This window comes from Ptychodera flava, chromosome 4, assembly GCF_041260155.1.
Source record: "Ptychodera flava strain L36383 chromosome 4, AS_Pfla_20210202, whole genome shotgun sequence".
In the NCBI taxonomy this organism is placed as follows: Eukaryota; Metazoa; Hemichordata; class Enteropneusta; family Ptychoderidae; genus Ptychodera; species Ptychodera flava.
In genome coordinates this window covers 30249602-30393780 of record NC_091931.1, presented here as the reverse complement: position 1 = coordinate 30393780, position 144179 = coordinate 30249602, and the positions used below count along the sequence as shown (strand labels likewise).

The 144179-nt window shown below is 39.3% G+C and overlaps 4 protein-coding genes across 7 annotated transcripts; all 4 read right to left on the bottom strand.

Annotated features, from left to right (window-relative positions):
* Positions 1 to 2445: 2445 nt before the first annotated feature.
* Positions 2446 to 6993, bottom strand: LOC139131448 (uncharacterized). Its single transcript, XM_070697493.1, has 2 exons — positions 6743 to 6993; positions 2446 to 5246 (listed from the first exon to the last, which is right to left on the bottom strand). Exon 2 carries the CDS (start codon positions 5134 to 5136, stop codon positions 3676 to 3678), a length of 1461 nt encoding a protein of 486 aa, XP_070553594.1. The 5' UTR covers positions 5137 to 5246; positions 6743 to 6993; the 3' UTR covers positions 2446 to 3675.
* Positions 6994 to 17711: 10718 nt separating this feature from the next.
* Positions 17712 to 22888, bottom strand: LOC139131447 (uncharacterized). The gene is made up of 2 exons (XM_070697492.1): positions 22676 to 22888; positions 17712 to 20583 (listed from the first exon to the last, which is right to left on the bottom strand). Exon 2 carries the CDS (start codon positions 20468 to 20470, stop codon positions 19010 to 19012), a length of 1461 nt encoding a protein of 486 aa, XP_070553593.1. The 5' UTR covers positions 20471 to 20583; positions 22676 to 22888; the 3' UTR covers positions 17712 to 19009.
* Positions 22889 to 28448: 5560 nt separating this feature from the next.
* Positions 28449 to 34391, bottom strand: LOC139131445 (4-hydroxybenzoate polyprenyltransferase, mitochondrial-like). The gene is made up of 7 exons (XM_070697488.1): positions 32778 to 34391; positions 31916 to 32082; positions 31199 to 31320; positions 30718 to 30803; positions 30137 to 30270; positions 29644 to 29832; positions 28449 to 29177 (listed from the first exon to the last, which is right to left on the bottom strand). Exons 1-7 carry the CDS (start codon positions 33160 to 33162, stop codon positions 29022 to 29024), a joined length of 1239 nt encoding a protein of 412 aa, XP_070553589.1. The 5' UTR covers positions 33163 to 34391; the 3' UTR covers positions 28449 to 29021.
* A 6080-nt stretch (positions 34392 to 40471) lies between these two features.
* Positions 40472 to 135664, bottom strand: LOC139131444 (gamma-aminobutyric acid type B receptor subunit 1-like). Of its 4 annotated transcripts, none has more exons than XM_070697485.1 (17): positions 135172 to 135664; positions 92542 to 93186; positions 60629 to 60766; positions 58976 to 59146; positions 58262 to 58366; positions 56678 to 56743; positions 55367 to 55555; positions 54711 to 54947; positions 50257 to 50317; positions 48091 to 48180; positions 46676 to 46826; positions 44908 to 45043; positions 44499 to 44615; positions 43322 to 43444; positions 42698 to 43036; positions 42232 to 42405; positions 40472 to 41637 (listed from the first exon to the last, which is right to left on the bottom strand). In XM_070697485.1, the coding sequence occupies exons 2-17, from the start codon at positions 92809 to 92811 to the stop codon at positions 41083 to 41085; spliced, it is 2922 nt and encodes a 973-aa protein (XP_070553586.1). In that variant the 5' UTR covers positions 92812 to 93186; positions 135172 to 135664; the 3' UTR covers positions 40472 to 41082. The 4 variants fall into 4 exon arrangements, with proteins under 4 accessions (XP_070553586.1, XP_070553585.1, XP_070553588.1 ...); XM_070697484.1 differs by lacking the exon at positions 135172 to 135664 and adding an exon at positions 129282 to 129527; XM_070697487.1 differs by lacking the exon at positions 44499 to 44615 and having other exon boundaries at positions 135172 to 135655.
* Positions 135665 to 144179: the final 8515 nt, after the last annotated feature.

The following is a 144179-nucleotide window of genomic DNA, read 5'->3' as shown; positions in this document are numbered from 1 at the left end:
GTTACCCCACCCAAGGTCAAGGGTCAAAGGGCAAACCAAGGGATGTTACCTGTCACCGTAGTAAGCTTTGACCCCTTCAGAGTGTGGGCAAACCTCAAATAAAAATGTAAAAGACAGAAGACATTGTGCTTTTCCAGTGATGAAAATTGATTTGCCTGAGGAAAGATGAAACCATCAAAAGATTTTTTTACCTTTTCACCAGACTTTTTATTTCAATACGAGGTGCTAAATCAACTCCTGGGATATCATATTTAGGTCATAGGTCAAACCTAGTGACAATGGCCATCTAGTCAACAAATATCTGCAGACCTGTGATTGCCAGTTCCTTCAGATGTACCATAATTACGTTGTCCTTCCTACAGCGGAATAGCCCTGGAACATTCCATCTTGTGGGAAATGGTAGTTAGTAATTGTGCACTGGTGGCAGTATTATATTTATTTGTTGACAAACGAGCAGAAGGTGTTACAGGAGCCATCAACATGCTGTACTTTTTCATCAATTTTTTGCCCCCCGGGTTTTTTTTTTGGCAAATCAGCATGTTGTTTTTTTGTCAAAAGTGATCATGATACTGTTATGAATTATATTTATACAGAAATTCACAGAAAGTCCAAATAAAGATACAATTCTAAAAAACAACAGTCATGGACATTGAATTTATTACCTGAGATGTACTGAAGAATGAGTGAAGACGAAAGTAATTTAAGGGAGACAAGTCACTTTTTTTGAGCTTTTTTCATGAATTTTGTTTGTCGTGAAAAGTCGTTTGTGTCAGTTGACAAGATCTTAAATGAAACATTCAGGTAGACCTAGGAGCAATATTTTTCCTCCCTGCTTCACTTGGAATTATTTATTTCAACTTTGCCTATTGTTGCACCTTTTTTGACCTTCCCTCATAGAAGCATCTCTTTGACAGACTGTGCCGACAGCCAATATTCCCAGCTTTTCTAATTGAGATGTTCACGTGATGTATTGAAAACGAATTGAGAAAGAAACGTCAGTAGAGCAACACAAAGTGGACATCGAGCTGCGTAAGGTATCTGCTTCAGGAAATTTACCTAGGAGTACTACAGCAAGATTGCTGAGAAGATTCCAGCAACTTTGCACTTGTCATAAATGATAATCTCTTTGAATCCCCACTGGAATTCCTTTATGATTGCAAGATCCTTAGCTCTTTAACGAATTAAAAAAGACACATTATATTTAAACTTTATTGCAACAGTTTTTGGGAACTGCACCTGGTCAGTTCCCAGTGTGTTACAAATGCCTGACATTCGGATAATCAGTCTAAGACTGTAATGTCTTCCATTTTTCAATATTCATTCTTTCTCTCCCTCAGTCTCAACATTTAATGCGATTCATCGTCCAAAAATTTAGCCTTGTTTTGCTAACTCTTACAAGCTGCTTTGACAGATGAAATATCTTTTTACCTTAGCCCAGCCCCTGATTTCTTATTTACTGCTTTTTGAGTGGATGTAAAGACTTGTCATTTATCTCTGTAAATAGACCTTTCATCTCATGACAGACATCACTCATCACAGACAGTTTACATTGTTGAACGACTTCAATGAGACATAACTATATAATGGCTCTCTGATGATACCAGAGTCAGCAAAATTCATAGAAACTCGCACAAGTCCATTTTTAGTATACCCACTGACACTTATTGCCCGCTGAAATCTATCTTTGAAATGTAAAGGCCGGTTTGATACTTTAGGAAAGTGTGCCCCCTTGTGTCACATCATGTAAATGAAAATGATCAATAAACAGCCCTGATTTTGTCATATTTAAATAAGATGCAGATATCCAGAACATTAGGTGTACTAACTATTTTGTAATCTACTTATTTGACTTTGTGCAAAATCAATGTAAAACTCATTGTCAGTTAGACAATTTGTGTCTTTTAGACATGCTAACAAAGATTCAAATGAGAATTACTCATATTATCCATGACAAGTCTCAAGGAATTGAATCAACGTTGGCAATATAATCAGTTTTGTCTGAAATTCTGCCATTCAGCTGATAAGATGACAATTTTACCCCATGACAGACCTGAGCCCCTGTGATAGACTACCGTTAACGCGTTCACCGGTGAAACCCTATGCAAATAAACTGAGATGTAAACTTAATCTTTCTACCTAAGTTTACTACCACCTTTGCTAACATTCTTGACAGAATTTTAGCCTTTGCTAAAATCTCAAAAAATTCTGAATCCCTTCCTTTCATATCCTTGTAACATGTGCCCTATCATTAATTTTTTTTAAAGAATTCGCGCCCGGTATGACTTGCCCTCTATGAACCGAGGTCTTGGGGCCTGCCCAATCATGTCAATTCACAAGTGATCACATAATCATCTGGGCTCTATTTTGCAACCACTTCAAACAAGTGAAATCATGCTAATCAGACAGACAAATATTAAAACAAAAATTATCAGCCTTGGAGACGAGTAGATCTAGAATATTATACTTTAATACAATTCAAAAAGTTGATTGTTTCTAGTTGGATTACAGTAGGGTAATTATGTCGTTTTCAAAACAGCAAAATTTCAAATCATTACAGCAATGATAATCTTGATGTAATTTCACAGCATATTGTACTTTGAAGAATAAATTGGAAAAAAGTCATGAAGTCAAAAGTCCCTTTTTCTATCAATGATTCGATCCACTGTTGTGCAGTATTGAATGAATCTCTGTGAGAAATACTCAAAATTCTTGCCAGTCAATACCAGGTTGAGTGGACCAACTTTGAAAGTTACTTACATGGTAAAGTTTTTGTCTTCTCGGTACAACATTTTTTCAAATTTTTTGTGTGAGGAATGAAGATCCTATGCAATGATATATTGGTACATTTGACAGAAATACTTTCCCTTATCATAAAACTTGCACTGCTTCACTATGAATGACAATAATTCAAATTCTTAGCAATACAATATTTCTAGTATTCAAATTTACATAGTCATATATATCGTAAGCTACACTGGCCAGGTGAAATGTTCTCTTTTAGGGCACATCCGTTTTGACTGTAGTCATATTCTTTTCAATTGAACGCACAAATTACCTGAAGACTAATGGCCTAAAATTAGTTGCAAAACTAGTTTAAAAAAATGATAGAAATGGAAAAAAACACATAGGTGTGTTCTCTACAGCTTTGAAAGACAGAGGAGTGGCTAATTTACATAACAATGTACAATTCGCATATTCTTTTGTAGTGAACATGTATATTTTTTGTACAGTTATTAACATATTAGTGGACTGCTTGAAAAAAACGAGGGGTTGCCAACCACTAAAAATTATTAAAATACCCTTGTGGAGAACCCTGCATAGATTTAAATGGAAAACTGGAATTACAGTAGAATGTACTTGGAGATTATAAAAGTAAAAATCAAATTAGTCATCAGTAGCTTCCTAATGGATTTGTTAACACCAGCTAGGTAGGTCAATCATCTTTGAAACTCTCTGGATGGGTGATGTAGTATGTAGCGGACAGATCTAGCATAGGGCAATGCAACCTAACAGTTTGTAAAAGTCAACGATTTTCTCAAATCAAATGTGTCCAATAGCTATATTTCTATTTTTATTAAACTGATTGTTCAAATCACAAGGATATTCAGTAAATGCATTTTAGTACTATTATTATTTAAAAAATGAAAGTTGCAATTTCGCGGATTGGCATAGCATTTAATCATTGATAGCCATCCTGAGGACCTCCGCGATGGCATCAGCGTACTCCTGTGCTTGGTCTTTGGTGCACACATTTGTATGATAAGCGAGACTCCAGAACATCTTGCCATGTATAGTGGCGATGTAATGGCTAAACACAGGCTCATATTTGAACCCACCACAGGCACACACTCTCTTCACCAATTCAAACTCCCGGGGTTTATCTTTCTTGAAGTATGAACAATCTCCTAAATTTGACATAAGGAAAAGTTCACGACTTCGTCCTGCATTCTTTTCATCAGCTAGCTCAGAAGCAAGAAAATCAAGCACTGACAATTTCAAGCCATTTTTCAGGAATGCGGCAAATTCAATGAACTCCCTTCCTTCTTTACAACCATTTCGACACTTCTCTCTTGTTTCCTTTGTACACTTTGCTGCCAGCTTCCAAAACTCAGCACGTGAATCACTGTTCTTTGGCACTTTAATGTCTTGCTGCATCATCGAACAGTATAGCCCCACAGACTTGTCCGGATCAGGCGGCGGGTTGCTGTACCTCCTCATATTCACTGGCAGACCTGTGTGAATCGTCTGACTGCAGCTCAGTTTTCCTCCCTGCATGATTTTGCAACCAGCTATGGAAGCTGCTGCCATTGTGGCACCATTCACAGTAGCTCCATGTTGACGACATATCTCTCGCAATTTCGTCACTTCTTCTACTGTGAAGTCTATGGAGAGGGCCCTGGTCTCCTTGACAACGGACGGATTTTTGGACATTTCTGTTGGAAAGCATTCAAGGTATGGATTGCTCTTTGATCGCAGGAAGTATAATTTCAAGAGAATTTTGTAGAGAATTTTTTTCCACCATGCAAATTCTTGGATATTGAACAGACCTTCAATTGGTGGAAGGTGTGGATAACATGTCATATCAACGTCCTCACCTTTAGATAAAGCAGAAAGGATGTCCATCAGTTCATTTAGGACCCTCATGATACAGTTTCCATCTACGATAGCATGGCTGAATGTAGTAGCTATGATGTTCTTGTAAACTCCATCTTCAGACGCTTCCTGGTCCTTACAACTGAGTAAACGCAAGCGCCATAATGGTCCTCTTGAAAAATCGAACAGCGTTTTGGTCTCCATGGCATGGACATCTTCCCAGCAGTCAGCTGTAACCACGTCAACGTCTACCACCAAGTCTTCCATCGGAACAAAGTAGTAGGACTGCCCGTGCGCATCTTCATCTTCAAGTATTCTCACTTGAAACTGGGGGTGTCTTCTCTGAAGGACCTTTGCTGCCTCCTCCAGGAGATTAAGCGTCAGTGGAGTACGTGACTCCACAAATGCCATGTAACAATTTATTTCTATCGTATTTTTATTGAGTTCATACATCCAACTCTCAAAGGGGCCAAGTTTCCTCCCATTGTTGAAGGACGTCCCGCTTCTAGCTGTAGCCTGTGGTGCAGGCGATGGGCTAGCCATGATGTTTTTGGCTCATGAGTGTTGAAGGAACAGCCAGCAAATATGCAACTTCACGTGAAAAGAAAATACTCTTCCTTGATTGATGTAACAATGGCAGCCTTAACTTTTTTCTGCAAAAAAATACAGCAAAACTACATTCAGTACATGTAAGCAGGCCATCTATTCTGTCTTTCTGACTTTTTCTAGAACAGAAAATCACAAAGGTTTATTTACTGTGCAATCTTTGCATCCTACTGAAAATTGGTACACCAGGACTGCAATCTCTCCAGCCTCACATTAAAACGGCAGACACACAATGGAGCCAATGGCACTAAATGTACAAGTTACATATTTGATAGAAGCCTGTCGATTAAAAGATGGGGAAGTGGCAGATGCCAGACATGTTGTTTTATCGGATCATATTGATAAGTTTTGCATTAATGTAAGTATTAAAGTAACTTTATTTAGCATAAAACAATGTCTTCAATATATTTTGGTGAATTTGTTTACGTGGATGTGAGAGAAATAGTGTTAGCCTGATCTCAGTACAAGTTGACTACTTTCACTTCTATGTCTCCAACTTTAATGATTACAGTAACCCTCGAAACAGAGTGTTGGGAATCGTCCATTTACCGACCCTTCTAATATTAGACTCTAACTTAGAAGTTCAACAATATTATCGATATTATCCAATATTATCCGATAAAACAGCATGTCGGGCATTGGCCACTTCCCCACCTGTCTAATATTAGACTGTAACTTATATTATACGATAAAACAGCATATGGGCATCAGCCATACATCACTTGTCTAATATTAGACACTAACATCTAAGTTAGAGTCTGATATTAGACGAGTGGGGAAGTGGCGGTTGCCTGACATGCAGTTTTATCGGATAATATCGGATAAAATTGATAATATCGTCTAACTTCTTAGTTAGAGTCTAATATTAGAAGCTGATGGGTGGAAAATTCTAAAAACGCTGTTTTATCGGATAATGTCGATAATATTATCCATGTTAGATCACTTAGGTCTCATGTTCCTGGAACTCTCTAACTTAGACATTTTAGACGATATTATCCGATAATAAAGCCTATGTCGCGCCTTCATGAAAAGCTGGCCGCACGATTTCCGTTTGCACAGTTGTTCATAAAATGCATGTTTCAACATTAAACATTCTGACAAGTGATTTTAAAATTCGTCGTGCGCCTATGCTTTGAACACGGACGGAGAGCAACTTGTTGAACATGCATCTTATAAACTGAGAAAAAAGTGTGTCGTACCAGGCTGTGACATAGAATAATCACGTAGCCAAGACATTTAAAGAGCGCAACGTCGAGAAGCACACCCTGGGCCAAGTACTCGATCTCTACGCGGCCACAACGGCGGATTGTATGTGATTAGGTCGTCCGGTGTCCAGCGATTACAAATTTTTACAAATCATCGCACTTGCCCAGCCTTTGCTGTCCAGGCTGGCGAGCTCACTGATTCAATACCTCTCGCATTGTGTTCATGACATTTTCCTTGCGAACAACAAAGCGCTTTTGTCAACAACATTTGGTTTTGAACGGATGGCAAATGGCCATGCAATTTTAAATGATTGGGTGCCAGTTAGCGAAATACCTACCGTTCTGGTCGTTCCTGGAGAAGGTGTGAATGAACCTTGTGGGATAGACCATCGACCACATAGAGGGACCGGGGTAAACCCTAGACCGGTTGGTCCCTGCCTAGCTCGAGCTCTCTAGTCTGACAAAGTGGCAACAGGAAGGACAATCACCATAAAGACTTGTCTTGTACGCAGTTCTTATATACAGTAAGATGCTTGCGCAGGCGGGGAAGCTGTTTGCCCGAAGTTCATCACGTGCGCATAACATGTATGTCACGTCAACCCCTGGCTATATTAATGTTTGATGAACACTACTTTGACTACGTGTGCTAATGTGCTAACATCACAGGGTATGGCAAGCAATATTCGTCTAGAATTTATGAATATGATCAATACTTTTTTCATATACAAGCTTTAGCTGTGTCTAGTGCGTGCCAAATACTTTACCCTATCTCTGTGTAGTATTTCAAAGAAAACAGTCCATATCTGATACCGTACTCGTCGAGTATAAGCCCCCGGTTCGGCAACACTAAACAGCGGTAAAACTAGGGGAGGGGCTTATACTCGAGCACACCATGTTATCTGGCATGGACGCTTAATTTATGCTAATTTTATGCACGATTTTTTTCAACACCACTCGATCTTTCTATCGCTTTCAAAATCAACTTACACATCCAAAGAAATTGATTGTACAATCTCTGAATACAGAAGTGAAATTTCAGCGTCGAAAAAAAACCCAAACTTGAAACAAAGACGTCATGTATGCTGCTGATCAACAGTAATGTGATTGTGAACAGCCTGGCATGCATTGCCCAAACGGAAAGGCAACTCAATATTCCAATATCGTGAAAACAACAACATAGCAGTGAAAACTGTAATAGTCACCAGGAAAAGTCTTCACAAATGAAAGGATAATTGCTTCAAACAAAAGAAGCTGCATGTTTCAAGCATGAAACATCGTGGCCGTGAATGAAAATAAACAATGGCGGACGTGAGTGAGACTATTCTATTTAGGCGACGGGGGGTGAGTAGGGTCAAGAATCAAGATAGTACTGGAAAAACGTGTCATTTTCCTTACGATATTGTCAAGGGAACTCCAGTTTCCCATCGTTTTTAACATCTTTTAATGGTTTCTTTATTATCTAAAATTAATTTTACCAAGTTAAATGACCAAATACTCTCCTAACCTTTCTGTATTTGAGTTACACTAGGGTAGGGGCTTATACACGGATGTAATGCATTTTCTAAAATCCTCTAAAATCAGTAGGGGGGCTTATACACGAGCAGGGGCTTATACTCGGACGAGTACGGTAATTGCCTCCTAAAGGAGTGTCCAGAATTTACTTCCAGGGGGGCACCAATTTTTTTCCCAAGAAAAATTAGGGGGGGGCAGACAAAATACCACAATATTTTCGAGGGGGCGCTACGGAAAAAACACACCAATTAAATATTTGCCCAGAAGTCCTGATCTAAAGAAGTATGCGTGGCTGTCAAAAATATCTGGTGAAAAATTTACAAATTTGATAGCTCCTACGTGGACAAAGGGTTGATTTTCCAATAATTCTGAATGTGCATCAAGAAGATCATGTGCATCAATACTATGGTGCCAGATTGTTGAAATATTGACCATCGCATGCTGTGTACACAAGAAATTTGCTGTAGTCAAGAAGTGGTCTCACTGTGTATGAATCAAGGAGAATTGTGGGTAGGCTCACACATTAGACTCCCTTCGTTCTGATTTGTATGATCAAGGATTTCTAAATGACGGCTGGCAGAAAAGGCCAAAAAACAAATTCAGGCCTAGGTAAGAAATATTAGCAAAGCGTACGGTCCATATCGTCAGGATGGAATTCTAGATAGCTAAGCTACGAAGTCCCACCTATGAGATGTAAAACACAGATAGTTGATGACAAAATCTAGGTTGTCAAGACGCAATTTTGAACGATTTTTCCCGTCATACATGCCGTTTCAACATGGCGGCCTAAGATAACGTCGATGCGAAGGCAGCAGTCGTGGTAAGTTTTTACCGTTATTTTTATGTTTTGAAGTGAGAAATCGTGAAAAATGTATCGCCTTCCGGGTCAAATATCATGGAAAATGCCCTCGTGAAGTATTTTTGTCGAACGTTTGGTATTTTTAGAGAAGATAGATGTTAATTGCGGACTGCTGTGGGTCTACCAGCAGATCTGTGCGATTTTGCAAATACTAATAGGAAATAGAGCAAACTTTGCATGAGTACCATTTAATAAGCTAGACCCTGCACATACGGTAATCTCAAAGATCAGATGGTAGAAGTCGCATGTTGTATACGACCAAGTCAACGAGTTGAGATCTTAAATTGCACTGCACTGCACCATACCGTGTACCATACTTGTACGGATACGCACGTGGTTTTCTATGGATATCGCACCACAGCAGTCCGCAATTAACATCTATCTTATCTAAAAATACCAAACGTTCGACAAAAATACTTCACGAGGGCATTTTCCATGATATTTGACCCGGAAGGCGATACATTTTTTCACGATTTCTCACTTCAAAACTAAAAATAACGGTAAAAACTTACCACGACTGCTGCCTTCGCATCGACGTTATCCTAGGCCGCCATGTTGAAACGGCATGTATGACGGGAAAAATCGTCAAAATTGCGTCTTGACAACCTAGATTTTGTCATCAACTATCTGTGTTTTACATCTCATAGGTGGGACTTCGTAGCTTAGCTATCTAGAATTCCATCCTGACGATATGGACCGTACGCTTTGCTAATATTTCTTACCTAGGCCTGAAACAAATTATGAACATGTTTGTTTCCATCACCTTAAAGACTATTTTAAAGTTTGTAAAAGAAAGTGAAGTATGCATGCTCTGTCAACTTTGATAAAAAAATGTACTGCTGACAAAATGTGAACTTTGACGTGTCCAGGGTTATCTGCATTTATGAACATTGAATTGTGAATGGAACTAGCAGAAATATAACATAGGCATTATGTGAATTCATGTTATGGATAAGGTGTTCTGTTCAACAAAGGTTCTGAAATATTCCTTAGGATTGTTGCTTTCAGTGGCAGCCACTTTGTTTTATAGCAACCAAATTTGAAAACAAAGAAAAGAAAACACTAGTTGGGTTTCCCCAATTTTCACCGTGAGTCTATAAGTTATTCAGCATCATCAGATGAAAATGTACGCTGGACTTGTGAATGCAACATCTCACTTTCAATAAATATCTAGAGACCTGCAAATTGTGTACCATTAAACTTCAAAGTTAGATACCACTTTACTAATTATGTACTCCGACAATAACTGAATTATGTGCTTGTCAGCGAGAAAACTTACGTTGTAGTTATGTTTATTTACACAAATTGCACCGCCAAAAGTACAGAGAGGATTTGCACGGTACCCCAGAATGAAAGTATAAAATGATCGGTTTTGCCTCGCAATAAGATAAATAATTGTAGATTTGATGCAAATAGCGATTTTTTTTTTGGCATAAGGTAGAAGACTATCCAGGGGCTATGCAAAATTAGTCATTGTGTTGCGCTCGTAGTTAGGGGAATGACGAGTTGAGAGGTACCAGCCTGGATCGTAATTCTTTCAGTAACTGAAGCTGACACACCAAGAAGTAGATTGTAACACAACCTTGCACTTTATTGCAAGATGGCGACCGTGTCGTTCACCGTCAACGGTCTGATCTCAAGTCTCAGTCTAAACTCTCTACAAAGTTAAATACATCTTCAAACTCACATAATTACAAAAGTTATCGCGTGGTAATTTTCCCGCCAGTCTTTTATTGTTTCTTAAGATTAAATAAGATCACACCATGGAATATCCCGTTCTCGATTGTTCTCATTGAAATCTTAACAAATAATTAATTAAACTATCACACTATCTCTTATCTGCTTCTCGTACGATCTGAGTCAATGAACTTCACACGCCTTGGCCACGTGAGGGACGCTTCAAGATAAACTCTCTACAGGGAGGGGCGTTACAATTGCATAGGATGATATGTGTAGAAATGTCAGAAAACATACTAGGAATATTGTCAATTTCATAAAACTTTTATAAATGATTCACTGAAATGTACTTTATTGAAAAAAATAAAACAAATACCATGTTACTGAGCTTGATTTTTAAAGAGAATCATAATTGTATGTTTTTCTTTGAAAAATCACTATTGTAAATACGCTGACTCAGCATTTTTTCACAATTTTTATTACATTAAATAAGGTAGCATCTTTGTTATTGGATGAGTAACTTCATACATGACGTTTATATCGGAAATACTACATGTAGACAATACTTAAGAATCAGGAGTGTAATGAAATAACATTTTCATCCACCATGGCTACTGTTTTCTTTGAACAGGTCAAATTTGCAATAAAGTCATGTGTAGAGCTCAAAATCTAATCACGGGCTGATGGATAATTGAATGTAAATTATCTCAAAAATTAGATTTGGAACAGCCATTTTACAAGCTACAACATAAGTGATTAGTATATAATTTCTTCCTCTGAGTACTTGCTACGAGTATGTAATGTTAAAAACAACTTGGCAACATTTACAACCAACGTGTTTGATATAGACCACTGATATAAAAACATCGGGGACAAAGTTATCGTCAAAATAATCAAGGAAAGATCTATATTCGGCTTGATGACATTGATGATGCCCAAGCCTTCGTCATGAGCACCATCCCTTGGGTGGGCAACAAATCATGATCTTGCCCTTGCTGGCGTGTGTTATTATTTAATATAACAAATTAATGAAGGGGATTAGGGAGGGCAATTAACAGATGGACTGTTTTCTTTGAAATACTACACAGAGACTGCCAGGGTAAAAGTAATAGGCACACATTAGACAGTTTAGGCCTGTATATAAAAAAATGTTTAATGTATGACATTTATTGATCATATTCATAAATTCTAGACGAATATTGCTTGCCATACCCTGTTCTGACAGATGTGTAGATGACACAGCATTTTTACACCCCCCCCCCGCGGCAAAGAGGGAATAATCTTTGCCTTCTATGACTGACATTTGTGTCTAGCTTTGGCGTTTGGGTAGAAGATTTGCCATTCTATTAGCACAAGGTCGGATATCATGAAGAAAAACATTTTTCAAAGGCTGCGTTCACAAACATCTCGGGGTGGCGGGTATGAGGAGCTAAAAATGAGGGTATGTTTTGGATATTTCTAAATACTGTGGGACTGAAAGAAGGGGGCAGCCTTGCAAAAGTGCCGCTGGTTGGAAATACCACAATGGACACATATTGAAAAAAAAATGTTATACTAAAATAACCTTTGACAAAAGTCATCCACATTTGTGCATTTACAGAAAAACAGGTACTTTTAACCCCAATAAAGGTAAGCACAAATCACACGAAATTATTCTAGCCACCTTCATAGCTTTGCCAAGATAGACATCAAACCGTGGTCCAACACAGTGATTTATATTAAAGTGACTATATGTCCAAGGCAGAACAAATTAATTAATAGGATTAGGGAGGGTAATTAACGGATATGCACTGTTTTCTTTGAAATACTATACAGAGATAATGAGGGTAAAGTAATATGTACACACTTGACACAGGTAAGGCTTGTATAATGAAAAAAAATTAATACATGATATTTGTTGATCTTATTCATAACTTCCAGACGAATAATGCCAGCAGTACCCTGTGGTAATAGTTACTGTATAACGCATCATCACGTGACACAGAGCATTGCTGACGCAGAGTAATTTGACTCATTAAGCATATATTTACTTACAGTGCTTTTATTGATACCCGACACGCCATCACGTGTTACTGTAGAGATTTACTGACTCTGAGTAATTTGTTGACTCTGCAAACATATGCTTACGGTGCGTTTGTTACCTTTCGAGCTTGGGTTGCTGCGAAGCATCACGCGCTATAAAGGGAGCGTTCAGTTATTATGGCCGGGGGTAGGCCGGCAAATTCTTCCTGCGCATCAGTCAAAATAAGTGAACCCCCCTACCCATTGCACCAAAAAATTGATGTGCCCCCTTATAAGATGACAAAAAATTTCATGACCCCTCCCGCCCATAGCTTGAGTAAAGCTGCACACACAAACACCTCTTGAGGGGATGGCGATAGAATAATAAAAAAAAAGATTCTCAGATTTTTCAAATTACCCCCATTACAAACTCACAAGATGTTAATGTTCAAATTTCCCCCCTGATTTGCTATAATTTTGAAATTACTCCTCAAAGGGATTGGACAGAAATTACAGATGGATTGCAACATTTTTGCGCAAGTGTGTGGGTACAAAATTTTGATGTTTGGATTTAATTGATAATCAGCTGTTGATAATGTTGATTCACTATACATGGTAGTCCATGAGAAAACTATGTAATACTTTTTCAATACAAAAACTATATCTATGCATTTATAGATCTGTGATAATTGACATAAATGTACTTAATTGGAATAGGGTTGTTACAACTGGTATGTGGACAAAAATGTTCATCCACTATACATGGGAGTCTATGATAAAATTGTGAATAATTTTTTCCAATGAAAAACTTGCTATACTTGTGTACATACAGACGTTGAATAATTAACATAATTGTACTTGATTAGAATATGATGGTTAAAGGTGCATATTATGTGAACAAGAAATCTGATGTGGAATTTCACTGAAAATGTTCATCCACTATACATGGGAGTCTATGAGGAAACTAAGCTTATGAATAATTTTTTTCCAATACAAACCAATCTAAATCTGTGTATTTATAGACATTTGATAATTCATTTTAAAGTACTTAGTGAGACTAGGATGGTTAAAAGCTGATATGTGTGCAAGAAATTGGATTTTGGAATTCCACCAAAATGTTGATTCAATATACGTTGGAGTATATGAGAAAACTAGTGAATAATTTTTTTACAATGCTAAACTAAATTAATTTGTGCTTTTATAGGTGCTTGACAATTGATACAAATATACTTGATTCAAATAGGGTATTTGAAAGTTCAGATGTTGACAACAATATTGATATCGGAATTTCACCTAAAAGTATAATTTCACTTTTCATGGTACTAGCAGTCTACAGGTAACTGTTAAATCATTTCCCTGACAAAACTTGCTGTATAATATCTAAGTAATAGGAACTGTTCATTGCCCTCAGTGAGCTCAATTTATAGTAAGACAAGCCTCAGATTTGCCAAGGCAAGATGTTCCTGTGACAGATAGTTATATTTTTGTTCAGATTTATAGTTAAATGAATTCAGTGAATAAAATCATGCAGCGAATCATTTTCTATCTTCCAGAATATTTCTGAACACTGAAACTGCTTTTTGACGGGACGGATACTTATGAAAATTAAGTGACCCCCCCCCCCGCCCTCTGAGCTCTTTGAAAATACATGACCCCACCTTTGCAGTTTTCAAATTTAAGGTGACCCCCTGGATTATTTTGTAGCGCATGTATTTAACATCACCTGTCATTGTTGAAATTGCGCTTTTACCTAATTTTTTGACCCAGTCTCTTAGAAATACATGTGACCTTTAACCTTGTCATATTTTGACCCCCTAGGAAGCTGGTTTTTATTCAATATGAGCGCAAAATTAACTCTTCTCTCCCATTTACATGGCGCATATTACCCATTCACCTGGAGATATTGTAAAAAGTAGCGTGGTGACACCCTTTCATTAAAAGTGTAAACTAAATGGTATTATGTCAGGATTTTATTCGCCAAGTTTGGTCAAAATGACACCATTCAAAGCGACAGGAAGAAAGTTCGAAAATTATGTAGTGATATAATTTCGATATCGTCATTTTGTAATCGATACTTATGTTAAAATTTCTTTACAAACATCATAAAAACTATACATTCGATAGATATGGATCTTAATTCTTGGTATTTATTAAAATTAACTCATTTGCTAAGCGTTTTATAATTGCTTTCTTTAGTTTAAGTGAATTATATCATTTTTATTTATTTCAAACGACGCCATTTTAACGTCCGTTTCCATGGAAACGAGCGTGGTGACCCCCATTTTATTTCATCTTTGCACTTGCACAACTTCCAAGAATATTTGTGCAAAGTTTCAAGAAAATGACACCACAACCTAATTTTGACGTAATTCGTAGTACAGTATTAGTGTCAAAATTTAAAAATCGACCAGTTTGTATTATTACCAACGAAACCGATGAAGTGAATTAACTACACTGAGCACAGTCACTCGTGAGCTATTCAGCTCTGGGACTATTCGCCCCATAGACGGGTGTACATAAGCGAGAAAATTCTCGCTTATGTACACACGTCTATGGGGCGAATAGTCCCAGAGCTGAATAGCTCACGAGTGACTGTGCACTGAGGTATTAAATAAAGCACTACATTTTTCACATTGCACTTCAGGTAGAATGTGCCTCGGGGACACATATTCAGGCTCTCCAGTTTTTACAATACGATTACTGGTCTACCACTTGCGGGGGTTTATTTTGATGCTCATGGAAGGAAAAAAGGTTTCACCAAAATAGTTTTGCGAAAGTCTACCCTTTAATTTTTAACCCGTAGAGTTAACACAAGCTTTGCGGTCATGTGAATATTCGGTGTCGGTGATGAATATTGGGGCATTTGTGTCTCCGCACTATAATGCCCTGATTTTTATGGAAAATAATTTGAAGTTTTCTTACCGAAAGGTTGAGTAAAAGTTTTTCTTTCAATTTCGCAGAGCTTACTACACGCAGATTATCATGAAAAGAAAACGCTAATTTGAAAATGATTTGCAAACGAGAACATTTCATATTCTTCATGTGTAGTTTTATGTGTGAAGAGGTGACCCAAAGAGTTAAAAAAAATCCGGTAGCTTTTATAACGATGTGAGTTCATAAAATGAATGAACGAGACCACTCTCTTTATATGGGAAAAACAAACAAACTAACGAACGACTCCAGAAATTACTACAAAAATGGAGTCCTACAGAAACAATGTCTGCGACATTTGAAATCAAGACAGTGAGTACAGTCAAAAGGAAGTCGTTTTTTTTCGCGATTGGGTAGAGCCTATGTAGGCGTCCGTGTTCACGTGACCCTGTTGGCTTCAAAGCCAACCTTGAGGACATGGCAGCAAACATTTCATACCAGTTTGACTCAAAATTTGTCCATCGAAAACGCATTCATCACATCGCACAGACGTCTTGGACAAATTCCAAGATGAAAGAACAATTAACCAACCGCTATGGGTCCCAGTCTTATGTAATATTGTGGAAATGTAAACCGAAACGAAAGAATCGACGTGAGAAGAACTTGAAAACACGTGACTCAAATGATTGCAAACATGTGTTGCTCTTTAATAATATATACACAATATACAATTTGTAGTGGAAGCCCTGTACGTTGGCGTATATTCAAAGATCTGAAGACGTCATCTACGTAACAAAACAAGGGATACGGTAAATACTTTTACTGTAACACTAATTTGCATAATAAGCATCTCTCGGTTCGTCTGAATGGCAGTGGCAAAATATTTGCTCAAGAGATCGCTAAACATTTGGAATATGCTTGACTTTTCATCAATTTATTTTTTCGAAATAAGCTTTCCGAACAAAAATAAGCAATTAAAATTTTGCACTTTCACTAGTATGACTTGCAAGTCGAGAAAAAAGATAAATGTAATTTACACCCGTTACAACTCAAGATCGTTAAAATCCGCTATGTAGAAGGGACGTGAAATACAATTTGTTTCCTTCATTTGCACATTCTTGTTATCTAACATTGTCATTCAGAATTTTCGAAATCCTGTACGTGGCATGGCACGTCATGTGAGAGCTCCAAACAGGTAAGACTCGAAGATACTTCCGACCACCATCGTGGATATAACGCCCTCTACCACTGACGAAGAGTTTTCAAATAATGTGCACAGGCAACTCAATCGTAGATGTTTTCCCCAGTCCGGCACTTGAATCTTCCTGAATTTTTTGCAGTACGTGCCTGCCATGATAGCAAGGAATATAATGATACCTAGATCCCTGTTCGAGTCGAACTTGTTCCAACAGTCCTTAGGGTTATCCAAATTTTCCATAGTGTAAATCTGACATTCATTGTTGAACGACTTCAATTAGCCATGACAATATAATAGTTCTCCGATGATACCAGAGTCAGCAAAATTCATAGAAAATCGCACAAGTCTATTTAGTATACCCACTGACACTTATTGCCCGCAGAAATCTGCCTTTGAAATGTAAAGGCCGGTTTGATACTTTAGGAAAGTGTGCCCCTTTGTGTCACATCATGTAAATGAAAATGATCAATAAAAAAGCAGTGATTTGTCATGTTTAAATGAGATGCAGATATCCAGAACATAAAGTAGTACTATTATGTAATCTACTTATTTGACTTTGTGCAAGATCGATGTAAAACTCATTGTCAAAAAGACAGTTTGTGTCTTTCAGAAATGCTAACAAAGATTCAAATGAGAATTACTCATATTATCTATAAAAAGTCTATGAGGAATTGAATCAACGTTGGCGATATAACATTGGCGATAAAATCAGTTTTGTCTGAAATTCTGCCATTCAGCTGATAAGATGACAATTTTAATGTGGTGTTCATTTTACCCCATGACAGACCTGGGCCCCTGTGATAGACTACCATTAACGCATTCACAATGCATAGGTTCACCGGTGAAACCCTATAAACTGAGATGTAAACTTAATCTATCCCAAGTTTACTACCACCTTTGCTAACATTCTCGACAGAATTTTAGCTTTTCCTAAAATCTTAAAAAATTCTGAATCCCTTTTCTTTAATTTCCTCTTAGCATGTGCCCCGTCATTCATTTTTTTAAAAGAACTCGCGCCCGGTATGACTAGCCCTCTATGAACTGAGGTCTTGGGGCCAGCCCAATCATGTCAATTCACAAGTGATCACATAATCATCTGGGCTTTATTTCGCAACCACTTCAAACTAGTGAAATCACGCTATTCAGACAGACAAATATCTGAAAATTTATCAGCCTTGGAGACGTGGAGTAGATCTAGAATGTTATACTTTAATGCAATTCCCAAAGTTGATTGTTTCTAGTTGGATTACAGTAGGGTATATGTCGTTTTCAATACAGCAAAATTTCAAATCATTACAGCAATGATAATCTTGATATAATTTCACAGCATAATGTACTTTGAAGAATAAATTGGTAAAAAAAGTCACGGAGTTAAAAGTCCCTTTTTCTATCAATGATTCGATCCCCAGTTATGCAGTATTGAATGAATCTCTGTAAGAAATACTCAAACTCTCACATTCTTGCTGGTCGATACAGTTTGAGTGGACAAACTTTGAAAGTTATTTAAATGGTGAAGTTTTTGTCTTCTCGGTACAACATTTTTTTCAAATTTGTTGTGTGAGGAATGAAGATCCTTTGCAATGATATGTTGGTACATTTGACAGAAATACATTCCCTTATCATAAAACTTGCACTGCTTCACTATGAATGACAATAATTCAAATTCTTAGCAATACAATATTTCTAGTATTCAAATTTACATCATAATATATATTTTAAGCTACATTGACCAGGTGAAATGCTCTGTCATATCCTTTTCAATTTAACACACAAATTACCTGATGGCCTGTTGGAAGAAACAAAGTATGCCTAATAAAAGATATGCAACGTTCACTCATTATATAATAATTTTATAAAATAAACTCGGTAATTCTGAGAGGAAGTAAAATATGTTGCAAAACTAGTTAACAAAATTCATACAATAAAACGGAAAAAACACATAGCTGTGTTCTCATCAGCTTTGAAAGACAGAGGGGTGGCTAATTTACACAACAATGTACAATTTACATATTCTTTTGTTGTGGACATGTATATTTTTTGTACAGTTATTAACATATTAGTGGACTGTGAAAAAAGAGGGGTTGCAAACCTCTAACAATACCATTGTTGAGAACCCTGCATAGATTTAATCAGAAAAACTAGAATTACAGTAGAATATACTTGCAGATTATAAAAAATCAAATTAGTCATCAGTAGCTTCCTAATGGATTTGTTAACACCAGCTAGGTCAATCATTTTGAAAATTAACACTCCAGATGAGTGATATGGTACATAGCTCTACTGATCTAACATAGGGCAATGCAACTTATGTACAAAACCTAAGTAGACAATTTTCTAAAATCAAATGTGTCGAATGGCTACATCTCTATATGTATTACACTGATTGTCACCTGGGCTTTTCAAATCACAAGGATATTCAGTAAATGCATCTTGATAATATTACTATTCAAAATATGAAAGTTGCGATTTCGTGGATTGGCACAGCATTTAATCATTGATAGCCATCCTGAGGACCTCCGCGATGGCATCAGCGTACTCCTGTGCTTGGTCTTTGGTGCACACATTTGTATGATAAGCGAGACTCCAGAACATCTTGCCATGTATAGTGGCGATGTAATGGCCAAACACAGGCTCCGATTTGAACCCGCCACAGGCACACACTCTCTTCACCAATTCAAACTCCCGGGGTTTATCTTTCTTGAAGTATGAAAGATCTCCTAAATTTGACATCAGGAAAAGTTCACGACTTCGTCCTGCGTTCTTCTTATCAGCTAGCTCAGAAGCAAGAACATCAAGAACTGACAATTTCAAGCCATTTTTCAGGAATGCGGCAAATTCAACGAACTCCCTTCCTGCTTTACAACCATTTCGACACATCTTTCTTGTTCCCTTTGTACAATTTGCTGCCAGCTTCCAAAACTCGGCACGTGAATCACTATTCTTAGGCACTTTAATGTCTTGCTCCATCACCGAACAGTATAGCCCCACAGACTTGTCCGGATCAGGTGGTGGGTTGCTGTACCTCCTCATATTCACCGGCAGACCTGTGTGAATCGTCTGACTGCGGCTCAGTTTTCCTCCCTGCATGATTTTGCAACCAGCTATGGAAGCCGCTGCCGTTGTGGCTCCATTCACGGTAGCTCCATGTTGACGACATATCTCTCGCAATTTCGTCACTTCTTCCGCCGTGAAGTCTATGGAGAGGGCCCTGGTCTCCTGGACAACAGACGGGTTTTTGGACATTTCTGTCGGAAAGCGTTCAAGGTACGGATTTCTCTTTGATCGCAGGAAGTATAATTTAAAGAGAATTTTGTAGATAATTTTTTCCCACCATGCAAATTCTCCGATATTGAACAGACCTTCAATTGGTGGAAGGCGTGGATAACAAGTCATATCAACGTCCTCACCTTTAGATAAAGCAGAAAGGATGTCCATGAGTTCATTTAGGACCCTCATGATACAGTTTCCATCTACGATAGCATGGCTGAATGTAGTAGCTATGATGTTCTTGTAAACCCCATCTTCGGACGCCTCCTGGTCCTTACAACTGAGTAAACGCAAGCGCCATAATGGTCCTCTTGAAAAATCGAACAGCGTTTTGGTCTCCATGGCATGGACATCTTCCCAGCAGTCAGCTGTAACCACGTCAACGTCTACCATCAAGTCTTCCATTGGAACAAAGTAGTAGGACTGCCCGTGTGCATCTTCATCTTCAAGTACTCTCACTTGAAACTGGGGGTGTCTTCTCTGAAGGACTTTTGCTGCCTCCTCCAGGAGATTAAGCGTCAGTGGAGTACATGACTCCACAAATGCCATGTAACAATTTATTTCCATCGTATTTTTATTGAGTTCATACATCCAACTCTCAAAGGGGCCAAGTTTCCTCCCATTGTTGAACGACGTCCCGCTTCTAGCTGTGGCCTGTGGTGCAGGCGATGAGCTAGCCATGATCTATTTTTGGCTCAGTGTTGAAGGAATAACCAGCAACTATGGAACTTCACGTGAAAAAAAAATACTGACTCTTCCTCGATTGATGTAACAGTGGCAGCCTTGACTTTTTTCTGCAAAAAAAATACAGCAAAACTACATTCAGTACATGTAAGCAGGCCATCTATTCCATCTTGCTGGCGTTTTTCTAGAACAGAAAATAACAAAGGTTTATTATATTCGCTTTGCAATCTTTGCATCCTGCTGAAAATTGGTACACCAGGACTGCAATCTCTCCAACCTTGTATTAAAACGGTAGACAAACAATGTTTGTTGTCTGTTAAAAGCACAGAATGGAAATTAAGGCGAGAAAAATATCCTCAAAAAATACTATTTCTTAAGGTCGTCATAATATAAAGAGAAATAAGGACATCACTAAGAACCTACAAATAGAATTTCAAATGAATAGGACAGCCTCAAGTATGCCTGGGATGCAGTCAACAAATGCACTATTCCAGCTTTAACCACAGAAATGTGCCATGATATAAAACCACCTATCCAAGTACTCATGTGTTACACAGGCAAGTTAGATACTATTTTTATGTCAAAATAAAAATTTTAGAGAAGTAGCAGGCCAAACTCTGACCCTAAAAACCATCAGAAAATATGGAAGAGCTGTTCCGTTGTTTAAAAAAATTTCCAGCTATCAAACTGACTGAAAAGATCCATCGCTTGAGGGCCTCTTCTACCTAAGGGGGCATGGAGAGCGCCCTCAAACGACGGATTTTTCAGGGTTGCCATAACACACACACACACACACACCATCACGTGTTTTGTTGCAGTCAAAAATATACAGAAATGTGGAGATATGTTTTGTTTTTTGAGAAACAGCTTAATATATTACTTTGGTTTAAACAAAATTGTATCTTAATGACTTTTGAAATATATGTTGAGCAAATATTAAAAATTGAAAAGGAAAATCAAAATACCTCATTAGTTCAGAATTGTTTACTTTTTACTTTGAGACAATTTAATTTTGTTCGTTTGCAGGTGCCACCGACTTAGCTTGAAAAAACTAAAATCTGCATCCAAACAGGAAGCTTTCCACAAAATTAGTCACAGAACAAGTGGTTTTGATCATGGACCCTTGGAGGGTCTATGGTTTGATCAATATTTACATTCAGTTTGTTCATTTGCATAATAGTCATGTCATCAACTTGTCTTGAACCTAAGGTCTGTCACCTGGTATGACTAATTTGGCTCAATTACAAAGATCTAGGTATGGAAGTTTTGGTGTTGAGAACTCGTTATCATTTCTACACTTATTGACCAAAACTATATTTAAACGACAAATTTCAAACTAATTATAACCGTTCAATGGAGCTGAATGGACAAACATGCAGACAGACAGCCAGACCATGGAGGTAGCAGAGAACGCACACCGGCCAGCTATTACCCAAAGGAGGCCTCATAGCTTCTTTTTGCCATAGTTGAGTAGAACCGTTGGCAAGACTGTAACCAAACATATCATTTCAATTGAGGAGTTGCCAAACTCGACAGCGACAGTTCCGTAGGACCGTTTGGGTGCACTGTAGCCTGTAGGGCTAAACCACAGGCGTTCTGCGGGTTGTTCAGCGAGGCTGCCCTTGCCATCTACAGGGTTTACGTGGAGGGACGGTGGCTGAATCGAACAACCCCTACATGGTGGTTCTACCACAATCCTCGGCCTTGTTGGACATGCATCTCATAAACTGAGAAAAAAGTGTGTCGTACTAGGCTGTGACCACAGGCGTGCTGTTTTCTGGGTAGTTTCTATAAGTGTAGTTTATTCTACGTTGCTACGGAAGAGAACGTCGAAACGTAGAATAAACTACACTTATAGAAACTACCCAGAAAACAGCACGCCTGTGCACGTAGCCAAGACATTACGTCGAGAAGCACACCTTGGGCCCAGGACTCGCTCTCTACGGCCAACGGCGAATTGTATGATTAGGTCGATCATAGTATACGTCCGGTGTCTAGTCATTACAAATTATTACAAATCATCGCACTTTAATACCAAACCTTTGCTGCCCAGGCTGCCAAGCTTACTGATTCAACGATAGTATACCTCTCGCATTGTGTTCATGACATTTTCATTGCGAACAACAAAGCGCTTTTTGTTGTCAACGACATTTGGTTTTGAACGGATTGTAATGATTAAGTGCCAGCTAGCGAAGTACCTACCGTTCCGGTTGTTCCTGGAGAAGGTGTGAATGAACCGTGGGACGACCCTTGCCTGGTTGGTCCCTGCCTAGCTCAAGCTCGCTAGTCTGACAGTAGAACAACAGAGAGGTGACAGCAGGAATTACCAATCACCCTATAGATACTCTGCCTGTACGGGGCTGATATACGCAGCACTTACATAACAGGCTTGCGCAGGCGGGGAAGCTGTTTGCCCAAAGTCAATCACGTGCGCATACCATACCATATATGTCACGTCAACCTCTAGCTTTGTTTGATGAACACGATTTTGACTATGATAAAGATCGTGCCATAAACGGTTACTCTCACCTGACAACGATGGATTTCATAAAAAATAGACCACATACTCCCTTATTGGTTTGTCCTCGTATCAATAAACAGGTATCGAGAAGACTTTTTGATTAGTCTTTTTGAGTTGCAATTGTGGAATGGTGGCATATACCTGCAAATACTACTGAGTTTTACTGGAAATTTCTGCTCAAAATTGTTTAGTTTTTGTTTTTTGGGATGGAATGCACCTCGGGAACAGATATTCGAACACTAAAATTTCTTCAATACTTAACCGGTGTACAACTTGTGTAACTCATTTTGAAGTTTGCAGAATGAATTAACTCTTCACTGTTTCTGCTTTTGTCAAAATAAAAACATAGAGATAGAAGCCATTTTGCATTTCAAACATCGGTAAGTTTTGGTAATATGTTTCTGTAATGCCAAGTTTTGCACGGTGAACCAATATTTTTAATTTTTACTTTGAAAAGGTTACGGTTTAAAGTTTTCATTAGAAAAGTTCTAAGTAGAAATGTTAAAATATTTACTTTCAAGGCGCGCGCGCTCACTACTTTAACAAGGGAAAGTATCCTGTAAATGCTACTGACATGACATTTCTTTGCAAATGGATGATATATTTGCTTTTTGTGAAGACTCGTGTCGATGACGCAGCATTTTTACCTTGAAGTGCGCCCCCAGCAGCAAAGAGGGAATAACCTTTGCCTTCTATGTCTGACATCTGTGTCCAGCTTTGGATAGAAGATTTGCCATTCTACTAGCCTGTGCTAGTAGAATATCATAAAGTAAAACAATTTTCAAAGGCTGCGTTAACAAACATATAGGGGTGGCGGGTGAGAGGGGCTTAAAATAATGAGGGTACGTTTTGGAGACATCTAAATACTGTGGGACTGAAAGAGGGGTATACTTGAAGAAATGCCGCTGGTTGGAAATACCGCAATGGACAAATTTGGGGGAAAAATTAAATTGTTACACTACAAAAACCTTTAACAAAAGTCTGGCACATTTGTGAATTTGCAGAAAAACAGGTACTTTTAACTCCAATAAAAGTTAGCACAAATAACACGAAATTGTTCAAGCCACTTTAATGGTTATGCCAAGATAGACGTTGTCAAACACACTAATTTATTGACAGTGACTTTTATGTCCAAGGAAAAGCGCTCTATAGAAGGCCTTATGAGCCGCTAACGAGTTATTTGGTCTGGGCGATAAGCCCCTGCGTGTTGTTGATCGGTAGAACAAATTAATGAAGGGGATTTGGGAGGGTAATTAAGATATATAGACTGTTTACTTTGAAATACTACACAGGGATAACGAGGGTAAAATAACAGGCACACACTCGACTCAGATAATGCTTGTATAATGAAAAAAATTAATACATGATATTTGTTGATCTTATTCATAACTTCTAGACGAATAATGCCAGCAGTACCCTTTGATAATAGTTACTGTATTGTAGTGACGCATCATCACGTGACACAGAGAATTGCTGACGCTGAGCAATTTGCATATATTTACTTACAGTGCTTTTATTGCTACCTGACACGCCATCACGTGTTACTGTAGAGATTTACTGACTCTGAGAAATTTGTTTGCTCTACAAGCACATACCGTGCGTTTATTACACCCCGAGCTGAGGATGTTGCGTTTATTGCCGCCTGACACACCACCACGTGATATTGTCGAGATTTAAGGGACTGGCCAGTTTCTTCGGCCTGGGGGGCGGTGGATTCATGGGGGGTCACCCTGTTTTTTACTTTGGTGATGGGGGGGGGTTCACCATGTTTTTGAAATGCCCAATAGGGGGGTCGGAGTGTTTTTGAATTTCGACTCAGGCTCATCATTGCCTAAAATGCATCGTGTCAGCCACAAATTTCATCATTCACTTGTATTTTTCGGCGCGCCCTTCGGGCGCGTAACTTTAATAATCAGACATATTTTTCAGCCCGTCCAACTTTAACATATCAGGCATACATATATCAGAGATATCTGTATGTTCAATATTATTCAGCATGCTCTTCGAGCGCATTACTTTAATATATCTGACATTTTTTAGCACGCCCTTCCTGAGCATGTTTTTAATATGCCAGAGATATCTTGATGTTTGCTAAGTGAAAGTGTACTGTTATGAAATCTGCATTTCATATGAAAAGCATGACAAATTCCTGATACTTTTCTGTTCTCTCTATGAGAATTCAGTATGAGAAAGCAACATGCACAAATATTTCACAATATGTATTTGGTACAGTGACTTATTTTAGAGATAGAAAAATGACAAGATATCTTTCGTTCATTGATGCAACTGTTTTCCTTTGTGTCTCAGGCTTTCTGGAGAATGATGCTTTTTATGACCAAAATAACAGTTAAAAAAGGCAGTTTTTATCATTATTAGCTGTGCTTTTATGGTTTCAATGTTACAAGAAAAGGTCATCTCAGACACTGCACACATCAGATTTGGCTAAGTGTGCTTCTCTATGGTTCCTCAGGAGATTTAATTGGATGGCTGGCAAATCTTAACACCCATCAAAAATTTTGATTTACTGCCTTTTCCTCTTTGATATTAATGATTGACATCCATTTCTGTACAACAGTTCAGGACATCTGGTTAAGCATAGAAAGTGTGAAATACATTCACAGCTCATTCAAAATGTACTGTATTCAAACTTTAAGATTGACACTTTGAAATTCCTATCTTACAACTGACATGTCAACAATTTCATTAAAACACAGAATGACTGTTAAAATATAAATGTATGTAAAATATAATATATTATATATATATATATATATATATATATATATATATAATATATATATATATATATATATATATATATATAAATTTACGTCCACCCTTTGTTTTACAGTTGTCGCGTGTGGGGGGGGGTCACCCTGTTTTCGAAATTTGGAATAGGGGGGTCAGCCACTTTTTGACGTCGGCAAAAAATCATCCACCGCCCCCCCCCCCCCAGGCCGAAGAAACTGACCAGTCCCTAATGGCTGTGAGTAATTTGTTGACTCTGCAAACATATACTGATATATGTGCTTATTTATTACCTTTCGAGCTGGGGATGCTGCGAAGAATCACGCGCTATCAATGGAGAAACAATCGTAAAGTACCAGACAGTAAAACAAACCCTACACCCCAGCCCCGTAAAAAAATTAGCGTGCTCGCTGGACGATAACCTAACGTCCACGGGCAATATCAAAATTTATACATATCATAACCTAATGATAAAAATAAGAAATTTACAACATTACAAAATGTGTCATATTTAATCTGCAAGGAAGCAATGTCACGTCGGGTATGTGACGCCGGAGCCCTGATCTTCCTGACACTTGATACGGGCGGACGCATTTGGTATCCGGGGGAACTTGGAAGATTTCAGGGGGAGGGGGGATTCCGAGAGGTTGCCTTTGAAAAAATGCAGCAAAGGATGGCAGAAAAAATAAAAAGATTGCCGGCAGATTTGAAGTAAAAAATAAGGCACGGACACTGAGTTACATTAAGTCTTTGCTTGAAATTTTCGGCTCGCCCTCTGGGCACCCCATTTTATAACATCTTTAATTTTCAGTGTGTCCTTCGGACACACCATTTGTATAATATAATTCAATGTCGGTGCGCCATTCGGACGCCTTATGTTCGTAACAGTACACAGAGAAAAATACAGGGCAATTTAAAAAAGGAAGAGCATCATACTTTATGCCAAAAAAAGCTTTAAAAGCGGTAGTGGTTTTCTTACTGATTTAGACCTCGATGACTTCTTATTTATCTCCATCAGTGATATTGCTGCAGGAATGCTTCTATTTTCTTTCCAACTTTCCAGCATACTGAAGAAGATGCTGTTTGCCTATAGTTCCATGTAATATTTATGCTGCTTTGTATTTCTTTCCTCATGAAGCTTTGTCATGTCATGTGAAGAAAAGCATCTGAACAAAAAGAATAGCAAATATTGGCATTTCAGCGCGCGTGTGCACGCGAAAATAAAAAGATTCTTCTGAGAGGGGAAGTGAAAAAAAAATGCCAGAACTCACACAGGTGAAGCACCCCCTATTCAAAATGGCCGCTACCATATGTTACGGCCCGGCGTCGCATGCCTCTTATACTTGCCTGTTTTCTTGCGAGGCACCTATGAATCGACCACCTGACCCTTTGAGTACCGCGTTAAAATATATTCCTTGAAATCAAAAAGTCGTACTTCTCTACAGTATCAGTGTCAAGGTTTTAAAATTAACCAGTTTGTATTACTACCAACGAAACCGATGAAGTGAATGAGGCTAACTATACTGAGGTATTAAAGCACCACACTTTCCAGATTGCGAATGTGCCTCGGGGACACATATTCAGGCTCTCCAGTTTTTCAAAATACGTTTATTGGTCTACCAATTGCGGTGGATTAGTGTGAAGCTAATGGAGGGAATAAAGATTTCACCAAAATAGTTTTGCGAAAGTCTACACTTTAATTTTTAACCCGTAAAGTTAACACAGGCTTTGTGGTCATGTGAATATTCAGTGCCGGTGAATATTGGGGCATTTGTGTCTCCGCACGATAATGCCCTGATTTTTATTGAAAATGATTTGAAGTTTTCTGACCGATAGGTTGAGCTAAAGTTTTTCTTTCAATTTCGGAGAGCGTACCACACGCACATTGTCATGAAAAAAAACCGCACTAATTTGGAAATGAATTGCGTACAAGAACAAACGAGAACGCTGGTCTATTCATATTCCTGAATTTTCATGTGTAATTTTATCCGTAAAGAGGTGGCCAAAAGAGTAAAAAAGTCTGGTAGCTTTTATATCAATATAAGTTCATAAAATTAAGGAACGAGACTCCTGTTTTTGTATGAGGCTAACAAACAAACAAACGACTTCAAAAAATACTGCAACAATAGAGTCCGGCAAAAACAATATCTGCAACATTTGAAACAGAGACAGTGAGCTTACAGTCACAAGAAAGTCGTTTCTTCGTCACGGTGACTGGGTAGAGCTAGGCGTCCGTGTTTACGTGATCCTGTTGGTCAGACGAGAACCACGATCAACTTTTTGAGAGACGCTTTGAAACCAACTAGGGGACATGGCAGCAAATATTGGAGACTAGTGGGACTTAAAATTTGTCCATCGAAAACGCATTCATCACATCACACAGACGTATTGGACAGATTCCAAGATGAGATCACAATTAATTAACAGGTATACGGTCACCTGTAATCTAAATATGCCCATATATGGTCAAGGGGGCGTTCCTTCGTATTCAAAATGCCCATGTGAGGGCGCTGTTTTAAAAAGCGACCACCCGCTTAAAATCTGTGATTGGTTAGATTTTCTCTTTCTATGGTAACTGTGCCAGAATTGGAACAGGTGACAGTATACCTTTAAAGAATCTTCACAAACTACGTTATGTAATATCGTGGAAATAGTAAACAGAAACGAAAGAAGTGAGAAGAACTTGAAAACACGTGACTCGAATGATTGCATACATGTGTTGCTCTTTATTAATATATACATATATACAATTTGTGGTGGAAGTCCTGTACGTTGGCGTATATTCCAAGAACTGAAGACGTTATCTACGTAACAAAACAGTAGACAATGTAAAAAAATTTACTGTAACATTAATTTGCATATTAAGCATCGATTTCTCAATTCGTCTAAATGGCAGTGGCAAAATATTTGCTCAAGAGATCGATAATCATTTTGAATATGCTTGACTTTTCATCAACTGTTTTTTCGAAGTAAGCTTTCCGACAAAATAAATGATTAAAATATGCACTTTCACTAGAATGACTTGCAAGTGGAGAAAAAGGATAAAAAATTTTCACTACCGCTATGCAGAAGGGACGTGAAATACAATTCGTTTAGTTCAGTTGAATTTGGCAGGGCCATATTCTTGTTATTTAACATTGTCATTGAGAATTTTCAATATCTGTACATGTCGTGTGAGCGCTCCAAACAGGTAAGACTCGAAGATACTTCCGAGCATCGTCGAGGATATAACGCCCTCTACCACCGATGAAGAATTTACAAACGTTGTGCACAGGCAACTCAATAGTAGACGTTTTCTCCAGTCACTTCTTCCTTCTTGAACTTTTTGCAGTACGTGCCGGCCATGATGGCAAGGAATATGATGATACCCAGATACTTGTTCGAGTCGAACTTGTTCCAACAGTCCTTAGGGTTATCCAAATCAACAGTGTATATCTGGAAGAAGGGAGACAAAATGCTACATTTATATTTGACAGGCTCAGTGGCGGTCTCTCTCCCTTTATTGCTGTGCTAGATTGATTTTTATTTTCTTATATATAGCTGTCTGTCTCTATCTCTCCTTCCCGCTATCTCTGTCTTTCAAATCCCCTCTTTGCCTGCTTTCTGTCTTAGGCAGTCTAGTTTGTCCCATCTGTGTCTCTATGATAATGATTACGTCAAAACTTCAAGCAACTACGACAAGACTGTGGATACGGAGTGGTCAGTCTCCGGCCATTGCAATTCTCCAATGTATAGAAAGGTTCCAATTAAAACGTTTATACCATAGTCGTTTTCTCTTACACGAATTGGGCGCCTTACAATTATTGCGAAGCTTTAAACTGTCCTTGCATCATCTGCATGCAATGACGTAACTAACAAACTTTAAAAACCAGCCCTCACACAACAAAGCACTCCGCCTCACCTGTCTTGCTAAGTGTGCTGCGGTTGCAGCTACGCCGATGTAGTAGGGCAACGCCTGTTCGTTGGCGATTCCGGCCACTGCCATTCCGGACACCATGACTCCAGCAAAGCCACTTAGAGCAAGCTTAGTGTTGTCGGCGAGCTTCAAGGCAGAAGACTTCACTCCTATTTTTATGTCGTCTTTCTTGTCCTGAAAATCATAATGCAAAATAACCTTGAAAAAAACTACGCACTGGCGTATTTCAGAGATTCATTCTGCTGCAATTATTCATCAAATGTATATACGCAATTGTCACATCACAACATGCAGTTATCTTGTCACAGGTTTCGACTTTCGTGATCTGCTGTATCAAAATACGTGGCAAAAAGGAGCTTTTGCCACGCCCAAACGCCATTAATTTGAAAGATGTTCAAACTTCGATTGAAAGTCACATTCTCAACAGGTGGAATTTAGCGCCCTCTACGGCACTTAGCTTCAAGTCTTTTGTTCTTACCTGATGCGCGTATATGGTGTCATACAGCAACGTCCAGCCTGTGCCTGATGCAAGAAGAGGAAGCACTACGCTCCAGTCGCATGAGCCGTGCAAAGCTGACCAGCCGAGGAGTACTCCTGCGTTCATAACAACGCCTGTCAAACGAAAAATATACGTAAATTATAAATACTTTACGAAAAGAGTGAAGGACGTGACAATAATCGTTTTCCACCTTTTATAATTATCTATCAGTTGATAAATATCAAGAACAAATTGCGTAAGTTTACATCATTGATATCCAAATCGTTAATCAACGTTCTATGTCGCCATTTTGTCTTGAAATAGCAAGACCAAATTTATGACACTACACACCTCAAAAACTTAAATACTATCAATTCTTTGCTGAAGGGAACTTTGACCTCTTTCATTATCAAGACCGGAAATCCAGGGTTGCCATGAAAGCTTGGATTATGAGATCATATTGTCTGAAATAATTGCGAAAGTGAGTGTTCGATTTAACGGAGGGCGGCGGCAAAGCTATTTAGTAGAAGGAAGGGGTCCCGCAATCGGATACTCGGACACAAAACCGATGCAGCTCTTACCTAGATATAACTGTGGCCAGTATGTGACTCTCTTCATCAGTGGATAAGTCGCGATGAAGAACATATGGATGACTCCCAATCCTAGTCTGTAGTGAGCGAAAAGTACAATGAACATGTCGAGATGTAAGTTTCGTGATGCGATGACACTTTTGATGGGGTAAAACATTTACTGATGGAGCGAGTCATATTTTATGTGTAAATTCAAAGTAAAAATAATCATTGCAAGATTTCATGATTGCTGCAAAGCCTATGTATATATACCGATATGTCTTGATCATACGTGTGTAATAACGACACTTAGCGTTAGCAATCTGTTCATGTTTCCTCCCTTATTCGAGGTAATTTTTATATACAATTACAACTTGAGTTCCAACTCTTCCATCTTTAATATTCTTTGGCAAATAATTATTGTGCTTGCCATGAAGAAAATGATGCAGTGTTGGATATATTTGCTAGTTTTAATTTGCAATCAAATACATACGTGTAATTGTTTAAACTGCCCAGTATTGCGAGTGCTGTCGCCGTCTGCAGGCCGAGGAAGGCCCCAGCTTGCGCCATCGTGACCTGGCCAGAAGCTAGAGGTCTATTACGGCAACGTTCGACCTGTTTAAAAGACAATATTTGAAAAATAAATAAAACATCACGTATGTCAGTATTTTTTAAAGCTCGGACAACAAAATGACATTTTTAGGTTGACGAGTGTCGCATTTATGTAAAAATTTCTATGAAACGTTACGAAAAATTCAACACCTTACTGATAGAAGATGGTTTCGTATATCGAATGACTTGAAAATCAAAACATGTCACTTCCTAGTACAATACTTGTTTAATATTCTTTGAAAAATCTTCAATTTTTTTGTATAATAGATTTACATACAGGAATATAATTACACGGTATTCGTATGCTTTCAAACAAAGTCTCTTTACAATGTAATTGATTGATATGCTGACCGAAAGTCCGAAAAAAGTCCACACATTTTGGATCAATTTCCCTGCAAATTCCGATCAAGAAGATTTCTCACATACACAAGCGATGAACAGCGCTCAAAAGAAGCGCAAAGTAAGCGCTATTGCATAAATGTAGTGCTGTTTAGAACCTTACGGCCGGAACAATCTACACTTTCCTGGAATACGAAGTATTCACTAAACCGTTAATTATTGAATATGTGCTACAGTATCCACGCAAAGCAAAACTTACATGCTTGTCGAAATCTCGATCCATCATGTCGTTTATGCAACAGCCAGCACCACGGATAACCACAGCGGCGACGCCGAACAGTCCAAGCAAGTACGGATCTGGTAATGACCCCGGTGCTGCAGCCATCCCCAGACTCCATGCGTATGGCCAATAATAGAGCCAGGAACCTGAATTGATAAATTCAGATGGCATTGTTACAACTAGGGAAACATTTTAGAATGTTATTCCCTATTGGTCGACGGCTATGGTTTCATAGTTCGATGACTATTAATAAAGGCTTTTTTCAATGAACCTTAATGTTCAGTCATTTAAGCCATGGTAGTTTCATTTGACTGTAAATCACTACATAGCCAGTTTAAAGTACAAGATAGTGCTATCAATGGCCAATCGGGAACCAGGTTCCTATTTAGTTTGTCAAAACTGCTGGTTACGACACTGGAGTAGATATGCTGCTGATAACGTGATCCTCGTTTGCCGTGACCTCACCGCTGCCAGATACCAGAATTCTCGGGACCAGTGTGACACATTAATGAAACAACATTTAGTTATTAAAACAGACCAAAGCGTCAAAGTTTTGGAGTAAAACTTCACGTCTCCAAGAAAGTAAACAAACGACCAATTTCCGCGACTTTCCGTTACTCATTTGCTTGGTCCACCGAATTCACAGGATTGCGTAAAGAAACATCATGGTAGACACACTATACCATATTCTTACCATATTCTTACCATACGACAATTTTTACCTGTAGTCTATATTTATCTGTACCTGCTTTTTCGTCCACCTTCCATACAGTAAATTCTTACAAATCAATCAATTCAAATCAAATTTATCTGATTCATCTTCGCTGATATTCCTACTTACCGATCGGTTTGTCAACTCGCATGAGTTTTAAGTAAGGCTGCGTCAATGACGGCGCTGAATTAACCATAGCGGCGGCGGTAAGTTTCCTTTTCCACTGCGTGAACTCCCAGCTAACCTTCAGCACCTCGCTGTCCTTACGTTGGGGAGAATGCTTCATGAGTGAACGTTGCTGGCAAACCAACGGATTCCTCGTCGCCTGTGGAGAAGTCGTAGCGCGGTCGGCTAGCAGCGGCAGATTCGTGGATCTCACGATCGTGTCAGGTCCCGATACCCTGTCATTGCGTCCTCTTCCGTTGTGGTAGGATTGCAGTTGCACGACGTAGCAAGTCGTTGGCGGTAGGCGGTTCAGTATGGACGATAAAGTGCGGCCCGTCACGGCAGTCATGGTTCTCCTCTTGTTCGGGTTAAGCACGATGTAACTGGTCAGTTGTCAGGTCACTTCTGAAAGCTGCCAAGCTTTATGCAAACTTTTATATAGATATATCTCGAGTTCACGTTACGTAATACAATCACCTCTCATACTTATCAATGAACCCTTCTCACGTGCCGTTCCTGATCGTTATGTATATAGTATTTCTATGCTCATGTGACGTTTAAAAAGTTTTAAAACATCATTGCCGTAATCTTCTCCTGTCACCGACCAAAACTTCCTATTTGTCGTTTCATGACAGATTTTTCAACCTCGATGCTGGAAAATTGCTCTCCTTTTGGGGATAAGAATTGTCAAAGCCCGAGCTAAAGGACATAGGATCGGTGTGTCGTAACGTACAACTCAGAGTGACTACCCCGGTCCCAGTACTTGGTATTTCATAGATGGTCACTGGAATGAGAAACCAAATGTGTGGAGCAATAGAGATCTCGCTAAAATCTGGACGATCCATTCCAGTAATAAGCTTAAATTCCAATCCACAAATTGACCCCGCTGATTGGGATTGGGTCATGGGCAGTATTTTTCCTCATTTTCTATTAAATTCTAACGAAAATTGTTGTACGCATCCCTTGTGCATTCGTTTGCCTATTGAGAGCATTTTGAATGTTCTGATAGTAGCTACAACCATAGCTGTGGGTCCATAGCTGTGGTGTTTTCAGACGGGATTCATGCCTTTTACGGGCTGGTTTTGATTTTACGATTTTAACCCCGCCACCACAGCTGTGGGATATTGAATAGACTAGCGTCCATGTTCCGCCGCAAGCACCCTTTGCGCAAGTTTGTTCGACGATATTTCGAAAAATTTTCCATCCAAAGAACAAATTGCCAACACTCATCGACAGCTTGGTTATTAGGGACTCACCAGACCAGAAATCCGCTCAAAATTCACTGAAATGTCGCCTTTTTTCTAGGTTTGCCCGACATGACTACACGGAGACCGCCATTTTGCTAGCGTAAAACTGTTGGTCGAGGCTCCCTACAGCACGTCACTACAGTGACGTAGGCGGTGACCTCTCAACTTCTAAACACAAACTGAGAGATTAGATTATGGCCAGCATCCGCGCGCCACTAATAATCACAGATCCTAGGACTGAACTTTTTTCCCCCGAAGTAAAAGTTTGTTTTCAGTTTTGTGAGACTGGGAATGTCCATAAGACGAACGATGGTCATCGATATCACACGATGAATCTCTTAATTTGTGTTTAGAAGTTGAGAGGTCACCGTCTACGTCACTGTAGTGACGTGCTGTAGGGATCCTCGACCAACAGTTTTACTCTAGCAAAATGGCGGTCTCCGTGTAGTCATGTCGGGCAAACCTAGGCGATATTTCAGTGAATTTTGAGCGGATTTCTGGTCTGGTGGGTCCCTAATAACCAAGCTGTCGATGAGTGTTGGCAATTTGTAATTTGGATGGAAAATTTTTCGAAATATCGTCGAACAAACTTGCGCAAAGGGTGCTTGCGGCGGAACATGGACGCTAGTCTATTCAATTTCAATATCCCACTGCTGTGGTGGCGGGGTTAACATCGTAAAAGTCAAAACCAGCCCGTAAAAAGCATGAATCCCGTCTGAAAACACCACAGCTATGGACCCACAGATACAACCATGTGGTGGCGCGGTAAAAATCGTAAAAGTCAAAACCAGCCCGTAAAAGGCATGAATCCCGTCTGAAAACACCACAGCTATGGACCCACAGATACTACAACCAGTGACTTCACTACCTTGTAGTATATCCATTTGGCACTCAATGCCTCATAATACTGCATCTTTAATTCTGACACAACACTTGTATGTGTAGTTCTAGGAAATGTAAAATAGCACCTGCTCAAGGGTGTTGACTTCTGATAACTCTAGCTACAGTAATCTTAGTTTGTTATGATGCGCTTCTTTACCTCTTTAAGCTTTAATTCTGCATGATTTCGATCGCCATACACTTTCCTTTGTGAAGGATATTTTTTATCTTCGGAACAGTGTCAAATATGACATTAATGAATGAGTACACTGTCAGAAAGGGGTTCGAAAACACATTAGTATATAGATCTCATATGAAGGCCAATTGATCGTTCGTTTGATTTTTGTCTGTACTTGTGGTCGCTTACATATAAAACGTGCGTATGATTTTCCACAGTGCATCACGTCGAAGACAGTTGGAACAATGCAACAACCAATACAATCCTCGAAATTATGTATTGATAAATATGTTCATTTCCAATGTGTATTTTCAATCATAGAAAAAGTTATACATCATGACAAGGCAACAGGTGTCTCCTTTGCTATGCATATGATTACAATTATTGTTACCTTGCCAACAGCAGCTGTCGTAAATCATCAGTATCTTTGATAGACAGACAGACAGCCAACCTACTGAAGGTCAATATAACTGTCAACAGTTACCACATAGTTGTCACTCATTAACACTGAAAAGCAGTTACGTCACACGCCAACTGTATCGAGTCACCCATCAACGTCTACCCATTTTATCGTTTACATCGATTTTATTCTGGCTCTAACCGTGCCGCAAGGCAAGGGACAGCTTCCTTAATAACTTCGGTTTAGGTCTACTCATGTAAAGTGGAATTAAAAGCATGAGTCTCTATCCTGAGTGTCTCTCTGTCTCTGTCTCTCTGTCTCTGTCTCTCTGTCTCTCTCTGTCTCTCTCTGTCTCTGTCTCTGTCTGTCTGTCTGTCTGTCTGTCTGTCTGTCTCTCTCTCTCTCTCTCTCTCTCTCTCTCTCTCTCTCCTCTCTCTCTCCTCTCTCTCTCTCTCTCTCTCTCTCTCTCTCTCTCTCTCTCTCTCTCTCTCATCAAGAAACACTACAGAAAGCTGTCAATAACTGCGTGACATCGCATCACATTCAAAGGTTAAACCAAACATCACAAGAAAGAGACGCGAATCATCTTGACTTTTGGAAAGAAGGATCAAAAGTCTGTTTTACAGTTGATGCTAATAATTGGATATAATTAATCTCGCTCTATCCGTCTATCATCTGTCTACCTCTCCATCCTCCCTTCCCTCCCTCCCTCCCCCGTCCCTTTATCCCCCCCCTCTCTCTCTCTCTCTCATACATGCGGTTGTCTGTATATTAAAGACTAAAGTAGCTTAGAAGGTATAATCTAAAATATATCAAAATTGACTTTGAACTATCCGCCTCAAAGCTTGAACCTCCATACTCTGGTGCGCCTTAACATATAATATACAAGTTAGACAGCAAAATCTTTCTGCGAAAACTACACATTGGGCATGTCATGGGTAAACTGTCAAAACGTACATATAACTTTATAGATAATTTATTATTTGTTCTGAAAGCTTGTTAATACTTTCTTCAATGGCAATAAGGAATCTGTCATGCTCTATAAGCACCTACTCTCACGACAGACATAAGAATATTATGACATTTATACAGTACATAAAAAATTTTGACGAGAAATTCCTTCCTTAGGAAAATATCTCGCTGTCTGATCATGAAGACAAATACATACATCATTTTGTCATTGGCCAATATTTTGGCGCCATAACTGTACTCACGTTAATTTTGTGACCCTTAATTTCCAGACAACGCGTGTGTCAAGATATGTTATATATTAGATATTTACATAACTGTACACATAAGGAGAGACGTATTGTCCTAAAATAGTTAAGGAAAGGAAATATTGTGCTGGAACAATGACTATGCCAGATGACTCCGATTTTCACCAAATCTGGGAGTGAGAGAATTTCCAGTTTGTGCATGAGAAGGGCACGTGACCTATTGTAATACCGGTAACTCGAGAAAGTAACTGCCATTTGTCGCTTTCTGTGAGAGTGATTGACTGGCGTTGAAACTGACATGACGTTTCATAACGTTGTCACTTTGAGATCCATTCGCTAGCGACAACTATCTACCCCTTTTGATCGATATTATCATAATTCACTTTGGATAAGGAAACATGAAACTGCAAGCAAATACGCCGCAAACTTTTGATTTCCAAATGGGACACGGCGACACTTTCCGAGCCTGGCTGTAGCTTGTTTGAAGGTCGCGTTTTAAAATCTGATAGCATCTAAGAACACCCACGCGAGTCAACTGACTTATCCATCGTCTTATTGGGTCTTATTGCGTCATCACTGCCAAAGATAGATTCACGTGAGACAAGATAACGAAGACAGATTTTGTGCACTTTATAGAAGGGCATTATTTTCGCCTTTGAAGTACTGATCTAGCAAGTAGGAAAGCTTGTGTGATAAACAGTATCATGAACGTCCTTTCTTGTTGACACACTGCTGTGTTACTTCTATTATTTATTTATTTATTTATTTATTTATTTATTTATTTATTTATTTATTTATTTTAGTACCAAGGGATGACACTGCAATTTACAAAATATGCAAATTTACTGAATATCAAATTGATGTCTGATTATGTCGAAGCTTCAGGCGCACTTGTTCTGAAAATTAAAAGCCTTGGTGAACAGCAATAGACTATAGTCACCAGCAGAGGCCACTGAGTAACATGAAAGCAGGACAAGTAAAAGACCCAAAAACCAAGATAGGTTATTACTGTTGCGTGAATATAGAATCACATGCATGACTGCCCGTCCCAGCTAAATCACAATCCTTCAGTCGACCCAACACACATGAACAAACCGCAATACTTACAACAAATGTATTTTCCGAATGACTGTTACCTCATAACCCAGGTCTTTTAATTCCAGTCGGTAAAATCGTTGCAAATAAAAAAAGGGCAAACTTACGTGCACGTGCAGACTCATAAGATTACTATCATTGCCGCTAGTTTACACCTGACTTTCTTAATCGACATCGGTTTTTTTTCAGGGATTAATACGAATTATACTGATATTGAGGTAACGGTAAAGCAGTCAAGTGCAACTCCACACGTATTAGCGTTAAAGTCTTCGTTTTAACCTTTGCAAGACGGTGACGATGGCGCTTATAAAATGGTTTCGCAGAATGAGTTTTCACGAGAAACTGTTGGGGCCGGGGAACAGATTTATTTAAATGTCACTTTGGGAAGTGCGCATGTAGCGTGGTACGGTGACGTCATCTATAAATTGTCACACGAATACTCAAGATATTCCAATGTGTAGAAGGAAAATGTGAGAACACGTTGGATAACTTTGTCGTTGCTCGCCTGACCGGAACTGCTGCAGACCATGTCCATAGCTGTGTCGATCCTGTGCTCGGGCGACCAGTACCTGAAAGATTCTAGATCTTGTTACATCATTAAATAAGGGAGTGTTCAGTTATTAAGACAGGGTGGGCCGGCAAATGTCCAGGGTGTTGTATTTTAAATTTGAAAACAAGAAAGGGATGGGGTCCATATCTTTCTTCACACCGCACAAATGATCACTTGATTTTCAAAGTTTTCTACCAATAAACCCCCGTTTTAGTGTCCAACAATACTCAAGGGAAGAGAGGTAGTTCTCCATACGTGTGCACAGTCTAACTTCATTTCACTGTAGTTTGATTGCATACAAGTAATGCAAAGGATGAAAATATGGACCAAGTAACCGGCATTTCCTCATCTGCTAAATGAGATGGAGTCGCTATTATCGTGTTATTGGGTAGGTAGTGACTAATTTTGTAGAGACGAAAGAAAGATTTGCCGACCAACCCCCGGCCATAAAAACTGAACGCTCTCTGGGTGATGAGCAGCCAGTATAGAGATAGGCAAAATTTGATCACGTGAGATTACAAGATATCGGATATCAGCAGATTACGAAAACCAGGTCACGATGCAGCCGACAAGGTATCGGCTTTGCGTCCACGTCCTTTCGGGTTATCGCGTGATGCCAACAGAATGGCATGCTGTTGTCCAAAATTATTGTGTTTGAGAAACAGGGGCAGATGAAAAGGTTTATAGGACAGTGAACAACAACCATGCACCTACATCATTACAAACTGGCAAGGGAGTAACGGCCATTACGTTCAAGAGAGTCGGGATTTAGAACCTTCTGTGATATAATGGTTGAGTAAATTATACATATCCCATGTGTTTTACCGTGACTCAATGCTCGTACAAATATTTTTCTCTCGACTTTGATTAGATGACAAACTTCCTCAGTTTGATTCAATCGGAACACTTAAAGACCATTTCCCGTTGTTCGGTTCACTAATTTCAACTTACTCCTGACGCATTAGGACACTTTGCGTCTCATATCTCTGTCGATATCTCGGACTTGACAGAATCTAATCAAGCGGCTATAATGCCCTCCCAGGCAACCATCGATTGTGCAATGACGTCAGTCAACATGGACGTTACATCAAACTATTAGCTTGTCACTCGGATTTGCGTGCCACTGTATGACGTATATTATATCCAATAAAGGTACGTGTTCTGATATAGGCGAGTCTGTCTTCTCCTTTCAACCAGGGGAAAATCTACGCACGTTAAGAAATCGTCATGCTTTCTATTTTTTACATCCATGAGTGCACCAACGGTCACCACAAGCTAATGTGTTAAGAAGACTTTTCAGCAAGATAAGATATATGATCATAATCGTTTCCAAAAGCACCCTTTCTCTATTATCTGATTATTTAATGTCTCTGAATTGCATAGTTATCAGCATGTTAATCGTGAGATATTTACCCTGCAACTTGAGATGCCTTTAAACTTTTTTTTCAGTCGAAACCCACTGAACGTTATGAAATTTACCATCTGCTAAAGCATGATGGCGCTCTAACAGACCCACTCTTTTGGAGTAGCAAAAAATTTCATTTTATGATTACACACAGATGAGAATTTGTTCCACCGCTTTAGATGCCTTGAAGCGTCGTCTCTACGCTTCTTATGTATATGTGCAGCTGGATGGTACAGATATAAACGCTTTCAATCTCGAACCTTTTGGTACCTACGAGCGACCACTTCTACATACCTAACCACACAAAGACACACATATACATACAATCGTCGAAATATACGCAAGGTTGCCATCAGTCGTGTCGATTTCTACCTGTGAAGATATTTGCATACATCGAGCATGGACTAACTAGCAACCATGTATTGTTTTCATTTATGTTGCAAGCAGGAAACTTTGGACTTTGACAATTTGTTCGAGTCAAGATTTTGAAGACACATGCCATGCTTTTGAAGGTTTGTGCGTTTTGAAATCTCCCTTGCTTTGCAATTGAAGAAGAGGGAAGCTTTTTGTCATTCAACTCGGAGAAATGGGTCATAGCAAATACAAGCTTTCATAACCAATACGGACTCGAGCCGCGAAAGACCCCCATGTAGTCTCGCCAACTTTAAACAGATTACGTTTGATAAGTAAATCAAAATCCAACAAAAATAACCTTTATTGCCATCTAAAAACAAATCAACAGAGTCAATGAATCCACAGACAGTTTAACCATCTTAACCAAGTTTGACATGTCTCTGCTCTCACCAAGGCAACCGTCAGATTAAGTTTTTACGAGTTTTGGTCTTTTCATAAATTCTCTATTAAAAGTTGTAGAAAACTGCTTCAATAGACACCTGCATTCGTCATGAGCAGCCGGTGAAGGCTGTTGACCTGATGGTGTATGTTCATTTGTCTGTTTTGTCTCGTGTCAGACTTTTAACTGTCTTGGTTTTTTTCTGCTCTGTTTTACTTCACAGACCCAAAATGAAAGTTTTTTTCCTCCCTGGCACAAAATGTGTATTTGTTTTTGTTTCGGCCCCAACACTAAATCGCCATCGTCTGTGATGTAGTACTGTTAAGTGCATTATGTCCTTTCGAATCTGTGCAAAGTTATCATTCTCGCCATCTCCCGGGGGAACGTGGTCGTAGGAAATGGTACAATGCACAGTCGCGTTGGTCTGTCTGTCTCGATCACAAGCCGCATTCGGGGTCGGTGACACTTCGAGACTAAGACGAAATTTCTGTGCTGAAATTCAGGTTCACACATAGTAGATCATTCTGTATGAGTCGAGTTCCGCCAACTGTCCTTGCAAAACGATTATCTCGTTGCGTAGCCTTTCCATTTCTCGCTCGTGGTCTTCGCGGGTGATCACTTGCGTTGATTTTTTCCCCGCGCTAGTCCTATGAATGTTACAGTCTGACCCCATACTTTGAGTCCTATTCGGAGATCTCCGGTGTGTGTTATCCAGAGTGACTTTGCGCACGCGCATTGGTATGAAGGCGGACGGGGAAATTTTGTAGATCTCCGGTTCGGCGATAGCGGCGTCGTCGCTCACTTCGAAGTTGAGAAACATGGGCGTGCTCTCGTCGCAGCAAATGCCATTTTCATGTTGGCGTTGACGTTCGATCTCGTAGTAATTGTTGATGGTTGTCTCAGGCAAATTTATCAGCAGTTCCGAAGACGAACTCTGGTGGAAGAGGCGCTCCTGTTCTTCGGCCGTCGATTCATCGTTTGATGTAGTAGGTGCTTCGTCAAGTTCGGACTCTAACAATTCTTCCATTTCGTCTTGCAACATCTTTATTCTGACATCAAGCTGCAATTACGAAGCAACGAGTGAAATTGTTAGTCTCCTAATTCCAAATCGACTAGTTTTAGTCAACAGACACATTGCACCTACCATTACATCTTGGCCTGCCTATTCACACTTCAACAGAGGTCCATGTTACAAATGTAAGGTTATGAATAGACGCTTAAATTTTGTTATTTGTGCGTTTTTGTTATTATTTTCTGGTAAACTTACTCAGCAGAGTCGTTCACTTTAGTTTAATTATGGCATTTTCACAAAAATGTAGTATTCCCTGTCTTGAAAAAAACATAGTCTCTCATCCTAGTAACTAACAGTATGTGTCTACCGTTCCTGTGCGGGCAGTGCCCTCCTAGATTTTCACCGCATTGACAAGAGGCTACAAAGTTTTCGCTAGGATTTTTCGCTTCGTTTACCATTAAGTCTTCTCTACAGTTCTATGGCAATGCAAGGGGGTGCAATACTATCAGAATGTATAAAAACATCTACCGGCTGGAGACAGTCTGTCTCCATCGTCGATGAACCCACTATCTTTGTCTGAAACAAATCTGACCACAAGAGGGCGTTAAGATACAAGAAATCAGACGCAAACCGTACACGTACCTGAGCAAGCTCTTTCTTGAAGGCTCTGTTGTGCACTTCAGCTCGGAATAGTTTTTCCCTAAAATCCTGTCGCTGACTAACTTGGAACCTACATGTCCGACCTTTCACCTCTAGACCAGGTCCGGAGGTCACCGGGTTGCCCGTGACTGCACTCCCCTTTCTTATTGCATATATCTGAAAGCGTGAATATAGCGGAATATTACACGAAAGATCAGAATATGAATGTGATTTAACGGTGACATTGAAACAATCTGCGCGGTGCATGGGTGTTCTGCATTTTGCTTTTACTTTTTTCAGTGTACCAGTATATTCCTGATCGCAAACTTAATTCAGTACACCTCCTCATGTAGCTATCCCCTCTTTTTGTTCTCTCGTTTGTCTGTGTAGCTTTAATCACTAAAATTACAGCTTCTTTGTTTGCCATAGAATGTGCGACAGCTAGTTCCACAGATCAAAGACGACTTACTTTGGGAAGGAAGAGAAGACACAATGTGTTTGTGGTAGAAATCAGTATAAAAGACGACACGATCAAGAACGTGGTGGTGACTTGTTGACCCGTACCGATGACGTTTGATATGATGACCGTTATGATACTCATCACCAGCACATTGTAGACACTCATGCCGATGTACTGAGAGTCGTTCAGGGCCTCGATTTTCACCTTCCTGGTTTCCCAGGCGAGAAAAGCGCCGAACAGAAGGAGCAGGCCCTTGTAGGCGTACAGAATACCCAGCCAGACCTCCATACGCTCGCAGGTGCACTGCTCGATGATAGGGATAAAGACGGTGTCATTCGCCTCGATCGACTGGAGACAAAAAACACGAAAGAGAATGTCGTTAGCGAAAGAGGACAAACGGTTGGGGAACAGATAGAGCAACATTAGGTATATTTACTTGTGCCGATACGTTCTGAGTAATTTCCCCGAAAACATTGAAATAGCAACATAAAGTCGGCATCGTCAATACCGAGCAAACGTCACAAGCACTTGCTGTACTAAGAGACTAAAGTGAGTTATTCTTGACGAAAGTGAAAGCACGCTTGCTCATCCAGCCGATGGCAATTTACGAGGGGAGACGAAGGTGTTTCTCACCCTTTTTGGTAAAATTTTCTCCTGCAAATGCAAGGGGTCGATGCATATCCATATCATGATAACAGAAGCATCGACGATAAACAAAGACAACACCATTAAAAAGAGGCGGGATTCCTTCAGCATCTGAAAAGAGAGAGAGAGAAACGCAATAAATAGTTTCCCGTCAGAATCCGACTCCGTTACCGTCAGTCATAAAGCTATCAGTCGCATCTTTTAACTTACGTTTCTGCCATTACCGGGCAAGTAAATCGGGGAACGTTTGTGAAACAAATTATTAGTCCAATATAATGCATTGCTTTCTTATACCGAAAAGAACTTTTAAGTGTACCGAAGTCTCTCCTGTTGTCCGACCAGTACGTTGATCTGTCGTCTGACGCAGATGTTTGTCGTCATGTTTTATTTTTCTGTCTGTCTGTCTGTCTGTCTGTCTGTCTGTCTGTCTGTCTGTCTGTCTTAGTTTCTAATTGTGTGCCAGTCTGTCTGCTTGCGTGCTGTCAACTAATGGAAGATGCTGAGACCTGTGGTTCGGCTATTGGGAATGTTGGACCTACATGTAAGGCCGTTAATAGGCGAAAGATTCGGTGTTCGGGACATCAAAGGCGGAAATCTTTTGCGATGAGTAAATACCTTGTTTTGAAAAATTCGAAGAGCTTTACAAAAGCTACACAATATCAGAAAATTGATAGTTTGATTATATGTAAGATTGTTCCCAAGGTTAATGACATCAGTTTTGTTACAATCTCTGGGAACCACGGAAGAGCAGTTTGAAATCAAGATGAGATCAAGATGCTAATGGGAGAGTATCTTTCAATCGTACACGCCTACAAGCACAGCACATGCCGCGATGCAGACTTTGACATGCACACATGCATGAAAGACGACGTGCTATTGGACTTTAGCTCCAGGTGAACGCTTAGATTGACTAGAATTTTGATTCTTTCATTTACGCAGTCAGGAGTGGACAGGCTGTGGAAAGATTAGGGTCAAGGGGTCAGAGTGGATGTAGTGTGTTGGAATTCGGATAACTCGGTCAAGTGACGGAGAGAGAGTTTATAGACAGATGAACGTTAACGATAGACCCAAAATTTTCGGTAGCCCTTGTAATCTAAACAGCGTTGACTTCACTTTCATAGCAAAGGTAAACTGACAATCAATAGAGAAACAAAGGAAATTTCACCTTGCTCCGAAGGACACCGCTATTTGAGTGCGTAAATATCTGATAGACGCGATATGTTTTGATAAATAGAGAGCCAAAGGCGAGTGAAAACCCAGTGGCCAATAGAAAGGCACGAACCTAAAAGAAAGCAAAGACATCAGAAAAGGGTGTAAATCTTCACTCAAGGGTTTCAAATATCACTGTATGTTATGTTATGAGTTTTAAAACGTCAGGTACAGTCGCTTTTTTATCTTGGTACTTCACTACGTATAAATTATTCAAAGATCAATTCCAACCGCTACACTCAAAATTGTGAACAGAGCTTAATATGGCGGCAACGAGATTCGCTTCCAGGTCTGGTTGCCACGGTGACACCAAAACCGATAAAAATTGCGATGTATTGGAATGAAAGAAGGGTCGGTTTACTCACTGTGCATATGATTGATAGCACGTAGTTGTCACTGACGATGGTGGAATTCATCCCGAGAAGGATTAGACAAATGTACACCAATATACTCCCAATGATGACTAAATTATTCAAGTTTGGACTTGACAGTTTTATGTACCTGTGAAAGCAATTAACACAATGAATATTAATGAACTTTCATCTTCTTATTATTCTCATGCACTGAACTTCAGCACGAGCTTCTTTCCTGACGGTTTCATAAAAAACGGTTTTTACAGCGATGAATTATTGAGGAGCCATGAAATTTTGATGATTGCTCTACACGTGCATGAAGGCTGTAAATTAGTCGAGTCGAGGGTGCTTTTGACGGCCAGTGTCGATCACTTAAAGCGCTATTACCGGGGTGATATATTCACCCCGGGGGGATTCTAGAATCGGATTATTACCATATAAGTGTCGGTATTGATATTGACACAGCAGAGTGTTGGGGATGGCAGGAAACACTTCGCGCAGATTAGATTGATATTTTATGACATCAGTCGTTATCCAGAGTGGTTTAGATTGGAACTCTGTCGCAGGGTACGCGCAGTCTGTTGCGTTTGAAATGCATACGGGGTATGTTTCCTGGTGTGTGACTTTGCGCCGTAAAGCCCCCAGGACGCGTCAGTCGACCATTGTTTGCCTCATTCACCACCATGGTCTGGCCCAACCAAACTCATCGTCTTATTGATTCTAAACAGGACCTGTTTACAGGGAATTGAGGGGGGGGGGTGTTAGCGTTACAAAACTAGAGGAATCACTAAAATTCTTTCCGAAATTCGCCTACCACGCACTGTTGAGCATGCCATAAATAAACGCACTTGCGTAGATCGAGTAAGTACTGGCAGAGGTCTACATTAATCACTTCGACATTTATCCTCCACTCCCCGATGAGCCAGCTCTTCAACGTTGATGTCATTGATGTGTTTTTGATGTTTCGAAAGTATCATGTCTGCGGTGCATGTAGTTTCAGAGCGGATAGACTCAAGAGGGAGCTTTATCTCGAGTCCTTTCAAACTCACATTTACGCGTATTCATACGCCCCTTAAATGGAAATATTTCAAATTTAAGCGTTTTGATAAGTCTCTAACGGGAAAACATTAGCAGACTATCAAAAATCCATTCAAACAAGATCATATTTTCCTTGAAAATGGCATGGAGTAATGGGGAAAATGACCTGAGGGGCTTGGAAAGTTTTCCCATAAAACTGTCATCATGAGACAAGTCAAAATACAAATTTTAGCGCAAAAAAGCGTCTTATTTTGGTAATATTACATGTACTGAACCTCTGAAAGATAGACCCCTGTAAGATCGACAATCGAGTCTTAACGACTCTGCAGAGTAGCGTTCACAGTTATACTTTTCCAATAATTCCGTAACGAATAGTGATATAGCATTTTTGCACGGTTTTCTTGTCTCTGTGTTCGGGTTACGTCACTGTGCACGAGTGACGTACAGGGAAGTGATATACATTGTATCCAGCGATCATTTGTTAGTTTCTATCACGTATATGACTTACATGTAAGTCCGGACGTGAATTCGTTTATAAACAACAGGGATTCAAACTCTGTAACACATTAGCGTCATTGGTTAGATTTTCTCTTTCCATGGTAACTGTGGCATAATTGGAACAGGCGATACCTTTAACAAACAGAGTTGACAAAACTTTTCTGTTGTCGTAAAATGCTTGGTAAATTTGAATGCGGCGAAGAGTACCGAAGGCTGAAAGATCTGCCTTGTCGTAATAACTCACTTGGTGTTTCTGTAGCGGCAATTGAACAGAAGGAACAGGAGAGCCAGGAAGATGCCGGAAACGGATAACAGTGTGATTGACAGGAAAGCTATCCTGTTGATGTGCACAATTTCGTCGATTATCATCAGCTGATCAGAGGGCACCTTTCCACCTGTGAAATCAAGAAAGAAAATCGACTTTGACGTCATTCAAGTACGGGGTGATAGCCGCTGAAAAACAACCAACATTGTAGGGGCAGAAAATGAATTTCATAAGTTAAAAAAGTGCTCGCAGACGATTTCTTGTATCAGAAGGCGGGAAAGGGCAGTTCAAAAATTTAAAAACTCTTTGCTCAGAGAGCAAATTTGACAAACGATATCAGCGATACGAGAGAGAGAGAGAGAGAGAGAGAGAGAGAGAGAGAGAGAGAGAGAGAGAGATTCGCTTGTTTGAGATGGTTTGCCGACAGGCAGGGCAAATTTATGTGCCCAGGAAGGCCAGCGGAGAATTTTGTCGTACTGAACAGAAGGGAAATTTCCTGCTAGTGTGTTGTAGGGGTATTTTATCATATAGTAATTGGCAGGAGTTGCAATCACAGGTGATTATCACCTTCAAATTTGTTAATATTGTTCAAAATACCACAGGGAATAGCATATTTACATACAAAAACACCAATGGTAACAATTTCTCGAAATCGCACAGTTTGGTGCTCCTTATACTGCGGGTGTTGATGTTAGCAAGGGTTCCCTGATAATATCATGATATTAGAATTATATATGATTATCTGGTGTTAAATTGCGGTACGTAGCTAGTTTCTGTTACAAACTGAAGATTGCCTCGGCAGCAGTGATGTAGTTAATTTGATTCGGTGCCATTACACCGCGTTCTTGTGAACGTGTCGGCCGAAAAAAGCGCGGTCTTTTGTGATCAAACGGCAAAAAGTGTCGTCTGCCATTACTGATTAGATTTCGAAGTCAGTGAATGCACGAGGCGTGTTTACTTGAGGCTGTTAATTCGGTTATGGGTGGTCAAGCCGGCTGAGCCCCGCAGAAATTGACGTGCTCTTAGAATGAGAACATCTCATTACTGGATACAGTACGTGCCTGACCGCCTAAAATCAAGAAAACATCGCCACACTCGTGATGACTTTTCGAACAACGATTTCACTTTCGATACCCAAGTCATTTTGCCTTTAATGTGTAAAGCCGACTCGACTTGAAATTTACGCACAGGTTCATGTACCCTAATAATAATACGATTCGACCTTTCAACAAGCTGTAAAGGTTTAATGCACATAGGATGTGGTGCAGTTGTTATCGTTTGGTCCGACACATTATGGCCCCTGGATAAGATTTTAATTTACTGTTGTGTGCAGGAAATACAAAATCGTGGGGCGAATTCTCCAAAACAGCTTGGATATCGTTGTTCAGCCTTACCTTGCCACTCTACCGGTACGCAATCTGTCGCGTTGAACGTTAGGTTGTTAGATTCAGGGTCATAAATTGCTATTCGATGTAGCACGCCACCTGGAAATCAAAACGGAAAAGGTTTACAAGAATACCGGTAATATAGAATAAATAAATAAATAAATAAATAAATAAATAAATAAATAAATAAATAAACCACCACAACAACAACCATCACCATTACAACTACCATCACCATCACATCATCATCATCATCATCATCATCATCATCATCATCATCATCATCATCATCATCATCATCATCATCATCATCATCATCATCATCATCATCATAGTATCATCATCATCACCATCATCATCATCATAGTATCATCATCATCATAGTATCATCATCACCATCATCATCATCATAGTATCATCATCATCATAGTATCATCATCATCACCATCATCATCATCATCATCATCATCATCATCATCATCATCATCATCATCATCATCACCATCATCACCATCATCATCATAATCACTATCATCATCATCATCATCAACAACAACAACAACAACAACAACAACAACAACAACAGCGGTGGCATCTGCATAAAAAGATGAGTCATTTTCGGCAACAGGGAAAAGTCAGTTTAATCGATATCTTTTGAATCACACCATACAGAATTAAGGCATGTCATTAAGCGCGTAACATTCTCCGAGCTTTTGAAATGATCTCAGAAGCTGGAATTGTACACAAGTGAACATGTGTTGCTGATGTGTTTAATATATATGCAGTGCCCATGTGTGCATAAAGGATGGGGAGTTGAGGAGGGTCACGGATGGTTAGCAGAGCACGGTTGCAAATCTCACCAATAAAACGATCCTATAACTGTCGACTCATGAAAAACTATAAAGTGTATCTAAACATTGACACATACATTTTACAGTTTGCAAGTGTCAGTTAATAATACATAAGTGGTAACTTGATACCACACGCTGCCAAGATGTATAATTCTGCCACAAGTTCATGCAAACACCATGCAGCCCAGCATTTGACCTTGACGGCTAAGCTAAAAGCAACACCAGTCCTTACTCATTTTCCCAAGGAATTCTAATCATATCATGTTTCTTCAAGCATTCATATTTTCGAATTTGAACATTTTGTTCATTTAATTTGTTTGCATAAACCAGCCGGCGACATATTGCGATGTGTGTTTTCAAAAATGATGGCTATTAAAGTGGAGCTGGACAAATTCTATAAATCATCGAAAATGATGCAATAATGACATGGTTTCCATTTTGACAACGCATGTTCAGCGTACCATGTTGAACCGATCAAACAAAACTGGTACACTTCTGGCGACGAGTGGTCTCAAATTCTTTAAAACAAGCAGATTATACCTACACAGCCGTTATGTCATGCCCCGGGGAGATTAGGCCCACACTTGACGGACTGAACGCGTGCACAATGTGCACATTATGTGTCAGACCCTGATTGTGTGTGTAATTTTGTGTGAAGCTTATCGCTCACTTCAGAGACTTTTTGCACTCGAACATTGTTTGCCTAATCGCAGAGACACCCGACACATGTACGCTTGAGAATTCAACCCACATGTATCGCATGCACAACATAACGACGAACTATTTATTGAATGGATGAATGTGTGAACAATAAGCAAGAAAATACATAAAATATGTATTTGCGTACATATGTACACAAACATATGTACTACTATATATATATATATATATATATATATATATATATATATATATATATATATATATATATATTATACATGGTGTTTGCATGAACTTGTGGCAGAATATATATATATATATATATATATATATATATATATATATATATATATATATATATATATTATATATAACACAAAGTACTTCAATATCTGTTACTTCGGTTTCACGCATCCTGCAATCCTCTACCATGTTGCGTGTATATACAGACACATAGTATAAGCATGAGAGAGAGAGAGAGAGAGAGAGAGAGAGAGAGAGAGAGAGAGAGAGAGAGAGGAGAGAGAGAGGAGAGAGAGAGAGAGGAGAGAGAGAGAGAGAGAGGAGAGAGAGAGAGGAGAGAGAGAGAGGAGAGAGAGAGAGAGAGAGAGAGAGAGAGAGAGAGAGAGAGAGAGAGAGAGAGAGCTTCTATGAGTTTACTTACCCTGATTCTGTTCGAACACTGTGATGCTTTTTCTATCAGGACCGTCAAAGGACACCGTTCCCTGTGCAGTGGACATAAGTAGTAAGAAGTATAATGGAACCGGGCAGATATAAAGAAAGGAGAGCGATTTGATGGGGAAATTCTCGATGTATAGTGTATGCCTTTAAAGTGATGAAACAGTTGTTTCTAGGATACGCGCATCTATAGTGACATTTATTGCATGTGTGGGTTGAATCTTTGATCGCTGTAAAAGTCGGTAAGGGTAAACATGGTGCTACAGAGTGCGGTGTAATCGACCGGGTAACTTCAGAGAGAGACGTCTTGGGCTCAATTTTACGAAATAAGTAATTACAGAACCGTCTCTCGGGCCCGACTACGGCAACAAATACCTTCAAATGTAATCGAAGAAAAGACAAGAAGGAATATTGTGCATTAAGTGTGGCTGAAAGCCCCCGCTGCGAATTTTACCTGCAGCTCTCACAATGCACTTTACCTTTGAACAGACCGGGGACTGCTTTTCTTTTCTGCTATGCGGTTGAAAATAAATTAGAAAAGACCAAGTAAAACGTTGCTGAAATTAGATTGTAGCAACAACGTTCAAATAGCCTTCAACTCATCATGCTAACTTTCAACTATCGAACGAACGTCCGGGGATTATTTTCTTCACCTGAACGCTGACCTCACCACACACCCCTAGGCTCGTTTCCAAGTAAATGCGCACTCAACATTAATTAAGAATATCAAACAGCCGCAGGTCGTCATTAATCTGGTTAGTTGAGGTGTATTCGGCTTGTTTGCAGGGGCGAAGGAAATAAATGTAGCAACATGCGGTTTTACCGTAATAACCTTGTCGATCATGAGATCTGGTCGGTTTTTTGTTTCTCTACTAATCAAACTCTGGTGATATGATTGATAAGGTCATTTCTGACAGCCAGGCGATCACACAGTGTACGATCTCAGTTTCATTAACCAACTTAAGTAGGTCACGACCGCATTTGCGACCGGTTTCCACAACATCGATCAATAGCTATTTACACCAAATAAACTGTCCTTGACGTCGTTGAAGTTCAAATTGAGGTGTAGCAAAATTAAAGATCACTTTAATGTACAGTTCGACTGTAGGCCTTGGGGAATTGTTGGCAATCGCAACAACGATAGACGTCAGCAAACTGGAGAAGTTATGAGCTTTTGAATATTGCCACACCTAAACTCGTTTTTTTTTGCCAACGATCTAAAATGGCTTGTTCTCCAGTTGTTTATTTGAAAACGACCGAGACAACCACTTATATAATTTCACCCCTCTAGAAGATACACGTAGCTTCAAACAACTCTAAAATATAGAGAAATAAATTCATCCTTTAGAAACATAGAGGACACGTTCTTTCAATGCCCAAAACATTGGTTTCCTCTCATAACAAAAGTCGTAAACATGAACTTCAATACCTCCATTTTGAATTTACTCACTAAACCCATTCTCCCTGTCTCAGAATGGCTAGACCTGTACTTAGCTCTTTGGAGGGGGATAAAAGATTTTGCAAAAAAGAACAGCGGAAACTGTCAAAATGTTTTTAAAACCCGCTGCTTAAAAATAGTTCCATGACTTCAAGGGGAAAACTGTGATTTGGAAAGTCTGCTTAGTAATCAAAACTGAGTAAAATCTTTGAAGGCAAAACGTTTACATAATTATCCTCATTCTGACAACATTTCCTAAGATACGCCGGTGCATCCCTACCTCCCAACCCCCCCCCCCTCTACAAATTGTATATAGTTGAGAAGGAAAAGTAAATAGAGCAGCTTCACTTACGATAACATGGGCGGCTACATTGATGATGTACAACACCGATCGATTCTGCCGATAAAAAGCACCGCCCGATGTACAATCTAATTTAGCGGCAATTTTACTGCGACGTATACATCACCGGACTGTTTTTGTCAGATACATCTTGACAAGCGGACAAAGAATCGATCTCCGAAGTATCAGGCATGCAGGTGGCATGCATTTAAGTCAGGTCATGCTACGTGGGATCCTTTATGACTGTGAAAGCCGTTAATAAAGGAAAACTTCCCCGGGAATCACATCCCGTCCATGTACAAGGTATATGGTATGAAGCAATGGATCAGTCGTTCGTTATATATGAGTGAAACCAAAACACGCCACTGGTTACTGCATGTGGGTTACACAGTGAATATATACACGTCAACGGTGCGCGCGATCCATCACCAACAAAAAATACTTTATCACAAATAATCATTCGGACTTGCGGAGATAAAACATCAAATAAATACCATGGATTTTTCAAATGTAGAAGAGTTGATAGCGCTATTCCGACCAACAATATAATTACATTTGTATCAGGAGCCGGTTTACCGCGAGAAAAATACTTTATAACGAAAATCATCCAGACTGGCGGAGATAAAATCAACAAATAAATACAATAAATTCTTCAACGTAGAAGAGCTGTTAGCGCTATCCAGTCGTTCACATTGATTACGTTTGTATCAGGAGCCGGGTTTGCCATGAGAAATTGACAAGAGGATGTTTAGAGACGCTTTATTCTGGTGAAATAAATCAACAGACGTAACCGACTGATTCAGATGCTAGTAGATATTTGGTCGTTGACAGGGCCCATGTTCACATCTCCGGGTAATTTATCACAGAAACCAACTCTGTGTGATAACAAATTGACAGCTTCTTTGGAGCGAGGAAAACTCGATACAACGCTGAAATCGACATGTGCTGAGCAGTCAGGATTTTCATAATGAAAAGAAATTGACAAGCTTTGGCACTGACGGCGATCCGTGAGTGGTTAATTTGACGTGTTCTGAATGGCAACGTTTGCCTGTCAAAGGTGGAATCGACAACGTACAGCATCAATCTCGGTCCCCACGGAATAATCAATTACATAATTACGATTTCACCAAATCCGAGCGAAGTATAAAACATCGCCTACCCTTTATAACGCGTATACATGCACGGTACAACAATAGGAGAAAACATTGTTTTCCCTCATGCCAAATTTACATTATTTGAAGACCACCTTCTATACAGTCCACGTCTTAACAGTGTTTGTTCTTTACAAGATCATTATTTTGCATTGATTTACGATCTTCTGGCTAATTGTTTCTGCTGTCAGACGAGCCAATTTTCTTTTTACCCTTTAGCAAATCAGATTTTCTGATTTATATCTTCATACAACCCCTCTGCACAACATTACCCACAGTGGTTGATATGTTGATTCGCTTAAAGGATTCATTAGACTAATTCAACAAAAAATGGTGCCCTCTAGTGGCCCAATTACGCATTGGTCAAGGCGAACACGCGATAATCTCGGTTTTAAGTCGGGCACTACGAGAAACCGAAGTAGCTCTGCATTTGATCTCGTTTCAATGTTTGTATTTTATTCATCAACAAATAACGTATGCAGTATTCTTAACACTTGAGCACCACAAAGCCGTCTGATATGCACACTTTCAACATATTCTGTTTATTTATCAGATGTATTTGCGCATGCATCGTTCGCAGTTTAATTAGGGTCCCACGTTGGATCCTTTTTTGCGAGTATATCGGTACACGTATCCGGCTATTAAACATTGTGATGTTATAAATGGCAGAGTCAGCTCAAACAAGGTTCGACCATCAGACCATGGTAGGGGTGTGAAAGGTTTCTTAGCAGAGATTTCTTGAGAAGATTGCCTGTTAAGTCAACTAAGGGAAAATCATGTAAACTCCATGACAGCGGAAATACTTTGAATTCTCGTGTCTTCATTCTGACCACCCCTTCACAAACATAATGGTGCATCCCTCACTAAAATAGGAAAAAGCTGTGAGAGAGTAAAAATCAAGGTCAACAGCTGGCATAACCGTTGAATTACACTTTGCTACTTGTACCTTTACCTACTTACAAAAAATGCTGAATAGTGACAGAAGTTAAAGGGAAACAGTCGTCGGAACTGCGCCTGTGCGAGTTTCTTGTTTACAAACAATGTATTTCGTGCACAATATCTAGATGCACCTCATCATCATAGCTGCGACATTAAAATCATACGATGTAGATTATGACATACATGTTTTACGTATACCTGCGCCCGTCGCTTGAAGTGGTTTGAGGAGACTAACTCAAGAAGTTTCGTGGTTGCGGTAAGGTATACGACGGTATGCAACCAGCAACTAACAAAGAAATCACCAAGGCGCTGATATAGTATGGAACAGGATAAATTGCTCCATAAAACCACGCATTTTACAGTGTTAGAGAACGATCGTCGCGGACAACTCTGAATTTAAAAAACACACAAAAATGTGATTTTTTTCAGAAGACAGACAAGTAATATTTTAGGACAACCACAGCGATATGATATCAGATGATATAATATCAGCGATATGATATCAGAATCGCAGAATATCCGCGTTTATCAGTTTTGGGATGTCACATGAAAAACTAGCAACAATAACTTACCGAAATTCCCTTGAACTGAATCTCCGAAAGAATTGTCTTTATCCTGTCCTGAAGCAGTTCGTTACGATATTGGAGGTCGGTTAGCGAGATGTTGCGTCCATTCTCCGTTCGATTGGCTTGATCTAGTAGTCTTTGGATGACCAAAGCAATCGTCCACACAGCGTCGTAAGTTTGGGGTGCGTATGTCGTCATTCCCTCGCCGTTAGATTCCAATAACTCCTCAAACTTACCCGGTGTCTGCGAAAGATAGAATACATATCCTAGATCCGTACATATTACCAGTAGAATCAAACATGGTGTATGGGATGGGGTTTCATATTCAGACTCAATGGCGGAGGACAATGCCATTTGACGACCGAAAAATCTCCTCCTCCCTCCGAAATTATCATAGTGTTGATAAGGACAATACTTATTGCAGACGGAATTGTGGGATTGAATCTATGCTGCTTCTCCAGCTAAAGACTGCCATTTTCATCCAGCATTAAAGATTAAAATTAAGATTAAGATTAAGTCAAAATTGATTAATTTAATCCAAGTATAATCCCGAGTATATTAACATAATGATATCACTGATGGCAAATCAACTGTGCTGGTGCACCTTCAGAAACATCACAACATTCTCAGATTGAACGTAATATTTTTATCGTTTCTCATACCATTCCCGAAATGCCAGGTTCGCCGTTCAAATCTTTATTCAGAGATTCAACTGCTATGTACCCCTCGGTGGCTTCGGAAAGTTCGTCGACGGAGCAGTCAGTGTCGTTCTCTGCGAGCAGCCAGTCTTGCCTGTACCAACCCACCAGTATCCAGACATATTTACTGCCGTAGAGACCATGTTTGTATGCCTGCAGATTGAGAAAATATGACCGTTCCACCATAAATCACACCATCGTTGCCGCCGTTGTGATAAGAATATAGTTCCCCAGACAGTAATAATGAAAGACGTGCTTAAAGATAACCGATATAAATCTTCTTCAAGTGTTGCGCTGCTAAATCTCAACAGTATTGCGTTTTACACTTAGTTTCTTAGTGTTTGTATATGGATTGTAGTCTGTCATCATGAGTTCTCGCGAGAAGTGTCGGTAACATGTAACCTTTATGTGTTCCAGTGTCGTTTGTGCGATTAAGGGACCGTGAATAATTTTACACACACGAATGGTAAACGAAATGGGTTGCCTTTGACCTTACGCTCACCTCCCCGAAGAAAAAAAATTGTAAGCGCGAAACTACATTGTGATTTGAACCACCCGAAACGACTCCTGAATTAAGATGTTGGTCGAGAGGATTTTTGTACCGTGATTGAGTCTTACGCATGATGTACACAGTTTTTTCAGTGATGTATTATCGTGGCATATAGATTTTGCACACGATAATCAAAATACAGCCAAACCCTTACCTCAGCTCCCCATATACAGGGGATGAGTTGTGTTTGCCATGCGGGCATTTCATAATTACCATCATCCCCTGAACGTAAGCCGTGCACACATACAATTATAGTATTGATTACTGATCGACTTTTTTTCTATGAATTTGCCATTTGTATACCGTTCTGAATTTCAAAAAGAGTTATTCCTGTGGATTTTTTTGAGGAGCATACCGAGTTTGTGATATGGACTTTTTCAAAGGTTTGACATGTGGAACATATGTCCCAGAATGCAACTTATCGACGTCTGACGTCATAGAGACATTTCGTACAGTAATTGAAGGCTATTGAGGAAATGATGGAACGACTTGTTATACTGGCAAATGAAAAAGTAACAAAGAAATAAAAAAACATGGCTCTGGCTATTTTTATCACAACAGAGCATGAGTCAGCTTATTAGGTACTATCAATTAGCATGAAAAAGTAATAGGAAATTTGCACAGATAACTAAAAATTTGGATTTGAACTGAGATTGAAATTATCTATCGGTTAATCTACGACGCTAATTCCAGGCTTACGAGTTTTTGAGTAAGTGATGGAATACCTGGCAGAACACACGCCGTGCTTGCTTTTCATGGAATGTTCCGATGATTATCCTGGCGTCCAACTCCTGTTGAACAAATAAGAGAACATTGTTGTCATGGTAAAGGTTAATGTTTCATCGGAGACATCTTCAAAGCTTAGACAAATATTAAATAAATGATGAATTCTGAAAGTAAATGAAATGATTACTGGTTCGAACAAAGAGAGTCTACGGTTGAATACACTGGGTATTTTCGACTGCTAATGTTCATAGGAAGATGGCCTGATTAGGTTTGTACTCTGCGAGGATAAAACGCCAGAAAGCGATTTGCCGTGACACGTATGGATGGAGGAATTAATCGACCGGGGAACTGAAAACGTCACCATGCGGAGCTCATTTTATTGACAACGTAATGCCAATGTTGGCAGTTTTCATAAGACCTGCGAGTGAAATTCCTTGTAAAAGAACACGCCAATCTCCAGTAAAAATGAAAGCTGCCCGCCACATTTGATCACACTTCGGGCCGGTCAGGCCCCGATCCATCAAAGCTTTCATTTCCTGAACTACGCGACTGTGTTTCTGCACCAGGAACGAGATTAATAATAATTAAATATTGAAGAGGTCCTTCATAGACGGATATTTCCCTCTCGCTGTTGTTTCAACGGAAGGCATTCGCTTTGATACCATACGCCAGGCGGTGCTTAATTGAAATACGACACTCATCAAATACAAAAATGATTTATGTATGGTATGCCCGCCATCGCTTTTTTATTATAATACGAAAGTCGATCCGTCTGAGCTGGTATAAGTATTGACATAATGTTGATATAATTAGTCGATGAATTACTTCAGCTTTGGTTGTCGGCCTTTTCTGTGTACCAACTTTAACAGCTAATGGTTTTCTAAAAATGCATTGCGAGTTTTTCCCCCTGATTAAATATGAACATACGTTTTAAAAGTAGCCGTAACTTTGCAATATTTTGTGATATGAGTAGATCTAAAATTTAATTCATCTACTCATTGTAAAACGTCTTGAATCGGCAACAATACGTGAGGGCAATGTTAAAGTACTTCGTATGCGAAATGTTTTCCTACAAATTGCATTAGACGGGGGTATGAATTTATTTACAAAACATATTGACACCCATCTGTGTATATCGACTGAACACTTTGCGAGCTAAGGCGCGTTACAAATGTTTTGCAAAAACAAATGTACGCTTCTCTTTCGAACTCTACGACGATGTCCTGAAATGTGACAAGGTTGCAGCGCTATAGTCTCTGGACACATCTGGCGAACCGTTTCTTCAAAAGTTACAACCGAGGCTCTTGATGAAAAACGTTGGAAGACTATGAAGGCACTACAATGAACATGTGTTGCAATAATGGTCCACAGTTTGAATCATAAAGTTTGCTTCTACCCTGCCAAAAGACACACGCACAGCGGTATCACGAAATCCCTGCAATCTCTGTTAAATATATGCACTAAATGTTAAAACTGTTCCACAAATACCCTAAACGTGCACATCACCGGTGGTACAGCATGCGAATAGCAGTGGGAGAAAGAGGAAAAGGTCGATGACCTCTGTAAGACATAGTACTAAATACCTTTAATTGCTGTAATTGTGAAGATGGGTCATCGATGAATCCTTCAACGGCAATGACACTGATGTTGGAATACTCTTCCAAATAGCTTTGCATTCTGTCAGTCATCTGTAAGACGGCAATGCAGAGCATAACATTGATTTTTTGGAAATAGTTACTGCCGAGGAGTCCCTAAATGATGTGTATTAATAATGTTAGCAAGATAGCTGTATCTGACCATAAAAAGGCAGTTACCCATGACATTGAATGTGCATACCACTCTAACGCGAGAAAATACATGACGATGTATTTGTGTATCACTGGCTGATAAATGCAGACAGTGTCTCAGTGTCTGTCAATATTATAGTTGAGTCAATGAATGACTTTGCATCCCTGTTCAACCCTTGTCGAGAAATGCTCAGTATCAAAACCGCGCTGCGAAGTAATCTACAATCAGAAATTGGTCGACGTGGTAAAACACATCCATAGACTTCAGTGTTTTTGAACGTAGTGACTTTAAACTAAAACACGTTGTGAAATGAGGATTGGAGAGAGTGCATTACTGTTTCTGCTTCGAAAATCACATTTCAACTCTTAAAAAATGGGTAACTCGAATAATACATTTACATATCGTCATTCTGATGATCTGTTTAAGACTTAAAGATCCATTCTTAAAAAAGTCTATTCCGGACAATTTATTTCTGCAAAGTTGATTTGGTCTAGTGAGGTGACACCTACCAGTGAGAAGAGTTCCTCGTCTTGCCTGAGAATGGCGACTTTCTTCCAACGGAAGTGATGCAGGAATGCCGCCCTCGCTGCATTGTGGGCCGAATCTGGTGCAACGGTCCGGTAGAATGTTGGATAAAGTTCCCTGTCAGTCAGTGCAACCGATGTTGAAGCGTATGACAGCTATGGACAAGACGATACGATATATCAGTTCGAACGATTGTACCAGTCACAGAGATGTGGGTGGCCAACTTCCGTACGGAAAATAAAATTATTGTTTCAAGTCGAGCCTTTCTGACTACCAAATTGTTTGATCTTCCTTGCCTTCCTCTCGTCTTTGTCAAACATTCGAAAATCTACCTACCAAACAAATCAATTTGCTCATACCCACCTTTTTATATTCAGAAGATGCCAATACAAGCACACAAAAAACTTCTATAAATCCATGCATGAATGCATACATACATACATGATCTCTATATCTCTACATATATACATCTGTATACATAAATATCTACATACACACATAGTGCGTACATTTTGTAGAACGCAGATTGCATCCATTTCTTTTCATCCATTCAGGCATCCATTTTAGCCCATACGAACAGTGTTGGCAATTTGAGCCGATCTTTGACTCAAGTTCAATTGCAGACTGAGGTAATATTTCATGCTCTGACTGTGTGTGACTTGATAAAAGTACGAGTACTTTGTTATTTACAACTAGCAAGAGAAAATATTGCTTTAATTTTCAAAATATTGATACGGCTAGGCAAGGCCAATTCACGCATGGCCTGTCGACGGGGTTCGTTGACAAAGGCCTCGCCGACACGTTGCGGCAGTAACCTCGCTTGCCCACTGCTTTCCCGGAATAATTTGATTCAGGTGGGAATATAACACCACGTGTTGGCACTCACAGTTCTGAGCAGTACACCCACCCATCAGTCCATCCACTCATACGATGAAGTGTGGGCACCCATCCAGTCATGCAGAAACTCGAATATCCCCTGACACAGCGATTTCAATAGGCGTCGCTTTATAGTGGCTCTGATTGAAATCTCCACGAAGATATGGATTGTCGGCAACTAAGCCATTTCGTCTCCACCGACTGTATTCTGATCAGTTTCCGATTCTACTCGAAGATAGATTTCTACGCGATATCTTTCTCTTTTACCAAGCCTTCCCCACTCTCCTGAATTCCTCAATGCCCTTCATCATCCCGAACAATAGTGTTGTTCCTTATTCTCATATGCCGTTCCGCGAGAGAGTAAATTCATTTCTCGTATTTGAAGATATTTTAATTCGCCCGTCAGTGTATAAGAAAAGTATTTTCTGCCGCGACTATAATAATACTTATAACATAAATTCATTTAAGTAATTATGTTTTCCGAGATTATTTCTTTACAAACTATAAATCTTTTTGCTTTCCTTGAAATTGTCACAATGGAATCGAAATGGGTTAGTGAACACGGGGTCTCTGGCAAAAGCCAAGTTTGCGATCTTTTGGCTGTTGGTATTCACAAGAGACAAGAGTTTCACGACTTTTATATCCACACAATCTCTTCGATCAACTTGTAAGGAGAAAATCTGATAAAAATACTATAAAACCATGTGAACGAGTATCCCAACGTGATATGTGTGCGTGATGACGGGTACAAGATTTCTCACCATGACAAGGTTCCAGAAAGGCACGATTTGGGCGATGTGTTTGGATACTTCGGAGCAGGCGGACCCCAGCAGCATTATCATCGGTGGCTTGCGATAAAGCTGATCGAAAAGAGCGTCAGCTCCTACCCCAGGATCACACTGGAAGAAACGAGAAAGAGTAATAGTTACTTACAAGAAACGGCAAAACAGCTTGGGGTGAGCGAGCCGTGAATGCATACCAAGTATACTTTAAATATTTTATAAGTTTGAGATGATCACGTTGCAACGATCGTACCGATGATATCTTCTGAGACGCTGACTTGGACTTGTAAAAAAAGTCTTTAATGCCTGTTATTCCACACGAGAATTGGCGAAACGCCACGGTAATCGACGGCCGAGTCGCTTCAACACTACGACCCCCGCAGTGATCATGACAACGACGACGACGATGAGGAGAAAGAGGATGATGACAAGGATGACGACGACGACAATAATGATGATGATGATGATGATGATGACTGTTGTCCTCGTACAAACATGAGGCTTGTGCACGATTACGATAATATAAAAAAAAAACCAGCTCAAAGAAATTCGTCAAACACGAAAGATCGTCAATTGATTTCGGATAAAAAAGAAGTATTTTTTATTAATTTGATGACACTTCCCCTTTCACACAAATAAAAGCTCTAAAGCCCGCTTCGAGTCATTAACCTCATATTGTATGATGGATTAGTCAGGTACGTAAATCATTGATGGGATTAAATTAAAAAAACACATTAAACATTAATGAATGGCATGTAGCCATACAGATCATTCGGACATACATCTTTTTCATCTGTTAAAAAAAACCAAAAAACAACTCGATAACTACAATTTCAATTGGCAAATGAAATTGTGAAAATTATCACACACAATCGCCAGTTTAGAAAACTGTTGAGCCATGATCGGCTCTCACGCTTTGAATATCCCTCTGGAAGAGTTCATTGAACTTATCCATATTAAACAACACTGGCAGACGCATTTTAATCTTCTAATGGCTTGCATTATTTCTATTTTAAAGTTCAAAAGGTTGCGTTTACTTAATGAATTAAAAATAATGGGAGAATCGTTGCGTCATGTGGCCGCCAGTAACATTGCAACTGCAGAAAACAGTAGACAATTCTCTGTGGCTAAGATATTGTTTTCATTTACCGGAATTTCTCTGGTCAGACAAAATTTATGTCACTGACTTTACAGGTACTGTGAACCGGTAAAAAAACGAGTTCGCCTTTTGTCTGTCAAATGATCGGCCATCCAAATCACTCATTCATACATGAAGTCAGCGAGCTAACGAGACCATCTGCTCTGAAACAGTAAAGGAAATACTGCACATCTTTCAGAATTCGCCATTTGCATTTAGAAATATGAGTCTGCTGAGGGCAGAAGTTGATTGAGTTCCATAGGGGAGTTGATTTTAATTCACTGCCAGCGCCGGAAAAGCCTCCGAGGAAAGAGCAATCGATTGCGACATTGACTTCGACAGGATATAGGGGGGTCAAATGGAATCCATTCATCCAAGGAACGTGTACAATCCCACCAAAATCAGCGGAACCTTAACAAAATTAAAATAAAACGCCCTACCGTTGTCTTTATTCGTCAACGAAGGCGCAATGACAATGCGTCGTTGACAAAATGTTCAGTACTTCCTGCAAATATCTATGTTGTATAAATCGAACTGTGTAAATGCATCACATTTCAATATACTCTCAGGCTGCTTTAGGAAAACGGTAAAGTTTGATAAATTTGACTTTTCAACCATGGTGACAAACTGGAGGAAGACGTTTGTTCAAGGACGAAATGATTTCCTTGGATTTTGAAGAGAGACTGTTTTATCTCTCAGTCATATGAGAAACGCATCCCTTGCCATCCTTTTCTGTTTTCTTTTAAAACTTTGCTCTTCGCCGTGTTTGTCTGGAGCTATTAAGATAAACAGGGCTTTCTATGGAGGGAAAAAATCGATAGTTTTCCTCGTGTAAACTCCTTAGAACACACATCATGTGGTTGCCTGTATCGATTTGGTCAAAAAGGAAAAGAAGAAAGAAGCACATAACAAGGCCGGAACATCTCTATCGGAGCTGACATTTGCAGACGTCATCTTATATACCATACTTGCCTTTAGCGGGCAGCTGAATTTAACAGTTCTTATAATGGGGATCAGATGTGGCTAATGTTGGCGGCGACGCAAATGGACGGCATGTGTTGTCGTCCATTCTTCGGCGGGGTCTTTCAACGCGCACAAACTGCCTTTAGTGACATAGCGACGCGTGTGCTTTGTTAATGGAAGGGCACTCGGTGAGAAAAGGTGCAGAATGAGTAATACACGGATCAAAAGATCACGGCACGATTCCCGCGGGTGGCAGTGTCGGACTAATGTAATTATACACGCCAGCGAGCAAAGCCAAGAAATCTGCAGCGGCTATCTGATCGGGGAGAGAACACGGTTTGGCAACTTGTGATTTCTGTCACCAACGACGGCCAGTGAATTACAGACCGTCGCCATCTACAAAGATTTGTTATCCTGTAACATTTTAGTCATGTTTGTTTTTCTCCACCGCCTTTATACGTTCCCTGGTTGTGCAGTGGGTTACAATTTCGTTTGACTAGCCGACAAGATGAACTGTAGATATCTGACAAGTGCTGAAGAAAGACTAGTAGTGTCGTGGAAAGGGGCCATCTGGAGTCAATTTGTGAGAACATGTATAATGAGCGAATAAAAGTATATTTCGATATCAAAAAACTCGATTGAAAAAGAATTTTTTCTAGCTTTTACGAACGATAAACTTTATATATCTCGGTAACAGTCCATGCATAGCGAAGGAATGTATTACGTCAGTGACTCATCAGTATGGCCACAAGCTCCGGGCTAACTGTCGACGACGGAATTAAGAGATATTGCGGGATTTCAGAGTGTCGTGACTCATGTTCGTTTGATATGAGAGCGTGTGTGAGTTAGACACTGGGATTGGTGTGGTACCTTGGAGACTGTAGCATTGCAAGCTGACAATATGACGAGTGCGTTTTCTCCAGTCTCGGATCTGTACGCTTTCTTCACCCACCCCCTTTCGAAGCATGGTTTTTTTTTGAGTCATAGCCATGATTAAAAGATTGGTTCTTTGGCAAAGAAATGCAACGACAAAAGAGCGAGTCTTCTGTGAAAGATGGTTGACGGGAAAAGGCAATTCACATTGCCCCCTTTGCTCCTGGAAGTATATGATGAATATGATCGACCTACAACTTCATAGAAAGCTGAACAAACGTGCACGCGTGCCCAATGAAATCTCCATTGTGTCCTGTCAGCGCGAAATGACATCATTGAGTAAAACCAAATCTAAAACTAAGGAGACAAGAAAACGCGTCACATCATTGACCATCACTCCTTTTAACTTGAAACTTCCTGAAAACTTTTGGAAAAAAAAAGACAATTTCAATTGAGTTGAGCCCCAGTGTGCTCCGCTAAACAACACTGACTTGTTAAAATTACTTTCTGTGATCATTGTAACAGTTTCATTTATCTAATTCATCATAGCTCTACTGGATATGCTGACACTCGTCTTCCAGCTTTGAACTTTGATAGTAGATGAAAAGCTTATACTAAGAAATGACGTCATGACACTACAAAAGACCGGATAAATCGGTCATCAAGATACTTAATTCATTACCGTATTATACAAATACGAAGATTGCTTAGGGTACTTTATTCCATACGGAAAATTGATCACTAACAAACGTTTTTTTTTGTCGTTTCTCTAGATTTCAGTATTTCTTTAGATTTCTTTCTTTCTGTCAATACAGATTGTATATGAAGAATGTAAAATTATATTTTGACACATGAATATTTGACTAAACTCGAATTCAAACGACAACCTGTTGTTTGTTGTGCAATGCTGATATGTTGTATTTTAACCTACTTTATATAGAAAGGAAAAGTAAAAAAAATCTTGCTATTGTAAATATTATTAAATGTTACTGCTATTTCTCCTTTCTCACTGAACTATCATTTCAACAAATCATCAATGCAACTGGCACTGAAGAATAGCCACATAGCCTTTACATAGACACATAGACGGGCAGTCAATTTGATAACTGATTGGCGGAGAGTCATAGGGTTTGGTTATTGATGGAATAATCGATTGGCCAATTGAGCAGCTGTGCAGGGTAGCTTTAGCATATTAAATGTAAAATGATGGACAACACCACCCCAGCGTTTTTAAGAACTCAATGCGGTATCTTGCGTCACAGTTTAGCGAAATGCGATACACTTTAAATTGCTGGTGCGTCACAATTTTCAATGGTCGTCACGTGACAGCCACAGCACGTATTACAATCCCACAAGTCTCGTCTATACCGACTCGTTAGCGGCCCTGAGATATCATAGGCAGTCAGGCGAAGTTTCGAGTAAGCGTGAAACAACTTAAACGAAAATGGCGCTGTTTTCAGAAGTTTCCGATCTCAGAACTACCTGTAGCCTGCAAATCTTCATAATTATAAAAATGTGCGGTTTGTGAAAACTTTGACAGTAATCATACGTGGACAGTTCCTTGCATGATATCATGTACCGGTGGTGGTGCCGTCATAAGTCATTGTAACTTTCTCGTCTCCTGGATAACTCTGCTAAAGAACCTTCTATTAAACTTCCTTTCAAAATCAAGACTTCTCGAGATGCAACTGTCGATTACAGAACAAATAATACCAAACTCATCCTGCGTAATTTGTCGCAATTGAAGATGTTCTCCAGGTCATACTTTTCGATCCCGAGGGCTATGCTTGTTATGAAGATTGAAAGGACGCTGATGCCGTTTGTTTTCCATGAAACCTAAGTTTGGTGTATAATTTGGTTGAATAAAACTGGTAAATGTAATTATGCCTTTGTGAACAAGAGCAAAGAAAAGCATTGTGTTTGCTTTTCGAACAGAGTTGAAACAAACCTTGCTTTGACAATCTAAAATAAGATTTGGAGAAGACATTTCAGGAATGTGCATCGTCATCGGAAACTTTTCTGCGATAACAATGCAATGTTATCATTCCTTTATTTGTTAATATACAAATTTGCCAAATAGCAATATTGACTGATTTCTCGATACACACTCTGTCTCACTCTACTCCAGTACCAGCAAAGCTTTGAGCCGTCAAGCTGACCGAGACACAGAAGGCCCTTCGTTCGACATCGCCTCAATAACTCACTTGAACATTTACGCCACTAAAATGACGTAACAATCGTTACACGAAGAGAATACTGACGTACGAGAAGGAATGAATCTCCAGAGAACTTCCGAGCTCACGACACAGGCAAACAAATTGGCGCTGATTTATCAGCTTAACAGACTAAATTTGAAATTGGATTTACATTTGCCCAATTTTAAACCAACTCGCAACCTCGTGGCATCTGTTCTATTTGAAAAAGAGGAAAAAAGTAAACGGATGCAGTCGAACGATGAAAGGTAAAATTCAATTACTCCAGAAAAAGACGACTTTTTTTACGAGTTGTAATAGAAGAGAGCCGCTCGAAGAAATTGTGATAAATGACTCAGGTTGCCAAACCCTTATGAAACTCAGCTTGAATAGAACGATACGTCATCTGCAGAGGGACAAAGCAAACAAAATTACCCTCTCTCTGCGCCCAATTTCGGAAGCAATATTTCATTGCGACGGGAAATGAAACGTTATGTCTCGCAACAAACGCGCAGGCGCGGGCAGAGAGCAGAAATGTAATAACGGACCTGGAATCGTCATTTTTAACTGATAATACATTAATGTATTTCAGAGGGCCAAGCAATGTAGCAGCGTCTTTAGAACCGATGATATTTATGGTCTAGTTATAAAATGTAAATTGAAAACTAGACGAGGTATAAATGTTAGTTTATTGGAACAGTAAAGTTTCGGGCAATTTCTTTGATTACTTTCAACGTAAAAAAAACACGCGGTAAGTTCAACATATGTGAAATAAATCAGCATTAAAATAAAACAGAAAATGAAACTGTCTAGACAAGGAGATTATGAAGGGAACAAATTCCGAGTAAGGGTGGCATACAAAAGTACAACACTGATACCCCCCTCCCCCGTCGATAAGGAAAACTGGAAACTTTTGATTTTCGGCAGTAAGTCGTAAGACTTCCGAAATGATATTAATTTGATTAAAACCACATGAAGTAGCCATATTGTAACGTAATATGCGCTGTCGGCAATATGGTGGACAAGGATAATCTTCAAGTACCATTATTCGTCAGGGGTTCTGGAAAAATATCAGATCTAGGGTCACCATATTTATTACGTTTCTCATGTTACAACCGGTCCTTTCTTCAAGTCCGTGACAAGGAAAGGATGAAATATTATCTGAGGCCCGTGTCAGAACAAGTGGACACGAACATTTGGATACGAGCTAATAAAGGTTTCCTAAGGGGCCTTCAACTCGCACTCTATCCCAAAGCAGAACCCTAACGACTCCCTAGTTCACTGGCGATTAATATGAAACGATTTCCGTGTCCACTATTCCTTACTCTTGCATTTTCTGATTTTCTTTTCTCCTCTCCCGAACGGTTGGTCTGCGACAGATGAGTCGCTATCGTCTGTATAAAATCAACACATCTTCGTTGCTGCACCGGGTCTGGTCAATGTACAACCTTTTCACAAGGCAAGCCCGATACATTTGCTGATCTGCTGGTGCACCTTTTCCCGTAATTTTGACATGACTTTGATTACATATGATGAAAGACAGCAGCATTTACATATAAATATTCATCACATTTGTCTTGTAATCGATACATTTATTCGGGCAACGATCTCTGTTTACCATACGCATAATGCCACATATTGGCAATTAATTGCGCTATTTGAATCAAAGTTACACTGTACAATCGACTCTAATTAAGACATCACGATCTAAGTCAACGATGTAATTTAATCGAGGTTATCAAATGTTGGAAAATCGTCCCCGGTCATTTAACACACCAAAATGCTTCTAGAAAATTTCAACAATCGGCCACACAGATAATAGCTACTTTTGTACATTACCATAGAAACATGAATTGGCAAAACACTGCTTATTTTGATGTAGCGATCACATCTTCATCAATTTTTTATAGTTTCGAACAAATCCGAACAACAGATGACGCAACTGTGACAGACTCGCGATATTAGAGCATCAAAACAATAACAGCGTTACGAGCTTCGTTGTCGTATCGTGTCTACAGAAGAATCGACTGAGCGTGGACAATTAATCGATTTTGCACACCCGGTCCGTAGATAGCCCTTGGGGTGAAATTTACACAGCATTACAATTTAAGACTTAATACGAGAAACAAGAGTTAGGCTGTGGGGATTATCATATTAAGTGGTTTTTATCACTCTATTTATTCAAGAGAAATGTTTATCATGTCTGACATACCACTGGCTGGCGCCGTAGAAGTGAGAAGAAATACTTGTGTTAAGGTAGAATGCACCTCGACGACAGATATTCTCTCAAAGTTTTGCAAAATGAAAATGGCTTTCGTCTTGTTTTTGAAGATCTTGGAATAAACAAAGTTTTTACCGGCTTATTCTTGTTAAATTTAAATGTTTATTTCTCTCTATGGAGTGAACACAGGGGTGATTTCCACTTCGGATTTCAAGTGTTGGTAAATATTGGGTAATTTGTTTCTCTAGTACCAAATTTTGCATAGTGACGGTGACCCCCTCCCCCACTTCGATTTCGAAAGAGAATGGTTTAAAGTTTTCTTACGGAAAGTTCGAGTAAAAATTTAAGTTTTTAATTTTCGAGGCGTGAACTCCCATAATAACAGACTTTCACAACTGCCATGTACAGATGTTATTGTTATTAGAAGTCTTAAATAAACGATCCGTGTTCCGTCTGCTTGGCAAAGATAGCACACAACGCTGTCTGCAAACGTCAACGGCGTGGAAGAATTAAGTTCGCACTTCTCGAGTTAGTGGACACCGAACTGTTGATAAACATTGCAGTGACCTGTTTGAACTTTCCACTGTGATTGCAAACTACCGAAGGTAATCGCTGGCGTGGAGTTAACAGTTTCTACGTGCATGCATGCAACGGTATGCCTGTGTGTAGGTTCATGACACGTAAGATTGGCGGGAGTTCTACTGTAGGCGTATTATTATTATCCGTCAAAATCATGAACAATAAGTCATCCTTGAAAGTATCAAGTGATTAAAGAATCGTTTCTTACGGCTTGTGTCAAACACCGAGATTTTTCACGTCAAATTAAACTTGCAAATACGTATATTCCATTGACATAAGCCACGCTATGAATAAAAATGAGTTTGCGTACCAGGTAGTACTCTAACACCTGTGTTTAGTATAAAGAAACAGGACAGTTCCGTCATGCTGTCTGAGTCTTAAAGACGCTCAGTTTATCGAGTTCTCAAAATGTCATTAATATGCCGTTCACGCCTACCTCGAACACCACATTTCAATAGCTTACTGAATCATCATCTTCATTGTGCGTGTCAAGTCACAAAACATACACTGAGATCATTGTACAAATACCTTACTCGGCAATTTTGCCAATCATCCTCATTAAACAAATCATTTTTAAGCTAAAGCCGCCTGATTATAGACCGTTTTCACGTCTAATTATGATGATCGTGTCTCGTTTTATAAATTACGTGGACTTATACAGAGATTTCCATGTATTTTTTATGACTTTCAAAACTGGGGGTTGCTTGAGACTAAAATATTCAAAGCACACCTACATGATTTTGCCAATGTTATAGAATGCGACCGACATATGCAAATAATTACAGGATATCTGACTGTAAAATTTCACGAAATATTACAAAAAGAAAAAATACCTAAACATGCATAACTTAATATGGCTTATAAAGCCGCGTTATGCCTCAAGTTTTATTTGAATCGTACCACTTTTTTCAGTGTGATGTTAACGAAAGATAGATAGACAGACAGACAGACAGACACACTGTCATACATTTGTACTGAACCGAACTCCTGTGTGTACAAGAATAGCGGAGCTAAAGTGACGCGGTCGTTGCAGAAAGGATGAGACAACGCCTACAGATTGAAACAGTTATCTTCATCCATGTCTACTTCTGAACTTCTTTGCACTTCACGAAATCCTTTCTCAGACAGTGTTGGACGGCACACGTAAGCAGCACCGCCATTGACTATTCCGCGCACACACGATAAATTCGCCATTATGCGGAGATCTGCAACGTATCTATGAATCGCAATGAGGGACTTGGCGTTATCTGCAATCTGGTTTCACCAGCATGTCAATTGCAATCCAAATTGGATAACGACTTGCAGACATGTGCGGATGGATGGGTAGACGTATTTGATGACGACAGATACATTTTCACGATAAAAGTTTAGAAGCTCGTTTCCAGACACTCACCGGTTCACTTAACCTTTCGTATAATGTCTGCTGCAACTGTTCCAGTGCAACAAATCTCATCATCTGTGGAGGCAGCGGTCGTTTGGCAAAGCAGGCCGACATGCTGCAAATTGTTTGCTCGATTATGTGACGATACTGAATATGAGGGAGAGGGCTAAGAGTGCATTTGTGTTCGTTGGTACAAAAATAGAATCGTGTACTCCCCCCAATATTGACGACTACTGTGATACTGTAGTCACAGCGTTTTTCGAAAGCACGTGCGAGTGATGTCATTTTCAATACAGCTAATCTTCCTACACTGTCAACTGTCTCCTTCCGAGGAAACATCTTGACTGTAAATCGCAGCGTGATTTACGACGATAGCGTTAAATGCCGCGCATTACGGTCATAGGGTAACATTTTTCACGTTACGAGAAGAGTTCTTGAAGAGTTAGAGTCGTGCAGACCAACGTATAAATCTGACAACTCGAAAGTACTCCGTTGAAAATTTAGATGTGGCGATTGCATGCATCCGCCAACCGACGTGTTTCCTTGCTAATCCTCGCTTCACGCTGTAGCCAATTCTCAAGTAGTGTGTTTAGGAAATATGAGAGTAAAAAACGGGAATGTGAAAAGCGGTTTCTTTCAAGGACGTGTTTAGCGAGGTAACTCGATGTCAACTACATTATAGTACTTAAATGTGAAGTACAAAATGTGAAGAAAATTACATGAAGTGTTCAAGTCAATGCCATTTATTATCTTCAAGTTTCGATCATCGGCTTTACCTACTTTGGAACTTAAGTTCTGCGAATCAAGATTACAAAGACGTCATTATCGATGCATACAAATAAAAGTCTCCTTTTCAAATGATGGATTCATTCATTGAAATCGATGATCTGATCGGATTATAAGCCTAAGCGACTTAATACTGTTTTGGCAAGTTTTCTCCTATTTAATATGAGATCGGATCAACGTGATTAAATGTGTAAAATATTTTTCCAGTTTTTATCAGTTTTCAGTCTGACATTATCTATGTGATGTTTTTTGAACACTGAGAACCCTGCACTTCATTAATGAAGCACTGTCAACAAACTTTTGGCATTCGTCAAGGGAGCTGTCTTCATAAAGTTTGAGAAACTGTCTTTCCCCAAAATGCGACTTCACTTATGGAGAGCGGAAAAGCCGTAATGCATCAGTCTTTGTTGGTATTGCGTCTTGTTGGCGCCATGCACAAAAAGAAAAAAAAAATGAGGAAAGAATGGACGTGCAAGATCATCATTTTTTCAGATTAATGGAGATTATGATTAGTGGATAATAGGCATTCTGTTGTCTTCAGACCTCATAACCTTTATCTACATGTCGGGAGAGATTTATCACAGTTGTTTCATTAATACTTCTCTATACACGCACACATGTTGTCATGTCTTCATCACTTGTGCCAGTTATTTCTTCCGACGAGTCGCGCAAGCACGTGACTGTCCATGAAAGCACAAATACAACGGGGAGATTAGCGTAGCTACACATTTTCTGTGCAGGGATGATGACAGCCATGTTTTCGAGAACGCTTTTGACATGGCTCAAGGAAGTGCGATCAGTACAGCGTGATCGTAGCAATATTAAAATATAGCTATCACCGTCCAAGTTTATGTAATATAAAACGGCAAATCTTGCGGATATTTGGTAATATGCCGAGTCAACATTTTTTCCACTAATGATTTTCTCATGGCCACAAACGTTTGATGAAGTTTCTGACTAAAAATACCCGGCACGCTGAAAATAACGTCTTCATGAACAGTTCAAATCGTTCTTTACTGAGTTGTGAGGGAAACTGCATAGAAGTGACTCTTGGTGCAATGGTAAAAGTCATATTTTGCGATCTTCTAATGATGTAAGAATGGCGACCAATAAAAAATGGCGCCAACCCATTCCCCTCTCCCCTTCGTGTCGCCAGTCTCTTTCTCTTTCCGTCCCTGTCTGTCCCTGTCTGTCTGTCTGTCTGTCTGTCTGTCTGTCTGTCTGTCTGTCTGTCTCTCTCACGCACACACAGAGACAAGCAGTATTCTTTATTGCAGTTGTAATGAGCACAGATTATATGCGTCTAATATATTTGATCATTTGTTTCACTTCGGGGCACGAGTCTTTGACGTCAGTGGGAGATCTCTCTTTCCAAAACTGTCGACGGTTTTCGTTTGAAGCATAAAAAGATGTGATAAAATGCCAAAAGGTCTGATATGCCAATATAATGAATACAAAGAAGATTTACGACCGGAGTGATGATTTCTCATTAGCAATTATGAACTTTTACATAGATGCGTAAAAACTTCATTTTAGCTTGAAGGGCCCGTAGCTGTTTGATGGTTCCTTTTCACTATTTTTGTTTTGTTTGTCAATAGCAAAGTTCTTTATCTATTATTCCAAAAGCATGTCAAAACACATACTTGCAAACACAGCATCTATCGTGTAGAATGCACAGTTATTGAATTACAATCCGGACCATGATTCACTTGTCAACAATAACAATGCAGTCTACACGCGTACAGGCTGAGTTGACACGCCGAATACTGTGTATCTCACCACACTTAAGGGAACAGAAAAAGAATTTAAAATAGTTGATTTTACATAAATAGCGGAAACTATTTATGAAAAATCATCAACAGTTAAAGCCACAGGCGCTTTAAAGCTTGATTGCACACTTTCATCCTGTCTAATTAACTTCTACCGTGCAGTTATGAGTCCCTGCATGATTCGTGCGGACTACAAATATCAGACTCTTTACGTCAAGCCGGCTATGACCCTTTACATATGAAAAAAATCATCTTATCCGCGAGTTTTATTAAGAAGGACAGTGTCAGTCTGCTGATCAAGTAGAGATCATTTAAAGCGCCATCCTCGTTCCTGGATATAAGTGCTGTTGACATCAATTATAAGGAACTCGTGACGGATAATGGCGGCAGCAAAAAGAGATAAAATAGTTGCCGCGGTCAAAACCCAGCGTACAACTCGACTTCAATTTTAAAATTTCGTGCATGTCGTTCACGGGAGCACCTGTGAACTTCCTGACGCAAAAGAAGAAGCAATAAAAATGGAGTGTAAAGGTGCTTTTTAATGTCAAGGTCCTCTGAAAGATATGGTGATGGAATGGAATCTGACTATCGATTCCTGGTCAAAATTTCACAGATTTTGCTGGAAAACACACGGTGAAACTAAACATTTTACAGCTCACATTTTCACCGAACACGTTCCTCTCTACTAAAATGGAAAACCCGCATCATTTCGTTTGATTTATCGATCGCATGATATAGACTCAGTCAAGCGAATGTCTTGACCCATTTCAAAGTGAGTTGTCACAAATGAAATTTAATTCATATCTGACCAACCCCACATCCGGCTGTCATCATGACAGAACGAGTTCAACGAATGCGGGCGGAAAGGTTTGAATATCAAGTGTGCATATCGAGAAGAGAAAAGTAGTCTCCGAGTAAAATCACTTGAAGTCATCGCACAGGTTGCATCATGGTATTGTACACGGCTTCTCGTGTGTTCGATGCGAGATGGATCATGAAATGCAAGGATTTATCAGGAAGCCTTAAGAAACGTAGATCCTCTAAGTCTCGGAGTTAAAGCCCGCACAGTGTCTGTACACAGCTAGGCTTACGGACAGATCACGAGACGTAAGACCAAGTTGACTGTTCGTTTACTTCCCGACGCATGTAGCACTAAGCCCTTAGTCTCCCGACTGCCATCGCTATTTTTAATGGAAATAATCAACATCGCATCATTTCGCAAATGAGTAGACGGGCTCCTGATTTGCTTCCGCAGCGAGAATTACTTCTAAACCGATGAGCTGGGCAGATTGAGTCCGCATCAATGCTAATTATCGTCTTCTTCCAGGCATGCACTGAATCGTCGTGTGTTTGTGGGATTGGCTGTGATCTTTAGAAATCACAGGCATGGCTTGATCTTGATGGGGCGAACAATGATATCGACTGAAAGTAGAAAATCTCCAACAATTGACGCTCTCAGATAATTTTGCATTAGCCAGAGCTTTGCTCTGCCTCTTATCAAACCTTAGCCTCTTACACGGAATGACAATTCATCTTCGGAGGCATGTGCAATGATTTCAAACTGTGTATAAACTCAGACAGACCACCTCGCATCGTCTCCATGCGAAGGCATGGCTACCGAAAGTTACAGCATTTGTAAATACACACGAGGGGAGATTGTTCAGTGTACCGGGGGAGCGATTCGGAGTTAAATCCCCCCTGGCACAAACTCTTCCGCAGATCTTTTAAGATATTAATCTGACTTTACTTGGACCCCTAAATCAAACTGTACACTAAATATGTAAACTGAGACTCGCAGTGGACACATCTGATAATTATGTCTTCCAGCATAAGATGATGATTCCTGGAAATTCTTAGAATCGTCAGAAATGCAGGGCGTCGTGTGATCGAATACAGCATAGTAATTTAAGTAAACGATATACTTTTTTCAGGAATTCAATCCTACATAAATCGTTTATTTCTCTAGAAGATATGGAGGATGCATTTCTTTTTTTGGCCGGTGAAAAACTTTACTTTTTCAGTGTTATCCTCATAATCTGTATTCTGTACGTGGACTGTGACATGTGACCTTTGCAGGAAATAACGTACATTCAATCACTTCTATACTTAGAGAGAGAGAGAGAGAGAGAGAGAGAGAGAGAGAGAGAGAGAGAGAGAGAGAGAGAGAGAGGGAGAGAGAGAGAGAGAGAGAGAGAGAGAGAGAGAGAGAGAGAGAGAGAGAGAGAGAGAGAGAGGAGAGAGAGAGAGAGAGAAGAGAGAGAGAGAGAGAGGAGAGAGAGAGAGAGAGAGAGAGAGAGAGAGAGAGGAAGGGAGGAGGGAGGGAGGGATGGAAAAAGAGGGAGACAGAGAGAGAGGGAGAGAGACACAGAGACACATTACCCCTAGTCCTTGCCAGCATTGTGCTGAGTCTCTGGCGAAACTACACATTCTATTATGGTACTATAAGTAGGAACCATGATTCCGATCGCCTTAATCTTATAAATTCACCCGCTCTCTCATCCTTTTCTTGGCTCATCGCCGTCTTACGTGGCTTTCCTTTCTTTAAGAACCAGATAAAGTCTGTGATTGATTAGGCAATTAGCCGGCAAGGTTGGCAAATGATGATGCAACCGATTAACATCAATACTTTCGAACCGCAAAGCGCTGAGTGATCGATGCTGTCTCATGCCAGTACGCTCACTCAGTGGGCAGGCGGTACACGCAGAAGGCTTGCCAAAATGCGCTTTTCTTTTCACGAGTGCATCGCTTTTATTTTTTACGAGCTGCGTTTTCATTTTAAACGACACGTTAGGCGCCTTCAGACATGAATTACAGCGAACGTGTCGAGTGATGATATGTACTAAAGAGACAGTCAGATGATGAGTTTACAACAGAAGCGCTGAGCAAAGGCGCTCACATCAACACGCAGGTTCCAAAAACAACCTCCAGTCTCGAATATTGAGATAATTGCAACCTCCGGCCTTGGGCATCTGGACTTTAAAACGGGAATTTTAATATGCCATGTGATATATTGTCTGCCTTTGGCAAACACGAGGTCTACCCTTTTCACCATTATATGCCTGTAAAGACGCTAATAAATATGATAGCAGAATGTAGAATAGACACTGAGCAGTGACGGAATGTTAACGTTTGCATCCGTGCACTGAGTCAATAGTCGAAAACAGCTATGACTGAAGCTATCTTAGGATATCGCGTCCCTCACTGTAGCCATAAACCCTATGCTGCAGCCCATCAAATTATAATTCCGCACATTGATTTTTCACTCCAATTAAGTAATCATCGATCAATAATACTTCGGTGTTAAAAACGATTATTTTTTCGTGAACCGAGTGTTGTATGTGTACCTGGCTGGAACACAAACAAACGAACAAACACGATCAATAAATCGATCAATCAAACAAACGAAAGGAAAGCATGTCCGAGTGGAATGAGGCAAAAGTATTGCTTTCTCTATACTGACCATGTGCCCTCGTGATTATGAATACCGTTGAGACCATCATGACATGGAAAGTATCGTTATCAACGGCAGAACATCGATGAGTGGCTAAGCGAACAATTGCATGAGCAATGATGAAGAAGATAAGAATCCGCACGACATTGAAAACTTGAGCCAAGATGGAAGAGAGTGATGACGAAGGGGGATAGTTCATTTAAGTGGTTTGAGATGTACAGTCTTAACCATGTCATGTCCTACTTTCATACCATACAACAGTCTGTCAAATTTTGTCGAGAGTACTTGCATTGAATCTAAAGACGAAACTAATTTGATTGAAATCAAAACGTGAGAACAACACCGATTGAATTTACACGGTGACAGCATATTTGCACATGTCTACGGTAATAGAGGGGTGTCAGCAATGCTTACAAACGGATCATCGGTAGCAACAGTTTTAGCGGCGCTCTTTTTAAATGGCCTCAGTAAAAGTCACTGCTTGGCTACAATAAATGCCAGTGATTGATTACCTTGAAGCTCTTTTATGCGTGCCTTGAAATGCAACCTGCCTATCGCAAGCCAATGTTGAAAACGTTTATTGTGCACATTTTGGGCATGGAGTAAAATATCCGAACCTATATATATATGTCTGCGTAATGTGCATACTGTGGTCAAAATGTAAAGTTTGAAAAAAAATCAGCCGTTTGTTCATCAAGATGCATTTCCGAGAGACACCGATCCGTTCAATTTGTAAACAAACTAATCTTTTAACATGGTTAAAATGTTGAAAAAATTGTAAAGGGCTTGTATGAAAATCACACCAAAAAGGTTAATTTTCCCGTTTAATGTAAAGTTGACTTCGGTAAAAAATATAGAGTAGAACAATTAAACACACATGCCTGATTTGTCTGGTTCCAAGCAAATAAAGCTTGTTCATAACTTCATAAGTTAAACATGTATTGCCAATGGGATCATCAGATCAGTTCGATCGGAACCTTTATCTTCCCATTTAAACTTTTGCGAAAATGATAACATCCGACCAACTGTGTACGACTAAAAGCAACATTATGGTCAGAGGAAGGGTTTACACGAGACCTGATAGGTATCGCTTGCTGGTTGTTTTGTTGCTGCGATACGTCGCATTCAAAATGTATAAAATCACAGTTTTCAGTTTCGGAAAAGCTTCAATATGTTTAGGTGTTGTTCTTCATGCAATCTGAGGGTATGGCGTTGCAGCAAAAAGGGTTATATTGCACCCATAAAGTGTGCTGTCACATGCATACATGTATACGTAGTTGCGCATGTCACCAGGAAAGCAAATATTTCCATACTTTAATCTCCAGGCAGCATAAATATTTCAGCAGCTTTTGTGGTTGTTGACGTGATTACGTCGGGCATGTTCTGTTGGACCACACAGCGGGTTATTACTTGACACCGATAGTTACTTCCCGAGGGAGTCGCAGAAATGCCAAGGAACACGTCAGCCGGTCGGTGAGAACGACATGGATACATTTCATCCTTGCGACCTCCGAGTTAGAAACGCTTACTGGGGCACATACGATATAGCGGAGATGAATTTGACGCACTCTTGGTGTAAAATGATGAAAGGTTCAAGTTTGCCACGCGTGTGAAAGATGTACATGATACATCACGTACACTTCTCATCAATTTCACCCTAAACGACTGTGACACATACCACTGTGAGCAAATGACCGTTTGTTAGATATCCTATTTCATGCAATATATATATATAGATTTATATGATACTAGTAATTTTTGTTCACCATATAATATAGTCAAATTTATTTATTTTCGACCTTGCCGACTATGATAGCCAAGGTGCATTTCAAACACAGACGGACAAACACTTTAAAAGCAGCGTGTCTGTCTGTCTGTCTGTGTTTAAATTGGATCTATCGGTACACTTTGGTCGGCGATGACAGTCTGTGCCACAATGTATATTACCAGAAATGATTTCAGCGTTGATAAAGAAAATGTAAGTGGGTAAAGTTCTACCCTGGCTAATGCACGCTATATACATCCTAAGCAGGTATACAACCTTCGTGTTTAACATTCAAACCATATTCTAAACACCGTTGCACACTGTTGTGATTCTTATATCGGATTGCATGGTTTAAGTATCTCCCAAGATGGTTTTTTCACAATTACGACAGGCTACGCCTTCAACGATACTGGAAAAAGGGTATTGACCAAGAACACAAACATTTGCAAGGAAACTACCGCTGAATACGATGTCAAAATCGATGTCACGTCGATACAAGTTACAGCTGAGGAAGAGATGAGGTTCCAAGCGCGCATGTACACGCCGTCTCGCTGACTATAATATTACAGTCGAGAGATTCGATCCTAATGAACTTGGCACTCGATGAACTCGTGCACACTCGTGTACACACCCAAAATCCTACGGCTGCACTGAATTCTATCAGGCAAACCTCAACACTAAAGTTTAGCATGATTCAAGCAAACGATTGGCGTCCACTACAAACGCGATTTCAGGTCAAATTGTTGAGAGCAATCAAAGATGAAACTCACTGTTCGTAATAGAAGTTACATTGGCGTGTACAATTACGCATTCAGTCACAGTGAACACAGCTGCTCTACAGTTTGAAGTCTGATATTTTATTACACCACCATCATAAATGACGCCTCTCTTGCTGCTCGAGTTTTAATCGTCTCACCTGATTGTGGACTATATTAATTCAAAAATGGTCAAATCTATTGATCCTGTGGCTTTTGCTTAAGAGAACTATTTACTATTTTCCGTTTACTACTACTTGCTATTTTCCGTTTCACCACAGCACAGATGTATATTTATTTCTGAACTCTAAATATTTGTTACACTAATTGGGTCATAAAAATGATAATGATGATGAGAAATGTCTTGAAAGCGCATCTACCAACACCTTACATTAAATTTTAAAAAGTTGTTTGCTAATTTTGTTAGTTTGTCTGTTTTTGCGAGACATTTTTTGCTCGAAAGAAATTAATTGACTATGTATGTATGTATGTATGTATGTATGTATGTATGTATGTATGTATGTATGTATGTATGTATGTATGTATGTGTGTATGTGTGTGTGTGTGTGTTGTGTGTGTGTGTATGTATGTATGTATGTATGTATGTATGTATGTATGTATGTATGTATGTATGTATGTATGTATGTATGTATGTATGTATGTATGTATGTATGTGTGTCCGATGCCTGTCTCACTGCCTGTCTGCCTGTCTGTCTGCCTGTCTGTCTATTGTTGATGTGATGATCGCTGCTCGGATAATCTGAAAGGGTTGATCTGCGAATGAGATTATTTCTATTATCTGACATCAACATTAAATTTTGTGTTTATGAGTTAAAATTGCTTCCTCCGAAGTTTTAGCATGGAAAAGGAGAAAGCACAATGAAATATTTAGCGATCGTAGTTGTTGGTACTGGAAAAATGGTATTATACCATATACCATGTATATATACCATATATTACACGTCGTCATTTTTCGTCCAATCAGAACGACGCATTGGCGTGACTGACACCGATATTGTATGATTAGATATTTATTCAGGTGCATATAAAGCGTGTTTGTACGTCGGTATTATTTATAGATTGATAGGTGAGTAAACAACATGGACGTGAGTTATTCTGGTATTCCTTATCTGTATGCTGTATCTTTTAACGTTATTTTACCATCCTATTTCAATTAACGTTGCTAATCCCGGTTTCCATTAAATCAAACTGAGTATTTCACCTGTCAAATTTATCAACTGATTTCAGGTTTTCTATTTTTTCTATTGATTGGGTGCCGTGCGTTGTAGGTTCGAGCCCGGTTGAAACCATCGTATTCTGTTTCGCCGGTTTTATCCTTGACATCTTGAAAAGAAACGTTAGCAGCTTCAGTCTTTTGCTATTTGCTTGCGTCTTTGGTCGTATGATGATTGGTAGACTGGACTTAAAGTTAACTTAGGTTCTCGCTCTGATTCGCTGGCCCAGGAGACGAGCGAGACAATAACTTGCAATATATAGGTCAAATAAAGTACAAATGTTACCCCCACTTTCACGCCAGGACTGTCCGTGGTTTATAAAAGCGTGATTTACGTGCTTGCTGTGGTAGATCGATGATGTTGAATTATCGAACTCAGAGTTCACAACTGTTCCGTTTACTCAGCTGTACATGGCACGTCTTTTGCCAAAGTGTTCTGATGGATTCAGTATTAAACCGTCATGGTTTTCCTCCATCATTGAGGACACCCACCTAAGTAGCAAAGAATGAATGCTGCCTGAGGGTCCTGTTACCTTTGAAAATGACAATACCTATTGTTTTACACTCTGCTACCGTTTATTAGTATTTATTTCAAGGTACAGGCCGTTACTCTGAGATTGTCAATCGGCAGAGTTCGTTGTCAGTTTGCCTCTTTGTCAGCCTAACTCGTTTCTCCATCTGTCTTCAAGTTTGATTGCATGTATGCCCCCCTCTCTGGCTCTCATCCACCCTCTCCTCCCCTCAGAAGCTTTGTCCACCTTCCCATAGTATATGTACAGGGACAACTACGAGGGTGCCGCGCTTCCTAAATCATACAAAACAGAAAGAAAATGGCACACCAAACGCGAATGGTTTGATATGGAGAACGTAACAGAGTTCCCCGGCCTTTCGAACAACGTACCAAAACAACAACAGTAAACACACGAAAGACAGTATTAAACCTATACCCTCGACTGACAGAAAGTCAGATCAAAACCCTTGCTGGAATAAATGTTGCCTCTGCAATGAATCATCCACGGATTCCAATCCCGCGGTTGATTTATAATGACGAAAACGTTACAATAATGACGGGTATTCAAACCTTCACGAAAGCCGGTTTATTGGCAGACTCCCCTTTTCACACACACCTAATTACATCGTGTTTAACACTTCGAAATAAATCAAATACAATGGTGAAGATCCTTTTGGTACTGGACTGTAATTTACGTTTTCCAAAGGCCATTTGTATAGGTTCTAAAGCCTCAAAATACACAATTTGTCGTTTTGCTTGTCAAAGCCTCAATGGACCAGCATTCAAAAAGGGGGACAAAACTGATTTGTATTGGACGGCACTCGTGATAAAAATGGGTGGATTATTGAATAATAGTGAGCAACATATTTCCAGTATTTCGCGTTTATGGTTGTAGAGCGATAAAGCGGCAAGTATAATAAGCGAACATAACATAAGTTGCCATGGAAACCCGCTTGCATCTTTACAATGGCGTGAGCTGTCTCCTGAGCATTTTGGACTTGGGTTTCAGATGTGTAAGTACAAAACCGCAATGAAATTGGCGACAAATTATATTTTCGGACACACACAGAAAAGACCGATGATTCACGGTATCAAATCACACATGCAGGTGATGACGACGACGTATATCACACGTGCACTTTAAATATAAAACTACGAGTTCTTTTATGTCAGTGTGTTGTAGAAATGATCTGTGATAAAATGTTATTAGGGGAATAACGAACAGATCATTTTAAGTATTATGACATTTAAAAGCAGAAAATATCGTTTCAACTGAAATTACACCAATTTATAGGCACCCATATTCTACTCAGTACCGTCTAATTGAACATTTCAAAGAAAACACGCCTTCATTTACTCTGCTCGTTTCCTTATATTAACCTGAGTATAGATGTTTCAGGCATGAATTTCGTCCAATTTTTCTTGCATCGCTTCAGTTTATCAGAGTCGAGAAAGGCATGTTTCTATGCTGCTACATTCGGCAAAAATCTTGCAAAAAAGTTTCCAGGCAAATAATGCGAAAGCGCCTACAACTTGTATATGTATACACACATTCTGCGTGCGATTTGTTTTCGTTACTACAAGCGTGGCGTGACCAGTATTTTTTCTGCGCCCTTTCTGACTATGGGCTTTCACAACCTTCAACATATAGTGCGAGATGAAAGAATGATTAGAATCAATCTGATAAATGCCAATATATCCCCCTTCTGTGTATCTAGGACAATTAATGCACGTTCTTCTGTCACAATCAATGCTGTTCAAGAATAAAATATTAATTCATCATTTACCCACATAACGAAAAAGAGATGAATAGTTACAAACACATTTTCCAAGAAGATCGCATTAGTTCTTCACGCACACAACTTCTGGTGGTAATTGTTGTCATGGTGCATAAAACAGTTTAATATTTACTTTCGGATATCTGTCACGTATACGTAGCCCTAATGTTTACATCGGGTTATAAATGATCCCGGATGAATTTACAAAAATATACAGTCAAACCTGTCTTCGTGGTCCTTACAGAGCGGTCGCTTCTCTATAGTGGTCACTTTGCGGAAGTCCCGTGACCTTTTACATGTTAAGACCCTCTATAGAAAAGCCACCTTTCTTATGTGGTCAGTGGTCACATGCAATTGCTCCAATTTAGTACAAAACCTGTGTTTTGTACAATGGTCAGCATATCTGACTTTCTACCACCGATGTCAAAAAAAAAAAAAAAATGCTCAGCCGAAAGCAAGAAATGGTTATATCTTGACTAATTTTATCTGCATTACAAACTTTCGAAACTAAATGGATGTATTATGATTTTCAACAGATTTATGTTATAGAATTGTATTATTACTGTTATCTTTTCCTAAATTCACCACTCAGCACACTACGTACACCGACAGTAATGCCACACCCACCCTCTATAGAAATGTCACCTCCATGTAATGGTCACTTTTCCTTGGTCCCTTGTGTGACCACTACACACAGACTGTATCGCAGGCATTTTGAAAAGCATATACACTCGTTGCCTCTTTTACTTTTGATTAAGCCCACTTGATGAAGTCAGATTTTATGTTTATGCAAAGGCAAAACTAGCTCTATCTGGGGTTGTAGATGAGAGTTAACGATTGGCACTCTGTGTTCAAGATTGAGCTACAGAATGTAACATTACCATGCACTGGTCCGTGTACAAGTCTTGTACTTCCTATACAGGGTTGCCATTGATGCATTTGAAAGCTTGAATTTATATCACCATAAAATTTCACGTCACGCATGCAATATTATTGGATTAGGACAACATTAACTCCGGGTATCATTATCTGAATGTTATTTGAATCTTCCTAAGCTGGAACATTGAGAAGACTGATCTACTGCAAATAATCAATCAACATCAGAATATTCCTCAGGAGTTAGAGGAAGTTGTGAAAGATTGCAAATGCATTTACCCGACTAAGGTAAAAAAACCGACACAATTCTCAAAAACCAGCCGTTCATTATTTCAAAGCTCCTGGTTACACACGTTATTAGGGTGGTCCCTTAATAACGTGTGTTGGCGATAAGTTTGAAACTTTCCATTTTCCAGGACTTGCTCACGTTACTTCAGGCACACGGGCAACCTCGGCTTCTTTCAAAAGAAACATGGCATTGTCCATGCTAACGTAATACTCCATAGATATTTACGATTTCATCTTCTGCAGCGAGGTCGTAAAGGATTCGATGCATTCCGAACGAACCGAGCCACGGAATTTCGTTCACTTAATAGGACAAAATCCATCCTTTTGTGCACTTATGCATTGTACGACGAGATAAAGAGAAAGCAAATTAATCAGGTGTGGACAGTACAATATAAACACACGCTTGAGATTCATCGAGAATGTTAATACTGGAGATTGCCGTCGGCGCTGTGAATCCTAGCTGCTAATGCTGTGATCAAAATCCTAGCCTGGTCTCCTAGGGAATTCAAATCTAGGGACAACAACAGATACAAGACTTTGCTTCAGTAGTGACACTGCCGGCTGGAATTCGTAAGCCCCTTAAATCCATAACATTATCTACAGCTTGAAGCTTCATTATTTACACCTGCAAGTCTCATTCTTAATTCTAAACGTGAAAGTGACAAACATGCTAAATGTACCATCGGTGCTATTTTTACGATAGATGTCGACGTTGCAAAACCGAACGGACACTACTGGCACTGCTAAACCTTTGCAACCATCAATTTTTCATGGGGAAAAACAAAATAACTAGAAGGTCATAATTTACAGTTATCTTGAATCAGTATCGAAGAACAGACTGATTGAATTTTTGAAGATTATTAAAGCGGTCTCAACTTATTTTGAAATAGAAAATAAATCTTATGTTTTGTTGAAACTTGAACCTCCTTTAGCTGTGGGATATTTCCTATACTAATACACTGTTCCTTGTTCTACCCCTATATATATATATATATATATATATATATATATATATATATTTTTTTTTTTTTCTATATATTTATATATATATATATATATTATATATATATATATATATATATATATATATATATATATATATATCACTATGGGTTTGACTTGGCAAACGTTATATTTGACAAATAAATTTATGTCCAAACTAAATGCAAATGTAAATATTAACACTGCACATCGTATACAATGCATTCATTTAGAAGAGCAAGTATTTCAACATATTTTAGGAAGAATAACAAGAAAAATGTGTTTGGTTTCAGAACAAATGTAAAGAAAGGGTAAAAAATGTTATAGCTATTACCCTTTTAGACAGGATAGGCAATGTGAACGTCTCACTTTCCCGATGGACAGGACTCTAACTTACAACACAAAACAGGTTTAGAAAGCTTAATTTTCCAAGACTGTAAGTGCCTGTTATGTTCATATATCCCCAGTTGGTCCGTAACTAATGTTTTAGAGAGGATTTAGTGTAAATTTGGAAATAGGTCAGCAAATGTGAAATACAGCCGTAAGTTACTATACTTTTGAAGCCTTTATCTACAAAGGCAGTCGCCACTTCTATTCGAACTGGTCCAATGGGTATTTCAATCGTATGAAATAAACTAACCACACTCTTCTGGCTTCAACGGTACGAACTCTCCCTGGTGTGTGTTTTAGACAGTCTGTAAAGAGCACATGGATTTGCTGCCAATAGGATTAGCATTGAGCAATTTAGTTGTCTAGCATATGTTGCAATAATGCTTTACGTTCCATTATGTGTATGTCTCCATGGTGCAAAGCTGTTTGGTTGAATTATGACGGTTGCTAAAGGCCCATTTTCACTCTGCTTGGTAAATATATGACCTAATGGTTCGACGTATTCGGGCCATGCGTTAAAAGCTTGCGCTTAACTGGGAAAGTGGCCTCTCAACGGCGACAACTCTTGCAAGAACGCAGTCGTTTTCCAGTCGCCACCGAGGTCTTATTACGTGCCATGCTTTCCTCGCCACCCGTTTCCCCCAAGACATAACAGGGAATCAATATTATAACTTATCCATACAGTCATAGGTAACCTGTTCTGCTTCATCACTCCATTGAGATCAACGTACATCTTCGCGATCAAAGAATGAAGACGACAGTCCGCATTTGCAAGACAGGGTGAAATCTCCCTAACACCCGTTACAAGGACCAGCTACTTCAATACATGTCACTCACTGAAGCCAGATTCGTTTTGGGAATTGCCTCTCCAAGTCTACATTTCTTTTAAGTCTCAGCGTTTCCTCTTTTTTTACAGAGGCTCGAAAAATTAACAGCTCGTCTGCCCAGTACGGCAGACATATACGTCACTTGTAGAGAACTCCAGAGTAAATGGGACAGGCTCTAGGATTGAACATGACGTATTATCCCGTTCTAATGTACCTTCAGTGTGCATTATTTATCACCTTAACCGCTGGGATTGTGTGCAGATTGTCCAATAAATTAACGCTTATTAGATTATCGTGAGGAGAATAATGAAGCTCTGCCATGTCATAAGCACACTGACTTCCCCGGCGACATCTCTCCATTGAAAACGGCACTTGGAAATTAGTTGTAAACGAATTAGATAAAGCGTTCTGCACGTAAAGACCCCGTTTGCTGCTAGATTGTTGGGCGCCAAATGACGATGAGAAGTCTACGAGCTCAAATCTATGAGCAAGAACACATGTCTTGGTCCTATATTACAGTACTAGGCATAGCCATTTTCCATATTTTTGGAGTTGTCAGGACAACGGGGAGATTTAGGGATGGCGTATGATGTGAGCTGGGAGAGGTTTATGAAGTATAACCCGATAAGCAAAAACGCAAGGCACCTTGGGAGAACTATTTGCACTTTTTAGTTCATACATAAAGGTCAGAGGACCAGGGTAAATATTTTGGTTAACGATGGCAAGCCTAAAATTGACCAGGGAAAAATAAGAACGAAGAAAGAGTGCCATTTTACGTTCAATGATAGAACATCAAATTACTAGGCCTGCAAAATGGTTAAGTTTTCCAAGTTAAGTGTATTATTTCTAAAATCACAGGCTATTTTTAAAAGGATAAGGCATAAAATTTATCCTCAATGGGCAAGGAGTTAAATGGACGCAAATGTGCTTTTTGAGTCTTCAGTGGTTACTGTGAAAAGAGCAGACATCGATTAAAGGTATACTGTCACCTGTTCCAATTTTGGCACAGTTACCATGGAAAGAGAAAATCTAACCAATCACAGATTTTAAGCGGGTGGCCGCTTTTTAAAAACAGCGCCCTCATTAAAAACAGCTTTTTAAAAACAGCGCCCGCATTTTGAATACCAAGGAACGTCCCTTTGACCATATATGGGAATATTTAGATTACAGGTGACTGTATACCTTTAAAATACATCTGCACATACCGGCAAATACTCAAAGTGAGAGTGGTTGTGTTGACAACGTGAACTGGGGTTTACCACAAAACTGCTTGCCTTCTTTATCGTTCGGAGTTGTTGTATGTGTCTGATTTCTTTGCCATACAAACAGAGTCAAATGTACCTTTCCGTCTCCCATCATTCTCGCCGACACCTTGCCGTTAAATTTGGTCGTTCCCTCACAGTTTTCTTTGCAAATGGCTGGGCGGACCGAGCGTCTGCAGACAAGCAGGCAATGGGAAGTCTCGTCTTCTATAGGAAGGCTCTCGTCTTCTTGGTAAGAGTCTCGTAGTACGGCGTCTCCTGTATCCCCTATAGACCAGCCCTCACTTTGCCTTCCGGGTAATTTGAGCAGTCAACACCTTTTCCCGATTGCGATAACAAATCAGGCAGAAAGGTCTACTATGTACTGATAATTTTGTTGCCCTTTCCAATGCAATTTCACGTCAACTCTTATCGATGGACGCAATAAAGGGAGAGAAGGTGCGTTGAGTGTAACGCTTAATCGTCAATGCACAGTGTCTAAACTTCAATGCGGGTTTTGCATTTTCGAGACTCTAGATTATCATTTATATAACATGAGGCACTCTGAACCACACAAGTGAAGAAAAGTTCCCCATGCTGACGATATTAGTGATTTCATTTGGTATTTACAGCGCTGGGTCGAAGCTTGCTCGAGAGTCAACGTTCGTCACAAACAGATTTCTTGACTTAGCACACAACTTTCGATTCCGTGTGAAAGGGTATGTTGAGTTTTGACCGCCACTGAAGTCTGAGGTTTTGACATTGACCGTATAGGAAAAGAGCAAATGGTGATGGTAAGAGGATATTTTGCCTGTTTACACCTGATAATTGACGGTGGTCAAAAACAAGTTTGTGACGCATTAACTCAATAACATGTACATATTTAGGTTATGAAGACCTCAACGATATTATGCCAGTACCAATGCCATAAGTTGTGCCATGATACCTCACAACATTTTGGCTTCCATATAATATTTAATACTACTCTATGAACCGAAAAGGGATACCGAAAACTAGAAGTTAAAATGACTTTGGACTCGAAGGGTTTTTGCAACTTTTCTATTAAGAAAAATTAAGGCTACAGACATTCTGAGTTGCTCATCTGAGGGTGTATGTGGCTAAATGTTTGACATATTATCCGTGCGCGTAAGTGGCACAGGACGACTTGCAAGGTAACATTCATGAGTACGATAGGTTTTGGGCGATGGGCAAAAAAGACACGAGATGCGACTGTTTCTGAACAATCTCACATATGCGATGGCTCGCATTGCTTTGCCTTGTTGTCTTTATCATATCTGAGTTTCTGAACTTATCTTTGTTGAGTTCAGTGCCTAAAGTAAGATGAGACCCGTGGTATATTATCCAAAATGAATATCAATTTCGCTCGGCCTGGTCGATTTCCTTCCATGGCGCGATCGCCAACAAGATATATTAACCATAACGCGATCGAACGCGACTGAATGATAATTTTATTAATATAACAGAGGCGATCTTCTTTAACCACGATTGCGGTACTGTATCCGCTGAGATTGAGGCAACTTTACTAAATCATTAAACGACATCCGTTGCTTTGAAGAGGGGTAATTTTTCCACTATTGTTCCCATTTATTGAACAATATTAAGTTTCGGTCGGCCTTTGTATGCCTATCGCGAACAAATGCAAATTTATAGGGCGTTTATACTGCCATCTTTTGTCGTCAAAGCAATACACAGTTTAGATGCTACAGGGACAGAACACCTATTGAATTCAAATCAGTTTGAGATACTACGATAAAACTGAACCAGTGCTACCGCTCATCATAAAAGCAGACCTTACACAAAATATTTTTTAAAATCATGAAATTCATCAAGTATGGTAGATCTATTCACGAAATAAATTTTTGAACACTGCAGCCCGATTTCTCGATTAGCATCTTAAACGTGATATAGGTGTAACGTGATATAGAAATAAACAATTTAACGAGTTTACATTACATACATTACATACATACATACATACATACATACATACATACATACATACATACATACATACATACATACATACATACATACATACATACATACTATGTGTCTCAACACGTTTTGAACAAGGCACTGTATGCATTACAAAGAAAGATATTACAAAAATCACCAAAAGTTACAGCTTTGGGCACGGAACACCTGATTTTTTCACTCGATATCTTTTTAAATGGCAGTTTTGGTTTATTCTCACAAAAAAAATCGACGCCCGAATCGTGCAGGAACAAAAAATGGTCACACCAGCTACAACATGGTAAAAACCCAATAACAATTACGATTTACCGTTCAAATCGCTCACAAGTACTTTTTTAGCTGCTTCAAATTTCCTGACGTTTGTGAAGACGACATAACATACACTAAATGACCATGACCCAAACGAATTGTAAAACGTCACTCGTAGAAATAGACTCGGAAATGCATTGTCAAAAATGAATTGTTTTATGATCTGCCATTGAAGTGTAACAAAATCTAATGATTTAATATTGCGTGACAAATATAATCGGCCTGAAACACATTCCCTCACTTTTGTTAAAATCTTCTTAACGAATAGACTAATCCAATAAATCAGCTTTCTGTTGACACGTTTTAGGTGTCTCAATGGAGACACAGCGGGCCATGTGACCTATGACCCAAGGCGTTTCGTCATTTTCGCTGTGAATGGAACTTAGAGATCAATTACATCCCTGAAAGTTAACAACATGCCATAGCATGAACCAGCTAGTGGACTACAAATCCGATGCTGACATCGTTTGACAAATAAGTCGACTTTTTGCATCGCGTTGCCAAGGCAACGCTGTATGAGACGCGCGAGGGTAAATAGCAACACATATGTCACGCAAACGAGTTACGTCATCACTATGGCAACAAGTATATCAATTTTCTTGGTCGGGTGGTAAGCAGATTTAGAAAAAATATTTGCTTTGCGAATTAAGTGTTCCGACAAAGTTGTATCGACATCTGCAAACGTTTTTTGTTTGATCAACAAATGCGAAAATATGCTTCCGAGTTGAAATTGAACTGCAATATACACATCGAAACACTTTCATTTCATATTCAGCAGCCATGAGTGGCGAACAAAAGCTCTCTCCGGAATTCTCGAAATGTCAAGAACTGAGTTAGCTTTATCTTCGCCAGCCTGATTTTGTTTCAACATTTGTAGAGGACTGTCTGAAGGCTTAGCTCAAAATTAAATGAGACAGATAAAAGAGGGGAATACTCAAGTGTTGGAATCCTGGAAAGCCACCACTGACCGATTATCTGGTCACATCAAGCCACCAATGTAAGCGAAAGTCGTTGAAAGAAAAAAAAGAGTACTAGTACAAGTTATGGAGACTAGAGTGTGACTATTAATAATTTTATGAGCGAATTTCAAAAAAGTGGCCACCTCTACGAACATTTGTGGCTAGGCAATGGCGTATGCACATGTTATGTGATTGATGCCAACCAACTGTGGTTGATCTAGCGGCAATAGGCGACGACGCAGGCATGTCTTTGGGAATGGCGACGTTGCCAAACCGCGATCTGAGTGTTATAGTAAATTCCGCTTACATGAACCGGCAAGCGCACTTAGAATCCGCTAGACAACTGATCCTGACCCAAGCCGGCATGAAGTGTGTCACCAACCAGGCTAATCCCAGTATGACGTGAAGATGCAACGGTCAAGTCGTTTAGTTAACTTCTGCATGCATGCGTTGTAATTTTCAGAACTTGAACGATCACACGGTGTTAAATGAAGTGCAAAAGTGAGGCACGGTTGACATGATCGACGTTCGTGATGGAAAGCGGTGTTATGATTGCTTGCAAATGCGGGAAATAAGTGAACCGATCGCCAAGTGAATTTTCAAATTTCTGCCAAAGGCAGCGCAGGACACGAACTGCAAATATTTGGTGTACCGATTTTTAATATGAAAAAGCAAACACCACTCGAGGGAAAAGCTAGCGCTCTTCCGAATAAAATTTACAAAATTAGATTTTAACCTAGGCTTTGTTGTGTCACCTCGACCATAGACTGCCAAGCAAAGTGGGCGCCGACGAGGAGACGCAATAAAATTGTAAAACGAGGAATGCATGCCAGTTTGCAAAATTTGCAGATTTATATTGGCACTGTTATATTGCACAAGCAGCTAAATTCTTGAGCTCATTGCGAAGTTCGAAGGTCAAATCACAAGCCCCAATGCATTTTACATTTTTCGAAAAGGATCTGGTTTTTGTGATTTACAATTGCTAATGTACATTTAACGTCAGTCAGTGATATGCAGTGTTGCAGTCATCAGACCTGTACCCATCGCGGCAGTTCGTAGAATTATCAACTAGGGGTGCTGATCACGTGTTTCAGGCCTAACGCCCGTAAATGCATTTCCTGTATACGAGGATCAAAAGAACCGAAACGCTTTTTCTATTTAATTTTGGGTGTTATTGGGATTAGTCTCGCAAAGTGGAATCCATGGTGTATAAAGTGATGTATTTCTCAGCCTATACATAGTTCCCGTGAGATTTTGCAATTTGAAAATGCCACGAGTCAATTGTATATTAATCTGGATCCCATGGTATAATGTTTTGACAAATAAGGTAAATGCATTACATCTCAACATATTATTCGTACAAACGTACGTGCACATATTAATACAGGGAAACCATATGTTTACATGTACGCTTAAACACACACGCACGCATGCATACATAAATGCATAACCATATACATATATATATATATATATATATATATATATATATATATATATATATATATATATATATATATATATATATATATATATATATATATCCGGCAGTAAGGAAGACGTGCGAACGTATAGGCACGAACGTACATACGTACATACATACATACATACATACATACATACATACATACATACATACATACATACATACATACATACATACATACATACATACATACATACATACATACATACATATACACGTACATCTAGTCGTTAGGGTATAACTGCACAAACGCATCGTTTGGACACAGTACAAAGTATTCAACGCAATGTTTAAAATGTTACTCATTTTGTCTTTTTTGTTTTGTCTTTCTGGCGGAATTGAATATGATAACAGCGTCAGTTGTCTCCAGGGGTAAACAGGGACAGTTAACCTGAGACAATGAACATCTGTCGACGTTTGTTGCAGGAAGAACACGGTACCAGGAAAAAAGTAGCTTGCAACCCACAAAGATACATCGCCACGGCGACGGATATGAAATTTTTATAATTCATGAAAGATAACCCTCCCAACGGCTAAATCGGCGATACGGCGTCTAAACTGCTCTGCAAAATTGCCGGTGACAGCAATAAAAGCTTGAGATCTGGACGCATCCATTTCATGCGATAGAATTCGGCGGTGAGTGAAAAAGGTAACAAACAGCTAGGTCATACTTAATAGACGTATATTCACAATGAAATGTAAAAAAAAACACCTGTATAACATAATACCGGGTGAATTAGCCACGAGAATAGGAACAGTACTTCATTTGAACCAATATCGGAGTGAGTTACAGGATCACGGTTGTGTTTGACTCGCTCGGCTAAAAGATGGTGCTGATCCATGAAGATAAAAAAGTTTTTGAAAATATATTATTCACTCGACTAAGCGGCTTCACTGTACGCCTTTAATAAATGCTTCGCTGGCATTATGAATACATTCAAGTCGTATTTGCTGAAATTTTGGAATTTAATAGTTTAATTTACGTATTGTTGAGAGTAATATGTGCATTTTAAACTTCATTAGGCGAGCTTTTACGGTTATTACTGCAGCCCACAAAGGAGGGCGGTTTCTTTGCACTCGTGTTAGTAAAGTCTGCGATAACACGCTTGGTGTTGACGCATCTACTTGAAATTCGTCCACTTACTTGGGTATCATTAAAATACATCGTTAATTGGTATCCTGGCAACACGTTCCCGTCGTTTATGTCATCGATCGCCAACTTTGCTGCCAGTAATTCCGAATGCCCATCCTTGGAATACGACGTTCCGTTGAGCGAGAAAAGTCCGCCGATGTAGATGGTCCGGTTCTCCGCAAGAGCTGTCGTCGGTCGTCGCCGGCAGGAAAGATACACACATAGCCACAGAGTTCGATAAACGAGCGAGCAGAACGACGGACGTGCCTTGCTCGCTGTCATTCTTCTCTACTCACGCACCGTCGAGTGAGAGCTGCGAGTCCCGCGCGCCGTGGCTGGCATGAATTGTGCACCCGATGACTGGCGAGGAAAAGTATTCCCACTGCGCATGTCACATCTTCATTCTATCGCGCATGCAGATTATTCCTGGAGATTTGCGGATGCCCGTGTGTATAAATGAGAGAGCTTGGCCCGCTGTGCACAGCTCGTCAGGCGTTCACTTATCGGCATGGATATCCTCTCTCGAGATTTAAAATAATGCTTTTAGAGTGTTATATCAGCTTAGTCGCACGGTCACGTCCTGGCGGCCCTGTCACTTTATGTAGGCTCCGTGCGTGTCACCGTTCCACGAAAGCATCTGAAGCGAACACATAGCACCTGCAAAAGACAAATTGTAGCACGACACTGTGAGGTCAACAAGGAAAGTTAGTTTTTCTTTTTAATCGGGAAATATTTCACATCGAATGCCACAAGTGTTCGTATACTTAGAGGGCAGATATGAAATGCAACATTTGGAGACAGTGCATTTGGTAGAAATAACACTGAAAGAAGGACATGCAATTTACCGTGAAAGCGAATGGAAATATTTATACTCAAACGAAACATATTTACATAATATCTGTGTTTGTTTTCCAGAAACCGCCTTCTATCACACAAATGTTTCGATGCTACATAAATAGAAAACACGCTGAGTCACAAAATACAACGCCCAGAGAAACACATTGCAGCTTGCCATGGCTGGGGAATAGAACCCGTGCTTCCCGCCGTGAAATGCACTCAACGTATACACGTATTTGGAAACAAATAGGATCGTTTTTAAATAGCCCTTGCGCCGTCTCACAACTGAGAATGCCGTTATTTATTGACCGCGATTACTATAAGGAAGGCAGTGTGTCTCTGTTTGAATAGAAATCACACTTTATTAGATCATTGAGAAAGATAGATGTCTATATGTTTCTCTGTGATTAGATGGACGTCATTGTGAACGGAGCTGAGTAATGTTATTCTGTCACAATACTTTGTGCACTGTGACACCGTGCACCAGTGACAGCTCATTTCAAACATCCTTCTTTTCCTCGAAGTACACCTAAGTCAGGACACATGTTTGAATACAGCTCGCACGGAAAAAAAAAGAACGCTATACTATACTCTATTTCAACACAGTCAGTTTACATTAAGCTTACAAAGAGGCGGTATATATTGAGAGATTAAGGCCGTACAGCATGATGTATGCCTATGTTAGCGCCGGGGCAGAATAATTGTTAATACCCATATATCTGGGTGGACGTAAGATTTACTTGCCTTGCGCAACTGGGAATCTAGTTTCAAAATATGTGTACGTGAGGGTGTAGAACCTTTGCGGTTTTAAAGTGAAATTTTACAGTAACTGTGCGACTGTAAAGTAAACTGTCCTTTTGTTAGGACTGTGATGCCATTGCTTGTTAATACTGAGAAATGTCTGATCATAATAGTGATAAGCCTCTTACATTCGCTTTTCTCTTGTGGCGGGACTCGTCTGTTTTCCTGCAAGTTTGCAAATCATTATGGAGACCTAAAGTCCATTGCATATTTCATGATTGATAATCTCGCGTTTAGCTGCCTCGGGTTCAATACACTGATATCGGTTGACAGCCAGTCGGCTGCAAGCAGTCGTTTCTCGTGAAATATTAGCTCCCTTTGTGTCTGATGTTAAGGGGGTGGCAGTATATCTTATGGTTTCCTTTATCACGAGGATTAAGGTCGGATGTGATTGTGAGAAGGGGGTCTTTTTTGTTAAAGGCGTGCAAAGTACTACGAATCGGAGTCAAGTTTCCGATCTCACAGGTAGGTTGCATTCGACAAAGTATATGGGCTGGAAAAAATTGAGCGAGTAGGGTGATTCGTATACGTGTGGCGAAACTAAAACGTGTCGAAATGTAGCGTATACATCGTTTGCCGACCTTGACAAGTTCTCCTTGCAGTGCAGTAACATAGTGAACAAGCAGAGGCTTTTATTCCGGCTAATTGTGTATCTTTCCAACAATTTCAATGAGGTCGCTCTGTGTCGCGCTCACCGGGAATGCTGCCGTGTTGTTTTGCCAAGAAACGGCGGGACTCATAGAAAATTGAACCACTTTCGGACGACGCCTAAATAAGTTTCAGATTGATTCTCGGGAGCTAATCAACTCTGTCCATATTTTCTTGTTTTACGTTTTCCCTAGCCAAGCAAAATTTCAATGTCACTGTTTTTCAGACCTTTTCTGCTCGGAGGCTATTGACAAACTTTGTACAACTCTATTTCTCTTCCTCCATACTATGTTGAATTTGTGAAAAAACATTAATATCTTCGTCAAGCGAATAATTTAATAAACCGGCAGACTAATTCAGCATTAATCCAATAAATGCGTAAAATTGCTTCGAGATGTAACTCCATTAAATTATTAATTTTGTCATAACTTGTCAAAATCCAACGCTGTGCGATCTCCTAAAAAACGTTATTCGTCTGAACTTTTGCGCAGTTTCAGACATTTTTTATCGGTCCATTAAAAACTGAGGCGGATGGAGGTTTTGTGAGAAGTTGACCTAAAAATGGCTATTTTGTAAAAGTGCGGTGAACCGGCAAGTAAAATGAACGTCCGCTACCCGGACACCCGAAATAGTTGATAATATCGTGTGTTAAAGCCAATCAGGACAAGTTGAACAAACGTGACGCACCTGAACGCAAACTGTCAAATGACCTTTAGATCAATGACGGTTTTTTTCCAAGTCTCTTTTTCTATCTAAGCGTAAAGTATAAAGGTGATTTTGCTCTGAAATAATACGTTGAATTGCAAAGCCGTGGTGTAAGAAACGATGTCTAAAAACTGCCAAATACCAATGCGTTAAGGGGGTCAGCTGACACCGTCAACACAGCTGTTACTACAATAATCTGAAATAACGAGGTTATCGCGACCTCTTTAGTCCTGATTCACTTTTGATTCCCTTCCAATTATTTGGATTTCATCAACTACAAAAACAATAGTCAAGAGAGACGTAATCAAAAGATAGTTCTCTATACATTCATATTTTAGGAATATACTGAAATAAATTGCCGTTGAAACGATGTGCATGGCACGCGTACTTGTACGATGAGCGGAGACATTCTCTAATATTCATTAAAGAGAGTTGACCCCTGACCTCATTCCTCAACCTCCCAGACAAGTGACACTTTCAGAGATGTTGAGATTGTGTCACACACATACACGGAGTATTCTTCATTTTGTGATAAGTTTGGTTGAGTGCACTTTAAGCAGTTACATTATTTCATATTTATAGAAAAGTTTTGATGTATGTATGTATGTATGTATGTATGTATGTATGTATGTATGTATGTATGTACATGCAAATAATGGTTTGATGGATAGATGGAGTAAGCGAGTTGATGGATAGATGAGTCGGTAAATGAACGGATGACTGGTTGTCTAGCTGTCTGGCTGCACGGTTGTGTAATTGGTGTGAGATCAGATGGCATACAGAGGTCTATAGATGTGTTACCTAGACAACAATCTAACCATCTAAAACAGCGATAAATGTACATATTGTGGTTATAAAACCAGAAAAAATGACTCGCAGAGACCATCCTCAACACGATGATGTTGATGCCCGTGTCGTCAATATTCTCATTGAAACACGGTCCTGGAGGGACCGTGATTGAAATTAACCATATTCCAGTTTGTCCTTGCCTTTATAGTCGGATATGGTATACGTTCACATAGAATTCGACGGCTGGAGTTAGGCATTGACACCGAAAAAAATCGTCCTTTGTTACGCAAATGTTTCCATCTAATTTATGGCAACCGTCTGCCATGCCTTGCAGTACTCGTGACAATTTCAATGGAGTAGATTGCATCGAAAAATAGTCGGCAAGCCATTCTTCATACTTGGGTTTATCGTTGAGGATTAGGAATTCGTGCTTGTCATGAATTATAGGTAACGGAGAATTTATTTTTGAATTACAGATGAAAAGTTCAAGTACATACGCACACAAAGGGGCCTCTATCTCCGTCATGCAGTATTACAAATAAGCGCTACAAAACCATCCATATCACTTGTGAGCACGGTCTGTCCGGTATTTGGTCATTTGTTATGGTATAGATATCGTATGGTGGATGATTGTTCGCGGTTTTGTCATTTGTTGATCACGGGAAAATTGATCAAATACTCGTCTCGCCATCCAAGATCTTCATAGAATAAGCTTACAACATAGAGACAAATGTTTGGACTCTAAGACCCCTCAGGTACTGTACTTTTCTGGTCTACCACTTGTTGGGGCTCATGACGTAAATAAAGTTTTCAACTGCTTAATTTTTTGTGAAAATTAAAAATTTTATTTTTGCTCCTACTTGTAACTCGCATGGCGATAAATCATATGTAATTTGTTTCTCTGGTACTAAATTTTGAACGGTGACCCCTAATTTTTGTTTTTTTGTTTCGAAAGGGAACGCTCTAAAGTTTCCCTTGAGAAGGGTTTGAATGAAAGTTTCAGAATTTTAGCTTTGGGGCGCATTCTACCTTAAAGATATACAGTCACCTGTAATCTAAATATGCCCATATATGGTCAAAGGGGCGTTCCTTGGTATTCAAAATGCCCATGTGAGGGCGCTGTTTTTAAAAAGCGGCCACCCGCTTAAAATCTGTGATTGGTTAGATTTTCTCTTTCCATGGTAACTGTGGCAAAATTGGAACAGGTGACAGTATACCTTTAAGGTAGTATGCGCCTCGAAAGTAAAAGGCTTAAACTTTTGCGCGCACTTTCCTCAACCATTCGCTTTCAAAATAAAGAAGAAAATTTGGGGTCACCATGCAAGTTTTGGAACTAGAGAAACAAATTACCAAAGATAAAGCGATATTTGAGATTCAAAATGGCCGCTATCCGTGTGTTAACTTTATTGAGAAAAATAAAATTTTCGATTTTCGAAAATGTAAGACCCATGAAAAGATTTCTTACACCAAGAGCTTTAAAATAAACCCCCACAAGTGGTAGATCAGTAAAGAATTGCAAAAGTTTGAGAGTCCGAATATCTGTCCCCGAGCGAGGCGTATTCTACCTTAAAAACCGTGCATCTCTGTGCATCCAAAGTGGCAGAGCCGTACTCGTAGTAGTCTTCGTTTAATTGATATCGGTTGTCAAATACATGATACCTGGGATGTCATTTATAAAAATGTGACGACAAGCTTTGATATATTTGGAAAGAGCAGATGGTCCTTTGGGGCTAAAATCTGCCCTGCAGATAAAATCTGCACGGGGACGGTACTCATATCTCTTCAGTGAATATTGAGCAAACGCGTTGGCGGATGCGAAACGACCTTAACAGGCAGGTAAATAGTCCGTAACAAAAGGTTTATTTCATTCACGAAAAGAGGCAAGCATGCTTATTTCACGCTTCAATATTCTGCTGTTGAATAGTGAAACCGAAATATAAGTATTTCTCTCATCGCCTGTATTTCTTCTCAACAACTTTAATGACCCGATTAATGGAGTCAGGGACCGCTTTTGATTGCGAAATGAAATCGCCAGACGTTAATCCTACCCACTCTTCCCCTTTCAAGAGGAACGTTACGATCTGGCCACTGAGTCGGTATCGGAATACAAAAGATTTCACTCTCAATGATTCCGTGAATTTCCATACTTTGAAGTGGCGATGGCGACACCACGACGTTGCAGCGGCCATATTTTTTTCATTTCTCTCTAGTCACGTCCGTTTGGTAAATTTATCGTGATAAAAGCTTATACTTATTAGTGGAATTTTTGTGACTTTATCGTTTACGCGAATATCCCAATTAATAACGGTTGGCATTCCGTCTGATGTGTTTCGGTGCAGTGATGAGGTCGTTCGGCGTCAGTTTAGCAACACACCGTGACATCGACTCACGCTCGTGCCCGTCTGTACATTTTGAGAACCCTACCGAGCGAAAAAGAAACAGACACAAATTCCAACAAGGCGATCGCAGCACGTCTACAGTGATACCGCCTACGAAATCTGACGGAAAACGCCATCACCGGCTCTGACTCAAGTAACCTTTACTGACGTGTTTGCCTCCCTCCTCGGTCAGTGATTGCTGAAAAATGCTGATCATCACGGCGGCTTTTAGTTACTCGCATGTTCATTATCGAATCCCTCAGATGGTTCTATAATGCAGAATACATGCGCAATCTACTTACCGAACGATGTTATCATCGTACCATCTGCGTGTAATCTTTTTCACCGATAAAAGGGTAGCTAATTTCCAAACTGATTTAATCAATCAACTCCATTCCTATCGCGACCACATCTCATCTTCTACATCAAGGTAACGCTGTTCCACGGCACACATTCACATCACAGTACACCATCCGTACTCGACACACATTCCATGTGAATGCTTGAATGAAAAATATATTTTCGGCCGTAAATCCTGCTTAGTACGATATCGAGCTGGCATCGGGATGCGTATTTAAAGTTATACGTTTATTCAATTTCAAATGAAATGACTTTACAATTGCATAAATATTCGTCAACTAAGCTATTATTTGAGTTACTGCAAACGTTGGTCATAAATTTTGGCGTTGGTCGTCTATCAATGAAATTACACCAGCAGTCGACCTACGCCTCCGCAATACATATGAAACTATTGTACAACCCGCGTTGAACTGTAATGGCCCTTGACGTAAGGTTTATGACGCACATCCCGACGTGGTTACAACTTTACTACCGACGAGACAACGTTTTCATCCGTTCATAAATAGGGACACATTTATGAAGGACGTAAATCATATGACTTTTTATGGGCGAACCGTCTTTCTAACAACCTGGCAAATTCTCACGTTTTCAAATGCTTTCAGCTACTTTTTCAAATTTTATTTCTCGTCATCGTGAGACAGCTGTTACAAAATGTTCTTGAAATCTTTGTCAGCGTTTGTGTTAGCAGAATTGAAGAGGATTACGAACGCGTCGTGGAACAAAGCGTGAAAAACGCGGACCTTACATGTATATTAGTGAGCTCTTCTTATTGAGTAGTTTTACCTTTACACATCAACCCACGGCAATTTGGCTCATCTTAATAACACTGCGTAACATCGTCTATATGTCAGAAGTCAGCTTGTCCAAAGGGGGTGCTTTTAAGGTGAATCGATACAAGGAAACCCTCTAAGATGGTGTTTAAAGGTATACTGTCACCTGTTCCAATTTTGCCACAGTTACCATGGAAAGAGAAAATCTAACCAATCACAGATTTTAAGCGGGTGGCCACTTTTAAAAAACAGCGCCCTCACATGGGCATTTTGAATACAAGGAACGCCCATCTGACAATATATGGGCATGTTCAGATTACAGGTGACTGTATACCTTTAATTGCAAAACAGGTTAACATGGGACCAGAGTCCTTCAGTCCTGCTGACACAATCGATAGGCAAGGTAATGACGCTGATACATGGAAGGAAGGTTTAACGATCAGAGTGATAACTGCCACACTCTGAGACGTGAACGTACGTTTCTTAAGAAAACCCTGTACAAGGTACACTGGCCTGATGTGTACATTGAGTTACTGATATCTCATCCTGCTCACCGACTGACACGTTTATGTACGTACATGATTTACAACAGATGGAGCTGATGTGAATGCTTTCGGCTTACCTGATGAGGAATGGGTGAAAGAAGCAATTTTTTTCCTTCCTTTAACGCGATACCGAAGGATTCAAATTGCTAAGCAACGGTTGCTGAGGGTAACTTCCAAAATCAATCAAATGCAAAGTTTCCATGGTTTTCTTTGCAAAAGAAAGATTTACAGAAACATACAATTCTAAAAGACGCAGGCTTGTCGCGCGATGGGTTAGTGACGTCACACATATACAAATTTTCACAGCTCTATTTTAAAACGTTTCAGCTCCTATAAATTTGCACCAAATTTTCCAAAATTTCAGAATGTAACACATGAGATACCTGCCTAGAGCCCCTAGCATGGATTAGATTATCTGTTCAAGTACAAACGATTTTTGAACAGGAAAATATCTACTGTGTCATTTTGTGAAATTTTGAAGGGTTTTACGGCGATATCTCATAAACGGTCCGGAATTTTTTAGAAACGCATGCTTATCTATATTCTTATCTATGACTTCAGTAATCCTATAAAAAGTCAGCTAAATTGGTTCACAATTTAGAAAGTTCAAAAATTTTGAGCATTTTCAAAATACCAGGAGTCGAAAATCCATAGAAACAACGGAACGGTAAGATTTTACACGTGCAAAAGTACACCTTTGGAATGTTGCCAACAATGGCAACCAACGCGCACTTTGAATCCTTAGGTATCGCCTTACACCCTTACCACAGATTTTTCTCCTTTTTCAAAATATCATGACGATGCCCATGGGTTAGTGCAGTCTACTGTCAACTGCCTTGAAGCATTGTAACCTCGGCCCGGATGCCTCCTATGAAAATGTATGTTTACGTTTATCGGAGGTTTTATTGAAGCTCTGTTACTCTTTTCTGTTTGCATCATGAGCTAAAGGGAATTCATGAATGAAATTGTTCAACGAACCGAAGTTTTATCGCTACTCAGTTCACGTTTTCTCTTGACCTGTAAACGCCATCATTTGTACCGGACCAGAAGTTATTTCATAGCCACAGCTTTCACCTGACATACAATTTCGCTGCCCTCTCGTTTGATCGAATAGAATGTGGCATATTGTGGGAATGTCGAAAGTCTTGCCGTGAAAACAAACACGTAGCTGTGTAATAATATGTCAAAGTTTACCTCTGGCTGCGAAAGGTCGCCCACCTAGAAAGTACATACATGGGGTTATCAAAATCGCAGTCCCTGGGACCGTGTCAGAATCCTACAGTTCATGAAAAGTTGAAACACCATGAATAAGCCAGCAGACGTGTATGTATATATTTTATGAGTAAGGCAAGGGATTGTTGTGGAGAGACAAAGCTCCACTGATGAAACAAAATCCGCAAACTCAAGCGAGGTGTATCCGTCTTTTTGTGACATTGCTGGTCATTGTGTTATGTCTTCAGTACATGTACTGTGAAATCCTTGCTGTCCATTAGAGTTGTCTCAAGGCATATGTAGAATGCGCCTCAGGGACAGATATTCAGACTCTCAAACTTTTACATTGCGTTTTCGGTCTACTAGATGGGGTCTCATTTTGAAGCTCACGGAGTAACTGTCTTTTTCACCACCTTAGACTTTTGAAAGTGGAAAATTTTGTTTTTCCCCATAGAGTTAACACAGGGATTCATGCAGCCATATTGAATTTTTAGTGTCGGTAAATATCGGGTAATTTTTTTAGTTCCCTAATTTTCAGGTGACCCCTGAATATTATTTTAAATGGGGAAGGGTTAAATTTTCCTGAAGGAAAGTTTGGGCAAAAGTTTGAGTCTTTCAGTTTCGAGGTTCGTACTACCTGAAATGCTACATCCACTGAGATAATCCTTTCTTATAAGTGCGGCTTGTCCTGTTGTCTTTTAATAATTTATCCTGAATAATATACGAGTTCCCAACAGTGAACCATGTTCCTATAAAGTCCAAACAAGTCTTGTCACTTCCTGGTCGTCAGACGGCATCCCCACCACAAATACCGTTTTGCCATTCGGCAAACTTAGACAGTCGACTTTGTATTTTGCCGATTCTACTATCGGCACGACTTTTGGTCGGCTCAGCTCGTAAACTACACCAGATATGAACTGAAAATGCTCACGTGTTTCATTATATATTGCAGTTGAGTGTAAATTTAAACTTTTGCCACATGTTTGCCACTTCATTGAAAGTATTATGAACAACATCATGAACGATATACACCACAGATTAATTCTAAAGGTCATTAAGTATACAAATAAGTAATTAGCTGAAATAAAAATTTCTTTGACTGCTGTCATTTTATCATCACTTTATATAGAAAGTGTGATTAATTGCCTTTGGTTAAGTCCTTCAAGCTGTATATGCCAAAATGTGAAAGCTCATTAGATATGCAAATTATAAATTAGCAGACATGAAAATGCGAAATGACTTTCAATAGTGTTTTAACCTGGTATCATCAATGTACATAGCATGTTTCGCCAATTTTGATCAAGTAAATCCCGGTATATATCCCTAATTAGGAATGTTCGTTAAATATGCAAATCAAGAATTGACTGTACTGAAAATCCTTCGTGACTTTGAATAATGTTGTATCGCAATATCTTCCATGTCCAAGTTTCGTCAACTTTGGTCGTCAATCAAGATATATATCCTTAATTAGGAAAGTTCATTAAATATGCAAATTAGGAATTGGCTGAAGTGAAAATGCTTACTGACTTTCAATAATGTTGTATCATAGTATCTTCATTGCACATTGCAAGTTTCGTCAATTTTTTTTTTTTTTTTATGTACATTTTATTTCATCGTATAAGGTTTTCCATTTCTCTTTAGCTCTTTTACGATCTAGAAAAGATTCACAGAATATGGTAGTCTCCAAATCGTGTTGAAACACAGCTTTACATGACTTTTGTAAACACCACGCCTTAAATATCGAATACATTGCAATAGTGATCAAATGTGTCACCGCCTTGTTTGGCATGCCGACAATCAATGATCGCATATTGATTATGGGATCAATGTCAAAATGTCTGCTGATAAGAAGTCTAACCTCATTCCAAAAGGACTGAACTTTAATACAGTGAAAGAAAAGTTTCGTCAATTTTGATCATGTCAATTCTGACATATATCCCTGATTAGGAAAGTTCATTAAATATGCAAATTAGGAATTGAAACGTGAAAATTTTAAATAATGTTATATCATAGTATCCTCAATATACATAGCAAGTTTTATCAACTTTGGTCGAGTCAATTCAGATATATATCCCTAATTAGGAAAGTTCATTAAATATGCAAATTAGGCATTGGTAGAAGTGGAAACGCTTAATGACTTTCAATAATGTTATAAAATAGTATCTTTAACATACATAGCAAGTTCGTCAATTTTGATCAAGTCGATTCAGATATATATCCCTAATTAGGAAAGTTCATTAAATATGCAAATTAGCTATTATCTTTCATGTCACCCCTAATATCGTGGTGTGATCAAGATTTGTAGCAAATCTCATCAAATTGTATGCAGTCGTTCTCAATGTAAATCCGTTTTTTCTAAAATCATTAATTATGCAAATGAGCAAAAAGTATGAAAGCCACACTCACCAAAACTAATCAGTTCTTGCCATTTGCAAACTGAATCTATGTACAAGAGTTGATTCTGATCTGATGAGCCATTTTCGAGATATCGGGCCGACAGACTGACAGACAGACAGACATTGCTGCGACATTAGCCCACGTGAGCTAAAAATGTGCTCTGAAAAAGGAACGTAGTTTTAAAATTCTGACTCTAAAAAAGTGAGCAAAATTCCTGCGTTGTTGATTTTGACGTCGCTACCAGTCAGCTATGGTGAGGAACAGAGCGAAGCAATAGTAACGAAACTGAACTACAGCGAGGACGAAATGGAGGCACTAATATTGTCTTCCACTTCATCATATCTCGGGTCAGCGAAGAGTCTGTTTAGGAGGATCCTCGAAATTAAACACGAGAAGACAGCAAAGAGGAAATAAATTAAAACTGCAGACATCGAGGGATTCTATAAATGTCAGCTTGTTATAGTTAGGACGCCTCGCAGGGAAGCTGCATGTTTACCGCTCTATCTTATACTGAGTGTTCGGTGTAGACGAATGTGTTAAAATAAACTGTGCGACCTTATAATAACGACCTGTTTCACCGAATTTAGGAGAGTTCCACTTTATCTACAAAACAATCATATTCTACTTTATGCGTTCCTGCCAGGGTTTAGGTTGATTCCATTGTACTCGTACAGGAGGAGCGAGCTAGACTTGTCACTGTTCTAGTACACTCAGTTGAAATATTCTGTCGCTTTTATCAGTATAGCTATTTACTTGATTCTATTTGGGGCCAAGAAGTGAACCTCCAGAACCATGGAGGTAGAACCATTGCCTCCATTCCACAGCTTAGTAGGGTTAATACTGACGTTCCACAAGTAAAGATTCCCGACAGACCTCTTTCACCATTTATCGTAAATGCAAATTAATGGTGACCGAGTAAACTTAACAGACTTTTCGATTAGTTGACATACACGGGGTAGATTTATTTAAATTGGCAATTGATGTAATCCGTGTGCAGACTTATGGCGATTTCTAAAAAACACAGACTGGAGCCTGTGTTCTCACATTGATAATAATCTAAGCTGTTCCACTGATATCGGGGTAGAGGCGGTGGACGTTCAACTTTGCATGTTGGTTTGTTCGCTTGTAACGTGCACGAAAAATATCAAAGTACAGGTGAATCACTGTGCACTAGCTTTGTGTATAAAAAAGCAAGGCATGCTAGTACTGATTTTTTCCTGCAATCTCAGCGCTAGACACTGCGTCTGAACACCTGCTTCATTACCGAAATCGGCTTAAAGGAACACTTTCTGGTCCTTAAAGCTTCATTCTGTCAACAGATCAGACCCTAGGCGTTTTGAAAAAGAAACGCACCGAACAATAACTGACTGAAATTCACGCCTTTCTTATATAAAAGAATAAATATTTTCGATGCGTTGAAGTAATGGTTGATGGGTATGAGTGACAATATAAACCGCAATTTTACAAATGAATGAAACATTCATACGACACAGATTGAAATACTTTCAACGGCCGTAAACATCAAGACTGATTCAGCAACTAGGTATTTAATACTTACATATTTGTATTCTCGCGTTCGACTTTTTCAATCTATGTTTGCTTTTTAAACGTTCGTTTGAAATAATGTAACAGTTGTCGGAGAATAAAAATCAATTGATAGCAGCTGGTCGGTTTCTCCTTCAGCGCTATCACAATTCATTGTGCGGCGGTTCCCTGGCGTTCAGGCGAGGCATAATCGGTAATCCGCATGCAGTAGAAATGTGTCATCAAATATTGAGGCCGGAGTTTTACACCGCGAAATGCAAAGGAAGACCCGAACTGGCTATGGATGGAGGTAAATGGAACACGCGAACTAGTTCTGGCACCAAACGGGGAAAATGAAAACAGGCCCAGCGATTCAACGCGCTGAGGTGTAGCTCCAACGTCAACTAGGAATTCGCGAAGTCAAGAATGGAATGAACTTGAATCGGATAAGATGTTGAAAATTACAACATGTCATTTCTGATCTGAAAGCCATCAATCAGTGGGAGTACAGCATTGTCCACTGACAGACGAGGATGCTTTGGGTCCACATTAGAGCACAGCTTCACTGAGAGTTTCAGTTGATCTGTCAGAGCGTACAGTCAACACAGCTGTCACTAAACTATAGCGATTACAAACCATGCTTTACTATCACTTGTTGTCCTCTGGATTTTAAGATTACATACACGGCATAACAGCTTTTCATGGGTGTCTCAGTAAAGAAGATGTGATGTACAAATCTGTGCAAAACGGCTTATCGGCGAAAGTAGTCTGCTATTATGAGATATCTGTGTTTTCTGTTCTAACCATGCAGTACCCCTTAGGAAGCGTTCAGTTATTATGGCTGGGGGTGGGCCGGCAAAATCCGGGGGGGGGGGGTCACCTCAAATTTGAAAACTGCAAAGGGGGGGGGGTCATGTATTTTTCAAGCAGCTCAGAGGGGGGTCACTTAATTTTCATAAGTATCCGTCCCGACGAAAAGCAGTTTCAGTGTTCAGAAATATTCTGGGAGATAAAAATGATTCGTTGCATGATTTCATTCTCTGAAGTTATTCACCTGTATATCTGAACTAAAGTATAATTATCTGTCACATGAACATCTTGACTTGACAACTCTTAGGCTTGTCTTATTGTAAATCAAGCTCACTGCACCGAGGGCAATGAACAATTCCTATTACTTACATATTAGAGATATAGTAAGTTTTGTCAGGGAAATTATTCAGCAGTTACCTGTACTGAGACTAGTAGTACCATGAAAAGTTAAATACGGCTATAATACTTTTAGGTGAAATTCCAATATCATAATTGTTGTCCACATCTGAACTTTTAAATACCCTATTTGAATCAAGTACATTTGTATCAATTATCAAACACCTATAAAAGCACAAATTAATTTAGTTTAGCATTGTAAAAAAATTATTCTTAGTTTTCTCATAGACTCCAATGTATAGTGAATCAACATTTCGGTGAAATTCCAAAATCCAATTTCTTGCACACATATCAACCTTTAACCATCCTAGGCTAACTAAGTACTTTAAAATGAATTATCAAATGTCTATAAATACACAGATTTTGATAGTTTTGTATTGGAAAAAAATTATCCATTTTCCTCATAGACTCCCATGTACAGTGAATCTACATTTTGGTATAATTCCAAAATCCAATTTCTGGCGAACACATCCATTTGTTACCACCCTAATCCAATCAAGTACATTGATATCAATAATCGAGAATACATAAATACATTGGTTTACCTATTTTTGTATTGGGAAACAATTATTCATACTTTTCTCATAGACTCCCATGTATAGTGGATGAACATTTTCAGTGAAGTTCCATAATCAGATTTCTTGTACACATAATATGCACCTTTAACCATCATATTCTAATCAAGTAAAATTATGTTAATTATTGAACATCTGTATATGCACAAGTATACCAAGTTTTTCATTGGAAAAAAAATTATTCACAATTTTATCATTGACTCCCATGTATAGTGGATGAACATTTTTGGTGAAATTCTAAGGTCAAACTTTTTGTCCACATGCCAGTTGTAACAACCCTATTTCATTTAAGTACATTTATGTAAATTATCAAATATCTATAAATGCACAGATATAGTTTTGCATTGAAAAAGTATTACATAGATTTCTCATACATGTATGAGAAAATATATGTATACCATGTATGGTGAATCAACATTATCAACAGCTGATTTTTAATTAAATCCAAATATCAAAATTTTGTACACACACGCTTGCGCAAAAATATTGCGATCCACCAGTAATTTCTGTCCAACCCCTTTGAGGGGTAATTTCAAAATTATAGCAAGTCAGAAGGGAAAAATCTGAGCATTAACACCTTTTGAGTTTGTAAGGAAGGTCATTTGAAAAAATCTAAGCTCTTTTTTGGGGGATTCTATTGCTCCATACCCCCAAGGTGTTTGTGTGTGCAGCTTTACTCAAGCAATGTGGGGGGGGGGGGGGGGGGGGGGGTCATGAAATTTTTGTCATCTTGAAAGGTGGGGGGGGGTCATAAATTTTTGGTACAATGGGTAGGGGGGGGTTCACTTATTTTGACTGATGCGCAGGAAGAATTTGCCGGCCCACCCCCGGCCATAATAACTGAACGCTCCCTTACTAACACAGGGAATGCGACGTCAGTGTATTTTGCTGCACATGCACGACCCGGATTAAACTTGGTTCAAGTCTGTGATTTGTGAATATTTGAGTGGGGTGAACGCGATGATTTGTGTTCTGTTTGCATGTGAAACGCGTGAGTGGTGTGAACGCAATGAGTGGGATGAACGCTATACAGGGGAGTTTCTCCCGGAATCACAGTGAATCCGGCAGAAACTAACTCACTACTGCGCAGACTCAAAGGTAACGCGTTCAATTAATCGCAAGGAAACCTGGTCTTGGCTGCCAGATTCCAAATTATTATTATTATTATTATTATTATTATTAAAAATTCTTGAAAAACGCACTACACATACGTCACAGTGCGCTGTACAGAACACACAAAATTCCATGCAAACCAAATAGGTTTGCATGGAATAGGAGAGACACAAGAGAAACTATTACAAGAGTTTTTTTATGAAATTCACCGACTTGAACCAAGTCTAGACCCGGATGTGGAGTCCCTCGTTCGATTGAATACATCCTTCGGTATATCATGCTGGTTTTGAAAATTAACGACGAAGGCCAAAGTGATGGTACAAATTTACTGCTATTCACAGCTAGGTGATAGGGCGCCCAATGCGTTCCATTGACGAAGGATGTAAAACGTGAAGCTTAATTTTGAAGTTGGCAAGTTCAAGTGAACTTCGCCATCTTCTTATTAAGCTGTGCTTTGCTAACGATCCTCGTGTACATTTTGATTGTCCAGTAATGATTGCTACGGCAATTTCTTCAAGGCAATAAGCTCCTCTGAATTATTGTTGCAATCATCCTGAACACGGTTCATTGCCGAACAATTCTTTCCTCATAAATACTCTCTACCACCTTTTACTACGGCACTATCTCATGCTTTCTGTCTTCTGTATACATATACATGTCAATGCCCTTCATCAATAGCCTCACAGTTCGTTTCAAAAATGATGCGGTGGCGAAAAGTCTTAAATTTAACGACCGTGTCATCGTGGAAAATGAACGCTTCAAAATCCAATCTACTAGTACTGATATACGAGTTCCCTGGATTTTATTGCAGACGAAAATGAGACACTAGGAGTTGATGTCAATGGTATATTTTCTAAAGTCTGATGATACATTGGACCATAGAAAATTTGTTAACTTACGGGAGCTGGAATCAAAACTGAGAATGCGAGTTCTAATTCACAACCGATTTCTTTCACGTTTCATATATGACTTCAAGTTAGCTTATTTTGTTTTCGTACGTTTTGTGTTTACAGTAGGGGTTTCTTGTTCACGGCATCGCAATGTAGAAATCACAACATTGTGCCTTGATGGCATCATAAAGGGGTAGAGAAGTTAAGCGATTCATGAATTTACACTGCACACCTACCACTAGGATAAACATTATGGTTACATTCCAGCTATAATTTGCTCTGTTTCAGAGAAAGAAACAACCACAAAATTTGCAAACCGTAGAGCTTTAATTCTCTATGACGCAATGCGTTCTTAGTTAAGTTAATATTCTGTGATAAAGTGACAACTTTTGATAGTGTATTCGACAACTTTGATTGTGTATTTGCAAGCTATCTTGAACGAAACTTAAGCAATTTCGTGCATAATAATATATGATGATTAATCTCTTTTCTGTCATGCATTTGACCCTCAATATTACGGCCAAGGCGTTCTGGTATTAGGTACATAAACATATTATATGGAAGCTGGAGGGACCGTTCACGAAATCAGCATTTAACGTCGTTTATAGTACTACAGTACTACAATGACCTAGAACTCTAGTTGACATTCATCCACCTCACTCGGCATCGCACAAGTGGCACATCGAATCGTAGTGATCCAGGTCAACACTACGTGTATATTGCTTTGCAGTGATCGGACCTTGCAGTAACAAATACAGGTAATCATTAGTATGTTGTTGGCGCTGTCTTTGACGCGACAGTGACGGATCAAGTTTCCAAACTGCTTGAGTCACGTCGGTGTTGTCATAAGTTGTTGAAATATTAAAGCCCCGATAGCTGTGAATTGTATGCATTATTTTTATGACTTTATTTTCAAGCCAAAGTTGGTTTGTGTAAAAATGCTAACTGAAGAACATGTATAGAAGTATCACTGCTCGTTGATTTGGACTACGCTGACGCGTTTTAATGGATCAAATAATAAACAGGTGCCGGCACTCATAAAATGGCGCCCCTACGGAAAAAGTACAAAAAATGCAGTATTTCCTGCACATGCACATCGTGATCATAAAAAGACAAGCATGATGACATTTACTTGGATGCACAACACACGATGGCAACATTTTGTTGTTGTAATCTTTATTTTCTCTGTCGCACGATTAGTTTTTAAAAATGGCGTTAAATCTAAAATGATGTTAAAACGTTGAATTAACATGCTACTTTCGACACTTATGACAGTGTTATACACTTTTTCAGTCTTTAATGGGTCTTATTCAAAGAAAACTCTTGGAAAACGGAGTATATTTTGAGATCGGTTTAATGCACATTCACAGCTATTGGGGCTTTAACTTAACCTATTTACAAAGAACAAACAGTGGGCACCTTTACATGGTGGCAGAATAGTCACTTTGACAGGGGTAACACCACTATTGATTCCACTATGACGATAGCAAACCGGCACTTCTCTGTCGTTAACTTGTTAACAACAACGAAAGTGTAGTAACAGCGTTATGAGTCCGCACAAGACGAAAACTTTGTTTGTGATGTGTTGTAGTGTATAATTATAACAAATAAAGGACTGCCACTGTGAGTCCTTAACGTGCTCTGCAGATTCAATACTGTTCTGATTTTGATCAATGTATTAGAGAATAAGATATAAACACCTCCTCATTTATTTTGGATTTCGCTCGTTTAGGTTTTGCTGAGTCATTCAACGTTAAAGTTTGATTAAAAAAGAAAAATAATGTAAAGTTGTAAATAACGATTTAACGGTATATTTGCCTGACTTATTGATAGGTGTGCCCGTGCTGCAATATATTTTTTTTATTCTTTTCCTCCAATAATCGAATTTTGACTGTGATGACTCAGCAAAAACTAAATGAACGAAACTCAAAATACGTGAGCGGGTGTTATATTAAAGGAAAACCGTCGTCGGAACTGCGCCTGTGCGAGTTTCTTGTTTCCAAACAATGTATTTCGTGCACGATATCTAGATGCACCTCATCATCATAGCTGCAACGTTTAAATTATACGATGTAGATTATGACAGACATGTTTTAACTTTCATCAATCACTAGTGTATACATAGATACAGTGTTTACATTGGTCGTATGGGTCCCATACGACCTTTGAGCGCAGTTCCGATGACTGTACCGCTTCAAGCCATGGATCAAAACGTCCTTGAGCCATAGGTGATCAGCTCGCGTGTGCGCAAGATCGTGCTGTTCACAACTGAAATTTGACAGCAACATCTACACTAAAATGGTCATTAGGTGTTTGACACCCAGCTCAATAAATACAAAACAATTCTAACATAGCAACACAGCAAAACACAACACAACACCCAGTCATTTCTTGTATAGGAACCACACTACAATGGAAACCATTGCACGATCATTACATTCATTAATATTAAATAAACACTTAACTCCTTGATTAATTGGACAATATGTCTTCTCTATATATGCGTATCCAATTTTGATGCACCAGCCGTCTGGCATGGGATTAATAAGATTGCCAAGGAATGTTTCAACATTTTTTAGAAATTTTCGGTAGTCTCGAGCTCCAGCAGCTTAAATTAGTATATTGTAACACAGAAAAAATGAATAACCCCGTATGCATCCATATTTTAAATGAATGTCCGTTTTGGATAACGGAACCGATAACTGCCTAATACTACCCAGAGTCTCGTTCAAATATTCCGAAGCGTTGCATAATTGTGCAAAGGAATACAGACTGAGTGAATGGTGGCATTGGTACGTGTACAGTACAATAGAAAATTCGGTGATAAAACATTTCTGTTGTCCCAAAAAACTCACTAACACGCTTTCATTTCACTCTTTGAGTACCTGCATTTTTTGAATGTCTTTGTCAATCTATTTACTGGCGGAATTTTGTACCCCTGGCGGTCCTGAAATAATAGCCACCGTGGCATAATGTGAGCATCAGAGGTGAACATCCGCATGCAGCGTTAGGCACTTGAATACCAGCTTGCTATCTCAATCCCATCGCTGTGCTGCTTTTATTGATCACTACTTAGGCGTGCAATGGATGGCGGTTTTATTTAATGGTGATTTTTTTGAGCAAAACCATCCTTTCGGCGATACACCGGGAGTTCATTTACCTGGTATACCGGTAGAGAATTTCCGCACGCGCCAGCCATTCCATTCAATATTTCATTTGCATACGACACTAATGTCGCGGAATCTGAAAATGTGTTCGTTTAAATTGTTTCTATTTCTATGTGATGTTGACGTAAGGCCCTTGGTCAGAACACGATCAGTAACAACAATGTTCAAGCATGGACTGCGTTGATGAGTCACATGACGTTTAGTGACACTACGGGTTCAGGTCATTCGCACCTCTACACGCTCCTCAGTCGAGAAGTCTCACGATCTCCTTAAGTTTGTCATTTGTCTATCGCCAGAGCCTCGTCAATTAAGCGCCCACTGGAACAGTTAACTGTGGACTTTCAGATACTTCGTCACGGAAACCTATGTCGTGAAGGTGTCTTGAAATTGAATGTGTGTTTTGTAAACTATGCAAATATTACAACTTGTTTACTATACTGTACGTTGTTAACGTTATTACCATTAGCCTTAAATTGTGCGATTAGGATATAAAATTAGAACGGTATTGACGACATTAATGAGGGAATATGAGATCCGATGTAAGATGCGTGATATAGGGGACAAAAGAATGTTGAAATAATGAGTTCCTTGTTGGCGGCTGTAGAAAACTGTGCAAACATCAGAACAAAATTACGGTGTTCGAGTCTGCGCATAAGTTGAATTAACCTCATAACTAGCCATCAGTCTAGCATTGTGCGATGAGGATGTTGATATCACGACGATATTAAGTACATTATTTATGGAAATTTCGATCGTGATAGGACAAACAAAGAAAACTTGGTGCTCACTGGCGTCGTTCTGCAACTCTGAGATCTTGGCAGATATCTTGCTGCGGATCAACCATGGAAAGATAAAGCAGTCATACGTGCGAATGAAAGAGTATTGATAAAATGTAGACATAGATTTTTATGGTGTGTCCTGAAGATTGTTCGCTCGTCAAAAGTGAAAGACTTGACCTTTTGCTCAAACTTTCCCCGATAAAAGTTTCAAACGTTCTCTTTCAAACTTAAACAAAATATAAAATCGGGGGTCACAGTGCAAAATTTGGTATTGTACAAGAGAAACAAATAACGCAATATTTACATCTATTTTAAATTCAAAATGGCCGCCCTCCTTGTGTCATCTCTAGTGGGAAAGGTACAATTCTCGATTTTTACAAAACTAAGCCAGTAAAAACTATATTTACCCCATAAGCTTCAAAATGAGCCCCCACAAGTGGTAGTCCAAACGAATATTGTAAACGTTTGAGAGTAAGAATATCTGTCCCCGAGGCGCGTTCTACCTTAACTATAAGATTCACATGTTGTAGTCATATTACTCATTCGTTTCCAACGGATGGTAGTCAAGCACGACGGAACTCCAAATCCGTACCATATGACACCGTAATTGACACTGTAATACCATAGCTTTGGAAATAGTAATGATAGTGTCGAACGTTACATGTATACCGCCGAAGCAACATTAGAGAGTATCATAACAGCGTCAAATGTTACAAAAATAACTTTTATTACCTTGTGCAAAAAGAATCGACCTCACGTTTTCAGTGCTTTGCCCTCTTTATTCTTGCTGTATGCATGGAGGCACAGGCGAGACCTAGAGTGTACCTTCATGCTGTATACCAATTGTTCGAAATACGAAACAGGTGCGGGCATCCGAGCCTCGATTAGTAAACTACGTAAGCGGTGAGTGATAGCAAAGCGCTTTTAGGGGATAAGAATGGGAAATGGTTTTATTCAAACTCATGCAAACCATAACTATTTTTATGTCAAAAACAGAAACTTTAAGATAAAACCATGTAAGGCATACATGTGTATGATGTTCTGAAAGCCTATTCTAAAATACTTCAGCAAACACGGTATTTGCAAAACGATCGCCTGATAAGTTCAGAGCTCCTATATCAAGCATTTGAAAGTGTCAAGATAATATAGAAATAACGGGCGACGCGCTGACCAGCCGAGCCCGTTAATTTGGCTTTCCTCGAGCCCGCGCCCACAAATAAACGTTAATGGTCAGAGCGGAGTCTGTTATTTCCATTATATTATCAGCGAACCCAAGAAAACCGTCAAAATTTCCGAAAATTTCAGGAGCGAACGACAACTGGGCCCCAGAAACTGAGCAATACGCGACGCACTGTCACGCGCGCTGTAAAAAATTGGCAAATCCGGAGATGTTTTCAGAAAGAAAGTATCTTAACTTTACCTACAAGTGCTCCATTTTATTTTGTGATTGATTATGATTTACGTTTGAGGTGTAAAGTTACGATACTTTGAGTTGTTAATCTTATCATTCATATTCACGGGCATGTAAACAAACCATTACTGTGTATTTGTGGTCAGTCACGTGGTTCAGCTCGACCAATCAAAATGCGACGGGCAGGGCATGGTAATATAATTAGAGGTTATTACCCAATATCGCCTGTTCCTGTGTCGTATCAGCATGAGTGTCATTTGTGAATGCTGATACGACACAAGGATCAGGCGATATTGGGTAATAACACTGCATGAATACCCGATAATTCAGATAAATTCACATTGATGAGTTGCCTGTATTATAGAATAATACACGTGAATTTACACGAATCCACATGAATACAGGCTTGCTGAATACAAAAAAATGAATTCTTGACTGTATTCATCTGTATATGCACTCTTCAGCTTAAATACAGGCAATAATCTATGTTAATACAGTAAGTATTTTAGGGTTTTTATGCAGTGTAAGCGATTTATCATATACCCATGCCCATAATTTTGCTAATAGTACGAAAAACCTCCAATTTTGAGGCTTTACTTTATTACGCCTTGCGCATAAATACCGGAATATTTATGTGAACAGGCTTCATTCATAAAGTATACGACGAAGTCAACTTCACGCGCGACATCGCTGCAAGCCCTCGGTTTCTCAATGAACCCGAAGAAGAAAGACACCTGGATTCAAAAATCGTCCTACAGGAGGAACCTTTCAAGGTGCAATATGCTATTACAATTGTAACCGATCAAAAACTGTCTCCAGCTTCAAATCTATTCTGATTCAAATCTATTCTGATTTCAAATGCGCTCGATCGTCGTACGGCACGGACCTCTCGCACGGACCTCCCGCTATTTTTTTGTTTACCTTGAGAGTTACCTTGTCAACAGTCGTCGCGCGCGCGCGACATGGCTGTCACGCCACGCGCTCACTACCTGTTCGGGGGGTAGACCGTGCACAGTGCCGGCGCCGTGCGAGCAGCAGAATGTTTGCTAGAGCTTGGCCAAAAAAATACGAGAACTTTGACAGGAAAACCATTGGAAAACATTACAAGACTCAACATTTTATTTTCGTATTTGGCAACCAGAAATACCCGTGTTCCTCGAAGCCCTACAATTTTTCACGTCGGCGACATCGCTTCGCAGGCCGGGAGTGGCAGTCATTTTGTTTGTTTACGTTATTTACCCACAAATTGCAAATGTAGTTCGGGAGAACTCCTAAACCGATGACGTTTATCGTGCATATCTCGACGTTGACCGTGAAATATCACGGCTGATATTTTACGGTGAACGTCACTAGGATGAAGCAATATGGGCATGGGTAGGCTATATGATAATGTTTGCTCCACGGACATTACCACTACTCAGTTTTAAACAGCAATACCTTGATGAAGGCAAATTGTGTGTTGCCGAACGATTGGTTTGCTGTACAGTGTACCGGTGAAGGAGACAGACTTAGCAGTCGTTTAGGCCCTATTTCATTTCTCTGGTATTCTTCTGCCTGGTTCCGGTAACCTTAATGTAAATTTCACGACTGTATATACAGACTCTGATGACTCCCTTCCGTACAGTATTTGAGGCCAGGGTTAGCAATGAAGATCTTCAAGTTTAGGGACTGGTCAGTTTCTTCAGCCTGGGGGGGGGGGCGGTGGATTCATGGGGGGGGGGGTCACCCTGTTTTTGACTTTGGTGATAGGGGGGGGGGGTCACACCATGTTTTGAAATGCCCAATAGGGGGGGTCAGTGTGTTTTTGAATTTTGACACAGGCTCATCATTGCCTAAAATGCTAGTGTCAGCCACAAAATTCATCATTCAGTTGTATTTTTCGGCGCGCCCTTCGGGCACTGTGCATCACTTTGTAATATCAAGTCCAATTCATTGATCAGGTGATAATCCAAGGACCATTGCAAACAAAATGTTGCAGAAATGCAGGTGGAACATGGGAAATGCCCTGTGAAATGTACATTTAATCTAAATTAATGTTTTATCCAACTGAATAGTTCTGAAAGCACCAAAATGCTCTAAAATTGGCACACTAAGCTCTTCGATCTTTGCATCGATCTTCGATCTAGAAACATTATCATATACCCATGCCCATATTACTTCATCTTAGTGACGTTCACCGTAAAATATCAGCCGTGATATTTCACGGTCAACGTCGAGATATCCACGATAAACGTCATCGGTTTAGGAGCGCGTAACTTTAATAGTCATATTTTTCAGCACGCCCAACTTTAACATATCAAGCATACATACATCAGAGATATCTGTATGTTCAATATTTTTCAGCGTGCTCTTCAAGCTCATTACTTTAATATATCATACATCTTTCAGCATGCCCTTCAGGTGCATGACTTTAATATACAAGGCATATATATCAGAGATATCAGGATGTTTCATATTTTTTGGCGCCGGCTTCGGGCGCCATACTTTCAGAGATATCTTGATGTTTGCTAAGTGAAAGTGTACCATTATGAAATCTGCATTTCATATGAAAAGGATGACAAATTCCTGATACTTTTTCTGTTCTCTCTGTGAGAATTCAGTATGAGAAAGCAACATGCACAAATATTTCACAATATATATTTGATACAGTGACTTATTTAGAGATAGAAAAATGACAAGATATCTTTCCTTCTCATTGATGCAGTTATTTTCCTTGTTTCATAGGTTTTCTGTAGAAAGATGCTTTTTTATGAACAAAATAACAGTTAAAAAAGGCAGTTTTTGTCATTATTAGCTGTGCTTTTATGGTTTCAATGTTACACAAGAAAAGGTCCTCTCAGACACTGTACACATCAGATTTGGCTAAAAATGCTCTCTATGGCTCCTCAGTAGATTTAATTGGATGGTTGGCAAGTCTTAACACCCATCAAAGTTTTTGATTCACTGCTTTTTCCTCTTTGATATTAATGATTGACATCCATTTCTGTACAACAGTTCAGGACATCTGGTTAAGCAGAGAAAGTGTGAAATACATTCACAGCTCATTCAAAATACAGCTCATTCAAAATGTACTGTATTTAAACTTTAAGATTGACACTTTGAAATTCCTATCTTACAACTGACATGTCAACAATTTCACTAAAACATAGAATGACTATTTAAAATATAAATATATGTAAAATGTAAAATATAATATATATATATAATATATATATATATATATATATATATATATATATATATATATATATAATTTATGTCCATCTTTTGTTTTACCTTTGTCGCGCCCGGGGGGGGGGGGGTCACCCTGTTTTAGAAATTTGGAATAGGGGGGGTCACCCTGTTTTCAAAATTTTGAATAGGGGGGGTCAGCCACTTTTTGACGTCGGCAAAAAATAATCCACCGCCCCCCCAGGCCGAAGAAACTGACCAGTCCCTTAGGCCTATAACGCAATGTTTGTTCTGCGCAAAACAACAAGATGTCAATAACACTATAGTATAGCAACTAATAACCGTGAAACAAATACTAGCAGGAAATTTCACACATACCTTTTGAGGGCCAATGCTACGTTTATCGGCAACGTTAACTCCGTACTCAACTTCTGAGCGTTCTCACACAAAAGGGCAATGGCCATATATAATGTCACGTGACCCAAGTATCACAGGCGACAATACATGATTCACAAGTCAAGCTAGCTCAGGGCTCTGCAAAGTAGCTTTATGAAAAGGGATCCCTTGATCAGCATACAGTATGTAAGAGGATTCTTCCAATCTGATTAACATTAGACGTGAAGATGCTCTCGGGCGATCTTTATCTTTTTATGCATTTGTTTGACGCCCATTTCCCGACACTCCTTCTTCCCTACACACACCTGGACCTCCCAGACTTAAAGACGAACTTTGCAAATGATATAGAGTGAACAGAAAGCGAACTATCTCACGAGATTGAGAGTCCTTTCCTCTGTGGCAGACGTGTTAGTATCTCTGCAGTACATTCCGATCCCTCCTCTCTATTTCCCCCATTGTTTCTCATGCAAGTATTCGAGCCTGTTTTCCAATCATATCTCAGCGCAAATGTGTCTTCATTACATTTCTGTTTACAAGTGGATCTGAGCCATGTCAGTCCTCATAATATTTTATTTTAAAATTATGTTGCCATTAATTGCACTCGTAAAAGATTCATAAAGTTCAAATATTGCATGGTCACTAACATCATGATTTTCGCGGGAAAAACCACTATTTCACCAGTGCACACAATGCGGATAGTAATAATCACCTTATCGTCTGCTTGCACAAGCTGCTTCATGTTTGTGTACAGGAGAGAACAGTCGTTCGTTATAAACATTAATTAAACAAACATTTTGTACCGTACCGTTTGCTAATACAAGCTGTCTCATACTTGTGTACAGGAAAGAGCAGTTATTTGCTATACACACCAACTGTACACATTTTTCGAATGTGGGGAAATTATTAGTTGCTGAAACTGATAGTCTAGTTGCATGGCACAGAAAAACTGATTTAATTTTGTTTATCCTGATTATATATTTGCATGTTTTCGTGTATTTGTTAACAGTTTATCGTTTGCTATTTGTTGAATTATTGTCACTCCCTCGACTCTTGTATCTTAAAATTTCGTATTTTAAATTATCGGTGTGTTTATGTCAACATTGCTTTATATTTCTTATACAGTGCATAATATTAAAATAGCCACAATGTGCTTTAAACTGAATGACACAGCACTTCAAAAGGGGAAGGCTTTGAAATCGATGAAACTGGAAAAACCTGACAATGAGATCTTGACAGTCAAGAGTAAAATGACTTGAAAAGACAGATTTTAATTTAGCTTGAAAATGTGACATTTCCATAGGCGTGGTTTACAAATCGAAGACTATCAACGTAGTAACCTGTATTTCCAAAACCTTGGTGGACATTGACACAACCTGAATGAGTACGCAGTATTCGGTCCGTCCTGCTTATTTTAGTAAAAAGCACTTAATTGGATATTACACAACCCTGTGGCGACAGTGCAATGTGTGCCGTACGCGGGGTATTTTGCTGTCGTCCACGCACAAGCGTCTATTTGTACTATAGAGTGAACATACCAGTATACACGCCCAAGCAAACTGAATTACATATTAAGTGATAATATGGAGCTTGCAAAATATTTTAAAGCGTTATTGATAAAAAGTAAATTGACAATAAACAAACGCAATTGTCTTTAGCTAGGTTTGAATCCAGGTCACTGACTTATCGCGTAGGGTGGGTTTGGCCACCAGTTCTTTTAAATTTCAACTCTTTGCAACATGTGTTCAAGCAATATAATGATAAGTAGCCATCTTTGGGAATATTTCTCGCACAGAAACAGTGAACAGAATTTGCTCAGATTAGATCAGAGTACATCAAGATGTATCCAGATGGTATGCGAATAATACACAGATATGATATGATTTGATAATGATCATAACGATGATGATGATGATAATGATGATGATGATGACGATGGTGATCATCATCAGTTTCATCATCATCGTCCTCGTTTTCGTCACCATAATCATCATCGTCATCATGGTGATTATAGTGACGACGACGACGACGACGACGACGATGATGATGATGGGGAGGAGGAGGAGGGGAAGGGGGAGGAGGGGAAGGAGGAGGAAAATTATTACCACCACAATAGACATCATCATTTGCAGTGACAGGTCATAGTCATTTGCCAATAAATTGCCGAAACAGACTTAGTTGCGTTGCTTTTCCACTCAGAAACCAAACAATGCTCGGGTGTCGACATTTCATGACTCAATTACTATAGCTGAGATTTCCGAGAAGTTTAGAAACTAAAGATTACATTGGCTAACACTTAAGATAACGATACTTTTGGGTACTTTCGGTAAGCCATTCACAATAACATGTAACACCTGACGATATCCTAGTGACCCACTTTTAGAAAAGTTTAGCCTGTTGCTATGCTGACGTTTACGTTAATTAGACATTGAATTCTTCAACAGGGATTTCAAATGGAATGAATTTCACCCACCCCCACCCCCACATCCCTATACAGAGATTAATTGAAAGTGTTGAACCCCATGTTGGTAGTGTGAAAAAATTCTGTTACGCAATATAGTTCTGTTGTTGAGTTCAATCTGCCTAAGCGGAATTAATTTCAACACTTTAGGGAGGACTGAAGGGTCAAAACAGTTTAATAGTCCGAAGAAAATTCTGTTACGTAATATACTATTCTGTTGATGACTTCATTTCACATGGAACGTAATATATTCCAACCTTTCACAAAGTATGGCCTCACGGATTCTAGCACACTCAGGCGTTAGCAACGCTCACAAGGCCGTATGTTGCCATATAACGATGTTTGAGGATGAGGAATGAATGAGCGAGCGAGTGAGTGAGTGTGTGTAAATACGTATGTTATAGACTAAGTTTTTTCCAATGATATTTTGAAATCAGCTGCTTTATTCGCTATGAAATTCAGTCAAATAATTTTTGTCTGAGCCTGCTGATCTGATGATATTTGTGCAAATGAGACTTCAATACTAACGAAGATACATTTTGAATCGACGTTTTAAAAAACTCTGGCTTTACTTCACGGGAAGGACCGATTTGTGTGTGGGAGCACAGACCCTCGAGGGTCTATGGTCGGAGTTAGTTAATGTTATGGATAATTTATGCGTTGAAGTGGAAATTAATCATTATATGACATTGATCGTCTGTAGTTTATGCATTTTTGTCTGATTATTATGTTTATACACTGTTCCGTCATATCTTCGTCAAAACGCTTCTGGACCAACAGGGTGTCGGTGAGCAAAAAATGATAGCCAGCATGCAAATAAAAATAGGATTTGCCTGAATGGATTAGTTCATTTTGCCGGTGGTTATAAATTATTTCTTAGTGAATGTGTAAATGACAGCAGAATATCATTTACTTTCATTAGTGTGAAGACATTCATAAATGTTTGAAACAATCGAAGATTATGTGGTCGATCGTTTATTGGATTGTTTGGTAAGTTCAGGGAATGTTTCAAGCATTGCCCGTGTGAGGATGGTAGGACGACGTGACGGACGATGGCAATTTTTATGTGCAGACCTGCTTGTCTTATTGGAGGAATAGTTCGGTTGCCATAGTACGGGTGTTTGAATTCATGTTTGAAAATACAGTACACGTTTGTCGGACTACATATGCTCAGCGGTATGTACATATACTTGCAGGTTTCATATTCAGTTATGCGTTTCTCCATCATTGATATATTGGTTTTCAACAATTCGCTGTGCCAGAAAACGCCGAGTTGTAATAGTATCGACTTCATAGCCCATAATTCTCGAGTTGGGCCCTTTTGAGGATTTTGATATCTTACATGCCTTGCCTCTTTTCAAGACTTCAAATGAACCCACGAAATTCTCATCTTTTAGACTTTAAGCTTTTAAGACCACATTCACACGTGTGCCATATAAGTCTCACTTAGTCCATATGAGGTATGGATGGCTGCTTTTGACAGCCTGCTGTTCACGTATCGGCGTCGACCCAAACGCACGCCAACAGGTATACAAGCATTTGTACAAATTGTATATATATATATATATATATATATATATATATATATATATATATATATGTAGGTTGACAGATACATAGATACACATGTATACATACACACACACACACATACATACATACATACATACATACATACATACATACATACATACATACATACATACATACATACATACATTCACACATATATTCACACATACATACATACATACATACATACATACATACATACATATATACATACATACATACATACATACATACATACATACATACATACATACATACATACATAAATACATACATACATACATACATACATACATACATAGAATGATACTGATATACACACCCAGTGTATGAATTTTAGAGAAGGAACCGTAGAAACAGATAATTGTTTGCTGAAACACAGTGTGAAAGACCGACAAAAATTCATGCAAACAGTCATATGGCTGCCATACTACATGTACGAAAGTTGCAGTTTTTGATAATTTTTTATTCGACAAACTAGTATCAACCGAGCTCAGTGCCGTCTCTTTGGGATAAATCTGCAGGAAATGACATTGTAAACACTTGTAGATGCAAATTTATATGAATATTGTCTTTCATCGAGCACTGATAATACTTAGAACGCTGATACGGGAACTCAAATATCATAAAACTGTCATAAAACTAATTATAGTAGTTGGAATATACCATTTGATATTTTCAATTCAAGCAATATTGAATACTTTTAGTGCAGAGTGAATAAGGAAGTGTGTATCAACACATAAAATCTCTACCGTCAGGTCGAATTTAAAAACAGGCGGTGACCAACATTATTGACATTATTGTCTAGCTTTTAAATGGCAATGCGTCAAATCAATAATATCACAATCACTATTTGAACTCGTTTGGCAAAGTAGGGTCTTTTAATTGTTCAAATTTATCAAAAATGTTACGTGCCCGATAACTGAAGGTTGCAATATGACAAATTACCCATAACGACAAGAGAATAACAAAACAAGGAAAAGTAGATGAGATTAAATTTACTGATTAAATCAACATTACTTATATCCATTTCACCCAAATTAGTTCCAGTCGTGTTTAGACTGTCCATTATAATCTCAGGCACATCGTATATAATTGTTTTTCCTTCCACTGGCACCTTTCAAAATACTCTGTCGAACCAAAATCTTGTCTGAAAGTGAAAAGTACGACCATTAATATTGCTATCAACACGATTGGAACTAATTTGGGAGGATATTGTAGTGAATGTTGCATTAATCAGCAAACTTAAGCTTATCTATTTCTTTCGCAATTCACTTATTTTATGGGTAATTTGTAATATTGCAACTTTCACCTCTGGGGCCACATAACACTTTTGATAAATTTCAACAATGAAAAGATCCTATTTTCCCAAATAAGTTCCAATCGTGTTTATTGCAAACGAACAACTGCACTGTTGAACGGGAGTTTCCGAACATCAAAAACAGTCTTTACTGTCTCCTCAATGTAGCATCAATCATGTAACAAACGCTTCTACGAATTACTACAAATATTTATTCAATCTTTATCCCAAGGACCTTTGCTCGCAATATCTCCCCCCGTAATTTAAAATACAAACGTTTGCTAGCAACAACGAAAGAAGCACGCGTGCATGTATGTCTGTCGCGGCAGCCTGTGTGTGATACGTGACGGTTCAAATTTCGAGAAGCAAGCACCCACGACCGGGAGAGCATTGCGTAAAATTTAAACTATGCGGGAGGTTAGCACTAAAATTATCGAGTAGACGGTGTATATGACACCGAATACAGTTTAAACGACCATTCGAAATGTTGAGAGTTGCTTTACTAAACACAGATAGACAGCGCTGTCAAATTGCATTGCAGTGCAAATTAAACATCGTGATACTCGAAATATTCCGAGGCAAATTGTTGTTGATGACACAGTCCCCACCATTATTCATCTATTCATAGTTGTAGAAGAGTCTGTGGTTGACATGTGTATAAATAAACATGAAGGTTATGCAAGTATGGAGTATGCAGACACTATATTGTCAAATTATCATAATTAACATTTATATATTCTGACACATTCATAGTGTACATTATATCTATAAAAAGACTGCAGTTTCTATGTAAATATACCTTATGTCTATAATATCCCTGAGATGTAAATGCTACTACCTATAAAGTCATATTACCAATAACCGGTACAAAAATGCAAAGGAAAACAGATCATATCTTTGAAATAACTTCACATCGCATTTGAAATAATTCATCGGTATTAAATTATAGTAATATATGATACTCAAATGTGGTATAAATGTAAAAATAGGTCTAATGATATGAGAAATAAGTTGAGCTCTAACTCTCTATAACTCCTAAGAGGCAGTTTCTGAAAATTTACCGGAGTATAATATCAATTTTCGTAGATTACCGTGACAAATATATGTGTTTGTACACATATACACGTGTACCAGGATTAAATTTGATCCAATGTGGCATGTCCGTGGAATCACTTTGGTCAAAAACACTCATGTTTAAATATATGGCCAGGCATCCTGCTTGGATTGTATGGTGAAACATAGTAATGTAAACATGCCTAGGCAGCCATCTTGGATTGTATGGTGAAACAAATTAATGTACACCTGAGAGTCATGGCACGTTGTCATTTTACCGAGTTTGAATGAAGTCCGTTAAGCAATATCTGTATAACGACTTTTCACTTGAAATATTCATAATTAAACGGCTGTTTGTTTTCGCATTTGAGGATGTCATAAATCAAATCAACAAGTGTAAATTAACAATGGAATTGCACCAAGTTTGAACAAAATCCATTGATATGTGTTTGTATGGTGGTTTTTGACATGGAAATTTGTAACAAAATGGACCCCGGGCAGCCATTTCAGGCTCAATGCAAGATGTACTGTCATGCATATGTGTCTTCCTGTGCATAATACTTTTGCCAAATTTGAACAAAATGAGCGGAATAATGGCTCTCGACGTGGAAATTTTGAGACAAAATGGCCACAAGGCAGTCAAACTAAATCGCTTCGCAAAATAAATTGACGTGCAAATACGTTCTCGTACATTGCACTTAAGCAAAGTTTGGCAAGAATGAAGATTACTGGACACAGAAATTTTATTTGAATTGTTAGTAACCTGTGGAGTCCACTCATACCCATAGCTTATCTTTAGAGCCCCCTAAGAAAGTCCCTTTTAGATCACGACCAAAGATGCGTCGTCCACAGATCTTCAGTCGTCCCCAATGTTTGAACAAAATCAGCTGTGACATGTCTATATAGTGACTCTAAATATCAAAAGTTTGTGAATATGGCTGTCTGGCGATAATATTAGCTCGTATTGCAAATAAATTGATTTTCATGCATTTCCGAGTCTTGTGACCTTATCGGATCTTGACGAAAATAAATTTAGGTGCATATGTATGCCAAAGTACCTTCCCCTCGTACCAAATTATAAATAAACCTTGGGTATGCGCGTTTGAGTAATGGTTGCAGACGCACGGATACGAGAACGAACCGAGCCCAATCTGTAAGTTCCCTTGTTTACGTCCGGGCCGATGTTTGAATAATGGTTGCAGACGCACGGATACGAGAACGGGCCGAGCCCTGTAAGTCTCCTAGTTTACGTCCAGGCCGATGTGCTGTCATCATCAATATACGTGTACAATGCTATAGCCGAACGCAAGGAACAATACATTTCAAAGATATACTTGACGTTGGGTATGCACGTTTGAGTAATGGTTGCATTTTACGTCGAAAATTATCAAAATTTAGGACAAGAAAAAAAATTGATTTCGATAAAACTCATTTATAACAGCCGTCCGGTAATCCGATCGACGTTAAACAAAATTAGTGCTATTTACTCTTTATTTTCAAACATTTGTAAATATTGATCAATGTTTGACGTATTATAGATCACTAGATCAGCTTTTGTACTCCGTCGCCGCAAACACGCTTCTTTGCTTCTGCACCGAATGTAATGTCAGTGATATATATATATATATATATATATATATATATATATATATATATATATATATATATATATATATACAAGCATCATGAATTCAGCATTTTTCTATATTATTCTTCTTTATTAGGTATGAAAATTTGACAATGACTGTTTTGATAACATGTTATTGTACTTTAATACAACGGAGATTTTGTGTCGACTTTATGCTTTTGCACGAGTGGGTCATTAAAACGCATATACTACCGCAGGAAACGGAGAAACAGATGGTGTTGCACGGAATATTTGAGCATGTACCTATAGCGCTAGCGAGAACCGTCTTGTTATGTCCATTTTTAGATTTTGGATCGTTTTACGAATCGTTAAAGATCCATGACAACGCCAGCTGGGTAATGTCGAATTGACAGCTCCTATGTCAGCGCTTTATACGTCTGTTGAAAAGAGAGAGCGTACTCAACGAACAGCTTGACAACAAACGTACTGAACAATCTGACTAACAGAGTGTAGCTTTTAACGTGGTGAGGGAAATAGGTGAACTGGAAATTTACAATCGATCTCGACGTTACATTATGAACTATTGTTACAATCAGGTATCGCCAGGGGCCCAGGTATGAGGGACTTTCTATCCACGCAAACGTCAAAAGTGGGCCCCTTTAGCCAAAGCATCTATCGTAAAGTTGTTACGTGGTGTCTTCAAACGTCGTGATTGTCTCATGCACAGAAACGTCAGTTTTGACATGTTTCATTGTGTGATGGGAGATATATCATACACACGGATGAATAGAATATTTTTCGGTCCCCAATTCGTTTGCAAGCAAACAATGCCTCACAAGCGCTCGAGAGATTGCCATGGCGCGAGTTTATTTGAGTTTATGCGATCTATTGCTGCAGCGGTAATTTTTAAAGGATGTTTCAGATTTTGTCGCAACGTAATTTTTGTAGTTTTAAAGCTTTTTAGTAATCACTGTACGGGAACAAGTGTGATGAGGGTGTCCAAAATTTACTGGTAACTTATTTGTTTTAATCGGAAGGCTGAAGTTTACAATGGTATACGACTTGAATGAAAGAGGAAATCATATTAGTCATTGTATCAGGATTGGTTTTTGTCTTCGCATTCTTCTCCACGCAGCAAATTTCACCGACACCAGTCACCGTGACTGAGAGCCGTGACTTAGAATGCTGCATTTGACGTGAGTGATCAAACTATACGCCATGTATACACCAACCAACAGGCCAGTGTGTTTCGCAGCCCTTATATTTGCAAATAAACAAAATAGTTACCTCAGGTCTGTACGACACTTCCAACCCGTTCAATAATGAAGAATAAAAATCCCAAAACATTAAGTCATTTGTTATTAAATCGTTTCATTTTTTTTACTGATATACGAGAAAATATCAATGTTCGTCTCAAACGGCATGCATGGTTGGTCGGTGAAATACTGAGAACCACTCACTCCATCGACCCTTCACTCAGATTATTATCGATGAATTATCATGATAGTTTCGTTGAAGGATGTTTGCTCAGTTTCGACTCCCGGACTTGTCTCTTCATAACGTTTGAAATTTAATGACCGTAACAAGCACAGCCATCTGGAGTATAATTCCACCGTATCGAATATGACAGTTCTTGTCACAATATTGACTAAAATGTGCAGTAGCACTGCCCAGTGTATAAGACCTAGCTGTGTTCGTGCGTTTAATTTAACAGATAAGTCGAGAATATCGTGGTTCCTTTGGCAACACAACCATAGATGAATACCTAGCAGGGTAGTAGCCTGGGGGGAAATACCCCACCCCAGGGAATATGTAAATTTATGTAAATTACCCCAAATCTTAGCTAAGCTAGATTCTACCGCCTTGGCAATTTGGTCAGGCTACGGCCCTGCCGAGTACATTAATTAATTTGCGCTTTCCTGTAGGCGGTGACACAGAACTGCCGTCCGGGTATATGCACAGGAAACTCAAAATTTTGAAAAGAGAATAGTGATACAAAATTGTTCAACACGTCAGTTTCGGGGACGAGCGATGTAAAGTGATATGCAAGTCACTTTGGCAGTCTACGTACAGTGTTCAAGCAAACAGTATACTTCTACGAGCACGGTACACAATTAATCATTTCCCCATGGGTCTCCTAAATCGTTGTTTTGAACAAATTAAAATGCCCTGTCATTATTAAAAAAATGTCATTATTTGTGCTTGGAAAAGCAAACCTATTTCACGAAACCAGTCACCCTAGTAATAGACCAGGCGTTGCTCTATACATAGCGCACTTAAATGTTTCACTGTAATCACCCTGCTGGAAACTTACCTTTCAAACTGACGCTAACCAGACGAGACGAGGTGTTGATCCTAATTCGCAAAATGGGCTATATCTATGCGCAAGGACGTGACAGAGGAAATATGGGGCACCGTGACTCCTTCACGTGTAAACATTTGGAGGTCAACTTCAAACAATTTCGATAAATCCCTTTTCTGTTTAAGAGTCTCCAATTTCTCTTGCGTCGACGATAACGGCTATACTCAATACACGTATAACGTCAAGATAGTTCATTAAATATCGTTTGTAATCTGGACTATTAGTAAGTTCACTGTCGCTGTGACACTATGAAAAATATTTGTATTGTAGTGGGAATCGCGACTCAACTTGACTCGGACGCAAAAAAACATGTTACCTTAAAGGGTAGATGAACATACGATATGTTCCGGCAGTAACTACTTCGAACTCTTCGTGAATCAATGCCGGCAACTTGTAATTTCGAATTATCGCCTGCCTTATGTATTGTCAAATCAAGGATTCAAACATAATACAGGTATATGAAGAAGGGAATCACCCCAGATTACGGATGGACGATGCGCGAGTACGGCACGCATCATCATCATATCTGCTTTGGTTGGACATTTACGTGAAGCTGAGGCTGAAAACGGGCAAGTTCACTATCGAACCTCGGCGCCGGTTATCGGCGCTCTTTACGCTATTTCCATCAATACGCATTGCACTCGCTCTCTTCGGCGTCCACCAAAAACGTAGACCTCTTGTCATAGTGTGCAGACGAGAATTTATAACATTTCCAAAGCCACGAAAGATGACAATTTCGACCTACCTCCTAGCTCCCGATGATCGGATGAATGCGACTGTGTGGACAGAAAGCTGTCTTCAAATTAACTGCGGCACGATCCCCCGGACGCAATACCGGAACTAGACTGCCATCTTCTGGCTATCACGCGAATCCGGGTGCCGTGACTTAGAGCAATTGCTTTCGACGTGAGTGATTCAACTATGCGAAATGTATACGGCAAGAGATGAATGCGTTGAACGTCTGGCCCTCATATTTGCAAACCCAGTAATACCCGGAAAGCCTGTCGTCACGTGATCCACATCGCTCAACCTACCCGCTCAGTGTCGCGTCTGCACGTAAACAGTCCACAGACGCTTAACTTTAAAACTGGCAATAATACTAGTAGTTTGCGGGTTGGCGCTCTTACAATTGGAAAGTTTACGTAAGCAGTAAACCTGAAAAACATCAAGTAATTGAGATAGTGTACTTTTGTTCTCTCTTGGCTTCTGATAATGATTGATAGATGTTACTGGACAAAACCAAACTGCCGAGAAACAAAAACAAACAAAGGCACAAAGAGTATATGGAAGAAACGAAGTGGCAAGAAATCCCTGCAATGGAAATTAAAGAGCTTCTCGATGTTAGCTTTGCGGAGAACGTGCGAATGCCTTACACGCCATGATGCTGTCCCGTCACCAAATCTGCGATAAAATGTCGCCAGCCTTGTCCCTTGAAACAACTTAAAGGGATACAGTCGTCGGAACTGCGCTCGAAGGTCGTTTGGGACCCATACGACCAACGCAAATACTGTATCAAGGTACGACGGTGATTGATGACAGTTAAAACATGTCTGTCATAATCTACATCGTGTAATTTAAATGTTGCAGCTAAGATGATGAGGTGCATCTATATCGTGCACGAAATACATTGTTTGTAAACAGGAAACTCGCACAGGCGTAGTTCCGACGACTGTTACAATTTAAAACGTAGCAAGCTAAGGTTGTTCGGTGGCTTACATGCGGACGTAGACCGTCCAAAACTCTGAGCATATTCCGAGCATGGTGACTTTTGCTTTTGTTCATCCGCGTTCGAGCGGCTCACCAGTGTTTTGGCGCAGAGATATGAGGCGCCGGATGTATAATAATTAGTTTACACATGTTTTTACAGGTGTACAGTGAAACAAGATGAGTTGATTATGCACATATGCATGCATATATGCACATGCGGAGGGCCCCTGGTGTATGTGTGTGTATATGTACACATGCGCGTGTGTATGACTTTGAGTGCCTGTAATGTAACGCGTACACATTTGAAATCATGGCGATGTACATCCATGTGTGTTGCATTTAGCTAAATATGTGCACACTCAAACCATATAATTTCAGTGTACACTTGTAAAAGGACCTTTTTTTGAAAGTGTAAACTATTCATTTTCATCCCATACAGAGATGCGATAGTCCCATACACCCCCTACACTATACACACGTGCATATTTTTTGACACACTGGACATGCATGCAAATAGACTGAGACCATTCGCATGTTTGCAACAACGTGTGACAGATAACATATGATGCATCTCTGCTTGAAAAATTGATCAGTAGAATACGAAGCTGTACAGAACATACGTGATAGATGTATTTCACTGTTTGAAAATTTACTAGTATTTTGGTGCTATCATTGACAGCTAAATATGTGCTGGACAATGGAGTGATGTATCTTTCTTAAGTTTGCGTTTTACGGACAATACACACATAATGCATATTTTCATTATTGATTACTGTGAGGTGTCATATAAGATTTGTAGAATATGAGGTACATTGAGTATGCAGTTCTTTCTCTCTCTCTCTCTCTCTCTTCTCTCTCTCTCTCTCTCTCTCTCTCTCTCTCTCTCATTCATACACACAAGCATTATGTCAAGCACAAGCATGGCTGACTGTCTCTGATATCTTCATATATATACGGAAGACCAACTTTTGCATCCGCACAACAACATAGAGGGCCTGTGAAAGAGCGCTGCAGCGTTTTAGAGCTAACAAATATGAAGAATGATTCAAATTGTTGAATTATTGTATTTAATGACAGAATGGTCCAAATATGTTAAAATCTTTTAAAAAACACTAGTAATTATCAACTGCAAAATACAGCATTATGATTGGACTTTATATTGATGCGTTTTTGTTTGTTTCCCTCCTATCAGAGTCCTGGTCTGTGGTTTCATGCATAATAAATTTTTGCTTTTAGTTCCTCTCTGTTTTTATTGAAAGTCCGACAGAGCCTGAGCCACTGTGCATTAAAATAAATGAGTTCAGCGGTATTGCAGAGAAAAAACGACATGAAGTGACTTGAGTTGGTGAAAGACCGGGAGCATACCGACGGATCAATATACGCTTTCGGACAAGCCCCGACAAGGTGTATTTCATATACACTGAAATCGACTGATCTTTTTGAACGCTTGTATGGATAGCGTGTTGCCGAAGCAAAGAATTCGATTTATACCGATGAGGCAATGTGAAAGATAAACTTACATTTGATGTAATATAAAAAACAATTGACAGTCAGTTATTATTCCTCAGTTATTGGGACTTACCCGTAATCAATGGAATTCTCAGCGGCCTGCAACGGAACTACTGAACCGCCTTTTCACGTATTGTCTTTGAAGTCAGCGCCGTCCGTCGTTTAATGTTTGCGTAAAAATATTTCGTTCTCCGGTGGCTATTTCTATACTGTTAAAATGTGTTTTATGGAAGATTTCTTTAACGGATTGCGTGCTGAGAAACAGTCGCATTGAAATTTATTGTTTGAAGTATTACGTCATTTAAAGCGGCCGTCTACGACTTTACGGCTGCTAAAGTAAGGTACATTAAAGGCCAGGCTTTTGCTATAATCATTTATGCTCAGTTTAATGTATTCTTAAAAAGCACAAATGACATGCGCAATCTAAAAAGGGCGCAGTCGAAATAGTTGGAGCTGAAGTGCCTTAGGACATCAGATCAATCGAAAACCCATACCTATGTAATTATGGCGAATATTTAAGTCGTAAAGTTTGGCAAAATTGTATACTATAATTTCGAGTCAAAAGTGAGCATAGTTTAGTAAACTGACTGTCCTATTGTTACAAAGAAGAAAGGTGATCAGGCCCACAGAGGAGTGCCTTCAATCCTCTTTGTTGCAGTAAGCTGCTTGCCTCGAGACGCACCTTTATACCGCAATAGATGAATTGCGCCCTTTCATTCTTTTTTTACTGCTGATACCTTGATTCAAGAAGATCCGTACAGTAGATCTCATTTGCTGGGATTCCAAATTCTAATGATTTCATCAGAGAAAAATAAAAAGATTCTACAACGGCTCTTACAAGTACGGTGGTATTGTTTGAGTCACAATTTTTATAGCAATTTCTGTGTATTACATCGTAGTTTTGAGAGTTCGACATGCTTACGACATCATGAAAATGCGATGGTATCACGTGATTGCATGCGCATTACAACGCCGTACGGGGTGAAGTATGGTGGATACCAGGACGCATATCCTACACATTGTTTAAAATTAATGGCTGCAGTAAAATTTAATCTTTCTAACCGTCACGCTGTAAAGCCCCCCTCCATTCGTGCACTGTATCTCACGGAAAAGTCAAATAGAGGGAAACTGATAGGTATACGTACAGTTCTAAATTTATTAATTATCAATTATCTAGGTACAAATAGGGAACATTTTACGGTAAATGCTTAATGAAATTGACCGCCCGTAAACAGTTTGGCGTTTTATTCAACGCTGGAGGTTGCGGAGGCTTATCCGACGGATAAATAGTATTCAAATGTTCTCGATGATACTGCATGCATCACGTAGGCCAGGGACTGGTGCACAGATAAGCGGAGAACTAGCTGAAAGTGCTGTGGAATGTTGAATCGGAAACGACTCCCTCTGTAAGGCAGAAGACGATGACAGATAATAGATGCAAATTCCTTGAATATTAAGGCAGTACGCGCCTCGAAATTGAACTACTTAAACTTTTGTTCAAACTTTCCGCAAAGAAACTTTTCAAAAAGTTCATTTCGCAATCAAGAATAAAAAAACAGTGATCACCGTGTAAAACTTGGTACTAGAGAAACAAATTACCAGATATGTATCTGCCGTCACTTGGAAATTCAAAATGGCCACCATGCCTGTGTTAACTCAATGGGGAAAGATACAATTTTCGATCGTCACTGAAATGCGTCGATGAAAATTTTATTAATCCAAGAGCTTAAAAATGAGCACCCACAATTATTAAATCAAAAGAGTATTGTAAAAATTTGAGAGTCAGATTTCGGAATTTCACCAAAAAGTGTCTTTCACAATTAGTTGGTTGTCTATGGTGAAAACTATGAACATTATTAATTAAAAAACTGGCAATATCGGTGCATTTCTTTGTCTTTGAAAACTGATATGAATGTACATCACAAGAATATAGTGACTGAGAAAGTGATTGTGTACAAGAAATTTGATTTGGAATATTTCATTTCCACAATTTAACAGTCAGCATTATAGTGATCACAAGCACAATATGTAAATGATCACCAGTCATTGAATCACAGCTGTTTCATTGAATAGCCTCAGAAAACTGGTTTTATGACAAATTTGTTTTCTGCCCTGTTCAGAGTGATTAATCGGTATGATTTGCATCGAGCGGAAAATTTGAGGCCCTTCTTTAGGGACTCTGAAGTATTGTCCGAGACGCGTTATACCGAAGCGTACGATGTACGAGGACATAAATCCCGGTATTTTGTGAATAACCTTATTATTATACACCTGTCTGATCCAATTTTACCAGAAAAAGTCGAAATTAACACTTTTTAGGATACTTGTCGCGCACTGCACTGACCGATCGCGAGCAGATTGGGAACGCGTTCAGCGCGTCCGCTATATAAGGCCGACAGAACGAAACTTCAAGTTCAACCCTCTCAATGCTGTGCAAGTTCTAGACATTTTGATTTAACGGCATATTTTCACTCAAATTCACAGGTTTTGGACTGACCATTATTCACTGTGTGAAATACTGAATGTTTAGATGTATATGTTTCGTGAAAAATTTAAATTCTTCTCTTATTTACCCGTGTTGACGAAAAGGTGATTTGAGGTCAAAGGTCAATAAGCGTCCAATAACACCTGAAGTTCATGTACTCTGCGTCAAAGTTACTGGACTCAGCGTCCTTTGATACCGAAACTTACTGTAGGGCAAAACTCCATAGGTTACAGACGCAGGTGTATAACTTGTTCCTAACAGTCACCTTATAAGATATCACCCTAGAAGCGAACCATTTCTGACTCAACTTATACCATTGAACTATTTAAGCCATTCACTTCATCCGCAAAATAGCAAAGATGGGTGGTTTAACTATCCGCTGATAGAGCCGGCAAGAGATTGCATAACTTTTCACATTCGGGATGATATGTTATATCGACAGAGTACGCATTTAGGCGTGCCCACGGCGTAGGCTATTCGATAGGGTTATTCTCGAGGTGCCGATCATAAACAAGTTGTCTTTGTGTATAACTTTTCAAAACTTTTGGTAATCAATGAGCTTACACATTTTCTAGTGCCTATCCGAATGTTAGTAGGGACGTACGAAGTGGGATACTCGCTTTGGTAAACTAGAAGTCAGTAACAGCTGGTGCTAACAGTCAAAATCCTGTAAAATCAACAAAATGCTGAGCAAAGAATGCGTTCATCATTTCAAAATAAGACATGGTCGATGATGATAAATTACTGCCAATTTGTGAAATTTACCAGGTATAGCTGGGCAAACTGCGCCAGGTAAATTTAATCTGGGCACCAATTAGCGAATTAAGCCAGAATGGCAGCCAAATCGCTTGCAATTACTCAAATCGCCGCAGCCGCACATGTAGTTAGTTGACTGGACAAAAAGCTATCTATGATCACCAGAAATGCTACTTACCAGCCACGCAGCAGCTGCACCGCTCATCCACAGTCCGCCGTACGCTGTACTGAATGTGAAAGATAATGCTCCGTCAAGCCAGTAAACCACTCTTTGATACCATGAATCCTGGAATTCGGAGTGCAAGGGTTTGAATCCGTCAAGAAGTTTAGGCTTGGTGTATCTCGTGATTTTCGCTGTTTGTCTTTCAATCGTCTTCTGTCTCCAATGTCATCTACCTCGGGATGATTGCAAAACAAAATCTGTGGTATCATTTTAGACTACGTCCAATAGGAAGCCCATTCTCCTCCCTCCCGCCAATTGGAACGTCTGTCTTTCTGTTTCTTCCGCCGTCTGTTTATCCGCTACATTCATGCGTATGTGTCTTGTTATCTGTCTCTATTTCTGTCATTCTGTAAATCAGTGTTCGCAAGAGATTCCATGTCCATCTACGTCATCTTACCCCCAGTTTTGCATTCATATCCGTGTCCCCTCAGCCTGGAGGTAACTTCAACCAACAGAGAGAATCACGTGATAGTTTATCACAATATTTATGAATATCGTTTTGGGTCATTTTGTTATAATGACCCTTGACCCGCAGTAAAGAGAAGGTTTATTCTACAAAAATAATATGATCGAAAATATTTAAACAAGGACGACAGGAGCAAGCGATGAGATGATATCAGATTTCTTGCCGTTGTAAACTCTGTCCGTGGGATCTCTGAGGGTCTCTCGGCGAACAGGATGTGACACTGTGATACTGAGCGACTCGCCGTACTCTAAATTTATCACAGAGAGTACGGTTTTCATGTCATCTTCAATTGAGCTATACCATGCCATGCATCTGGAATGCCGACTAATTTCAATCTACATTGAAGGCCCTCTGGCGGAAACTTCTTGCATCATCGCCGTGATGTTACTGTCGATATAAATTAGTTCACGGAAATGCACTTGCTGAAGGTCGTGTTCAAACAGGTATGTTATTGTTCAGTACAACCTTGAACTGCATTTATTAATAAACGGACGCTCCACTGATATGTGGCCACCAAAATGCAAATGTATGCTAAAAGATAGAGAAGGTGCACATACATATTCAAATCTTCAAAGAAATGACGTTTTTGAACGCATATCACTGAATTCTCCCATTAGTTGCATGTCACACTGGTTTTATATCAAAATGAAGTAAACACAGTGAAACAAACAAGGTAATGACTATACATACCTCGAGGATACGTATAAATTGTTTTCTTTGTTTATGTTCGTCTTAGTTGCATGGTTTGACAGCGTATACATTTTGAAGTTTTCAATTCAAAATTGCGCATGATGTTCTCAAAACGAATTATTTAGGTTCACCAAGCTTCTCATCTACTTGAAACGACTTTTTAATGTATTCATTTTCTCTAAATCATCTAAATCATCGTGTGTGCGCTTGCGGAAATCGGTATTGTTTACATGCTCACTAAAGACAAGCATGATAGCAGGACACCCCCAGCCGAAAAAAAAAAACAACAACCGGGAAGACATTAATCGACATCACATATAGAGTTTTTCGTTATTGTTCCTGCAGTCAAAGAACAACCCAAAGAACCCCCGTTATACACCTGCAACTGGTCGTATTACACAAGATAAACACATTTTCAAAGAGTTATAGCTCACCACGAATTCAAGTCATGATCACAATAAATCTCTACAGACGCTTCTCTAAATTATCACTCCCCCTTCTAGCTAAGGTATTGATTCTCGTGAACATGGTCATCTGTGTTTCATCGCCTCATTAAACAATTTCTGGCTATATGTATGTCACAGTGTTGGTTTTGTTTTTATTTGAAATGAATAGCCCCCGATATGGTCTTAGTTATGGCTCTGTGAAGAAAACGGCGATATGTTGTACGCTTCATAGAACCAAGCGTGATGAATCATGTCAGAGAGACGTGCATGATGTATCACTCTTTAAGACAGATTGATGAGCAGATCAATCACTGTCTTGAGGACAGGGACGGGCATATTTGTGTCATGTGAAATAAACTCAAGCCTCCTTGCAGTGTCTGACTATTGTATGTAGAAATTTCAAATGGTCTAGAAACCAGGGCAACTGCATCGGCTCATATCATAAACCACGTTGCACTGGGATGTGGATGTTTGTGTTCAATTGACCTAGATATTTTTCAAGATGGGACATCCCTTCAGATAGATGGAGTGATGCTTGTTTGGGTGTTATATCTGTTATCCATGGACTCTACTTGTTGTAAATTAAATTAAATCAAATCAAATCAAATTAAAAAAAATCAAATCGCTACCCGGCACCCCTATTGAATCACATCACAAAACAAAATTAATGTCGTTTACGCATACCATCATGCAACATTGCTGTGGCAAAATCGTAAGATATCCGTCCGAACATATCAAAGAAAGCATGTTGCGTATACAGAAGGCATTGCAGTCATTAAATGATGGTTATTGATGTGAATGCATATATCTGTTTTTATAAAGGTTTTATGCGCAATAGTACAGTAATTATGGTGTTATATCGGTTTCGCAAAGTTCAGAACGACCAGCCAAACGGCAATAAAACAAGCGCAACTCCCCGCAGATTAATCGTGCTGTCATCAGTCCGTGTTGCCTTGGAAACCGTACACTGAAAGCGAGCGAGATCAGATCAGAAGTAAAGGTGGTTCAAAGTTTCCCAGACAGTCGCGTTCCGGAGGAGAGATACCTGACGCCAACATCTATGGCAACATAGCCGAGACGTCAGAGATAAACACCCGCAGTAAAAGATAAACGCTTCGGAACAAATGAATGGTGCACGGGACGAGAGCTATGACGTGTTAGTAATTGCTTGTACTAGCAATTTCATGTCTGGATCCTCGAAACTGATTGATTTGAAGTGGCTTTCACGTCGACTACGCTTTTTCCTAGAGTTACGTGCGATGATCAAACAGTTCCATAGAAGGCCAGGCGACCAATAACCTTCCTTCGCGTCGCCAGTTGTTTCCGGTCCAGATCTTAAACCGCACTTAAAATATTTGATATTTATTTTCGAGAGACTCTTAGAAAATATCAAGAAAAGGATTTGATACAGATGGGTTTTTTTGATGGAACTTCCTTACAGAATATCATATTGTGACTTCCTTGAAGTGATTTCAACCAGGATGTGTACAAAATCATCCGAAAGTCTACAGAGTTTTGGTAAGACAGCAGAGGAAAATCTCCTGGGCTTATCACGAGTAGAACCTGCTTTTCACTCGTTCCTTTCAAGATACGTTGATAAGTAATGACACAGGGACAATGCCGCAGGGTAACGCTGATTAATCTAGCTGATATGAGTCAACATTACTCACTCGGTATATTTCATTAATTAATCTACTGAATGGCGCAAATGTGCCTGGTTTCTGCGAATTTCAAAAATAACTCTCAACAATGTTCAGTTCGCTCGTAATGTCAAAGGTTTGTTTCAGACTTTACCCCTATGACACAGAGTTCAAAGGGTTACTCTGCGAACACAAATCTGTCTTATCGCGTCATTTAGCCAGAGTTTGTTTCAGAGTAAGTTCTTACTACTCACGAATGGTTTGGTAAAAGAAAAGAAAGTGTGATAGTTTCATGTGATCGCACAAATCATCAGGAAAACAGGAAAGGAAAGTCTGAAGAAGAGGTTGCTCTGAGATCGTAGCATTTCGTCGACACGGTGAGCATGGATAAACTGTGTAGATTATTGCATGATAAGATTGGCGTAGTGATATCTGTTCACTGCTGTTCTTTTGTTGTTTTTTGTTTCTAGGAACTGTGGACACAATACTTCAAATGGAATGATATGTCTTGCCTGTGATCCAAACCGAAATCGAGATGTATGCTGCCAAGACAAAAACAGAGTGTCAACATGAGTAGGAATTACTCCATAAGAAGTGTTGCATAACTTTGTATGGAATTCGTTGGAACTCGTTTGACTGAACACATCATTGGGTGACAACCATGAATGTAGCCGATTCTACCCATGTTGCTTGAACATAATATATTATGATACACGTAATGGCAAGAAATGCACAAGCCAATCATGGGAAGTACTTTTTTATTTTCACAACGTTCAAGACGAAGTATCACCAGAAACTGGTGACTTTGACCTCGTTTCCATGCGCCTTCTCGTTCGACGTTTCAATTAACATCATCAGTTCATCGGTACTGTACGCCGTCAAGTTCAAGAATACCTAAGCCTGTATTCATGCTCAGCGGGGAAATTGTTGTCGCACATGATAACATGACTGCCATGTCGGCAAAGGGTCCAAACTTATCAATAAATAAATACCGAAATGTGACTTCCGTTTAAAAAATACCCCACAAAAGTCTCCCTTGCCCTGCAAAAGCTGCCTCCATCCACGATTTTACGGTCAAAGCCAGATTAGAGAAATCAATATATAATAGTTTTAAACGAGGGGAAATTGCGTGCCTGTATTGTATACATTAACACATTTTATTTGAGAAAAAGCCTTTAAAGGCATGTTTTTCAGTCTGAGGGTCAATGGTACTGTGATAAACAAGATGTTATTCCATACGTCTTATTCTAACATGAGATCAATCAAACAAGATGCCCTATGTCTTCGGTTGTCTGCCATTTCGGACATTAATTTGAATGTAATACAAAAACAGTCAAACAGTCAAAACAAGATACTTTGCTTTTGAAGAACGCAGCTATTCTCTTAAGGACTGTGTAATCGAACTACAGAAAGTTACACCACCATTACATTGCAAGTATGTTGCAAATAAGCGTATATCCAACTCTTGTGCATGGTGTCTGGTTAGTATTATCATCTTACCAGTGAAATAATCTAGGTGCTCTGGAGATCTGTTGGATGGAGAAAAGGCGCTTTCGGCGTCCTAACGTACAAGTCAACGTCACAGCCACGGACACTCTTTGAAATCCCTCACGTATACCTTTACGAATGTTCATGCGATGGTCTATTTGGGGCATAGGATTGCTGATTTGTCATCGATCGTTTAAACTGTTGCAAAAGCAAACGTAACCAATCTGCATCGCTTCCTTAATTACCATTATCAGTTTACATAGAAGTAAAACTGAAAAATAACGCAAATATGAACACGCGGAGGCAAGACGCCTACGCCCATGGTAAGGCCATATCAAAGAGAGAGCTCGAGATTAGCGTACGCGCAAGATCACTTCAAGAAACGTTTCCGATCAATTAATCCAAGCAATATCGGTGTTTTTCGCATTCAGCACACAGTGAAATGATCAAATAAAAGTCTGAAATAGTAAGGAATTCACTGCTTCTTACTCTTTTTTTACTGCCTCGTTAAAGTTAAACGTCCATGTGGCTATCAGCGAAGTGTCTCTGGCATTTTAATACGATCGTAGAGTCCATTAGAGCGGCAATTGAGACAAGCGAAATGGTACATATAGATTTATACGATTGCGTATATGTGCAATTTGGTCTGCAATTACAACTTGTAGGGTAATTCCTAAACGCCAATGCAAACACGGAGGTTGCATCTAGCCCTTCAGATCGCAAATAAGGTAATTTTAACAGTGAACCAAATGCTCGCTCGCTACCAGCTATAGTTGCATTTCGCTGAGTACTTTCAGTATAACTTATTCTGGCACGCTTCATCTTGTAAACCAAAATTGCCGTGACTGGCTGTGAAAATTGGCGACTGCAATAACACCGTTCTCGTGCCGTTGTAAGACATGGCGCCATAAAACCAAACATACCGTCTCTTTACTTTCATCACGATAGAAATTTCTTTTTAATTCTTTCAGCGGGAAGTCGCGATGACATAAATACCATTAATTGAGACGTGATGACATCATTCTTGCACATTTCCCTGCACGGTAGTTTCGAAATAATGTCTTACGATGGGTTGTCAGTCAAGCTAAAGATTGCTAAATTGTTAATACAAAGGGTTTGGCCTTTATCACCGAAATAACGTTTTATCACTGCTTTCAATGTTTTATCATTCGGTTTAACAATAACGGATCGGAACACAGAACAACGAACCAGAGCTCATATTAATGCAAAGTAAATATAAAATTGAATGAAAGAAAGCCCGAGAAAAGGCTGCAAACTAAAAGCTATTTCAAAAGATTGTTGAAATTCTTGTTTTTCAGGCTGGCGCCAGGAGTTCGCCACGCGTGCAACTGTAACGAACAACCCTAATTCCTTAATGAGTCTACTTTTTCCATTAAAGTTTGCTGTAATTAAATTGTTAGAAAGTGGTCGCTCTGGCATTGCAGCCATTCATAATGCCAAAACGTTGGTGGCGATGCAATGATGAGGTGTTCAAAGCTGTTACTTTATGTTGACTGTAATGTAGAATGATGGCTAATTTGACATCTTGGAGACAATGAGGTGAAGAAAATCTATTGGAAAACTGGTGACTTCTTTATAATGACATATTACTTTACTGAGTCAAACCTGGCAACATCATTGTACATTTTCAGTCAACCTCAGAACTTGTTCCTCTGACGTCGCAAACGAGATATCACTTCAAGCAAACCTGAGCGTAGGAGAGGTTTGTGATTAGATCTATATACGTTGTGATTATGAGGACACAGGCGCCATTTTTGATATCTGATCGTTCATGAATGAATAAATTAACTTAAAATTCAAACATGAACTTAAATGCCGTATTGTCCGATTGATGACGTTGTTCATGTCAAGTCATGGTAATACAATGTTTGTGAGATTTGTCATATCACGTTATCACGTATTTCTTGTATATATGATATTCTTTGTCTTTCTGTGCAGATTAATCTGACGTTCTGCTGATATCGACCGTTAAAATTTCAACGATGCCGAACTATATAAAATACCCACATACAAAATACCACAGACAAAGTCTTCAGATAACAACTACATGTCCCTAATAAACTGTGAAAGCCGAAAAATAGCTTTAATGATATGCTTTTGAGTAGGTATGATTTTATATATATATATATATATATATATATATATATATATATATATCCAAAATACCACATATTATTAAGTCATGATATATATATATATATATATATATATATATATATATATATATATATATATATATATATATATATATATATATATTTATATATATATATGTGTGTGTCTGTGTGTGTGTGTGTGTGTGTGTGTGTGTGTGTGTTTGTGTTTACAAAATACCACATATTATTAAGTCGAAAGTTAATTGCAAAAGTATTGAGACTGCAAAGTCAGTTTTGTTCTTCATTATTTCAGACATTTTACTGTTCCAACTTGCAATTTCTTGGTCGACTCCTAACAAGCTCATTTTAACCTCTTGGTTTCTTGACTTCTGATGGCGTAAGGTGGAAAGCACTGGACAACAAACTATATGTACGTATTTCCTGTCACCGCCATATTGCATGATTCACCTGCAATGAGAGATGATAGACTGCGTATGGCGCAACATACTGGCGTGCCTAGGTTTACTGAGGGTCTGAATAAACATGATTAACCTGTATATCAAAGGGAGGGTTTAATTCTTGGATAAGTGCCTCTTGTCAGTTGTTGGGCTCCAACGTAAAGTTAAACATCACTGCTGTCTGAACGGTTTAACCAGTCCTCTAGTTTTTGTTAATTGTTGAGATTTAGGATTTCTGGGTCATCATGAAGCGAACCGATGCTTAAAAATCTTTGAGCGTCGGGCGTTACACTGGACTTTCCTAAAACACATTTTGCGTAAGAGATAAATTGGTGTAAAATTATTGAAACCTTTGTAATCCTCTCCTTTGTTTACTTATGCATATCTTGTCTCTAGGAAATTTAATTCAGTTAAATAAAGGAGTTAAATGGTTTTGATACAAAACTCGCCAAAAAGACTACTGAATGCAGTTACATTTAACATCACGGATCATGATTTGAAATCATACACTGTTACAATACGTCTAAATGCTAAAATTCATTGACATAATCATCAATGTATTTTGTACTCTAACTTGAAGGAAACACGAGAGCAAGATAAAAACACTAAAAACAAATTTTAACCATCATTAAAGACAGATCTATTAAAAACGACGGACAAAATATATGTAGCATATATGGCCCGCTGTGCGGTAAAACATATTTCTGGCAGATTTTATTCTCCGATTAGAATTGCAAAGTAAACGTTTCCTGAAAATTGTTGTAAAGTAATATGGTTTACAAGAAACGGAAAAGCAATTCACTAACTATCATCTTTAACAACAACAACAACAACGCCAACAACAACAATTCAATAACAACAGCAACAACAACAACAACAACATCATCATCATCATCATCATCATCATCATCATCATCATCACCACCATCATCATCACCGTAAGCAAGCATTGGGGATATTTTTATTCGTCGACTTTTTAAAAAAAACTACAACCGAGCTTCCATTATCAGAATTGTCTAAAGTCATGTGGCTACATTTATGAGACAAACTCATTTCCGGAAAGCAAACGCACTTTTTTTGAGAGTGTGTATCAAATAGGGGGCGTGTATCACAAGCGCGACGAACCGCTCTGATCTGTGCTCCTGTCCTTTTCTGCCGCTGGCTGCGCTGTGCTTGAGAAAGGTGTCAGCATGAGCTGTTCTATCCAAAGCTGTGTTTCTCCATGACACTAGTAAGTTCCTGACAGAACTTTTGCTATTGAAGATATATAGAGAGTGCGTCGCCTTGGAGGTTACCTCTAAGCTTCATTTTGAGGGCGCTGGTGGACCGCTTCCTTAGTTTCCTACTCGAATACTAACTTACCGCGTCTAAAGATATTATTTACGTTGCTGACGATATGTCAGTAATTTATCATATACCCATGCCTATATTGCTACATCCTAGTGACGTTCACCGTAAAATATCAGCCCTGATATTTCACGGTAAACGTCGAGATATGCACGATGAACGTCATCAGTTTTAGAGTTTCCCGAACTACATTAGCAGTTTGTTGGTAAACAACGTAAACAAACAAAAAGGCTGCCGCTCCCCGCCTGCGAAGCGATGTCGCCGACGTAAAAACTTGAGGGACTGGACACAAATTATAGGGGGGGGGGGGG

Bases quoted from the DNA above. Each gene is read 5' to 3' on its own strand.
- LOC139131447 (XM_070697492.1), bottom strand. From the start codon at position 20,470: ATGGCTAGCTCATCGCCTGCACCACAGGCCACAGCTAGAAGCGGGACG.
- LOC139131444 (XM_070697485.1), bottom strand. From the start codon at position 92,811: ATGACAGCGAGCAAGGCACGTCCGTCGTTCTGCTCGCTCGTTTATCGA. The intron at 45,044-46,675 runs GTGAGTTATTAC...TTGCTTTCACAG, and splicing joins TGCCGCTACAGAAACACCAA to GTACATAAAACTGTCAAGTC. The intron at 42,406-42,697 runs GTAAGTCGTCTT...TCACGCTTTCAG, and splicing joins GTCTTCTCTTCCTTCCCAAA to ATATATGCAATAAGAAAGGG.
- LOC139131445 (XM_070697488.1), bottom strand. From the start codon at position 33,162: ATGACTGCCGTGACGGGCCGCACTTTATCGTCCATACTGAACCGCCTA. The intron at 32,083-32,777 runs GTAAGTAGGAAT...TTATCAATTCAG, and splicing joins GCGAGTTGACAAACCGATCG to GTTCCTGGCTCTATTATTGG. The intron at 29,178-29,643 runs GTGAGGCGGAGT...CCCTTCTTCCAG, and splicing joins CAGCACACTTAGCAAGACAG to ATATACACTGTTGATTTGGA.
- LOC139131448 (XM_070697493.1), bottom strand. From the start codon at position 5,136: ATGGCTAGCCCATCGCCTGCACCACAGGCTACAGCTAGAAGCGGGACG.